The sequence below is a fragment of the Hyperolius riggenbachi genome, chromosome 6, assembly GCF_040937935.1.
Source record: "Hyperolius riggenbachi isolate aHypRig1 chromosome 6, aHypRig1.pri, whole genome shotgun sequence".
NCBI classification, from domain to species: domain Eukaryota; kingdom Metazoa; phylum Chordata; class Amphibia; order Anura; family Hyperoliidae; genus Hyperolius; species Hyperolius riggenbachi.
In genome coordinates, this window is record NC_090651.1 from 130727197 (window position 1) to 130847628 (window position 120432).

A 120432-nucleotide genomic window follows, 5' to 3' on the forward strand; every position below is an offset into this window, starting at 1 on the left:
CCTCATCATGGCACCCTCCTTAATATACAGGGGGGGGGGGGGTGGCCAGGGTTCCCTTCTGTGATTGGGTGCTAGGACTTAGGCTGGGAGCCATCTGAGTGGCTCAATGAGGTCAGGAGGGGCTGGCCAGGGTTCCCTTCTGTGATTGGTTGCTAGGGCTTAGGCTGGGAGCCCTCTGATTGGCTCAATGACGTCGTGGACCTCATCGCCATAGCTACAGTATGCGGATTCGGATATCCGAACTCAGTATCCGACCAGATTCCGGATTTCAGATAGATATCCACATTAACTCGGATAGCACTATTCGGATTTACGCAGATATCCAGAATCCGAACCCGGGTTCGGATAGTGGAAAAAGTTTTGATTATCTGGGCAGTTCGGGTACCCGAAATCCGGATGAGCATCCCTGTTTAGCTGTTCAGGACAATGTGGTAGCAGCAAAAAAACGGCGCCTGCCGTATGAATCAAAAGTAAAACTTTTATTGTATCCAAGCAACACGTTTCAGAGGGCTTAACCCTCTTTCATCAGGCTAAAGCCGCTGTTTTTTTCCTACTTGTACACACTCGCACTGGCAAACTGGTTCGAGAGCTGTAATCACAGTGCAGGAGATTTGTGCGCACACTGAGTAACTTTGGCATCGTCAGAAGACGGAGCAGAAGTTACATTTTAAAACACTATAATTCGGCCTCCAGCAATAGCTGGAAGCCGAATTATATCATTCCCCACCATTCATTCACATGGACCTAGAGAGGGAATAGTAATTAATGTCGCCAGGACTTGGGCAGCAGCAGGATACCAGCTGTAACTATCCTGCTGCGCCCAAGTCTCCTGGCGGCGATTACATATGTACACCACTGTGTCCTGCTTGTGCAGGTTCCACAGACTAGCGCAGACCTTCCTCTGACGGTTACATCATCAAGGAGCATCTCAGCTCCTGCTCCAGGCGCCTGCGATCTAATTATCTCACCTCGGTAGAACGGCGTGGAGCCAATAGACACTCTTCCCACCCACGATTGCCTGACAGTGCAGCCACCTACACTGGTATCACAGCACTCAGGCTAGGTGGAAAATATACCAGAGAATCTGCCTGCCAGTGCAGCTCTGAAGGAGGCTATCATCTGCACGCCTTGTGGAGGAGGACTTCTGCCAAGACTTGGTCCCTGATCCAAGTGGGACAAAGCCTTTCTGCTGGCCACCCCGTATGGGACTGTCAGCCACAGATCCAGGTGAGAATATTCTTCGGCTATTTTTATTTGATGACAACCTGAGTGCGCTCTCCCCCACCCCTTGTTTTTTCACCCATCCCCCACATTCCACTGTCTACTGCAGATTATACACCACCTAGAGTGGCACCCAAGAGAGCAGCACCATCTGACGACAACTACACAGACTTACACAGTATTGTCAACATCGCTCACTCTGACCAGCACAGGGGTTTAAGCTCCTTTCCTCTTCACTGCACAGCCCACTGACACTCAGAGCCGTGTGTACACTACTGCTGTTGCTACATTAAGTTGCATGCACAGTACCACTCCAGTGCATTATTATTTCGCTGTATTCTGATAGTACTATTGCATTCCTCTGTGTGTGACACTCCACAGCCCACTGACACTCAGAGCTGTGCATAATGTGATTTCTTCCCTTTGCGTCAACTCCATAATTTTTGGTGGGACATTTGGCATGGATCCCCCTCTCGCATCCAACAGTCCAGGTGTTAAACCCCTTGAAACAACTTTTCCATCACTTTTGTGGCCAGAAACTGTCTTTGTAGGTTTTAAAATATGCCTGCCCATTGAAGTCTATGGCATTTTGCCGAGTTCGCATGTTTGCAAACATTTGCAGAAGTTCGCGTTCGCCATTTGCAAATGGAAAATTTGATGTTCGCGATATCTCTAGCCATAATAGATAATTTACAATATATGTGTCATAATAGAGAATACACACTTTGTAATAGACAATACACAATATATGACAATACACGATACACAACAGACAACAATTACAGAATAGACAATACAAAATACATGTGCCATAATGGACATTACAAAATACATGTGTCAATTAATGAATACATTGAAAAATGAATGAATGAATGAATGACAGCAAGGATTAAAGAATGAATGGTTGACTGGTTGACTTCATGATTGGATAAATGAATGGATGATTAAATAAATAGATGGATTAATGGATGAGTAAATTAGTAGATGAATGGATGAAAAGATGAATAAATTAATGTATGTATGAATGATTGGATGGATGAATGATTGAATGGATGGACAATACACAATATACAATACACAATTAGAGATGGCCCGAACGGTTCACCAGCGGACAGGTCCCGGCGGATATCAGCTGTTTGACCCGCTCCCTGTATATCATCATTGAGCTAAATTTTGACCCCTTACCTCACAGTCAGCAGACATATGGCAGCCTATCAGCAAGCACTCCCTTATGGACACCCCCCCCCCCCCCCCCACATAAAAATGTAGCTGTGCCGGCCATGTTTCATTCTGTCTCCGGCTGATGTCAGAGGAGTTATTCACACATTCATGTGATGAATTTAGTGTTCTTACTGACGCCTTACTGAGAGATAGCAGGTGGTGTAACATCCATATCACCTTCATCTTCTGCCATTATTGGCAGAAGATGAAGGCGATAAGGATGTTACACCACCTGATGATATGTCTCAGTAAGGCGTCAGTACACACATGGACGTAAGGTGTGAGGGGGATGATGATGATGTAGTACCTGTTGTTGGTGCCTTTTAGGAGGTGCCTGATACAAGTGAAGTTGATGATGATGAAGATGTGTCCATGGATGTCATGTTGGTGCCCGCAAGAAGAGAGGAAGAACAGGGGGACAGTTCAGATGGGGAGACAGAGAGGAAGAGGAGACATGTTGTAACTAGCAGGGGGAGCTTGTCAAAAGGAGCTAGTGGCACTGTCAGACATCATGTATAGGCACCTGGGGTCAGCCAGCCAACATGCCCTTCAACACCTGCTGTTGCCACCACCAGAATGCCATCATTCCAAAGCTTACCAGTGTGGAATTTTATTTTGTGTGTCAGCTGTAGATAACAGCATTGCCATGTACAACGTCTGCAAAAGGAAAGTCGTGGGAGGTCCAACACCGACCTAGGGACAACTGCTTTGTGAAAGGCACATGATCTCACATCACAAACACCTATGGAATGAATACATCAGAAAAAGCAGCACGCAAACTGAAAGCCACCCTCCTCCTCCAGGTGCAGCATCTTCAGCCATATCAACCTCTGCTGTCCTTGCCCCCTCTCAACCACCCTCTTTTCCTCCGCCTCTCACCTTGATCAGTTCCTGCTCATCTGCCCAGAGTTAGCTTTCTTACAGTGAAGTTTTGGAGCAGAAGAAGCCAATGTCTCAGAGTTACTCCCTTGCCCGGTGTCTGACAGCTGGCTTGTCGGAACTGTTAGCCCGCCAGCTTTTACCATATAACCTGGTGGCACATGTGTTGAATCATATTATACAATGCTTTGTGTCTAAGTATCCAGGCTTACAGGAGGTCCTCAAGCAGTCCAGGAAGGTGTGTGGCCATTTAAGGCATCCAGCTTACTGCAAGCCATAATGTATGAAAGTCACGTAAAGGTTGCACATTGGAGGATTTTGTCACACCTGCCTCTGCTTTTCATACAAATTCTTTCAAGACCTTGAAATGAGAAATGGGCTACATCACCATCATAGCATGCATTATAGTGTTTGGCTACATTAGATAGCATTGTACATCATGGATTAATGGATTCACGGTAGCACGTCCAACATACTGTTTACGGCAGAAAGTGCAGTTCAAGAGAGGTAGTGTACCTATTGAACTGCAGTTTATGTATTGGTAATTGGGAAATGTGTCCATTGCTATAAGACTCATCTGTTCTGCCTCTAGAATGCAACTTACAATATCAACAGGTCTTGGTACTGTGTCAATATGAACCATGGTATCTCAGCCATGCTGAATCCCCATGTAAATTCAGATAGTCAAAAAGACTCAGAGATAACACATCACCCAAGGTTGGTGCTTTCTTACTGACAAATCTACTCATACCCTCCAAAATCTGAATCAACTCGGGATCTCGATAAATTACTAAGAGGTGACCCCTCACAAAGTCCACAATATGAAAAAATCCCAAGCTGCATGCTGTGGAAAAAGTGAGGAAGCCACCTCCTTCTGTGTCCTGCCTCTTGATGCTCCGCATAATATCACTCCTATTTTTCATTAATACCCTACTTTCAGCTCTCTATCATCCAGTCTGGATATTTATGCTTCTGTAATCTAATTTCTTCGTTGGCAATCTCCTCACGTAAGAGTATACTGTCAGAGCGGTTCCTCACTACTTTGGTTATCTCCCCATTGGGTATCCCACTTATTGTGAGCTGCTGTTGGCATGCAATATAGTTACTGCTGGTAAAAGAGGTGAAATGAAGATTAATCTCCTTTAAATTCAAGTAGATGACAAACTCATTAAAAGCCCGTGCCATCACAGGTGGTTCAGACATCATCCAATAAGATGCCTGCTACCTATAAGATGGAGAAAACAAAACTGTTTTCTACTATTTTTTGGTAGCTGATTTCCAAATCTTGAACAATTTTTTGTGTGTGTTTTAATAAGGCAGGGCATTCCACAATTACAAATGATTATCACACCTTGATTAGAATATGCTTGGCTACAAGCATGCACACACTTGTGTTAAATGTGAATATGTAAGATCAGGTAATTTTTTTCCCAATAATTACACGAGAAAGCATGTTGTTTTAGACTCATTTGTTTAAATGGGTTCTCTGTATGTACTACTGGAACTTGTATGAAGAATGGAAAATGTTTTTATGTCATATTTATGGAGTCGTTTTTAAATTCAAAAGGGCCTACACATTCTCAAGCACCACTGTATGCAACAGACACAGGTAAGAGTCAATGATTAACAGTATTTGACTTTTTATATGTTTCATAACTACATCAAGGGTCACATAACCTGCTGAATGATATCAGTCTCATATTGTAGTCTGAAAAGACTGTTGCAAAAGTCAATTCAGGAACTGAAGATTTCTCTACATTAACAAAAGTTTTCTTCTCACAGATGACGCCTCTTCACATCTCATCTAGGAGAAAGTAAGGTAGGTATTGTACTTAATATGAGAACCACGGTATGGGCATATTTTTTTTTTTTTTTAATTGTTATGCTACCTCCAGTGGGAATGTCAGAAGGGATGATAAAAACTTTGGTAGGGTAAGGGAAAAAAACACCTCTTAGCTTGGTTATATATGTTGACATGGTGGTGGATGAACGATTACTAAATCAGCAGTTGTGTGATTAACCTCCCTGGCAGTGTATTTCTGTCTGGAATTATGAGTCAAAAGCGGTACGTTTTTTCAATATTTTTTGGCATTTAATTCTTAAGTCTTAACTCACCAAAATATATCAGCCTGGTAGACGTTCTGCATACAAATAAAAGACTAAAACACAAATTTGTTTAATTAATAAAATTCATGAATAAACTTAAAAAAATGTGAAACTGTACAAATAAGCTAGACAGGGAGTAGTCAAAATCCAGGTAGAGGTCGGTGTAGGTGGCAGGCAGAGAGTAGTCAAAATCCAAGCAGAGGTTGAGGCAGATGGCAGGCAAAAAGTAGTCAAAATCCAGGCAAAATTCGGTAACAGTAAGGCAGAAGCACTTAGCCCAGGAGCAGTTGGGAACCAAATGGCTATATTGTTAACATCCTGTGCTTTCTAATGATATATAAATATATATATATATATATATATATATATATATATATATATATATATATATATATATATATATATATATACACACAAATCGGGGTCCAGTGTCCAGTGTCCAGGTCCACTTTAAATTTTTCCCGCCCCCCGATGACATCATGCCACCCGACGTCACACCACACTGCCGCAAACCGCCGCTCAGCCGTCCTGATTGGCCCCTGGGGATCCCCGAACAAGAATGAAGCTAAGGGGATCCCAGCAGCCGTGAGGGAGAAGCCTGGATCCTGCTGGCCCGAGCTGATCATGTGCGGGACCCAGGAAAAGGCAGCATGGGCAGATTTTAGCCAGCCCGAACTGAGCTCAGGCTTACCGCTTCCAGCTCAGTTCGGTATTACCGCAAGGGAGGTAAAAGGGAACCTAAAGCGATGCTTCCATGTTTATTTTCTTTTAAGCAATACCAGTTGCCTGGCTATCCTGCTGATCACTTTGGCTGTAACAGTGTCTGAGTCACACACCTGAAACAGGCATGCAGCTAATCCAGTCAGACTTCAGTCAGAGCACCTGATTTGCATGCTTGTTCAGGGTCTATGGCTAAAAGTATTAAAGACAGAGGACCAGCAGCAAGCTACATGTATTTATGTTTCCGTATATTAAAACTATGTTGCTGGTAGTCTTATTTAGAGCTGTAAAGGATATATTATCATAACTTTATTGTAGTGAGATAACATTTTGCACTACCTTAGCCCTATTTAGAAATGAGAAAATATTAAACTGTAGGAAAATATAGTGAGCCATTTTATTCAACTAAAGCAGATATAATACAGTGCAGGCATTTAGGTCCCTGAACTTATGTTAAAGCTATCTAGAAGTGGTCTAAAAAATACTTATCTTAGATACTTGGCTATAAATCATGAAATTTAGCACTGACTCACAGTATAAAAGTGTAGGGGGCGCCTTATACTTGAGTCAGTCCTAAATTTAACAACTTGTAGCCGAGAGGAGAGGGCCTCCTCTCTCTCCCCCTCTCCCTGCAGTGCACTAATGGCCAAGGATTTTAATACTCCCTCCTATCCACCACCACCCAAATGGCATCCTCCTCTCTCTAACTTCCCCTGTGTGCAATGAAGTGCAGACTGCAGAGTAATCGCCTCAGCAGGAGCAAACTTACTGTGTGAGTCCAGCATCAGGTGCCATGTGCTTTCATCTTCCTCGCTCACATTATGTCATGTGACATCAGGAGCTGGTGGTATGCTAATGCACACAGATTGGCATGAGTGAGGAAGATGAGCGGACAGGGCAACCGGTGCTGGACTCGTAAGTGACTTCTATTGCAGCAATTACTCTGCATTTCATTACACACTGAGAGGATAGAGAGAGGTGGCTGCCCTTTGGGTGGTGGTGGGTGGGTGATATGGAGGATCAAAGTCCCCAGTCACTAGCGCACTGTAGGGAAGGGGAGAGGCAATGAGTTGGGCTATCCCTTACAGCAGACTGACAGACTCTTTTCCAACATCTGTGGCAGCTGCACTTCAGTCCTAAAGTTAATGTCAAAGCTGACAGGTTGTTGCAAGAAGATGCCACTCAGTGTCATACTCACCACTCCTTGTTCCTGCTCCAGCTTTCCCTGCTTCAGTATGCACACTTGCAGCTGGCCATGGTCTTATGACTCTGTCTGGTGCCATAGGCTTACTTGTATATTACTGGACTCTACATGTGCATGCATGGCTGCACTTGGAGGTCAGGAAGGGTTAATGGCCACAATACTTTATGCAGTGCAGCCATTAACCCAGTCGTTAAGTTTGCTGGGATAGGTTTATACTTGAGCCACTAAAAAAAACTCCTGCTTAAAGAGACGCTACCTTCTTCTTGTTTGCCCCTGTGGGGCTTTTTATATAGGGAAGACGAAACGTATGTTGCGAAAAACGAATCTCAGAACATATAGGTAACATTGAGTCAGGCGAAACCTGTTCCCTTGTTGCCAGGCATTTCAGAGACAAGCACGGGGGTAGACTGTCTGGCCTACGTTTTGTGGGTTTAGACAGAATACACCCCACAATCCGGGGGGCAATTTTGATCGTCTCCTTCTACGCTGAGAATATAGATGGATTTATAATTTGAAAGCCTGTGAATTTCCAGGCTTGAACGATCAATTAAACTTTGCGTATTTCTTGTCAGATTAGTATGTGCGTGTCATTGAGCATTGACTGTCCTGTTTGTCGTCGGCCGACCACCGTGGTTACTTAGGATAGATTATTGGGTCTGCATTATTGCATATAATTAAGGGTATTATGGGGCCCATATGGGACCAATAAAGTCATATTTAAGTGTGCCATAATAGGCTGGTAATAGCCATTGTTATACTCTATTTATATATGTATATGTTTACAGTCTTCACACAGTTCGGTTATTTTTTGGTTGACTTATACATTAGAATGGGATTGTGCACGGATGGGCCCGAGCAATAAGTCACTGGTACTTTAGAAGTGTTCTTGTGGTTCGAGGGACACGGATTGGTTGTGGGCAGCAGTGGCTGTTCAGCTCCGTGACCTGTGTCTTCCATTGAACCAGTGACGTACATGTTTGTTTGCACGGCCGCATCCCGCCCACTAATTCTCCCATTGGTGAATGGTTGTATGTAAGTCTTTGCAGCGAGAGTGAGGCCACGCCCCCTGAAGAAGACGGAAGCCTGCAAAACTATCGGGAACGGCACGCTCTTGCTTCATGGGACGCCACGCCACCCCGCAACTGTCCGCGGGTATCCCAGACAACATCACCTGCCTGGCTTGACTGCCCGCTGCGTATCGGGCGGTCAATGTTGATCCCGTGGACGTCGCCTTGCCCACACACTGCCACCGCTGCACACCTTTGACCGCTGATTCGTCCCTGTGGAACTATACACTGCCCACCATGGAGATCGTTGTGTCCCAGCACATGATGTTCAGGATCGTGCACCTATGAACTGGTGAGATCTATTCAACATACTACTGCTGCTTATGGGCTTATGCTGCTCTGCTTGAACTCTGCTGAGAGGCTGCTTATGTTGCTTATGCTGCTGCGAGTCCGCAAAGGATCTGTGGGTTTTTTACAAGGTGGCAGTGAATCTGCTCGTCAGCTGCTATATCTGATGACTGTATCAAGCATGTATTCCTGATTCATCAATCATCTACAGTGAATTTAGTCAGTGGCCTGGGTAAGTGGTGCACCTGGTGTGTGTGGGTTTAGGTGAAGGGTGGTGGGATGGCCATCCCATGTGTTTTTAATTTGTTTTAGTGGTTAATTATATCAATAAAAGTTTTCTATTTTGAAATAAATATTTGAATATTTAGCAACATTATTACACTAGTCAGTACTCACATACCATTTCCTAATATTTTGGGTTAATGATGAATTGGTTGTGTAGTACGGATAATTACTAGAACATTAGTAGCAAAAAAAATATTCTCATATTTTTATTATCAATTATACAGCTTTTTTATAACATTGCACCATTCTCTAATATTTTAAATTTACACACTACTCAGCATTCTAAATGTTTTTTTACAGAACAGGCAGTGAACTTTTGACCTGTCCTGAACTGTTCTCTGCAAAAGAAAAACACAATACAGATTAAGATAACCTAATCAGAAGTCAGAGCTCTCTGCAACTTTGAAAGTCATAGAGCTCAATGGCAATTTGCATAGATAACAACTGGAGTTTCTTAACTCTTCCTGTACTGGAACCAAATATTAGACTCATGTCTCTGCTCCTAATGTTTTATGTCTAAGCTATCCTACACATACAAATCATTATATCATAATTTTTTTTTCGCTTCAGTGTCTCTTTAACCACTTTGCATCCAGACCTTGTTTTCCCCTTATTGACCAGAGCAGTTTTGACGTTTTAGCTACGTCCCTATTCAATCAGCAATAACTTTATCCCTACTCACTACATCTAAATGATCTATATATCGTTTTTTTCAAGACAAACCAGGCTTTCAATGGGGGGTATTTAGTCCCAACAACAATTTTGTTTTCTATGCATTTTCATTGGAAAAGGGGAACAAAAATTAAAAAAATGCATTATTTCTCAGTTTTTAACAATTCAAGTTTAAAAATAAAAAGTGCCACAGTGATAAAACCATTCCACCAGTTTTATGTCCCCCCTAATATAGTCAGATGTGCCCCGAGTATCAGCCCAACCTTCCCCGTTTAGCCAGATGTGACCCCAATATCAGCACCCCCCCGTATAGTCAGATGTGTCCCTTGTATCTACCACCCCCCAGTATAGAGAGACAGTAACGCCGCCAGGATTGGCACCCCTCATTATAGGCGGATGTGTCCCCAGGATAAAATTTTCCCCATTATAGCCATATGTGCCCCCAGAATTCCCTCCCCACCAATTATAGCCAGATGTGCCCCCAGTATTAGGTTACCCTACCCCCAGGTAACCAAATGATCCCCCATTGTTAAATTTCATCCCCCAGTTACCCAGATGCCTGGCAGTTGTTTTGCACCCCCAACTCCCCCCCCCCCAGTGTGGATAGCCAGATGTGCGTCAACTCCCCCCCCCCCCGCCATCAGGCAGCCCCTCCGTGCACAGATGCCAAAAACATGTAAATAAAGCTGCCTCTCTCACCTTACCTCGTTCCAGCGATGAGCCTGCAGTCCGAGCATCCGATCCCAGCTCTGAACTCAGCGACGTATTGCCGGTAACCCGGGTCCCGGCTTGTTGACGTCATCAAGCCGGGACCCGGGTTACCGGCAATACGCGGCTGAGTTCAGAGCTGGGATCGGATGCTCGGGCTGCAGGCTCATCGCTGGAACAAGGTAAGGTGAGAGAGGCAGCTTTATTTACATTTTTTTTAGCTATCTGTGCACGGAGGAGGGAGAGATAAAGGATCACGCTGTTTGCTACAGCGTTGATCATTCATCCGCTTGGGGTCACTAATTGGCTACAAGGGAACATGTTGCCAATTAGTAAGGCAACTTTTGCCAATTAGTAAGGCAGCCGACAGTGCCGGGGGGTGCGCTCTGAAGCGAACCTGTTCATGCACAAAAGGGCTGAAAGCAGGTCAGTATATCTACGTGGCTGTGGCTTGGAGGGTGCAACAGCTGACGTAGATATACTGTAGTGGTGGGGAAAGTGGTTAAGAGGCTCAAATATTGGGGTCAACTTATACACAAGGTCGACTTGTATCCAAGTATATATGGTAGCTTATTAGGGGGAAGCCTCTGAATAGTCCAGAGGTGTCCAGTATCTTCTTACACTCCACCGTTCCAGCACATATTAAAACCAGTGGGTCAATTTGGTCAAAAAACTTGATGAAAACAATGATTATTTATATGAAAATATACAAGATATTCTTTCTGTGTAAGTTAAATTGCATCTGGCTGGTTATTCTCTCCTCTGCTGGCATTACTTGCTAGTTGCCACATGACAATAGAATGCCTGTAACTGTTTATTCAGCAGTATTACCATGAACCCCCTCCCATCAGTTCCCCCTTCCCAGAAAGTAACAGCCATTTGCTTTCATCTGCCACACAAGGTATTCTTTCTGTGTACCTTATCATGCATCTGTCAGGTTAACCTTTTCTCTCTCTGCACTGCTTGTCACATGCCTGCAAAATGCTGGTAACTCTTTGTTCAGTAGCATTAAAGAGCCACTATAGCAAAAAGTATGAGTATAAGAAGTGCATTTGTCCCAGAATTAAATACACTGTAGATTACTTTTCTCCTAAGTTGCTGTCGCTTATAATAAGTAGCAAAAATCAGACAGATCTAACAGGTTTTGAACTAGTCCATCTCCTCATGAGGGATTTTCAGTATTTCCATTATTCTTTACAAAAGCATTCCTGGGGCTCTAAAGGTGCCAGCCAACCTCCAAATAAAATAAGCCATGAGAATCCCCAATGAGGAGTTGGTTTTATCCCAAGTCTGTCAAACTGCTACAACCTACTGATAGTGACAAAAAAGGAATTTCTGTCGCATTTTACGCCGGGAGGAAATATTCTCGGGTGACGGCTACTTCCTGAAATGAATGATTCCTGGCAGCTCAGTACTCTGTTGTGGCTTTGGCTCCTCCCCTTGCCAGTCTCCTATTGACAGCTCCGCTCTCGGCTGAAGAGCTGCAGCCCAGCTCAACCACCCTTAGCCGCCAGCCGGGGACACACAGAGTCAGAGTGGTTTGTTGTGGCAGGGAAGCAGAGCTGGAACGCTGTGCCAGCACAGCAACTGCTATATAGTGGGATGCAAAAGTGTGGGCAACCTTTGATAATTGTCATGATTTTCCTGTATAAATCGTTGATTGTTACAATAAAAAATGTGAGTTAAATATATCATGTAGGTGTAGGAGACACACACACTGATATTTGAGAAGTGAGATGATGTTTATTGGATTTACAGAAAGTGTGCAATAATTGTTGAAATAAAATTAGGCAGGTGCGTACATTTCGGGCATTGTTGTCATTTTATTGATTCCAAAACCTTTACAACTAATTATTGGAACTCAAATTGGCTTGGTAAGCTCAGTGACCCCTGACCTGCATACACAGGTGAATCCAATTATGAGAAAGAGTATTTAAGGGGGTCAATTGTAAGTTTCCTTCCTCTTAATTTTCTCTGAAGAGTAGCAACATGGGGATCTCAAAACAACTCTCAAATGACCTGAAGGCAAAGATTGTTCACCCTCATGGTTTAGGGGAAGGATACAGAAAGCTGTCTCAAAGGTTTCAGCTGTCTGTTTCCACAGTTAGGAACATATTGAGGAAATGGAAGACCACAGGCTGAGTTCAAGTTAAGGCTCAAAGTGGCAGACGAAGAAAAATCTCAGATAAAAAGAAGCAACGAATGGTGAGAAAAGTCAGAGTCAACCCACAGACCAGCACCAAAGACCTACAACATCATCTTGCTGCATATGGAGTCACTGTGCATAGTTCAACCATTCAGCACACTTTACACAAGGAGATGCTGTATGCAAGAGTGATGCAGAGGAAGCCTTTTCTCCGCTCACAGCACAAACAGAGCCACTTGAAGTATGCTAAAGCACATTTGGACAAGCCAGCTTCATTTTGGAAAAAGGTGCTGTGGACTGATGAAACTAAAATTGAGTTATTTGGGCAAAACAAGGGGCGTTATGCATGGAGGAAAAACAACACAGCATTCCAAGAAAAACACTGGCAACCTACAGCAAAATATGGTGGTGGTTCCATCATGCTGTGGGGCTGTGTGGCCAGTGCAGGGACTGGGAATCTTGTCAAAGTTGAGGGATGCATGGATTCCACTCAGTATCAGCAGATTCTAGAGACCAATGTCCAGGAATCAGTGACAAAGCTGAAGATGCGCCGGGGATGGCTCTTTCAACAAGACAACGACCGTAAACACTGATCAAAATCCACTAAGGCATTCATGCAGAGGAACAAGTACAACGTTCTGGAATGGCCACTCAGTCCCCAGACCTGGATATAATCGAAAATCTGCGGTGTGAGTTAAAGAGAGCTGTCCATGCTCCGAAGCCATCAGACCTGAATGAACTAGAGATGTTTTGTAAAGCGGAATGGTCCAAAATACCTTCAACCAGAATCCAGACTCTCATTGGAACCTACAGGAAGTGTTTTAGAGGCTGTACTTTCTTCAAAAGGAGCCTCTACTGAATAATGATTTATTTACTTTTTTGTGGTGCCCAAATTTATGCACCTGTCTAATTTTGTTTAAACAATTATTGCACACTTTCTGTAAATCAAATAAGCTTAATTTCACTTCTCAAATATCACTGTGTGTGTCTCTTATATGATATATTTAACCGACATTTTTTATTGTAACAACCAACGATTTATACAGGAAAATCATGATGATTAACAAAGTTGCCCAAACTTTCACATCTCACTGTATATGTACAGTGCTGCCCATAATATTTCATACCCCTGGCAAATTTTGACTTAAAGTTACTTTTATTTAACCAGCAAGTAATTTTTGATGGGAAATGACATAGGTGTCTCCCAAAAGACAATGTACAAGAGGCATAATTGTGGGGGAAAAAAACATTTTCAGCTTTTATTTACATTTGAGCAAAAAGTGTCCAGTCCAACATTATTCATACCCTGCTCAATAATTAATAGAAAAGCCTTTATTGGCTATTACAACAATCAAACACTTCTTATAATTGCAGACCAGCTTTTCGCATGTCTCTACAGGTATATTTGCCCATTCATCTTTACCAATGAGCTCCAAATCTTTGGGGTTGGAGGGTCTTCTTGACATCACCCTGATCTTTAGCTCCCTCCACAGATTCTCAATTGGATTCAAGTTGGGACTCTGGCTGGGCCACTCCAAAATGTTAATGTTGTTGTCTGCTAACCATTTCTTTATCACTTTTTCAGTGTGTTTTGGGTAATTGTCAGGCTGAAATGTCCACTGGTGCCCAAGGCCAAGTTTCTCTGCAGACTGCCTGATGTTGTCAGTGAGAATCTTCATGTATTGATCTTTTTTCATGGTGCTATTTACTGTGATTAGGTTCCCTGGTCCACTGGCTGAAAAACACCCACAAAGCATTAGGTTCCCACCACTATGTTTGACAGTGGGGATGGTATTTTTTGGGTTGAAGGCTTCTACTTTTTTACACCAAATGAAGGAAAAATCATTGTGACCATACAATTCAATTTTTGTTTCATCTGACCATAATACAGAAGACCAGTAGTCTTCTTCTTTGTCCAGATAAGCATTTGCAAAGGCCAAGTGAGCTTTTGTGTACCTTATCTGTAGAAGTGGTGTCCTCCTTTGTCTGCATGTGTGGAACCCAGCAGTGTGCAGTGTCCGCTGGGTTGTCTGCCTTGAGACATTGCCACCAGCAGTGACCAAATTCACTAGGATGGCCATGGTGGTGATCCTTGGATTCTTTTTCACATCTCTCACTATCTTCCTGGCCAGCACAGGTGTAACTTTTGACTTCCGACCACGTCCTCTGAGATTTTTCATAGTTTGCACTGTAGCCACTGGAACTTGAAAACATTTAGAAATGGCCTTGTAGCTCTTTCCTGACTTGTGAGCAGCCACAATGCGTAGCTGCAGGACCTCACTGACCTTCTTTGTCTTATCTCTGGGAAACTATATTTTTTTTTAATGATTTTATTTACCTGTTGTCAATTAACCTAATTGGTTATAAGATATTCCACCAGTTTTTTTCTGTTTTTGTTTTCCTTTTAAATGTGTTGCTTACATAAAATAAATTTTTCATCTTCGAAATATAAAAATGTCTATATGCTAATTTTTATGGAATATATATTTTAATTAATTTGCAAATCATCACATTCTGTCATGTGGTATATCAGTTTCTGTTTTGTATTTTTTTTTTAAATATGATTGTACAAATGTAGGAGTGTTCCGAACACCAGCTACACAAACAGCCTCTCTAGACTGACATAAGCTGTAACTTTTGATTTTTCAGAAACAATGGGTAAAAGAGTAGCTGTAATTGGTGCTGGTTGCAGTGGACTTGCAGCCATCAAATGTTGCCTGGAAGAAGGTCTGGATCCTACATGTTTTGAAAAAAGTGATGGCATTGGAGGGCTATGGAAATACACGGTAAATTATTGTTGCAGTTGTTAGTTTTTTTTACACTGTACAGTACCATGAAACATGATAGGGATAACAAAATGACTATACAATTCAGAGGTGACATACAACATAAATATGACTGTGCCTAGTAAAACATTCAGCAGTTACATAAACATTGGTATAGGGATTATTTACCTTGTGACTTGCAATATTAGGAGCTAGGGAGTAACAAACAGTAAAGCTACATACACATGCTGGTCTGAACTCGCCCATGGCAGATTATAAAGACTGTCATGACCGAGAGTCGGGCCAGTGTGTGTACAGTAGCTGCATGACAACTGCTTAAGATCCGGAATGTTGCATCTTTGGCAATCCACGGCATATGAGAAAAGCATGACCTGCATTGATCTACTCACACCCCCACTCATGGCAATTCACCCTGTCTTCTTGCCGATCACTCCAGCCCCCAGCATTGCAGCAGATGCATTACTAGCCAGGAGGTTCATAATGCATCTGTACAGTGTCTGCAGTGCTCTGTTGCCCAAGGGATCATACAATTTTTTAAATATCTGTTCAATTTAAGAATTGCAATCAATTTTTCTGACTGATTGTAACATTTCAAAAATATGACCAATGTACCACACATTTGTTCAATATTTCCTCAATTATGATAAAAATGATTGGAAACTCTGACAAAATTGCTAGGGTGTGTATATTAATAAACTGACAATCTAACACACACCATACAATCTTTAGAAGGTTTGAAGAAAAATATCTGGCATTCCGGATCGATAAAAATCGAAGAAAACGGGAAATCCGATCGGATTTTCAGTCGAATGAAAAAAAAGCTTTCAATTTTTTCGGGAGATCCGATTGTTTTTAATCGAATTGTTGTAAAATCGGATCATTTTATTATATCGTGTGTGGCCACCTTTATGCTTAAAGGGAGACTGAAGTGAATGAACTAGCATGGGATTACTATAAAGCACCTTACATAGTGCTAAACCACCGATATCCCGCGGCAAATTGAGAGGTTTTTACCCCCCAAATCCCCTCCGTGGTGCCCAGGGAGCGCTTCCTGAAGAGGCAGAGCTTTCAGCTGCAGCTCTGCCTCTCAGCGCGTCAATCCCAGCTGATCGCCACCTCTCTTCCGCCCCACTCAATCTGCCTTCACAGAGAGGGGCGGGGGAGAGGCGGAGATCCGTGCGGCGATTGACGCGCATGGAGGCAGAGCTGCAGCTCATAGCTCTGCCCCCATGAGCAGCAAAATCCACGACCAAGAAAGTCATGGATTTTGCAGGGGGAATTTGGGGGGTAAAAACCACTCTTTTTGCCACAGGATAGCGGCGGTTTAGCACTATGTAAGGTGCTTTATAGTAATCACATGTTAGTTTATTCACTTCAGAGTCTCTTTAAAGTGGTCTGAAACACACAACATTCAATAAAAATGTGTTTTCCTACTTTTTATTACCTATACAGTTATTATATTTGCTTTTGTGCACAAGAAATATTGTTCCCAAAGTTCAGTTTATCTGTTCTGAAAGATGCCATTGCAGTTTATTTAAGATGCTTTTTATTATATATTAAAATCATCTAGTGAGCTCAACTCATCTAATGAGCTCAACTGTGTGCATGCTTGAAGCACAGAGAGCTCCTTTTCAGTTGTTACATACAATGTAACTATGTAACAACTGAGGAATGTAAACAAAATATACTGTAATTTCCACTTTGGATCAGATCCTAATCTGAAGGGGCTTTCCATGTTTAACTGTTTGAATGCTGCTCTGCTACAATTTTCATTTGTACTAATAGGTTTAAAGAAAAGCCAAGGTGGGCAGGTGGGAGGCAGATGGGACACAGAGTCATGATCTCTGCCTCCTGACATGCCTCTGTGTCCCCCAGGAACCTCTCTCTGCCCCCCACCACCAGCACTGCTATAGCCCCCTTAGATTAGCAATAATATTTGTAGCTATCTCAGAGGTAATCATTGAGGAGAAGAATTACCTGTTCAAAACATCCACCGGGGGCATTTCTATCTCTCCCTGGGAGTGAAAGTGAGAGTGGGCCAGTGCGGCCCCCAGGAGCGGTGAGGAGCAGCATTTTTTGTGGCTACCTGATCCGCTCAGCCCTGTGGATTAGGTAGCCTATTTTTTGAGTCCAACTCAGGCTGTAAGGAATATTTTAGAGCAAAGAAGAAAAGCTGAGTTTCAGACCATTTTGAGGCAATAAATAAGTCTTATAAAAAGAAGGTGAGTTCCCTTATCAGATTCTGCAAGTATAGGAGTATGCTCAGTGGCTGAAGGCAATGATCCAGGCTAGACAATGGCCTCAATTCATCAAGCTCACCTCCTGTCTTTAATAACGTTTCTAGAGTTATCATCATGGTGATAAGGCATGCATATTTTTCGCCATATAGGACGCACTTTTTCTCCCCAAAAAATGGGGAGAAATAGTCCCTGCAATTTATACGGCAGAGGCAAGGAATCCCCGACTTCCATACGCCCGCCAATACGAAGCGCCGACACGCCGCCATCGGGGATTCCCTGCCTGTGTCCCCCCAGCGTCCTCATGTGTACCCGCTGGCCTGGCCTGCCCCCTGCTTATGTCTCCGGCCCCCGCTTACGTCTCCGGGTCTCCTCCATCTTGCCCGCGGCGAATGAAGACATCCGGCTTCAGTGTGCGGCTTCCTCTAGTGCCGGCTTCTAATGACGAGTAATCAATGATGCGTCATTAGAAGCCGGCACTAGAGGAAGCCGCACGGGGAAGCCGGATGTCTTCAATCGCCGCGGGCAAGATGGAGGAGGTAAGCTGCTGCCCCTGACTGCATGAGGACCCGGAGACATAAACGGGGGTCCGGAGACATAAGTGGGGTGCAGGCCAGGCCAGCGGGGACACATGAGGAGGTGGGGGGGACAAGAGGACACAGGAGGGCGACCACATGGGGGACCAGTGGACACAGGGGGGACCACAGAGTACGGGGGGGGGGGAAAGAGGGCACAGGAGGGTGACCACAGGGGGGACCAGAGGACACAGGGGGGACCACAGGGTACAGGGGGGGGGCAAGAGGACACAGGAGGGTGACCACAGGGGGGACCAGAGGACACAGGAGGACCACAGGGTACCGGGGGGACAAGAGGACACAGGAGGGTGATGACAGGGGGGACCACAGGACACAGGGGGGTGACCACAGGGCACAGGGGAGACAAGAGGACACAGGGGGGCGACCACAGGAGGGACCAGAGGACACAGGGGGGTAACCACAGGGCACAGGGGGGACCAGAGGACACAGGAGGTTAACCACAGGGCAAAAGGGGAGACAACAGGGCACAGGGGGGCAACCACAGGGCACAGGGAGGGGGACCAGAGGGCACAGGGTGAGACCACAGGGCACTGGGGGGAGACCAGAGGACACACGGGGGAGACCAGAGGACACACGGGGGAGACCAGAGGACACAGGGAGGAGACTAGAGGACACAGGGGGAGACCACAGGACACTTAGGGTAGACAGGGCGAGATAAGAGGACACATGAGGTACACAGGAGGACACCATTTGAGGGAGGGCATGTACAAGACACTCCTGAAATATGGACGCACCAGGTTTAGTTTATATTTTTTTCCCTGTTTTTTGCCCTCTAAACCTGGGTGCGTCTTATATTCCGGAGCGTCTTATACGGCGCGAAATACGGTAGTATTCAGGAAACATTTTACCTCAGGCAAACCTAAAGTTAACTCTTCTGTCTTTAAGTTAAGGTGAGATTTTTAAAGTTAACTCTTCAATCCTTAAAATAAGTCCAGAATTATAAAGTTAAAGACAGGCCCTATATACTGCATGTGGAAATAACTACAGAAGAGGTAACTTAAGGACTGAAGTGATAAGATAACTCTCTCACTGGGGAAATGTATCTCTAGTCTATTCATTAACAAGGCAAGCTTCTTTATTGAACTAACACTGGAAATACCGATCGATGTGTGCTGGTACGTTTTCTCTTTCCTTATTATCTCCAGTATGATCTTAGTGAATTGCGGCCAATATGCTTAAAAGTATGTTTTGAATGCCGCACTCCTGAAATAAATATTTTCCAATCATGTCTGCATCTATATTTTCTCTTCTCCTTGTTTACATTCACCTCAGAGCTTCAATGGATTACCTCAAAGAAGTTAAACAAAAGATCACAGTACAAACCTAATTTAGTAAATTGAATTGGATAAAAAAAATTGAACTTGATGGAATCCAGTCTACTAAAATAGGTTGCACTATGAGCTCTTGTCTATCTTCTTTGAGATAATCGGTTTAAACTCTGAAGTGAACCAGGAGGAGAAGAAAAAATATTGATACAGAACAGTCATGAACATTTTTTATTGCAGGAGCATATCATTCAAAATGTAATTTTATTGTTGTCTCAAGCCGCTGCTACTTCTGACCCTCCACCTTTGAGACCATTGCTCCTCTGCGCACCAAATATCTTACTCCACACCATCATGCACAGTGGTTTTTTTAACGCTATAAAAGAGCTGAAAAGACAAGGCCGAAAACTTGAGAGGCTGTGGCGCAAATCTCAGTCCCCAGAAGACAAACATGCTTTAATCTTCCACTTGAAGAGCTACCAAAAGGTAATCACGGGAAAAAAATCATCCTTTCTATCACAAGAGATTGCAAATGCAGTTAACAAACCAGCCCAACTGTTCCGCACAGTGGAAAAACTCTGCAACCCAGCATGTCAAAAACTTAATATCGAGTCTTCAAAGGACCTCTGTGACCAATTTGCCCATTTCTTCACAGACAAAGTCTCCGCTATAAGGTCCGCCATCCAACTTACAGCATCTGAGCCTAATATAGCGCCGGAGACCATTAGCAGAGACAACGTAACACCTTGGTCAAACTTCAAAGAAATTGATGAAGAAGTCACATCAAGCATCCTCCTTCACGTCCGCCTAACTACCTGTGACCTGGATCCTGGCCCAACACAGTTCATGTTGAACTGCCCCGACCTGTTCGTACCGGTATTCCTCAAAATTGTTAACTGTTCCTTACAATCAGGGATATTTCCTGCTTTACTGAAGGAAGCAATCATCAGGCCTCTCCTCAAAAAACCCTCCCTGGACCCAGATGCAATGACCAGCTACAGACCTGTCTCTAACCTCCCCTTTCTGGGCAAGCTAATTGAAAAAGCTGTATACCTCCAGCTAGAAGCCAGAATCCTACAAAATAACAGTTATGACCCATTCCAGTCTGGCTTCAGGAAACACCACAGCACTGAAACTGCCCTCATCCAAATATGCAACCACCTGCTCATGGCAAGAGACAGAGGAGAGTGCTCGATCCTCATACTGCTAGACCTTTCTGCAGCCTTTGACACAGTTGACCAGAGCAGGGACAAGGTCCTCCAGCACCCAAGGCTGAGACACCAAAGTGCGCCCCTCCATCCCTTCCACCCCAACCATCACACACTGATTGCTATTAGACTAAGAGGGCCACAGGGCCCAAAACCTCCCCAACACCTTAATCTCTAGTTATCTGGCTTGCAGTCACTGCTATGTATCCCCTTTTCTTATTTCTTTCTGCTTCATACACAATTAGGAATGACAGCTGAATGAATTGTGTGCCCCCTCCTACACTGCGCCCTGAGGCTGGAGCCTCTCCAGCCTATGCCTCGGCCCGGCCCTGCAGTTGACCATGACATCTTGATAAACAGGCTACAGGAATACTGCGGCATTGATGGCATAGTACTTCAGTGGTTCCAATCCTTCTTGAGTGTCAGAACCCACATAGTGTCTATGGGGCCCTTCCTGTCCACCCCTGTAACACTTAAGTATGGGGTGCCCCAGGGCTCAATCCTCTCTCCCCTGCTTTTCACGATTTACATGCTACCATTGGGAAAACTAATCCAAAAACATGGCCTGACATACCACTGCTACGCAGACGACACCCAACTATATCTTTCCTTCAAGCATGGTGTGACAGACCCAACTCTAACCATAAACGCCTGCTTACGTGAACTACAGCAATGGATGAATGACAACTGGCTGAAACTAAATGCAGACAAAACTGAAGTCCTTCTGATTGGAGGGCAGAGCATGATAACAAAACAACTTAACTTGCAGTCTTCACCACTGGGAATAGGAGGCACGGATCTATGCAGCTCTGATCATGTGCGTAGCCTGGGAGTTCTAATTGATGGGGATTTAAACTTCAGAACTCAAATCTCTGCGGTGGTGAAATCATCCTATTTTCACCTGAAGAACATTGCAAAAATCAAGCACCTCATACCCCCAGAAGATCTGCCAACCTTAGTCCACGCCTTCATCACATCCCGACTGGACTACTGCAATGCTCTCTACACTGGCCTTCCAAAAAAGGTCTTGTACCGCCTACAGCTGATACAGAATACTGCTGCCAGACTGCTAACCAACCAACCCCGTCACTGCCACATAATGCCAGTCCTGCATTCCCTTCACTGGCTACCTATAGAATGGAGGGTCCTATTCAAGATCGGCCTACTGACATTTAAATCCCTGAATAATCTAGGCCCTGGATACTTGAAAGATATGTTACAGCTGCGTAGCAATCCCCGCATTCTCAGATCCACAGGTTCTAATAATCTAGTCATACCCAGAGTCCACTTGGAAACTTTTGGTCCCAGAGCCTTCTGTCATGCTGCCCGTATGTTTTGGAACTCCTTACCTCAACAGATCAGGACAGCCATATCCCTGGATGTGTTTAAATCCAGACTGAAAACCCACCTGTTCAGTCTGGCATTTGCAGAAATATAACTTTTATTGTGTGAATACTTCATCCTACTAACTACTGAATCTGAGAGAGCCTAAGCGCTTTGAGTCCTATGGGAGAAAAGCGCTATAGAAATGTGATTGTATTATTGTATTGTTGTATTGTATACATACTGGATAACACATTATATGTGAGGTTGTAGTTGGTGGATTTGGAGTAAGTGGGAAGTTCGCCTTGATCTTGTATTTTAGATAATGTTCTTGGCTGAAAAGGTGAGTATTCATGGGTTTTATGCAGTACAATGTTTCAAGGATTGAAGGGTGATAATTGTGTTTTCGAAGGGTATTCAAGAGACAATAAGCTCTCTTATACCCAAATATTAGGAGGTGATTCTCATGGAGGACAGAAGTTAGTTGTGCACCTCCAGCTATGACAAACAAGGTTCTAATATGCAGAGAAATTAATTGTGGCATTAGTATCTGGCTGCTAAAACAGAGCTGACTTTTTTCAGTAAAATTTTTCTGATGGAAATAATGTTGGCAGGAGTTTTTGCTTATTTTACACAACTGAAACTTCAGCCTTCAAAATTGAGATGGACAATTGTCAGATTTGGTGTATTCTCTGTAAACACAAAAAAAGATTTTGTTTAGACTTTTCGGTTAGTTAGAAGTGGGATAGTTAGTTTATTAGGTCATTATTAGCATGCTAAGCATCAGAACTCCTTTCTGATGTCTATTCCTAACCGTGGTGAGAGGGATATGGAGGCTGACGTGTTTATTTCCACTTAAATAATGCACATTGCTTGGCTGTCCTGCTGATCCTCTGCCTTTAATACTTTAAGCTAGCTCATAGCCCATAAACAAGCATGCAAATCAGATATCTATGACAAATCTTACAAGATTAGCTGCATGCTTGTTTCAGTTGTGTGATTTAGATCCTACTAAAGATCAGCAGGACTGTGCAGCAACTGGTATTGTTTAAAGTTAATAAATATGGCAGCTTCCATAGGTCTCATACCTCAGGTTACTTTTAACCCTTCATCACTTAACAATAAGAGGGAAGTTAAAGCGGACCCAAACCAACCATTTTATTTAATTAAAAATATTTAGTTGCACCACTCTGACACATACAAAGATAAATAAACACTCCTTCAAGCCTATGAGCATTTCAGTGCATGCTTTTTACCCTTCTCTTTTCATAACTAGGGTTATACTGGGGGCAGCCATGAGCAATTCCTCCATTGCCGGACACCATCTACTGCACCAGTTTGCCGGATTTTGTCCGGCAATTTGAAAGGAAGGGAGGGGTTCCTCCAATAAATACACAATATTTTATATTTGTCATCATGCAACTGAAAAAAGGCTGCTATTTATTATTATGATTTAGAAAATAGATTTTATTTCTGAAATCTTGTATTTTTAATTTGGGTCCACTTTAAGGATTACTAGTTGTTGTGCATTACAGGTAAGTTGTATAAAAGAGGGAGAAATGGCAAAATTACAGACAAAAATGACATTGCATTACTAAGACAAAAACTGTGTCAACAACTTACTGCTACCATAAATAACATGTTCCAAATATGTTTATGCACTGTACATGTTAATTTTACAATTGGAATATAATAGCATGTGATTTATAGGAAACCGTTAAAGAAGGAAGAGCCAGTATTTATAAGTCTGTGTTCACTAATACCTCCAAAGAAATGATGTGCTACAGTGACTTTCCAATGCCAGAGGACTTCCCTGTGTTTCTGCACCACTCCAAGATCTTAGAGTACCTTCACTTGTATGCAAAACATTTTGATCTAATGAAATATGTTCACTTTCAGGTAAAGTAAGCATGCCCATACATGGTCAACGTCATTTTTCTACACATTTATTATTGATAGGACCAACTCGTACAATTGTTTTGTTTTTTCATTCGCTTTCATCAGCCCTCATCTCAATGCATATTAACAAGAAACTTACATTTGAACAAAGTGCCAACGTTTTAAAGAGACCCTGAGCAGGACTATGAAATGGGCAAAAAAACTTACCTAGGGCTACTTCCAGCCCCTCATAGTTGGTAAAGTCCCTCTGCGTTCTCTGGGCTCTCTCCGTTCTGGCCCCAGCTGCTTCATTAGTGTGGCGACTTCAGGAGAAGTCATGGGCCTCTCCCCATGCTTGAGCCCTCAGCGTGCATGTCTTGCTCACTCGCTCGTTGCCGGAAATGTTCTGCGCATGCACGGTTCTTGAAGAAATGAACTGCGCATGCACAGAATGCTTATGGCCAAAGGCGCTTGAGTGAGACCAGCGCACAGAGGGGCCACGCATGCGCAGTGGCCCACGACATCGCCTGAAGAGCTTTCAGGGGCATAACAGAGGGAACATGGCGGACTTCATTGACTACAAGGGGCTGGTGGAAACCAGTGATGCTCGGATACCCCTTTTTATTATTCGAGTTAGGTCGAATTCGAATAGTAAATTATTCGAGTTCGGTCGAATATTCGAGTCGAATATTTTTTACTATTCGATTCGACCTCGGAATTCGAGCTCACTATTCGAGTCGGTATTCGAGCTCATTATTCGAGCTGACTATTCGAATTGGCCTTAAATAGCTTCCAACACTTGTTTTGGGGGCGAATGATGCAAGAAACATCTTTTTTTCCAAGTAACAACAGCAAGTGATTATGTGGGGATGTTCCTTTAAAAAAAAAAAAAAAGGTGGAAAGAGAAGTTGTGTCCAAAATTCTGTTCAGTACTGTATATACTTCTTCTTCTTCTTCTTCTTCTTCTTCTTCTTTATCTTCTATATCTTCTTCTTCGTCTTCTTTCTTATTCTATATCATTTTCTTCTTCTTCTATATCTTCTTCTTCTATAGCTTCTTCTTCTATAGCTTCTTCTTCTATATCTTCTTCTTCTTCTTCTTCATCATCATCTTCTATTTCATCTTCTTCTTCTATATCTTCTTTTTCTATATCTTCTTTTTCTATATCTTCTTCTTATTATTATTTTTCTATTTCTTCTTCTTCTTTTTCAATATCTTCTTCTTATTATTATTTTTCTATTTCTTCTTCTTCTTCTTCTTTTTCTATATCTTCTTCTTCTTCATCGTCTTCTTCTTCTTCACTTATTTCTCTTCTATATTTTTTTTTTAAAGAAATGCAGCTATTTTTGAGTGTAATAAATAGCTGGTGGCGCATGATGGAAGCGCCATTGTATGTGCTCCCTGGCAGTGGAAACACACAGACAGCAGGAGGTAAATTCAGCAGCAGCAGCAGGAAGAGGATGATTGTGTGGCAGCAGGCAGTCAATGAGGCAGGCAGCGAGACATAATAGGCTGTGGTACCTAGCGGTGGTACCAGGCCGTTAATACACAGCATGAGGTTCCAGACAGCGGTCGTGAAGCCCACATCATGTCCAATACACAACTGGGACAACACAGTTTTCAACCCAGACACCTCTAAAAATAATATCACAAAGTATTAAAAAGTATATATATTTTTTTCGTTTTTTTAACCACTTTGTCCTCCTTGACATATAAAAACGTCAAGGAGGACAGGCGCGCTCCCGCGGCCGATCGCGCGCGTGCACGCGCACTCCCGGCCGCGGATTCGGTAGCCACGGAATCAATGTATCGGGCTATGGAGCCCGATCACTGATTCCTCTCCCCCGCTGAAAAAGCGACAGCTTCTCTCGGAAGCTTCGCTCTTTCTGAAGCTATGTCCCTCTAAGCGTACATTGTACGCTTAGAGTGACATCATGTAAACCATCTCGAGATTGCCATCTTGTGGCCAAAAAGTAAAACTACAAGTAAATTTAAAAAAACATTACAATACACAAATATTTCCCCAAATAAAACACTTTTATATCCCACCCTCCCAAAAATGCCCACATAAAATGTTTAATAAAAAAAAACAAAAAACATTACTATAAAAAAAACAAAACACATAAATATTTGCCTAAGGGTCTAAACTTTTTAAATATCTAAGTAAAGATGAAATATTTTTCTCTATTTTTTTTTTTTATAAGCTTGTAAATAGTGATGTATGCAAAACGGAAAAAATGCTCTTTTATTTCCAAATAAAATATTGTCGCGATACATTGTGATAGGGACATAATTTAAATGGTAAAAATAACCGTGCCAAATGGGCAATTACAATACGTGGGTTTTAATTATGGAGGCATGTATTATTTTAAAACTATAATTGCCGAAAACTGACAAATAATGAATTTTTTCATTTTTTTTTCTTATTCTTCCTGTTAAAATGCATTTACAGTAAAGTGGCTCTTAGCAAAATGTACCCCCCAAAGAAAGCCTAATTGGTGGCGGAAAAAACAAGATATAGATCTGTTCATTGTGATAAGTAGTGATAAAGTTATAGGCTAATGAATGGGAGGTGAACATTGCTCGGATGCTTAAGCTGAAAACGACTGAGATGTTAAGTGGTTAAAGAAATGCAGCTATTTTTGAGCGTAATAAATATCTGGTGGCGCATGGTGGAAGCGCCATTGTATGTGCTCCCTGGCAGTGGAAACACACAGACAGCAGGAGGTAAATTCAGCAGCAGCAGCAGGAGGAGGATGATTGTGTGGCAGCAGGCAGTCAATGAGGCAGGCAGCGAGACATAATAGGCTGTGGTACCTAGCGGTGGTACCAGGCCATAAATACACAGCATGAGGTTCCAGACAGTGGTCGTGAAGCCCACATCGTGTCCAATACACAACTGGGACAACACAGTTTTCAACCCGGACACCTCTAAAAATAATATCACAAAGTATTAAAAAGTATATATATTTTTTTCGTTTTTTTTAAAGAAATGCAGCTATTATTGAGCGTAATAAATAGCTGGTGGCGCATGGTGGAAGTGCCATTGTATGTACTCCCTGGCAGTGGGAAAACACAGACAGCAGGAGGTAAATTCAGCAGCAGCAGCAGGAGGAGGATGATTGTATGGCAGCAGGCAGTCAATGAGGCAGGCAGCGAGACATAATAGGCTGTGGTACCTAGCGGTGGCACCAGCCCATAAATACACAACAGGAGGTCCCAGACAGCGGTCGTGCAGCCCACTTCGTGTCCAATACACAACTGGGACAACACAGTTTTCAACCCGGGCACCTCAGAAAAATTAAACCTTTTTTTTTAATGTTTTTTTTTTTTTTTACAGCAAATTACACAGATATAGCTATTGTTGGACGTAATAGCTGGTGGCAGAGTGGCAGCAGAAGGTAAATCTGTGTACCCTGGCAGTGGGAAACACAGACCGACAGCAGCAGCAGCAGGAGGAATGGAGGAGTAGTGTGAGTGTGGCAGCAGGCAGGCAGCGTGACATAATAGCCCTGGTACCTAGCGGTGATACCAGGGTTGTAAATAAACACAACAGGAGGTCCCAGACAGCGGTCGTGCAGCCCACATCGTGTCCAATACACAACTGGGACAACACAGTTTTCAACCCGGGCACCTCAGAAAAATTAAACCTTTTTTTTTTATGTTTATTTTTTTTTTTTTACAGCAAATTACACAGACATACTATTGTTGGATGTAATAGCTGGTGGCAGAGTGGCAGCAGAAGGTAAATCTGTGTACCCTTGGCAGTGGGAAACACAGACAGACAGAAGCAGCAGCAGGAGGAATGGAGGAGTAGTGTGAGTGTGGCAGCAGGTAGGTAGGCAGCGTGACATAATAGCCCTGGTACCTAGCGTTGATACCAGGGCTGTAAATAAACACAACAGGAGGTCCCAGACAGCGGTCGTGCAGCCCACATCGTGTCCAATACACAACTGGGACAACACAGTTTTCAACCCGGGCACCTCAGAAAAATTAAACTTTTTTTTTTAATGTTTTTTTTTTTTTAAGGCAAATTTAACAGATAGCTATTGTTGGACGTAATAGCTGGTGGCAGAGTGGCAGCAGAAGGTAAATCTGTGTACCCTGGCAGTGGGAAACACAGACAGCAGAAGGGCAGTACACAGCAGCCCACTGTAGGTGTAAAATGTGTGGCTACAGGCGACGTAATAGTCAAACTGAACCAGGCTGGCTTAGTAGTGAGCAGGAGCCAGGAGGTGGTAAAGGGTAGTAAGGCATATTAACGATGGTTCCGGCAGCCAGTTCATGTCCCCCTCTCGCCGACAACAGGGGCCAGGAACTCGCCTTCCACCCACGCCTGGTTCATCTTGAGAAACGTCAGTCTGTCCACAGACTTGTGAGACAGACGTGAGCATTTCTCGGTGACCACGCCACCAGCTGCACTGAAGCAGCTCTCGGACAGCACGCTGGAAGGGGGACAGGACAGTACTTCCAGGGCGTACTGCGCCAGCTCGCTCCAGATCTCCAGGCGTTTGACCCAATACTCCATGGGATCAACAGGGGCATCGCTGTCAAGCCCGCTGTAGGACCCCATGTAGTCAGCCACCATGCGGGTCAGGCGCTGGCTGTGACCGGAGGAGGATGCTGCTGCATGCACCTCCTCTCTAGTCACTGCTGGAGCCTCTACAGTCCTGTAGAGCTCGTTGCTGAGAGACAGCAGGTCTGTGGAGCGCTTGCTGCTGGATGCAGGCACCTGCTGCTGCCTCTGTGCTGGCTGGACAGTGGGGGTGGAAGGCTGGGGGAAGGCTTCCTCCAAGCGCACAACAAGGGCCTGCTGCAAGCTCCTTATTTGTTGCGCTGAGTCTCCTCCTGCAGGAGGCAGGAACTGACTCAACTTCCCCTTGAGGCGCGGGTCCAACATCATGCTGATCCAGATGTCCTCCCTCTGCTTCATCTGGATCACCCTGGGGTCCTTGCGCAGGCACGTCAGCATGTGCGCTGCCATTGGGAAGAGGCGGGCCACGTGTGCTGGCACATCGATGGCAGTGCTGTCCTCATCCTCCTCCTCTGCCGCCTCATCCTCTCTCCACCCCCGCACAACCTCAGCTGCACTGTGCTGATCCCCCTCATCAGCAGCAAGGTCAGGGACCTCCACCAAGTCCTCCTCCTCCTCCCCCTCAGAGGTGGACTGTGCAGCTGCATGCCGCTCCTGCTGGGCCAAGGCTCAGTTCCAGCAAAGCATCGAGGGCCCTGTTCAGCAGACAAACCAGGGGCACCCACTCGCACACCATAGCATGGTCCCTGCTCACCATGTTGGTGGCCTGCAGAAAGGGAGCCAGCACTAAGCACACCTGCTGCATGTGCCTCCCAGTCATCATCGGGGACGATGGACGGGATGTTGCTGGTCTTGTCCCTTTTCTGAGCGGCGGACACAGTGGCCAGGGCAGAGTAGTGGTTGACAGCGTGCTTCTGTTCAACCAGATGCTCCAACATCACCAGGGTGGAGTTCCAGCGAGTTGGAACGTCAAGGATCAGCTGATGGCGTGGCAGCTCCAGCTCCTTTTGCACGTCTTCCAGGCTCGCAGAGGCTGCAGGCGAGCGTCGGAAGTGAGGCACAACATTCCTTGCCGTTTCCAGCAGTTCGCCCATCCCCTGGTAGGTGCGCAAGAACTTCTGCACCACCAGGTTCAGCACGTGGGCAAGACAGGGGATGTGGGTCAGGTTTCCCCTGTCGATTGCGGCAACCATATTGGCCCCATTGTCGGCCACCACCTCTCCGACTCTGAGGCCTCTGGGGGTCAGCCAAATCCTCTCCTGCTCCTGGAGTTTGGCCAACACATGGGTTGCCGTCAGTTTGGTCTTCCCAAGGCTGACCAACTGCAGCAGCGCTTGGCAGTGGCGTGGCTTCACGCTGCTGCTGAGGCGGGGGGTTTGGCCAGGTGTGCCGGAGGATGGCAGAGGATCGGAGGAACCTGCTGCAGTTCCCCTGACCCTGCGGGGTGGCACCACCCACTGTGTTGCTGCTGCTGCTGCCTGTGCCCGCTGCTGCTCTCCCATCCTCACCCCCTTCCACCAAGCTGACCCAGTGGACAGTGAAAGACAGGTAGCGGCCTGTCCCGAAGCGGCTGCTCCAGGAGTCCATGGTGACGTGGACCCTTTCACCAACCACGTGCTCCAGCCCTCGCTCCACATTGGCCATCACAAAGCGGTGAGTGCAGGCATGACCTGGCGGGCGAAGAAGTGTCTGCTGGGGAGCTGCAAGTCTGGGGCTGCACAAGCAAGCAGCGCACGCATGTCGCTCCCCTCCTGCACGAGCATGTACGGCAGGAGTTGGGAGCACATGGCCCGTGCCAGCAAGCCATTCAGCTGCTGCACACGACGGCTGCTGGGAGGCAGAGCCCTAACCACCCCCTGGAAGGACTCGCTCAAAAGGCTTTGGCGTCGCCTTTTGCTAGCACGGGAATTAGCGGAGACAGCAGAGGAGGCCACTGAGGACTGGCTGCCAGAACATGCCTCAGTGTCGGCAGCAGGAGTTGCAGAGGGGGGAGGAGCAGTGCATTTCCGCACTCCTGCTGGTGGTGCTGGAGGAGCAGGAGGGCGGGTGGCTGCTGTTGCTGCTGCTGCTGCTAAAGGCTGTGCAGTGATGGGTGTGGTGCCACTGCCAGCACCAGATGCCTTCAGCCTCTGGAACTCCTCATGCTGGTGGTAATGTTTAGCAGCAAGATGGTTGATAAGAGAGCTGGTGCTGAACTTTAAGGGGTCTGCACCTCTGCTCAACTTCCGCTGATGCTGGTTGCAAGTGGTGTACTTGCTGTAAACTGTGGGCATGGTGAAAAATTGCCAGATTGGTGACATGAAAAACCCCTACGGCCTGGAGCCGCTGCTGCCTGTCTCCCTGTGGTGGTTGGGGGGGGGGGGGGGGGGATTGGGTGCGGCTGGTGGTGGTACTGGCAGATGCTGCTGCTGCTGAGCCTGAGACACCAGCAGGCCGTGGGACCTGCCTACTGCTGCCAATGCTTGCAATGATGCGCCTCCTTGCAAGGCCCACAAGCGCATCCTCCTCCTCCTCCTCAGAGCTGCTGATGATGACATCCCCAGGAGCTAGTGGCACCCAGTCTTTGTCTGTCACCCTGTCATCATCATCCTCCCCCTCCTGAAACATGTCCTGCTGGGATGATGACCCCCCAAACTCCTCTCCTGATGCATGGATGGGCTGCTTGACTGTCGCCACAGTCTTGCTGTCCAATCCCTCCTCCCCCAAAGTGCCCATCAGCATCTCCTCCTCAAAATCGCCAACAACAGCAGACAATTGACTCATGATGCCTGGGGTTAAAAGACTGCTGAATGACAGGTCGCCAACTGACGGTGAACTGGCCTCCTCCCCAGGCCCTGCTGGGCGGCTGCAGCGAACAGGGGTGGTGGTGGTGGTGAGGGTGGAGGCCTCGGATGCAGAGCTGATGGCGGGCTGCTCATCCTCCGTCAGCACCACAGTGGCTGCATCCTTTTCCTCAATGGGACGTTTCCGACCCGGCTGGAGGAAAATAGGAGCAGGTACTACACGCTGCTGCTGCTGTGTCTCTGCAGCGTGAGTTGCAGATGCTCCTGCTGGGCGCCCAAGGCGTCCACGGCCAGTGGCTATAGGCGGAATGTTAGCCACTGACGCAGCTGCTGCTGCTGCTGCGGAACTGTGCATGGTGGCGTGGCTTGCCACAATGCTGCTCCCTCTCCTCCTGATTCCCTTGCTGCCCTTCCCCTTGCCCAAACCGCGCTGGCTGCCACTTCCAGACATCTTAGATGTTTTGGGCGTAAACAAAAAAGTTTTTTAAAAGGGTGGGTGAAAAAGTGGGGTACTTTAACATCCTATCGTATTAAAACGTCATGCTTACCGCTATTAACGGCAACATGACGTTTTAATACGTCGCGCATTCCTGCCGCTGCTACCGCCGTGTGCGCGCCGCTACCGCCGCCATTACCGTCGGGATCCCGTGCTGGGTGATTGGGGAAGAAGACCGAACGGTCCTCTACCCAATCACAGTGCCTGGAGTGAATGGACGTGACCGCGAACAGCGGCTACGTCCATTCACATAAATAGGAAATGTAACTGTTTAATAAAGTGTAAAAAAAAAAAAAAAAAAAGTGAACACGTCCTATGAGTGTTCACTAGCGCCATCTTGTGGCCAAAAAGTATATTACACCTACAAAATACATACATTTTCAAGTATATACACATCATTAATAAAATTACACTTCCAACCCTCCCCCCCAAAAAAAACACTTGTAAAAAAATGTACTATCCACAGAAAGCCTAATTTGTGGCGAAAAAAACGAGGTATAGATCATTTTCTTGTGATAAGTAGTAATAAAGTTATTAGGGAATAAAAGGGAAGAGCGCTGACAACTGAAAATTGCTCTGGTCCGTTAGGATAAAAACCCTTGGGGGTGAGCTGGTTAATGGAGTGGGTTGGTGGGTGAGGTGACACTAATCACTAAGTGATTAGATCGCTAAGTGATTACTAGTACAGTACAAATACAAAATACAATAATCAGTAATCAGTAAGTGTGAACAGTGAGCAGTGAGTGTGTCCCCTAGTACACTAACTAGAAAATACAATAATCAGTAGTAATCAGATTCAGTAGAAGGAAATAGAGTGTGTGTACACTACAGACAGTGCACGCACACACACACGCAGGAGCTAGCCTATGAACAGTGACTGAGTGTCCCTAGTACAGTAAGTACAACTAGAAAATACAATAATCAGATTCAGTAGTAATCAGATGATTCAGTAGAAGGGAAATAGAGATGAGCGTAATGGCGTAATTACGATTTCGCGAAATTTCGCGTAATTAGTGTAATTACGTTTATGGCCGTAAGTACATAATCGTAATGAAGAAGGATTTCGCGAAATTTCGCGTAAGCGTAATTTTCGCATTGCAACGGGTATTACGAAATTAATGCGTATGGCCATGCTCCCGAAGCGGAAAAGTTGACGCATGGATCAATGTTAGGTAGCCGCCGACTTTAAGGGTTAATAGCAAAGCCCCCTTAAATGCTAAGAGCCTCAAATTTGGAGAATATATTAAGGAGATCAGGAGGAATAAGAGGAAAAAAAATTTTTTTCAAAAAGACCTTATAGTTTTTGAGAAAATCGATGTTAAAGTTTCAAAGGAAAAATGTAAACATTTAAAAACCCGCCGACTTTAACGGTTAATAGCAAAGCCTGCTTAAAGTTTAGGAACACCAAATTCCCAGGGTATATTAAGGGGATCAGTGGGAATAAGAGGAAAACATTTTTTTCAAAAAGACCTTATAGTTTTTGAGAAAATCGATTTTTAAGTTTCAAGGGCGAAAATGTCTTTTAAATGCAGAAAATGTCAGTTTTTTTTGCACAGGTAACAATAGTGTATTATTTTCATAGATTCCCCCAAGTGGGAAGAGTTTTACTTACTTCGTTCTGAGTGTGGGAAATATAAAAAAAACAACGATGTGGGGTCCCCCCTCCCAGACCTCTTTAACCCCTTGTCCCCCATGCAGGCTGGGATAGCCAGAATGCGGAGCACCGGCCGCGTGGGGCTCCGCACCCTGACTATACCAGCCCGCATGGTCCATGGATTGGGGGGTCTCGGAAGGGGAAGGGCAGCCAAGCTTTCCCCTCCCCCTCCGAGCCCTTGTCCAATCCAAGAACAAGGGGCTCTTCTCCACCTCCGATGGGCGGTGGAGGTGGAGGCCGCGATTTCCCTTTGGTGTTCCTAAACTTTAAGCAGGCTTTGCTATTAGCCGTTAAAGTCGGCGGGTTTTTAAATGTTTACATTTTTCCTTTGAAACTTTAACATCGATTTTCTCAAAAACTATAAGGTCTTTTTGAAAAAAAATGTTTTTCTCTTATTCCTCCTGATCTCCTTAATATATTCTCCAAATTTGAGGCTCTTAGAATTTAAGGGGGCTTTGCTATTAACCCTTAAAGTCGGCGGCTTTTTTATATTATACGGAGCGTTACGGTTTAACGCGAAATTACGGTAGCGTTTAATGCGAAATTACGGCATGAACGAAATGCGAAATTACGCGTTGAAAATTACGCTTACGGTATTTTCAATTACGATTTTAATGGCAATTACGCTACTGTAATTTCGCATCGTAATCGCAAATTTCGCATGCGTAATTTTAGTAATGCGAAATTACGAAAATTTCAGCTCAACTCTATGTGTACTGTGTACACTACAGACAGTGCACGCACACACACACGCAGGAGCTATGAACAGTAACAGTGAGTGTCCCTAGTACAGTAGTATAACTACAAAATACAATAATCACTCAGTAGTAAAGGACAAGACAGGGTAGAATACACAGCAGAAACACTGGTATAGATGAGAAATAAACTAACAGAGGACAGGAGGACAGCTGCCCACACAGGCAAGGCCCTGAGGCCTAAAGCTGTGTAAGCTTGCCTGCAGCAGCAGCTGTCTCTATGTAACACACAAGCTACTAACTAAAATACAATCTCTATCTAGCTAACAACAATATAGGTGTGTGTATAGCAGGTGTATGTGAGCAAAAACGCTAGGTGATTGACCACAATAGAGCACTTGCTAAGCCAAAGCACAAAGGAGCAGATCTCTCTCTGTACAAGTCAAGCAAGGACGGAAAAACCGAACATGGCGGCCGCTATTTATAGGGTAGGGGCTGGCCAGGGTCCCCCTCTGTGATTGGCTGCCATCAGAGGGCCTGGGAGCCCTCTGATTGGCTCTAAGGACATCAATCTGGGCTATGACGCTATTCGAGCTCGGTATTCGAGCTCGAATAGCGCTGTTTGCTCGAATAGCGCGAATAGTGAGTGGGCTATTCGAGTTCACTCGAATAGCCCATTCGAATAGCTGCAGCTATTCGAGCTCGAATACCGAGCTTGAATAGCTGAAAAAGAGCTCGAATATTCGAGCTACTCGAATATTCGAGCTCTGCTGAGCATCCCTGGTGGAAACCCCAGGTAAGTTCATTTGCCATTTTATGGTCCTGCCCAGGGTTTCTTGAAACATTAACAATGACCCAACATATGTATAAATCACATAACACAAAAATAGGACGCTAGTGAGACATAAACATCTTCTTCCAGCTGCTAATTGATAATAATCTCTGTGCTGATTAATTATAAAAAAAATATTTTCAATAGTAGCGCTTGAAAAAAGATTTTGGGCAGGCAAAAATCTCCTTTACATAGAGTTTCAGACAAGCTGAATTTAGCCTTTTGCATTAATGGTAAGTATTCTTGTCTGAAACTCCATGTAAAGGAGTTTTTTTTTGTTTGCCCGAAATAAACAGTAGGTATAGCATGTGGTAGATTTTCTGTTACATTTGGCTGTTGCGCTTCCCCCTTCAGAGACCAGAGCAAAAGCTAGCATTTTTTCTCCATTCACTTTACTGCTCATTTGCTCAAAGTACCACTAACATTATGCCCTTACACTAATCTAAATCAGATTCGAGCAACACATGTGGTGTTTACACATCATAGGGAAAAAAAACGATTTCCAGCTCAGGCAGATTGCTAGCCAAAACATGAAAAAACAGACAAAGATGGAGTCTGAAAGGCCAAGGTCAGCAACAATAGTCAAACATTTAACTATCAGGCAAGGCGATTAGGTCTGAGAAAGCCTGGTGTATTCAGAGTGAAACGTTTCACGTAAGGACCCTGGTGATGCAGCCCTGCCCTCAATCCACAAACCTCCAGCTCTTTCCAGGATGCCTCCATGCTAGGCTTACAGCTGATCGGTGATGTGTGTGATGCCAACTTGTTGTTGGTAAAAATTCAGAGGTGGAGGTGGTGAGTTCACAATGGCTGTGCATTGTATGCATGTAATGGAGCACATGTCCACTGGGGCCATTTGTATGACATAATAAGGTGAGCTGAGGTTAAGGTTATGAGGGGTGAAAAGGATCTTTGCATATATTTGCAGATTACAAAATTTATTCTGTGGGCTTCATTAACCACTTCACCCCAAGGAGTTATTACCCTAATGCAGTGCTGTCCAACTGGCGGCCCGCGGGCCGCATCCGGCCCGCCAGGCCTCCTATTGCGGCCTGCTCCTCTCCCCGGGATGCAGGCATGGCGTGCGCTATGGGCGCCATGCCCGCTCCCTCTTGTGTGGGCTCTCCTGTGTCCCCGCTGCCTCACAGCTCACTAGCTCAGACCTCACAGATCGCGGTGACTGAGGCTAACAGAGTGCGCATATTACCCGCACGGAGTACGTCACATGCGGAAGTGAAATCAGTCACTTCTGCATGTGACGTTCTGCCGCGCGGGTGTTATTCGCGTGCTCTGCTTGTTTCAGTCGCCGCGATCTGTGAGGTCTGAGCTAGTGAGCTGTGAGGCAGCGGCAGCGGGGCACAGGAGAGAGGTAACGAGCGAGGCAATGGGGGAACACCTGTCACTCTCACTGGGGGGCACCTGTCACTCTCACTGGGGGGCACCTGTCACTCTCTTACTGGGGGGCACCTGTCACTCTCTTACTGGGGGGCACCTGTCACTCTCTTACTGGGGGGCACCTGTCACTCGCTTACTGGGGGGCACCTGTCACTCTCTTACTGGGGGGCACCTGTCACTCTCTAACTTGGGGGGCACCTGTCACTATATAACTGGGGGGGCACCTGTCACTCTAACTTGGGGGGCACCTGTCACTCTCTTACTGGGGGGCACCTGTCACTCTCTTACTGGGGGGCACCTCTCACTCTCTTACTGGGGGGCACCTGTCACTCTCTAACTGGGGGGCACCTGTCACTATCTAACTTGGGGGGCACCTGTCACTATCTAACTGCGGGGGCACCTGTCACTCTAACTTGGGGGGCACCTGTCACTATCTAACTGGGGGGACACCTGTCACTATCTAACTGGGGGGACACCTGTCACTATCTAACTGGGGGGACACCTGTCACTTACTGGGGGGGCACCTGGCACTATCTTCTGCCTATTTATGTGAAATGCTCTCTATTTATGTGCCTCATGACTTAAGAATTTGTCGTGTTGGGGGCCTCAAGATTGCTGATTTTGTCTTGTTGGGGGCCTCAAGATTGCTGATTTTGTCTTGTTGGGGGCCTCATGATTGCTGAATTTGTCTTGTTGGGGGCCTCATGATTGCTGAATTTGTCACCTGTTACTCTCACTGGGGGGCACCTGTCACTCTCACTGGGGGGCACCTGTCACTCTCTTACTGGGGGGCACCTGTCACTCTCTTACTGGGGGGCACCTGTCACTCTCTTACTGGGGGGCATCTGTCACTCGCTTACTGGGGGGCACCTGTCACTATCTAACTGGGGGGGGGGCACCTGTCACTCTCTTACTGGGGGGCACCTGTCACTTTCTAACTTGGGGGGCACCTGTCACTATATAACTGGGGGGGCACCTGTCACTCTAACTTGGGGGGCACCTGTCACTCTCTTACTGGGGGGCACCTGTCACTCTCTTACTAGGGGGCACCTCTCACTCTCTTACTGGGGGGCACCTGTCACTCTCTAACTGGGGGGCACCTGTCACTATCTAACTTGGGGGGTACCTGTCACTATCTAATTGCGGGGGCACCTGTCACTCTAACTTGGGGGGCACCTGTCACTCTCTAACTGGGGGGGCACCTGTCACTCTCTAACTGGGGGGGCACCTGTCACTCTCTAACTGGGGGGGCACCTGTCACTATCTAACTGGGGGGCACCTGTCACTATCTAACTGGGGGGACCCCTGTCACTATCTAACTGGGGGGACACCTGTCACTATCTAACTGGGGGGACACCTGTCACTTACTGGGGGGGCACCTGTCACTATCTTCTGCCTATTTATGTGAAATGCTCTCTATTTATGTGCCTCATGACTTAAGAATTTGTCGTGTTGGGGTCCTCATGATTGCTGTATTTGTCTTGTTGGGGGCCTTATGATTTGTTGGGGGCATCACGATTGCTGAATTTGTCTTGTTGGGGGCCTCAAGATTGCTGATTTTGTCTTGTTGGGGGCCTCAAGATTGCTGATTTTGTCTTGTTGGGGGCCTCATGATTGCTGAATTTGTCTTGTTGGGGGCCTCATGATTGCTGAATTTGTCTTGTTGGGGGTCACATGATTGCGAACTGCGAGACTATGGAAAAGCTGAATCATCATGAGACAATAGCATTAAACCTTGGATTTTCCATAATGTTCATGTATGAGTTAAAACGTTTGTATGTAGTTTAAATTGCTGTTGCCACTTTGCGATAGATAAGTGACTTTTGGGTTGCAGTTTGGGCACTTGGCCTCCAAAAGGTTCGCCACCACTGTCCTAATCTAATGTCCCACATTGCTAAGTTCATGTAAATTTGTCTCCACCCGTGGCCACACCCACATTCTGGTCCATGGACACACCCATTTTTCGGCACGGCGCGCGTAGCCGCTCTACTCGCAACGGAACCCCCATGTTTTTTGGCGCGCCGTGTACGCCACACAACTTCACCAAAATATTAAATTGCATTTTGTGGGTTTGCGGCTTTAGCAAGAGCCTTCGGCCCTCCACCATGGGGTCTGAAAAAAAAATGGCCCTCCATGCCCGTGAAGTTGGACAGCACTGCCCTAATGGACCAGAGAGATTTTCACCTCACGTCAGCGCTCCTCCCTTTCATTCGCCAATAACTTTATCACTATTTGTCACAAGAAAATGATCTATATCTTATTTTTTTCATCACCAATTAGGCTTTCTTTGGGTGGTACATTATGCTAAGAATTATTTTATTCTACATGCATTTTAACGGGAATAATAAGAAAAAAATGGAAAATAATATTATTTCTCAGTTTTCGGCCATTATAGTTTTAAAATAAAACATGCTACTGAGAATAAAATCCATGTATTTTATTTGCCCATTTGTCCCGGTTATTACAACATTTAAATTATGTCCCTAGTATAATGTATGATGATAATATTTTATTTGGAAATAAAGGTGCATTTTTTCAGTTTTGTGTCCGTCACTAATTACAAGCCCGTATATACAAATATAATAGTAATATACCCTCATGCCATACATAGTAAAAAAAAAAGCAGAGTCCCTAATGTAACTATTTATGTATTTTTTTAAAATGCTGTAAAAAATGTTTTTGTTACAAGTGTTTTATTGTGGTATCTAATGGGGTGTTAGGGAAGGGGGGTGGAGGTATTAATTTTATTTTATTTAATGTATTAAATGTAAAATGTGTATTTCTTTTTACTTTTGTATGTATTTGTATTTTTTACCACTAGATGTTCTCATAATCACTGTCTCTATGCTTAGAACGAGCACAGAGACAGTGTTTGTTACAACAAAGATCATGGGCTTCTCCTTGAAGCCATGATCTTTGCCTTACGGGCACTTTGATTGGTTCAGGGAAGTCTTCTTCCCTTTCTCCAATCACAGCTCTCTGAGACCTGACGGGTACCTGTGGAGGGGGACGATCAAGCTTGTATGGTAGCGGGGAAGGACATTTTAAAACGGCAGGAGGGTGGTGGTTAAGATTAGTGTTGGGCGAACACCTAGATGTTGGGGTTCGTGAACGTTCGCCGAACATCGCCGCGATGTTCGGGTGTTCGCGCCGAACTCCGAACATAATGGAAGTCAATGGGGACCCGAACTTTTGTGCTTTGTAAAGCTTCCTTACATGCTACATACCCCACATTTGCAGGGTATGTGCACCTTGGGAGTGGGTACAAGAGGAAAAAAAATATTTGAAAAAGAGCTTATAGTTTTTGAGAAAATTGATTGTAAAGTTTCAAAGGAAAAACTGTCTTTTAAATGTGGAAAATGTCATGTTTCTTTGCACAGGTAACATGCTTTTTGTCGCCATGCAGTCATAAATGTAATACAGAGAAGAGGTTCCAGGAAAAGGGACCGGTAACGCTAACCCAGCACCAGCAGCAGCACACGTGATGGAACAGGAGGAGGAGGCGCAGGAGGAGAAGGCCACGCTTTTTGAGACACAACAACCCAGGCCTTGCATGAGGACAAGAAGCGTGCGGATAGCATGCTTTTTACCGCCATGCAGTCATAAATGTAATAAAGATAAGAGGTTCAATAAACAGGGACCGGGCGGCAACGCTAACCCAGCAGCAGCAGACGTGATGGAACAGGAGGAGGCGCAGGAGGAGAAGGCCACGCTTTCAGGCGCAACTCAGGCCTTGCATGAGGACAAAAAAATGCGTGCGCAAAGCAATGCAATGAGTAGTTTTCAGGACACAATGGGCTATTCGGGGGAGCTATTCCCACCCCCACAATCTTCTACCTGTGAAAGGTCAATGGAACAGCCACAAATGTTGTGCCCGGATTCACAACCTTTTTCTGTGGAAAATGCACCTCGCACTGAAATGCAAGGCGAGGCCGAGGATGAACATGACGTCAACAACTCAACATGACGCAAAATGGGGGCGGAACAGAAAGCTGCTTTCAATGTTTTGAAGGCCTTAATTGCCTCCGGTGGCCAGTTAGATGCATCATTCATCACACCCAAATCCCAGAGCAATGTGTGCAGGAATTTGAATCGCAGGAGGTGTACCGAGATCATCTGGACAAGTGACCAAGTGACCAAGTGACCAAGTGACAAGTGACCAAGTGACAAGTGACCAAGTGACCAAGTGACCAAGTGACAAGTGACCAAGTGACAAGTGACCAGTGACAAAGTGACAAAGTGACAAAGTGACTGACAAAGTGACAAAATGACAAAGTGACAAAATGACAAAGTGACAAGTGACAAAGTGACAAGTGACAAGTGACCAAGTGACAAGTGACAAAATTACAAAGTGACAAAGTGACAAAGTGACCAGTGACAAAGTGACAAGTGAGAGGTTGTTCTGGGGAGCTCTACTCCACTGCACACAGTCACATATGAGGAGAGGTCTCGTCGGGACTGCTGATCCTCCTCAGCTTGCTCAAAGCCTTGAGGGTTCCTGAAGATCCTCTGCTTGGAGTTCCCCGGGGTTCAGCTTGGTGTCGGGGTCGGCGGCGTCCTCCTCACTCCAACGTGGCAGATCTTCTGTTGAAGGAAAAAAAACAAAACATTTTTTTAAAGTCCAGTACCGCTTCTGAAGGACTCACCAAGAGATGCAGGAGCGCTTCAATCTAGCGCACCATCGCTCGCTGGGTGATGTCCCTCCCTACGCGCTGGAATTCTACGCTGCACATGCTAGCACGCTTTTGTGCAGTGCCGAGGCGCATTCCAGCAGCTAGCTACCAAGCTTCTGTGGATCTGATTGGGCCATCATGTTGGATCTCTGCCAAGTCCTTCAAAATTTTGAGCAATCCACGTTGCTTGTGACTGAGCAGTGACAACTCTACAGTCAGCATTACAATACCACTGCTGTGTTTACTGAAGAAATCAATGTTGAAGATGGAAACCGCTGGCATGATGCAAGTGGGGGAATCTGAAGATGAAAACGATCAGCGTGATGATACCAACATCAGGCAACCTGCCTCAGGAAACGCTGGTCCCAGCTATGACAAAGAACAGGACGAGGAACAGCTGGAGTTGGAGCAGGAATTGTATGCCCCCACTGCCGAGGGACAGAGCGGTGCACGTTGGACTTCCACAATTTAGCGGGAATAGACAGCAGAAAAGGAAGAAAATGATGCTGGTGACGAATATGGTGCATCACAACAATCACAACGCTCACAAGAACATGAAGACAGAGGAGTCTGGCAGGATTCTCTGGCACACATGGCTCAATTCATGCTAGACTGCATTGAACGCGGCCCGCGCATTATTCACTATTCATTATTATTCATTATTCTGGACAACACCAATTACTGGGTTTATACCCAGTTTATAAAAAACACAATGTTAAAAAACTGATTGAAGAAAGTGTCAGACAGGTCAAAAATGGAACAATTCCAGCAGGCCCTTGAGGATGGAGACTATAGAGAGGAGATTGACATCCTCCTCCTTCTCTAGCCAGTTGTACGCCGACAGACTGACTTCAGCAAACCCAGGAGGACCAGGAGGGCAGCAAAGAACACAAGCTGCTGCTAGTGCCCAAAAGGGAATGGTATTGGCAGTGTCCTTGGAGTGGGAACATTTTCTGACACCCATGCAGCAGCCCACAGAACAGCAATCGGGCAGTTCCACGTCCTCCAACACCAATCGCCTGGAGAAGATGGCCAAGGACTACATGTCAGATGGCGTAGCGGTGTTGAACAATCCATCTGCAGACAGATGGTGAGTGTGACAGCACAGAAGGACCATGGCAACTCACTCATAGTACCACAGTTTAATAGTGCTGCCCAAAAAATTATATGGATCCGTGGACCCGGGCAGTACTGGGAAGTGGGAACGCAGATTTTAGTACCTAAACACACGATACAACATGTTTTCCGGGGTCGGACTCTGAGGCACATACAGATGGTCCCGATCATCATCCTCATCATACAACTCTTCTCCTGAGTCTGACCCACCCACCACCTCTGCCACCCCAACATCCCCAGACACAGACCCCTCATCGTCCTCAACATTAACTTGGGATGCTGGCCTGAGCCCGACCTCCTCCTCCACATCAGGCCCCATCCTCTCCTCAATGGCAGCCCTCAATAATCGCTCTGGCGCCGGACCGATGGACACAACGTTCTCCTCCGGGGAGGGCTGCTGCTGACCACTGGCTGCTGGGGTGGATGTTATAGCTTGCGTGGGGCGTTGGCTGTTGCTGTTGTTGGGAGTGCTGCTCACAGCGGAGGTCTCTGAGGAACTCATGGTGAGCTCATATAGTGGTTGACGTTGAGTGGAGTATTACTGATCCCAGCAATATACACACTGACTGGCAGAGTACGCAATGCTATATAGTGGTTGACGGTGAGTGAAGTACTACAGATCCCAGCAATATACACAGTGACTGGCAGTACAATGGTATGGGTGGGTGAGCAGAGTACTACAGATCCCAGCAATGCTACATAGTAATGGGGTGACTGAGTGAGCGGCAGTGTACTACTGTTCCCAGCAGACACAGAGTGGCAGTAAACACAATGCTATATAGTGTGGCTGAGCGAGCGGTGTACTACTGTTCCTAGCAGACACAGAGTGGCAGTAAACACAATGCTATATAGTGTGGCTGAGGAAGGTACACAGAGTGGCAGTAAACACAATGCTATATAATGTGGCTGAGCGAGCGGTGTAGTACTGTTCCCAGCAGACACAGAGTGGCAGTAAACAGAATGCTATATAGTGTGGCTGAGCGAGGTACACAGAGTGGCAGTAAACACAATGCTATATAGTGTGGCTGAGCGAGCGGTGTACTACTATTCCCAGCAGACACAAAGTGGCAGTAAACACAATGCTATATAGTGTGGCTGAGTGAGGTACACAGAGTGGCAGTAAACAGAATGCTATATAGTGTGGCTGAGCGAGCGGTGTACTACTATTCCCAGCAGACACAGAGTGGCAGTAAACACAATGCTATATAGTGTGGCTGAGCGAGGTACACAGAGTGGCAGTAAACAGAATGCTATATAGTGTGGCTGAGCGAGCGGTGTACTACTGTTCCCAGCAGACACAGAGTGGCAGTAAACACAATGCTATATAGTGTGGCTGAGCGAGGTACACAGAGTGGCAGTAAACACAATGCTATATAGTGTGGCTGAGCGAGCGGTGTACTACTATTCCCAGCAGACACAGAGTGGCAGTAAACACAATGCTATATAGTGTGGCTGAGCGAGGTACACAGAGTGGCAGTAAACACAATGCTATATAGTGTGGCTGAGCGAGCGGTGTACTACTATTCCCAGCAGACACAGAGTGGCAGTAAACAGAATGCTATATAGTGTGGCTGAGCGAGGTACACAGAGTGGCAGTAAACACAATGCTATATAGTGTGGCTGAGCGAGCGGTGTACTACTATTCCCAGCAGCGACACAATGACTGGGGGGACCCTGGCTAGCATGGCTGGAGCGCGAACTACCCTGCCTGCCTACCCAAAGCTAAACCCACAGACAAATGGCGGAGATATGACGTGGTTCGGGTATTTATTTACCCGAACCACGTGACAGTTCGGCCAATCAGAGCGCGTTCGGGTCCGAACCACGTGACCCGCTCGGCCAATCACAGCGCTAGCCGAACGTTCGGGGAACGTTCGGCCATGTGCTCTTAGTTCGGCCATGTGGCCGAACGGTTTGGCCGAACACCATCAGGTGTTCGGCCGAACTCGAACATCACCCGAACAGGGTGATGTTCTGCAGAACCTGAACAGTGGCGAACACTGTTCGCCCAACACTAGTTAAGATATTAAAGTCAAAAATAACTAACAAAAAAGAGGCCTTTGTTTTTTTATGCTCTCCAGAGTTTCACCTTTACTCTGATATATTAATCCTTTTCAGTATTGCTTGTAACTAATTAATGCTAGTAATTAATTGGTTTCTAATCTTGCGAAAGTCCTTACAATTCAGCAAAACAGTTTTCATTTCTAACAGATTTTTCAAAGACATACTTATCCATTTTTGATCTTTCCAGTTGTTCTGCAGTTGTCATTGATTTGCTCAGTGTCATTATTTAGCATAATGCTATGCTATACATTTAACATGGGGCAAGCCAAGCACCGAATACAGTACAGTACATACAGTTGACTTAGATACATAAGGGAGGGGTGCCCATTAAGTAGATCACGATCTACTGGTAGATCGCGAAGGACTTCATGGTAGATCCTGAATGCACTGCATTCCCCATTCTGTATATACAATTGTGCTCCTGAAATTGTACATAGGTAGATCATTTTGAATTGCAATTTTTTTAAAGTAGCTCACAAGCCGAAAAAGTGTGGGCACCTCTGCATAAGGGTGATGCAGAGCTGGGACAAGGTCCTCCAGCACCCAAGGCTGAGACACCAAAGTGCGCCCCTCCATCCCTCCCACCCCAGCCGTCACACACTGATTCTTATTAGACTAAGAGGCACCCAAGGGCCCCCAACACCTTAATCTCTAGTTATCTGGCTTGTAGTCACTTCCATGTATCTCCTTTATTTATTTATTTCTGCTTCAAACACAATTAGGAATGACAGCTGAATGAATTCTCCTACACTGCGCCCTGAGGCTGGAGCCTCTCCAGACTATGCCTCGGCCCGGCCCTGGGGTGATGCAACTATCTTATCATCTGAGCTTAAAGCCTAATGGTGCCCACACATGGCACAATGTTTTCATTTTTTTATTAGATAATTTTGTTAAATTATTCCGATAGATCGAATATAAAGATTTTTCCAACATGTCCGACTGTATTTTTATCAAAAAAATGGGATAATCGTTAGTGTTTCTTGAAAAAAAAAAAAGATTTTTTATGATTTTCGATTGATTGTTTTTGGTCGAATAAATGGGAAAATCAAATGTTTTTATTGTACCGTGAATGGGCACCATAAGGAAGAAATATTGCGACAGATTCACGAGACTATGATGACATTTAAATTTCACTAAGCTTTATGCAAACTACATAAGGGGCGATTCACAAATAGCACAATTTGCACTATGTGCACAATGTACACATTGCTAAAATAATGCATATTACGCAAATAGCTTATCACTCATTATGCGTCTAAAAGGCACAATGAATACAATATGTGAGTTGCACTATTAGCACGTGTACATTTCACCATAGGTTTGTGAATCTGCCCCATTTTCCATATATTTTTGAGTTTATATCTCTCAGGTAAGAAGCTAAAATACCGTAAGGGCCCTTTTCCACTAGCAATCGCTAGCGTTCACGCTGAACGCTAGCGATTGCTGAATCGCAATTACCGGCGATTCCCCGACGTTCGCGGCCGCGATTTTGCTATGCTATGCACTGCATAGCAAAATCGCGGCAAATATCGCTCCGCCGCGCGTTTGCGTTCCCGGCAAAAACGAATTGCGGTAGTGGAAATGACCTACCGCGATTCCTATGTTAAAAAGCAAACCGTAGCGATTGTACAATCGCTAGCGGTTTGCGTTTTTGTGATTCAGCCAGCGCAAACGTGCTGGTGGAAAAGGGCCCTTAGTCTTTTATGTTAAGTCTACAACTACAACCTCTCAGTCGATAAACATAACTGTTCATGTTTCTGGATTCTGTGCAGACTGAAGTTTGCAGCGTGAAGCAACATGATGGTGACTTTGCTACTGCAGGACAATGATGCATTGAGACAGAAACTCACGGAAAAAGGAATGTATCTATTTTCGATGCTGTATTTGTCTGCAATGGACATTACAATGTTCCTTACATGCCGCTAAACTGTTTTCCAGGTGAGAAACAAAAATGTAAACAGCTGTGGACCAACCCATTATAAAGTAATATAAAACAAGTATTCTCATCTATACATTTCCATTACTGAATGTAGCTTTGGATACAGAATATACTGTAACTTACTAGTGACATGACAGGCTGTAAGTCAGCAGGTGTAAGGATCTGTGCTTGCAGATCATTATCAAGACAAAACAAGAATAAGATATCACTTGTAAGGAAATACTGAGGTCTGCACAGATTGGATTTAAAGGTGAATAAACGTGTTTATTTACAGAAACGCAGATTAACATATATACAAACAAACAATATGCATGCAATCGTACAATCTGAACACAGTGCAGCGATATCACCCTGGCTAACTAACTAATATTTACAAGAAGTTATAAATCAGGATGATACCATTTATTGGCTAACTAAAAATGAATAAAAATAAGCAAGCTTTTAGCCTTGCAGCCTTCGTCGGGCTTATATCTTGTTAGTTTGCAGGCTGGTGGTACAGACAGCTATATACATGCAACATCAAAAGGGAAAACAGATATTTTTTTCAAGCATAAATACATGTCATTAAGATGCCTTAATTCAAACAGACCATCTAAATGGGGTTAGAGGTTGTTAGCTGAGATAATTGATCAAATTCATTCTCACTCATAATTATTTCACTTTTGGACAGGACCTCTATTTACAGCAGATGGGCGTGGCAATGGGTTCGCGATTCGCACCACAGTATGCAAATCTCTTCATGGCCAAAATCGAAGAGAAATACCTAAATGCATGTGGCATAAAACCCATGGCCTACTTCCGCTTCATTGATGATATTTTAATCATCTGGTCCGCAAGTGAGGATGATCTTCTCCAGTTCCACAGGAACTTCAACGCCTTCCATCCTACAATCAAATTGAAACTTACCTACTCTCACACAGAGATTAACTTTTTGGACACCACCATATACATCAGGGGTTTGTATCGCAAACCTACAGACCGTCCCACATACCTAAGATATGACAGTTATTATCCCAAGCATAATAATAATTTACAGCCAAGCTATAAGGTACAACCAGATTTGTTCTGACAGGATGGACAGAGACAAGCACCTGGATCGCCTTAAGAACACTTTCATTAAACAAGGTTACAGTCCTCCTATGGCTGAGGCCCAAATCAGGAAAGCCAGCATCATCCCCAGGACTGAACTCCTGAAATATAAGCAAAACCAGAAATAGGAACGTGTCCCTTTGGTTGTTACCTACAACCCACACCTGGAAATCTTAAAGGGAACCTTAACTGAGAGGGATATGGATGTTTCCTTTTAAACAATACCATTTGCTTGTCAGTCCTGCTGATCTCTTTGCTTTAATAGTATCTGGATCTCCCACCTGAAACAAGCATGCAGCTAATCCAGTCTAAATTCGGTCAGAGCACCTGATCTGCATGCTTGTTGAGGGGATTTGGCTAAAAGCATTAAAGACACAGGATCAGCAGGATACTCAGGCAACTGGTATTATTTTAAAAGGAAAAATCCCTATCCTTCTCAGTTTAGGTTCCCTTTAAGGAGGATTGCTAAGGAACTTCATCCCATTTTACACAAAGATCACAGACTGAGAAAGATATTCCCTAAACCTCTACTCTTGTCATATCGGCAACCACACAATCTAAAACAGATGATTGTCAGGAGTTCTTCGAATAGGCCTCAAAAAAACAGAACATCACCCTGCCGACAAAAAATATGTGGGACCTGCAGACACATTTACTCCACTGACAGGGTAACGATACCAGGTTCACAACAGGAGTACAGCGTACAAGGCACATTTTCCTGTGGTTCCACCAATCTGGTATATCTGATCATGTGTGCTAAATGCCCCAATGTTATGTACGTGGGAGAAACTGGACAAACTCTGCACAAACGTATGAATGGACACAGGCACACTATTAATGATACCTAATCTGGACTCCCAGTTGCTACACACTTTCGGTCCAACGGACACAGCATGGATCGATTAATAGCAAAAACAAAATTTATATGTCGGTTCAAAGCTGTGGAGAAGGGTTTGAATAAAGTCAACAACTTTTTATATTGGTATGAGGCTGATGATATTTGAACTTTCTCAGCCATTCTATCAGAACTTGTGAACTAAGAATTTACGATACCTCTGGGTCAATCCTAATCCCAGGTTTGTGAGCATCGAGTAAACAAGGATCCTTATCTCAGCTAACAACCTCTAACCCCATTTAGATGGTCAGTTTGAATTAAGGCATCTTAATGACATGTATTTATGCTTGAAAAAAATATCTCTTTTCCCTTTTGATGTTGCATGTATATAGCTGTCTGTACCACCAGCCTGCAAACTAACAGGATATAAGCCCGACGAAGGCTGCAAGGCCGAAAGCTTGCTTATTTTTATTCATGGTTGGCTGATGGTGTAATGGTTAAGGGTTCTGCCTCTGACACAGGAGACCAGGGTTTGATTCTCGGCTCTGCCTGTTCAGTAAGCCTGCACTAATTCAGTAGGAGACCTTTGGCAAGTCTCCCTTACACTGCTACTGCCAATAGAGCGCGCCCTAGTGGCTGCTGCTCTGCTCTGGCGCTTTGAGTCCGCAAGGAGAAAAGCGCAATATAAATGTTATTTGTCTTGTCTTGTCATTTTTAGTTAGCCAATAAATGGTATCATTCTGATTTATAACTTCTTGCTTTTACTGATGGCTAACATGATACAATACCCTACTGCTACTAATATTTACAACAAATATACAAATACACAGATCGTACAATATATACAATAGCAGCACGCAGGAACACGAATCACACAATATATACGCACTGGCAATTATGCAGCAGCAATGATAATGCAATATATACTGTACATACAGAAACGTTACAACAAAATCAGTACACAGAAGAATCATCAAACAGGCCAGGAAATCAGAGTAATATAGACAGAGAGCAAAAGACCGACAAAGCAGGAAGTCAAAACCAGGTGATCAAATGCAGGAACAGGTAAGGTACAAGGAACATGGATGTGTGACCAGAACACAAGGCCTACTAGCACAAAATGGTCTAGGGATGTTCCTTTGCCAGAAGCAGCCTTAAATACTGCACAATGGTCAGGTGACTGTTCACAGTGTTCCACACAGGAGGTGAGACCTCTGCTGGTGGACAGCGAGAATTCCTGTAAACTCCACAAAGCTGCCACCAGCAGAAATTCAAATAACAAGCAGCATGACAGCAGGAATTATAAATTTAGTTGAGTTGTGCAATGAGTGGAAGAAAAAAAAATTCAAAAATAAACTGTAACAACTGATCTAACCAGGATATTTTCTTTATTTAGCGCATTGTGCAGTTCCCCTTTAAGTTAGTGAAAAGGATGTGCAAAATACAAACTTGTTAGGTTTCTTTTAATTTGCTGCATAGAATCTTGGTGGCTCTGGTTTTTGTAAACCTAGCCAGTTATATTTGTACAAGAGAAAAGGCACAAGCGCTTCCTGATTCTAAACTGCTGCAGCTGTGGTAGTCTATTCCATAGCGTAGATAAACCAATAGTCACAAAAACCTCAGTGCTGGTAAAGCAGATCTTGCATAGCTAAGTATCCTCCTGCAGACACTAAATGTTCAGAGGGACAATGTGACCATCACTAGAGTTGGGCCGAACCTCCGATTTTAGGTTCGCGAACTTCCGCGAAAGGTTCGGTTCACGAAAAAGTTCGCGAACCGCAATAGACTTCAATGGGGAGGCGAACTTTGAAAGTTATAAAAAATTCTACTGGCTGGAAAAATGATAGAAAACATGTTTCAAAAGCTCTAATACCTGGAGACACACCTAATTGAGTGAAATACACATCACTGCTGGAGGACCCTCCCACCCTCCCTCCCTCCTCCTCCAAGCAAGGTCCTTTATACCATTTGCCTGCCTACACTAATTAGTTATGGGACAGCTGCTACACACTCTGCTAGGGAGATTTTAATCACCCTCCCTCCACCCTCCTCCCTCCACCCTCCTCCCTCCACCCTCCTCCCTCCACCCTTCTACCTATTCCCTCCTACCGGAGAGAGGAGGGTCTCTTCTGCCAGGGAATTATACTATTTTAAAAACCAGTATACATCATACCATAGCTGGGAATCGAACCCAGATCTCACTGTGTGGTGGGCATGTCACCCTAAGCACTGTACCACTACAGTAGTAAGTGAAGCTAGCCTAAAATGTAACATTTATGCTCAATGCAATAGAACCATTAGGTTGCTTAAAGGAGAACTGTAGTGAGAGGTATATGGAGGCTGCCATATTGATTTCCTTTTAAGCTATACCAGTTGCCTGGCAGCCCTGCTGATCTATTTGGCTGCAGTAGTGTGAATCACACCAGAAACAAGCATGCAGCTAATCTTGTCAGATCTTACAAAAATGTCAAACACCAGATCTGCTGCATGCTTGTTCAGGGTCTAGGGCTAAAAGTATTGGAGGCAGAGGATCTGCAGGATAGCCAGGTAACTGGTATTGCTTAAAAGGAAATCAATATGGTAGCCTCCATATACCTTTCACTACAGTTCTCCTTTAAAGGGAACCTTAACTGAGAGTGATATGGATGTTTCCTGTAAACAATACCAGTTGCCTGGCAGTCCAGCTGATCTTTGTGACTGTACTGTAGTGGTACAGTGCTTAGGGTGACGTGCCCACCACACAGTGAGATCTGGGTTCGATTCCCAGCTATGGTATGATGTATACTGGTTTTTAAAATAGTATAATTCCCTGGCAGAAGAGACCCTCCTCCCTCCGGCAGGAGGGAGGAGGGAATAGGTAGAAGGGTAGAAGGGTAGGAGGGTAGGAGGGTGGAGGGTGGAGGGTGGAGGGTGGAGGGAGGAGGGAGGAGGGTGGAGGGAGGAGGGAGGAGGGTGGAGGGTGGAGGGAGGAGGGTGGAGGGTGGAGGGAGGAGGGTGGAGGGTGGAGGGAGGAGGGTGGAGGGTGGAGGGAGGAGGGTGGAGGGAGGAGGGAGGAGGGTGGAGGGTGGAGGGAGGAGGGAGGAGGGTGGAGGGAGGAGGGTGGAGGGTGGAGGGAGGAGGGTGGAGGGTGGAGGGAGGAGGGTGGAGAGAGGAGGGTGGAGAGAGGAGGGTGGAGGGTGGAGGGTGGAGGAGGCTCTCCCTAGCAGAGTGTGTAGCAGCTGTCCCATAATTAATTAGTGTAGGCAGACAACTGAGTAAAATGGTATAAAGGACCTAGCTTGAAGGGAGGGTGGGCGGGTTCTCTAGCACTGAGAGCAGTGTGTTTGACAATAACATGTCTGCTGACAGTGATATGGAGGGTCAAAATTTTGCTCTAATAGAGCATTATGGGGCGAATCGAACTTCCGCAAAAGTTCGCCTGATGCAGGCGAACGCGAACCCCCAAAGTTCGCCTGGAACCGTTCGCAGGCGAACCGTTCGGCCCAATTCTAACCATCACCAAGATATGAGTTAAAAGCACTGACCCTCTGATTGCAGAAACCGGTCAGGAACAATCTAAACTGCAGTGTTCCCCAGCCCTGTTCTCAAGGCCCACCAACATTGCATGTTTTGTGGAAATCCACAGAGGTAGTTGATCAGCTCTGCTGAGACACTAATTACCTCACTTGTGCATGTTTGTGGTTTTCTGCAAAACATGTACATGGGTCTTGAGGACAGGGTTGGGGAGCTCTGATCTAGAGAGAGTGGACAACTCTAGGTTTACTGCAGTTATCTGGCACTTGATGTGCATTAAAGGGAGACTTAAGCCAGGAATAAAAAAATCAGTTTTACTTTCCTTGGGGTCCTACCAGCCCCCTGCAGCAGTCCTGTGCCCTCACAGTCACTCACAGAGCCTCCAGTCCCCGCCGCCAGCTAGTTTTGTTTTCACTGACAGGCCCGACAGGCCTGGCCACACATATTTTTCTTCACGTTGTGCAGGATGCTATTGAGGATGGGAACATCAAGCAGGATAAGTGTGGCCAGGCCTGCGCAAGTGCAGGATGCCCGCTGACTCCCTGTCCGGGCCTGTCAGCGAAAATGAAACTAGCTGGTGGCGGGGGACCGGAGGCTCTGTGAGTGGCTGCAAGGGCACAGGACAGTTGCAGAGGGCTGGTAGAAGCCCCAGGCAAGTGAAACTGATTTTTGTATTCCTGACTTAAGTGTCCCTTTAAGGCTTGCTTATGTTGAGTGGGTCCCTGCTGTACAGGACCCACAATGTGAGTACAGTGAAGCCTGTGCAAGCATAATTCATTCCGAAAACATGCTTGTAATCCAAACCACTTTTATATGAAAGCAAATTTCCCCATAAGAATTAATAGAAACTCAGTTGATTTTTTCCACAATCCAAAACCAGTTATAATAGTATTAAATACAAATGTAAACAAGACTTTAACTATAACTAACAGAATCATTTCCATCTGTTGGCTCGCCCCAAACTTTTTATTGTGTGGAACTTACCCAATGACCGTTACTTTTGAGGATTCCATAGAAATGTGACTTTGCACAGTCTCTACACCAGGCATGGCCAAACTTGGCCCTCCAGCTGTTACAGAACTACAAATCCCACAATGCATTTGCCTTTATGAGTCATGATTGTGACTGTCAGACTCCTGCAATGCATTGTGGGACTTGTAGTTCCTCAACAGCTGGAGGGCCAAGTTTGCCCATGCCTGCTCTACACTCAGATTAAGTACAATCCTGCAGCGCCAAAGGGAGAACTATCAGCTCAGTTGTGATGACGTGAAACATGTATACTTTTTTTTTGCTTAAATATCAAGGCATTTTTGTATATCAAGTAAAAATTTCACAAAAATGTTTGCTTGTATTGCAAAGCGCTCTTAAACCACATTACTCTCAATCCAAGGTTTTATTGTATACAGTATATTCCGGCGTATAAGACGACTGGGCGTATAAGACGACCCCCCAACTTTTCCAGTTAAAATATAGAGATTGGGATATACTCCCCATATAAGACTACCCCTCTTCCAATGCTCACCAAATAAAAAAAAAATCATATACTGCTGCTGTGTATGAACAGATACTGGTGCTGTACTGTATGTGTTACCCAGTATATAACAGTATATAGTCAATTGACTTGTTGCATTGGTTAACTCTTCTTAAGCGGATTGGTCAGCTCTCCTTGTCTACCTGTTTATCAGAGCGGTAGGGAAGAATAGATTGTGCTCCCTCAGCAGTGAGATCTGAGAGTCGATAACAGGATAGAGCGTGACACCCGGCGTATAAGACGACCCCCAACTTTTCAGAAGATTTTCAGGGGTTAAAAAGTAGTCTTATACGCAGGAATATACAGTATGTTTTTTTCTGTTTTATGCAACATTTTGGATACATTTTTTTTGCTTGGTGCTCCTGGACACTGATCAGTGCTTTTAACTAATATAATAATCTTGGCAATGGTGCTGAAGTTTTTGTGACTAGCCAGGTACATTGTAAGAAAAATATGAACATTATTTTTTGTTGTGTGACTGACACATAAGGGCGAAAAGGTCATTTTAAGCAGGAATAAGGACTTTTCCAACTTTACTGATTTCACTAATAGGAACAAATAACTTGCGCAAATGAAGTACAAAATGGTAATATAAATAATACAAATAATAGTAATAATATCTTTGAGCCAGGCAAATCCTAAATAATAGAAAAGTAATTAAAATCAATGTAAAATCAGATGTAAAAGCTACTGTATAACATTTATGATCAATATTCTTGCTTAAATATCAAAATCAAATAAAAAAATTCCAAATTCCCATTTAAGCCCTGTTTTCCAAACCCTGTTAGAAAACAATGCACTTGACTGTTAGGGCAATGTTGTTTGTTATCTGTTCTGTATTTTTCCTGTATAGAACCAATTAAAACATATTTATTGCAGAAAACATGCAATGAAAACATAACTAACATCAAAAAACATAACTAGACTAGAACATAACTAGAAGTTACAGCATTCCAGCTGTATAAACATTCTATTCTTAAATACTGACCACATGATGGACCTGAGGAATGGAAAATATAAATAAAATCACTAAATTCAGTTCTGGACCACAGTGAAAAGTTATGCTGGGAACACACAATGCAATGTCCTGTCCAACTGATGAGAATTGGGAGATTATTTCAGACATGTCCGATCCATTTCCGATCGAGAGGGATTGATTTTCTGATAGCAAAATCGATCCCTCTCGATCGGAAATGGATCGGACATGTCTGAAATAATCTCTCAATTCTCGTCAGTTGGACAGGAAATTGCATTGTGTGTTCCCAGAACAACTTTTCACTGTGGTCCAGAACTGAAATTAGTGATATCTTTGTATTCCTAGTCAGGTCATCTGTTATTTATATTTTCCATTCCTCAGGCCCATCATCTGGTCAGTCTTGGATTTTTTTTTTTTATAGGCCAATCTCCCTCTTAAACTCTGACTTGAAGATAATAACCAAAGCCCTCGCTGACCGTTTAAACCCTATTCTCACATCCTTAATAAATAACGACCAAGTGGGCTTCATCCTGGGGTGTCAGGCTGGAGACAATACCAGGAAAGCGATAGACCTCATCTCAGTCATGAATAGAGATGGAAAACCTTCTCTTCTTTTGAGCTTAGACGCGGAAAAGGCCTTTGATCGGCTTTCCTAGCCTTTTCTCTTTAACCACTTGAGGACCGCGGGCTTTACCCCCCTTAAGGACCAGACCCTTTTTTTCCATTCAGACCACTGCAGCTTTCACGGTTTATTGCTCGCTCATACAACCTACCACCTAAATGAAATTTGGCTCCTTTTCTTGTCACTAATAAAGCTTTCTTTTGGTGCTATTTGATTGCTGCTGCGATTTTTACTTTTTATTATATTCATCAATCAAGACATGAATTTTGTCAAAAAAAATGATTTTTTTTAACTTTCTGTGCTGACATTTTTCAAATAAAGTAAACTTTCTGTATACATGCAGCACAAAAAATGTGGACAAACATGTTTTTGATAAAAAAAAACCCCATTCAGCCTATATTTATTGGTTTGGGTAAAAGTTATAGCGTTTACAAACTATGGTGCAAAAAGTGAATTTTCCCATTTTGTAGCATCGTGAATTTTCCCATTTTGTAGCATCTATGACTTTTCTGACCACCTGTCATGTTTCATGAGGGGCTAGAATTCCAGGATAGTATAAATACCCCCCAAATTACCCCATTTTGGAAAGAAGACATCCCAAAGTATTCACTGAGAGGCATAGTGAGTTCGTAGAAGATATTATTTTTTGTCACAAGTTAGCGGAAAATGACAGTTTGTGACAAGAAAAAAAAAAGTTTCCATTTCTGCTAACTTGTGACAAAAAAAAAAAAAAATGAAATCTGCCACGGACTCACCATGCCCCTCTCTGAATACCTTGAAGTGTCTACTTTCCAAAATGTAAAAACATGCAAAAGAGAGAGCGCTCTGAGTGACAAATAAATAAGAGCATCCACCCTGCCAAGGACAGGTCTCACCTGTTCAGAAATGGCTGCTCATAGGACACAGCCTCTGATAGCGTTTGTCCCTTTAGGGGCCAGGGACCAGGCTCACGATCCAGCTCCAGGCGGGGAATCCGGAGGGCCACCAGGGAGTCACGGTCTCAGTTTGGACACTTCCAGGGAGGCTGTAGGCAGGCCAAACGTTAGATCCTGGTGCACGCTCACCTTGCGAGACCAAACGGGAGTGAGCGGCGTCTATGCGATGTCAGTAGCGTACTGAGTAGTATTGTGCGGCTAGCAGATATAACCGCTGACTTGCCGCAAATAAAATAGAGAGTGGTGAGGTAGTAAGGTATAAAGGGAGGGGCTTATTTATTAGTAAAAACAACGCGTTTCTCAGAGAAAACGTTCTCTGTTTCATCAGGCTAATATAAAACAAGATGGCGGCATTTCTTTTTATAGGAAATGCTAAACATTGGTTCTTTGGGATTGGCCAATCCACATTACATGGGCAGTACTATGCAAAATAGTGTGAGGTCATAAAGGTGGTGCTAATGATGTAACTTCCACTAGGTGGAGTATGTAAATGAGAAGGAGGAGTTAGAAAACTGCTACTTTATCACAATACTATAAAGATCACTGAATAAAACAATTGAAAGTTGTATATATAGCAGTAAGGTTTTTTAGAAAGGATCTTCTTAATTTAAATTACTCGATCTTAAGAGGAAAGTAATATTGAAATTTCCCAATAATCAGTCACCATAATGGGGTACCATTAATAGTTCCCTAGGGTATATATAGATAAAGAAAGAGAAGTGGTATAATGTGAATTCGCTCACAATTTCACATGGTTACAAACAAAACATGCATCATGCACACAGATCCACATATATATGTTTTATATTAGCCTGATGAAACAGAGAACGTTTTCTCTGAGAAACGCGTTGTTTTTACTAATAAATAAGCCCCCCCCCTTTATACCTTACTACCTCACCACTCTCTATTTTATTTGCGGCAAGTCAGCGGTTATATCTGCTAGCTGCACAATACTACTCAGTAATGACCCCATTTTAGAAAGAAGACACCCCAAGGTATTCTGTTAGGAGTATGGTGAGTTCATAGAAGATTTTATTTTTTGTCACAAGTTAGCGGAAATTGATTTTAATTGTTTTTTTTTTCACAAAGTGTCATTTTCCGCTAACTTGTGACAAAAAATAAAATCTTCTATGAACTCACCATACTCCTAACAGAATACCTTGGGGTGTCTTCTTTCTAAAATGGGGTCATTATCAGAATCTGAGGGGTGGGGGTTGATCAGGAGGGAGCAGGGGGCAGTTTAGGGAATAAAAAAAAAAATAGCGTTTACAGATAGTAACAGGGAGTGATTGATGGGTGATTGGGTGCAAACAGTGGTCTGGGGGGTGGGCAGGGGGGGGTCTGAGGGGTGCTGTGGGCGATCAGGGGGAAGGAGGGGGGAATCAGTGTGCTTGGGTGCAGACTAGGGTGGCTGCAGCCTGCCCTGGTTGTCCCTCGGACACTGGGACCACCAGGGCAGGAGGCAGCCTGTATAATACACTTTGTATACATTACAAAGTGTATTATACACTTTGTATGCGGCGATCCGGGTGCTAGTAACCCGCCGGCGCTTCCGAACGGCCGGCGGGTTACAGCGTGAGGGGGCGGAGCCAGGCGCCGGTGGCTGATCACGTCACGAATGACGCGATCGCTCCACCCATGCCCGTACAAGGACCGCCGCCTTTGTGCATGCGGCGGTCCTTGCGGGATCCACTTGCCGGCCGCCTATGTGCAGTGGGCAGTCGGCAAGTGGTTAAGGTGCTCCAGCATCAAGGCTTTACTGGTCCCATTGTTACCCTTCTTAAATTTTTGTACTCCTCCCCTACCTCCACAGTTAAACTATCCTTTGCCCCCCCCCCCCCCTGCCCATTTAGCATTAATAATGGCACTAGACAGGGCGCCCCCCCCCCCCACACACACACACACTTTTTGCCATCAGTATAATCAGTATAGAGCCTCTGGCTAGTGCCAACAGACTTAATAAGGACATCTTGGGAGTAAAACATGGCGGTCACGAATACAAAATTTCACTATTTGCTAAAGACATTCAACTTTCCCTTGCCAGCCCCCTGACTTTCCTCCCTGCCCTCCACTCCACTATTTCTTCTTATGAGAATATCTCTTGGTTCAAACTAAATAAAGACAAGACGGAAGCCCTACTGATTAAAATCCCACCAGGGAAGCTATTTGCTTTGAAATCCCATTACCCCTACAATTGGAGAACTCAAACCTTAAAATATCTAGGGATTAATTTAACCACCTCATATTTCTTTATCTACAAACATAATTTCCCTTCTCTTATTCAGAAAATACTCCAGGATCTCCATAAATGGACAGCCTACAAAATCTTGTGGATTGGGAGAATATATTCGCTAAAAATGAATATATTACCACGCATATTATACCTATTTGAGACTCTTCCAGTCCAATTCCCTTCAATTCAGTTGCCCAGATTACAATCTGCCTTTTTAAAATTCGTCTGGAACCACAAACGCCCAAGAGTTTCTAAAACGGTTCTACTCTCTTCTAGAGAACAGGGAGGGCTGGGCCTACCTTATTTAAAACACTACTACCACCACTACCACCAGGCAGCACATTTACGACAGCTGACGGAATGGTCTGACCTAAGAGTCTTCTCCAAATGGGCTATAATTGAGGCAATGGAGGTTTACCCTTTATCTCTAGCCTCCTTTTTATGGGTCAGAAACCCTCCTAAATTACCTCATGGGGATTTACTCCATACTATACCTTTCACCCTCAAAATATGGAAATCTACAGCATGAACTGCAGGCCTAATATCCCACCCATCTCCACTTTTCTCCATACTGGGGAACCCTACATTCCCCCCAGGCATTGTCTCTACCTTCATCGCTACATGGTATCAATTAGGTTACTTTAATCTAAAAAATTGGATAGATTTTTCCTCTGATAAACTTCTTGCTCCATCTTTGCTACAAGAAAAAATAGCCCTTTCCCCTTTAATTTTCATGAAAATGAATCAAATCTACCATTTCCTACAACGTTACACTAGGGGGGCATCCTCACTATCCTCCTTCACTGCCTTTGAAAGGATTTGTATGCATAGGGGACATCAAAAAGGCTTAATTTCCCAGATATATTCTCTACTACAATCAAACTCAGGTTCTCTAGAGGTCTCCCATCCTTACATGAAAAAATGGGAAAACGTCCTCTCAACCACTATAAATAAGACTGATTGGGAAGATATCTGGGAGAATGCTATGCATTCCTCCATCTGTACACAAATCAAAGAGAACATTTATAACATTTTGTTCAGATGGTACATGACCCCTGAAGTCCTTTCAAAAATCTAGCCCCACACTCCTGATACCTGTTGGAGGGGATGTTCTCATAAAGGCTCCCTAACACATTTTCTGGCCCTATGCAATAATCACTCCACTTTGGGAAGAGGTTCGACTGTTTATTCTATCAATTTCAAATGTCTCAATCCCACTAGAGCCAACTATTATGCTATTAGGCAAACCCATCCCTGGTGTGAACAAATTTTCCAAGCGCCAAATTACCCACATATTAACCGCAACTAGGCTCTCGATTGCATCTGCTTGGAAGAATATAGCCCCTCCTAGTATCTCAGATACAGTAATGGGAAATGAAACAGCGCTCACAATCTATCTAGCAGCCGTGTTAAGTGCTATCAAAGTCCCACAACACACTCTATTAACACACGATTCTGCTCTGATACTCTATATACTGATAGTCCACAGTCTATAGTAAATTTAGTGTACAGTTCTTTAAAATATCGTTGTTGTGGAAGTGCAGCGAGACACACTAGGTTACACTAGTTAGATCAATGACAGCAAAACAGTCCGTGCTCTTCCTTCAATGTAGTAGTCAATTATATTTGTAAATAAGCCCCCTCAAGGTACAGACTCACCAGATCCTAAGATCTAACGACCAATTCTCACATCCGGGGTGTAGGCCCCCTGTCGCCTTTCGGACACCGTGTCAATAGTCCAGATGACTCCTCGTCTGGCTTGTACTCACTCCTGGAGGGATGACCAGCTTCCTGGTGTGGTTTAGGCTTGTGAAAAAAATATATAAAAACCACAGAGGACCGGCCTCTAATAGTGCATTACTTCTTTAATAAAAAAGATCCATAAAATGTCCATAAAAACAATATGACGGTACTAAAGCGGGTAGATTACACAACTGGGGTAGGAGGAGTTAGCTCCCGGGTGGCCCACTCACTCCCCACTCTCATGTTACCACGCTTTGCCGCCGTTAATCGCGCTCTGTGCAGCGACGCCACTGGTAGTTCAAACCGACCGGGCTCACGCTGTCGCGCACATCCAAGATGACATCACATGGAGGCTCCACCCTACGCATTTCGCTGCGTACAGCTCATCAGGGGCTACTCCCAGTGATGTCTTCCGTGCCCTATAAGGTCTAAAGGCCCTCCCCTCGGTCCTCCCGGAGGTAACTCCTCCCTTACAGACTAGCTCACGCGACCACACTGTCGCCATGACAACCCTCCACAGCGTTCCCCCTTCTCATAAAGGTCACAGTCGCACTCTGTGACGTCCTCTCAATCCATTAAATGGAAATTAATAGTATACATTCGCTTTGGTGGAACATTAAACAGGAAGTCTTAAGGTCAATTACTAATGCCAATAGATGACTACAGTATAACATTAAAGCGACATGTGCAACATTATCATATATGCATTTAATTTAGAGATATAGAATCAAATCATCATTATTTCCAATCAATAATATGACATGGGGAAGTAGGGGGAGTATGGGAGGGGAGGAGGAGGTTTTGGCGGGCCCTGTCTCCGTCGCAATAACCAAGTGGGCCAGGTACATAGATGATCTGGTGATCGTTTGGAATGATACGGAAGATGCGCTCAAGGAATTCATTGAAAAATTGAATGAGAACAATCGGAATATTGAATTCAGAATCAGAATCAGAATCAGAATCACTTTATTTCGCCAAGTACAGCAGAGCTATACTCGGAATTGATTGTGGTACACATGGCATAGACAGGGCCGGCCCTAGACTTTTTGCCGCCTGAGGCAAATTTTAAAAAAATTGCCACCGCCGCCCCTTCCCCCCCCCCCCCCGAGAGGGGGGGGGGGGCGCGCTCTGGGGGGCCGCCGAACTGGAGGGGTAGCTGGCAGGACGGGGGTATTGGGCCAGCGGCGGGGAGGGGGGTCGGACCCCCCCCTCCCTCGCCTGGGTCCCCGTCCTCCGCTCCCTTCCAGCCTAAATAGACGCAGCCGAAGTGTAAGAGGCACGGGCGGGGAAGACACTCACCTCTTCCTAGCGTGCGCTCCACTGACGTCACTACCTGCAGCGTCCTGCAGGAAGTGATGTCAGTGGAGCGCACGCTGGAGCGAGGAGGAGGTGAGTGTCCTCCCCGCCCGTGCCTCTTACACTTCGGCTGCGTCTATTTAGGCTGGAAGGGAGCGGAGGACGGGGACCCAGGCGAGGGAGGGGGGGTCCGACCCCCCTCCCCGCCGCTGGCCCAATACCCCCGTCCTGCCAGCTACCCCTCCAGCTCGGCGGGCCGGCTCCCCGCACCCACGGACGGGCGGGTGCCGCACTGCCGCCCCTGGAAATTTGCCGCCTGAGGCAAAAGTTTCACCCCGCCTCATGAGCGGGCCGGCCCTGGGCATAGACATAGTATAACATGGTATAAGAGGACAGATGCGCAACACATACAACAAACAATGATACAAGTAAAGAAATGCAGTAGAGATATGGATATGGCCTACACGTGAAACAGTCCCGAGGCAACAGTTAGATATGGATATGGCCTTCACGTGAAACAGTCCCGAGGAAACAGTTAGATATGGATATGGCCTTCACGTGAAGCAGTCCCGAGGCAACAGTTAGTACAATAGAGCTACTACCGATAGTGGATGGGTAGTGATGATGCAGTGGTGATGATAAAGCCACGAATGTGGGCAGTGGGGACCAGGCAGGCAGACGGGCGAGAGCTGGCTGACCGACCCCACCAGGGCAAGCTAGTGGGCGGGCCTTGACAGGGGAAGATTGGAGTTAAGCAGCCGAACCGCTTGGGGGAAGAAGGAGTTTTCCCGCCTGGCGGTCTTGGAAGATAGTGACCTGTAGCGGCGGCCCAGCGGGAGGAGCTCGAAGTAGCGACTGCCAGGGTGGGAGGGGTCTCGGGAGATCCTGGTGGCTCTCTTCATCATCCTAGTGGAGTGGAGGAGATCAAGAGGTGGAAGAGGAGATCCGATGATCCTCTCTGCGTCCGTTATGACTCTCTGCAGTTTGTGCTTGTCCCTGGCCGTTGTGCCCGAGTACCAGACAATGACTGAGGAGCAGAGGATGGATTCTATGGTGGCAGTATAGAAGCTTGTTAGCAGTTTCCGGGGCAGGCCAAAGCGCTTCAGTTGGCGCAGGAAGAATAACCTCTGCTGCGACTTCTTCTGAACATTGATGGTGTTTTGCCCCCATTTCAGGTCATTCGTGAGAGTCGTGCCGAGGAACCGTACCGATGACACCCTCGAGACTTCAGTTCCCCCAATGAGGACAGGTGGGAGGGGGGTAGGGTTCTTCCTGAAGTCTACGACTAGTTCAACCGTCTTTGCTGTGTTGAGTACAAGGTTGTTGTCTCCGCACCAGTTGCAGATGCTCTCGACTTCACTGCGGTATTTGTGCTCCCCGTTGCTGCCGATTAGGCCAATGATAGTGGTGTCATCTGCAAATTTGATGACCTTCACCGAGTCGGCAGATGAGATGCAATTGTTGGTATAGAGGGAGAACAGTAGTGGAGACAGAACACAGCCTTGTGGAGCCCCTGTATTTGTGGTTCTTACGCTGGAGTAGCAGTTTCCCAGCCTCACCTGTTGCGTTCTGTGCGTCAGGAAGTGCTTGATCCATGGCCGGAGGGTGGGATCCACCCCGAGCTGCGTCAGGTTTGTGAGCAGGATATCTGGGCAGATCGTGTTGAACGCTGAGCTAAAGTCCAGGAACAGTAGCCTAGCGTAGGAGGCAGGGTTGTCTAGGTGCTCCATGACGTATGCCAAGCTGGCATTGATGGCGTCCTCTACGGATTTGTTTGCCCTATATGCAAATTGGAGTGGGTCAAGGTGGGCGTCCGTGAACTTTTTCAGGTGGGCAAGGACCAATCACTCCAGTAGCTTCATGATGTTAGAGGTTAGGGCCACCGGTCAGAAGTTGTTGTGCTCAGTGCTGCCTGTTTTTTTGGGAACTGGTACAATTGTAGACCGTTTAAAACAGGAGGGGACAGTGCCATCCGATAGTGACCGCTTGAATACGGAGGAGAGCACAGGGGCTAACTGATCGGCACAGGTTCTCAGGCAGATCAACGACACTCCGTCGGGGCCAGAAGACTTCTTGGGATTCAGCTTGCGGAGGAGCCGGAGTACCTCAGTTTCATGGACGGCGGCAGGAGCCAGGGTGCAGGATTCACCCGCGGAGGGGGTCCCCATGGCCGTGGCTGAACGGTCTGCGCACTGGATGGGTTGTCGCTCAAACCTGCAGTAGAACTCATTGAGCTCCCTGTCAAAGACTCGGGGTCACCGGTTGAGGAATGGGTTTGAAGTTTGTGGCCGCCCTCAGGCCCTTCCAGACCTCCCGTGTGTTGTTAGTCTGGAGGCAGAGCCCCAGCTTCTCGGAATTAATGATGGAATGTAATCCTAATAGAGTGCATTTTCTGGATCTTGAAGTGAACAAGGGGGAGTCCAACATATGGACACGTACATACTTTAAAGACACAGATAGGAATGGCTTTATAGGGGCCGACAGTTGCCATCACCCTAATTGGGTTAAGTCGGTCCCTAAGAGCCAATTTCTTAGAATTAAACGTAATTGTTCACATCAGCAGGACTATATGGAGCAATCTCAAATATTGGAAAAAAGGTTTCTGGACAGAGGTTATAATATGGAAAGTACTGAGCAGGAAAGAATGAGAGTAGCTTCCCTGCCAAGGCAGCAGTTATTGCAGAAAAGAACTAGAAAGACAAGGGGGCATTGATTTTCAGTTCCTCACTGGTTTTAGTCAGCAATACAGAGATATAGAGAAAATAATTAACCGACATTGGAATATATTAACAGCAGATGTGAAGCTGGGGCCCGTTATGCCTAACAGGCCCAAATTCATATACAGACGAGCCAACAATCTGAAATCTATATTAGCCCCCAGTTGTGTAGATACCCCACAAAGATTAAAACATCCATGGCAGAAAGATGGTTTTTACCCCTGCAGGACATGTAGCTTATGTCAGGCCGGGATAACAGCCAGGACCACCACCATTACTTCCTTTTGTACTGGACGAAGTTTTAAGATCAAAGGATTTATCACCTGTAGCACCAAATATGTTGTTTACTGTTAGAGCTGCGAGTGTGGAAAGCAATATGTGGGGTGGACGGGGAGGGAACTGAAAGCCCGGCTGGGGGAACATAAATATAAAATTGAGAAAGGACATGTCAATCACAGTGTCCCACGGCATTTTGTCGGGAGACATGATTGTAGGTTAAGTAGATTGAAAATGTGTGGGATAGAAAAATTGAATCAATCATGGCGGGGATGCAACAGAATACGTGAACTATCCAGGAGGGAGACCAAATGGATATACGAATTAGACACCCTTGAGCCAAAAGGAATTCATATTGATATAGACATGAATTGTTTTTTGAATAATGCTTAATTGGGTATCATGTACTTTTAAATCAATGATGTGGTAATTCATAACAACAGAAGTAGTATTAGCCTCATGTGTCATATTATTGATTGGAAATAATGATGATTTGATTCTATATCTCTAAATTAAATGCATATATGATAATGTTGCACATGTCACTTTAATGTTATACTGTAGTCATCTATTGGCATTAGTAATTGACCTTAAGACTTCCTGTTTAATGTTCCACCAAGGCGAATGTATACTATTCATTTCCATTTAATGGATTGAGAGGATGTCACAGAGTGCGACTGTGACCTTTATGAGCAGGGGGAATGCTGTGGAGGGTTGTCATGGCGGCAGTGTGGTCGCGTGAGCTAGTCTGTAAGGGAGGAGTTACCTCCGGGAGGACCGAGGGGAGGGCCTTTAGACCTTATAGGGCACGGAAGACGTCACTAGGAGTAGCCCCTGATGAGCTGTACGCAGCGAAACGCGTAGGGCGGAGCCTCCGTGTGACGTCATCTTGGATGTGCGCGACAGCGTGAGCCCGGTTGGTTTGAACTACCAGTGGCGTCGCTGCAGAGAGCGCGATTAATGGCGACAGAGCATGGTAACATGAGAGTGGGGAGTGAGTGGGCCACCTGGGAGCTAACTTCTCCTACCCCAGTTGTCTAATCTACCCGCTTTAGTACCGTCATATTGTTTTTATGGACATTTTATGGATCTTTTTTATCAAAGAAGTTATGCACTATTAGAGGCCGGTCCTCTGCGGTTTTTATATATTTTTTTCACAAGCCTAAACCACACCAGGAAGCTGGTCATCCCTCCAGGAGTGAGTACAAGCCAGATGAGGAGTCATCTGGACTATTGACACGGTGTCCGAGAGGCGACGGGGGGCCTACACCCCGGATGTGAGAATTTGTCGTTAGACCTTAGGATCTGGTTATTCTGTACGCTGAGTGGGCTTATTTACAAATATAATTGACTACTACATTGAAGGAAGAGCACGGACTGTTTTGCTGTCTAGTATTTCAGATGTCAAAATTAAAATTAATTGGATCAAAACCATGGAACAAATGACTGCTGCATTGAGAGATACTGAGGACCTATACCATAAAATCTGGGGCCCATGGTTGTTATACACACCGGACTATATGCCTCCTTAATTTCTCAGGGTAGCACCATTTCTTCTACACCCCACAGATATTAGACCCATTTTTACCTCCACTGATCTCTCCTTCTGCCTTCACCGCTTCAGGATGAGGTTACTGAACACTGTACCCTACTAATATTCCCTCACTCCTTTTTCCTACCTTCCCCTTCCTTAACCCCTCCCCCCCTTCTCCTTATTCTCTCTGTCCTACTCCCTCTGGTACCAGTTTCTTTGGTCTTATCTTATTGATAAAGATTCCTCTATTTTGAACATGAGACTTCCTTCGTCCTTAACAAGTACCAGGATGCTACGTATATGCTCTCCCAACTATTCTATAATACTGTTCTTCATTAGGATACTGAAACTCCTATCCTGCTTTGTCTCTCTTCATTGGACAAAGTAAATGACTCTTTTCAGTCAAACCTCTGGAATCATACCTTCCTCGGACTTTCATAGCATGAAACATGTCTGTCAAGCTTAGACTGAAGAAGTTTTTAACATTCACATCTTCGTATGACTTATTTGATTACTTTGATGGACTTATTTGTACAACTAGTCTTGTTCACCTGTTTATTTTTCAATAAAACATTTTCAAAAGAAAATCAATCCCTTTATCGATCGGGATCAGTTTGTACATGTACACAAGGGAAAACTTCCTGTCTGATCACCTGTCGATCGGATGAGAAATTGCACCGTGTGTTCCCAGCATTTGTCCATAATGAGAGAATCAGAGATCAGGTTTATTCGGTAATCCTTGCACAGTACTGTATGGGAGGTGTGTGGGGCTAGGAAATCAACATGATGCCTAAGTATTGGTAATAATATTCTTTGAGTCTCCCAACTACCTGCAGAGAGGTTAGTAATATTTTTCCCACTCACCTTCATCTTTACTATTGTATGGTTCTTTTTTAGACTTTATTACTACCATGACTTTGATGTATGCTGAGCTGATTTCTTTAATAAGATGGGTGTATTTTATGCATATACTTCATGTTTGTCTTTGTGCAGGTATAGAGAATTTCAAAGGTTGCTACATCTACAGTCGTTTCTACAAAACGAGTGACCAGTATCAAGGGAAGACAGTGTTAGTGGTTGGCACTGGGAATTCAGCTGGAGATATTTCAGTGGAACTTAGCCATACTGCTAAACAGGTAAAATGTTTGTTTGTTTTTTTAAAAAAACCATTGTATAAGATAAATAATTAATCAATTTATCATTGTATTGTCACTTATAGTCAATTTGATAATGCTCAGGGCCGGATTTGTACTTTCCAGTGCCCTAGGCGTGCATTAAAACTCAGCGGAACGTAGTATTAGCTGCTTTGTAATGTAAATTCCTGGTATTTCTCACATCCACTTGTACTGTATGCCCATCATACAGAGGAATAGTGACAACAGATGCTGATTGTCATAACACCTCAGGAAGTGAGAAAGAGAGAAGCAGGGATTGGGGAACTGTGGAATTCAGCTATTAGTGCAGAGCAGGGCGCTGGATGGCTACTCTGCGGGACCAGACTAGATGATTTACTTTGACATATGACCTCTTCTCTCTCCAAGTCCTGCCGCCCTGCTTATCTTATCTGATTTTATCTCCCTAGGCCATGGCCTTTCTAGCCTTCCCAGAAATACGGCCTGATGATGCTTCTCTACCTTCTCCTTGCTGTGGCCAGCAGCAAGGAAGTACTGGTTGAATGGACTGTGGCTTACATGCCAGCTGCATCATTATGTGTTTTGGAGACACTGCCCCTTTTCTGATCTGATGAAGGCCTAGGGACACCGAAACATGTAATTACACTGCTGGCACATTGACTGCAGGATCTGCCATCACCTCTGCCACTAGTTCCAGTCCATTCTATCAGGACTTCTGTGCTGCTGGCCACGGCAAGGAGAAGTGAGATAGGTGTTACTGGATTAAGGGGAATCCTGTAGATTCCCTTAATCCATGTATGCTAGAATGCATACATGATTTGTGATACACTTGTACACACTACAGTCTTGCAAGTGTATTTATTTTTTATTGTTATTATTCAAGAGACATGGTGTATTGCTAGCTATACTTTCAGCTCTGCACTGCTAGTGCTCCTTTTGTAACCCAAGTGGGTTAAAAATGTAAGTAGGGTCTGCCTGCAGTCCTACGCCCACCTCTCTCAGCTGCAGTTTGGACATTACCTTAATGCAGAGTGTAACGATCTTACCTTCCAGCGGCGGGTCCCGCGGCGTCTCTGGCGGCGAGACTTCCGCTCCATCATCTTCTTGCATCCCCGACATCCCTCCGGCATTGGCACGCATGCGCAGACCCTCCAGTCAGACAGGCTTTGGGCAGAGCAGCCTTTCTAGGCTGAGGAGGCGTGTCTGATGGAGGGGCTGTCATCCTGGGGGGCGGGATCTGGCTCCAACTTGTGGGTATATTAGGCCAAGTGAGTCAGTTGCTCACTGGCCTTGATACTAATCAGTTCGCTGGTTCTTGGCCTTAGCTAGTGTCAGTTTGAGAGCTACATTAATATATTGCACTTCTGTGTGAAATATATGTACTCTAGTCAGTCAGTATTATATTGTAATATCGTAATATTATATATTGTAATATCGTAATATATATATATTATCGTAATATTGTATATCTGTGTACCGACCATTGCCTTCCTCTTGACTACGAATCTGCCTAGCCCCTCTGTACTGCTGCCATCTGATTTCTGTGTACGACTCGACCCGCTCCTGACTCTGCTATTGTTTGTTACAAAACGACTGACATCTGACCAATGTTTATGACTCTGCCTGTTATTTGACTACGATATTGCCTAGCCCTTTTGTACTTTAGCCATCTGATCTCTGTGTTCGATTTTGGCCTGTTTCTGACTACGCTATTTGCTAATACTGTGACCTGTATATTACGCTAGTCCTCTGCACGCACCAGCATGATATTATCAAGGCCCCTAAATTACTATGGATGAGCTGCGAAATCAGATTTTGGCACTCGCAGGAGCTGTCAATCAGCTCACTGAGCAGGTCTCCACTCAGCAGACTCAGCTGACACAACTATCTAACACTCTTGCTTAATATATTGCGCTTCTGCGTGATATATATGCATTCTAGTCAGTCAGTATTATATTGTAATATCGTAATATTATATATTGTAATATCTATATTATCGTAATATTGTATATCGGTTTACCGACCTTTGCCTGCCTCTTGACTACGAATCTGCCTAGCCCCTCTGTACTGCTGCCATCTGATTTCTGTGTACGACTGACATCTGACCAATGATTGTAGTAGATAAGATCGCTCAACCTCTACTACCCAGAGCAAGGTGCTGGAAGTCAGGGCGGGAAATCAGGATACAAGAGGAATAGAATCCGCACACCCGCAGGTAGAGTCCAAGGGTTTTTATTTAATCCAATTCACAAAGGCAGTAAAATGGCTGACATGTTTCGGATCATATCCTTACTCATAGCCTAAACAAACTGACATCTAGGTGGTCCATATATACTCCCCCGGCTCCGCCCCTAGGTGTGTACACACCTAGGGGCGGAGCCGGGGGAGTATATATGGACCACCTAGATGACAGTTTGTTTAGGCTATTGTGAGAATCCGCTCAGCTGCCTGCGCAGGCAGGCAGCCTTTTGACCATTGTTTAGGTTTGCTTGCTGCAGGACTCTGGAAAGGAGACCTTCTGTCAGTTGTGCAGCTTGTGTTGCTGAGGGATTTGCATACATTAGTCATGCAAATCCCTTACCTGCCTTCTTTTGATGACTGGCACTATAAAAGCATTCTGCTCCCAGAATGCTTTGCTGGACATTTCCCTTCCATGGTCTGTTCCTGATGGACACTGCTGGAGTGTCAGCCATTCTCGTTTGTTGAAGTTATCTTAGTGTAATTCGTGGGGATGCACTAGGCAGTTCCCTAGTGCAGTTAGGATTGCATTATCTGTTTTGCCTGTTCCGTCTGTCTTGTGTTTGGATCGCACAAGCCCTAGCGTTAGCAGCTGTGGATCCTTCTGATTGAGTCTGGAGTGTAGGTTGGAACAGCGGTTGTTTCTGCCTACCTCATCTGTTTTGTCTGCCGTGTGTTTGGATCCTTCTGTTCTGTCTCCTGGGATCGCGCTAGCCACTTTTCGCTAGCGCTGGGGATCCTTCTGTTCGGTCTCCTGGGATCGCGCTAGCTACTTTTCGCTAGCGCTGGGGATCCTTCTGTTCTGTCTCCTGGGATCGCGCTAGCTACTTTTCGCTAGCGCTGGGGATCCTTCTGTTCTGTCTTCTGGGATCGCGCTAGCTACTTTTCGCTAGCGCTGGGGATCCTTCTGTTCTGTCTTCTGGGATCGCGCTAGCCACTTTTCGCTAGCGCTGGGGATCCTTCTGTTCTGCTACTCTGTACCTGGATCACGCTAGCCACTTTTCGCTAGTGCTGTGGATCCTATCTCTCGCTTGTCCCTGTTTTCGTGTGTCTGTCTTGTCTGATTCGAAACGCTTGCTGTAGGCTCGGTGAGGTAACCGTTAAGCAAGCGCTCGCGTTCTCTGTTTCGTGTTTGTCTGTCTTTGGTTAGTTAGGCGTGCTTGTCTCTGTTGTGCGTAACATGCGGAGACCGCGCACGAATGCGTGCACTGTTGCGAATGAGTGCGGTGTTCGCGGTCAGCTAGCGTTTGTTATTTTCTTTATCCTTCTCTTTGTATGATTTGCTGTGCCTTTGCTACCCTTGTGCTCTGTCCTGCTCAGTCTTGTGTCGCTATTGGCAATCGCCATTCTTGCGATTGCCTTTCCTACTTCGTTTCCGCCGTTGTGTGTTTGCCGTCGCTGGGTGGCGACTAATTTGGTGGGCACACATTGGTTCTGTCCTTTTGCTCTGTTCCCTGTGGGCTATCCAGCCCTGCCTAATTGTACCTTGTCCCGGTTCTGTACAATTCCCATTTGGCATCTGTGGCTGTGCAGTGGCTGTGTTCGCCTGCACTCCACAGCGCCATCTGCCGGTGGGAATTGCCCTCTGCGGGTGCATAGCACCTAGCCTGGGTGTCCGCAATAATACGCTTGTGGAGGAAATCCGCCGCGTCAGCGCACGTCTGGTGCGCTGACCACGGAGATGATTCCACAATCGTTACAGCTATGAGTAAGGATATGATCCGAAACATGTCAGCCATTTTACTGCCTTTGTGAATTGGATTAAATAAAAACCCTTGGACTCTACCTGCGGGTGTGCGGATAGTATTCCTCTTGTATCCTGACATCTGACCAATGTGTATGACTCTGCCTGTTATTTGACTACGATATTGCCTAGCCCTTTTGTACTTTAGACATCTGATCTCTGTGTTCGATTTCGGCCTGTTTCTGACTACACTATTTGCTAATACTGTGACCTGTATATTACGTTAGTCCTCTGCACACACCAGCGTGCAGGGCCGGGCCGAGGCAGAGGCGAGAGAGGCTCCAGCCTCAGGGCGCAGTGTAGGAGGGGGGCACAACTCACTCAGCTATCATTCCCCTATTGTGTTTGAAGCAGAGACAAATAAGAAAAGGCGATACATGGCAGTGACTTCAAGCCAGATAACTAGAGATGAAGGTGTTGGGGGCCCTGGGGTGCCTCTTAGTCTAATAGCAATCAGTGTGTGACGGCTGGGGTGGGAGGGATGGAGGGGTGCACTTCGGTGTCTTAGCCTTGGGTGCTGGAGGACCTTGTCCTGACTCTGGCTCCTCTTTAAGAAGGCAAATTATACTCGGCATTGCTTTTTAGTAAGAGGGCTTTTCAACCACTTTTAGCCCCTTATGCTTAATGTGGATCCGAGGTGAACTTTTACACATTGCATAATTGTGTTCCTTTCCTATTGTTTATAGGACATTCCTCAAGCCAAATACTTTTTTGTTTTTGTTTTAATACTCTTATTCCCTATAAACTAGAAAAGCCACACCCACAGCTTTTCAGAGAGCCTTGGCAATAGCAAGGGCTCATGAGAGCTCAGTCTGGGCAGGAGGAGGGGGAGGCGTTACTAGTCATTGATTTCAGAGGCAGAGGGGAGGAGGGAAAAGGAGAGGGGATTAGGCTGATGGCTCAAGATACAGATAACACGGCGTGACCAAGCGTCCAGGAGGACGCGAAACGGCCGTCGCTAGGCCCACATCAGTCCCTCACTCCCACCTCCTACACTGACAGGCCCACACGAGGAGCCGCAAGGTACTATATATGTGCAATATTATGCAGATCTTGTATGCAGTTATGAATACGCCATGCACAGAATACAATGTTGATGTACAACACTGGCAATAAATCTACATGCTTAAGACGGAAGATGCACGCTATCTGTTTCTACATGCATAATGTTCAAGATACAGATAAGCCTCCCTCTATGTAATGTTTAGAAACAACATGGCTGCCCTCATTGTATCACAGGAATAAATAATCATATTCTATTGTTTACATCTAGATTTGCTGTGTAAACCATCTAAACTTTAGATAAGATGTATAGACAAGTTACTTGTTATAGTTAGTTTTTCATCTCGGATCCGCTTTAACTAGTGTTTCTTGGTCAACATGACGTTTCTGGTCACACTGTTTCTCCAAAACATTGAATGACATTAATGACTTCCGCTGGACCCCTGGGCCCTCTCACAGTTATACTCTCTGCCCTCCCAAGTTTTCATCATCTGCCTACGTAGAGAGCCAGGCTTGTATAAAGAGCCATTGCCGCAGCTGAGATTAGCAGCCATCTGTCACTTCCCTGTGGCTGCTTTGCTGATCACTCAATGTCAGTCACCATACAATCCACAGACGCATGGCTAAATGGCCACTCTGCCCTCCCATCGATCCTCAGAGAGCTCTATATCAATGTACATCTCTCCGGGAAGCCTTGCTGCTGCTGGCGGACGTATTAAGGGATCAGGAGGGGGAAGGGTCCTTACTGAGCGCCATCAGTGCGCCTTATAGATGACAAGCGGTCATTTCATGGGAAGCTATTATACAGCCACAGATCTGTATTAACCACTTGATAGCTCAGTGAAAAGGCTGTCCAAAAATGTAGTCGTGTGGCCTCAAAGGTGCTTACACACATCCAATTTTGATTAGACAATTTTTACTATTTTCATGTAGTATGAGGACTTACCTATACAATCTGTTCATAGTAGTTAAAATCTGTTGACCCTCAGGCTGGTTTCACACCAGAAACCAGCGTCAGCGATGCGGTATGTCGCGCCCGACGCACCACATCGCACTGTTGAAAAACAGGCCTTCAGGCAAGCAATAGCGGCCAAGCAGGAAGTGACATGCGTATGATGCGCGCTTGTTGTCACTTCCTGCTTCCGGTATGTGTAGGTGTATTGTTTAAAAACACTTCCACGTCGTATTGATCATTTTTTAAACATCCGCGCTTCGCCATAGACTAACATGACTTCTGGGCTGACACAGATCTCCCCAACTTGATGCAGCACTGCGTCGAAGTGTAATTTGATCTCTCAGTTGTGTCAACTGCCTTACTCGGCAGAGCAGCTAATTTGTAAACACAGGACGTAAACCCTATGCCTGCTTCCATTAAAGCAGGAAGGAGACCAGTGGCGTAGCTAAGGAGCTATGGGCCCCAGTGCAAGATTTACATGGGGCCCCCCCAAGTACTCTATACATAACAATTGATACGGCACACCAAAACCTGCCAATGGCAACTACAGTGTCAGAGGTGCAAGAAGGGGATGGGAACAGCTTGTTAATGATTACCACTATTCAAAGTATCTATAGAAGTGATTATTATGAGCACAGGGCCAATAGAGAGCTAATACTGTGATAGAGGGTGGACCCTTCGGGGCCCCTCTGGCCCAAGGGACCCGATGCGGTGCTTACCTCTGCACCCCCTATTGCTATGCCACTGAAGGAGACACACTGCAGATTTATTGCAGGATTTGTATCAGAAGTAACAAATGAATGTTTTTCTTTAAAGGTTATTGTGCTGTTGCTTATTTTTTAGAGCAGAGAAGAAGTTCTGAGTTCAGGTCCACTTTAAATGGACTGTAGAAGTGTGCTACAAATAGCACAGAATAGTGATAAACAGATCGTTTTTTTCCCTAAAAAACGGATCAGTTTAACGCTCCCTGCACACTGCAAATCCGTTTTGCGATTCCGATTTTCAATTCCGATTCTCCCTGAATACATTTAACAGAAAAATGGATAAAAAATGCAGCATGCAGTAAAGATTAAAAATCGGAATTGGATGTAAAAACCAATTAAAAAGCGGAATCAGAATCACATGCAGTGTGCAGGGAGCCTGACCTGTTCTGTACCAGCAGCCTCTGCCCCCTTAAGGACCAGAGACTGCTGGGTACAGCAAAGTGGCACAAAACGGCGCTTACCGACGAATCTCCGCACAGCCCTGCTGCTCTCAACGCTTGCCCATCACCACAGGTTTCTCTCTCAGCCGTCTCTATGACAGCAGAGTGCTATGCGCCGGTCAGAAGCTACTTTGATTGGCTCCTGACCCTGTCAATCAATGTAAGCCGATGGGATTGGCTTACAGTGATGACAGGTCCAGGAGCCAATGAAAATGGCTCTTGACAGGCTCACACATCTCTGCCGTCATATAGTACAGCAGGAGGGGCGTGACTGTGCGCAGCCGAGGCATAGGCTGGAGAGGCTCCAGCCTCAGGGCGCAGTGTAGGAGGGGGCGCACAATTCATTCAGCTGTCATTCCTAATTGTGTATGAAGCAGAAAGAAATAAGAAAAGGGGATACATAGCAGTGACTGCAAGCCAAATAACTAGAAATTAAGGTGTTGGGCAGGTTGTGGGCCCTGTGGACCTCTTAGTCTAATAGCAATCAGTGTGTGACAGCTGGGGTGGGAGGGGCGCACTTTGGTGTCTCAGCCTTGGGTGCTCGATGACCTTGTCCCTGCTCTGCCAGCGTGATACAGAGATTGGTAATATCATAGCTGGATGAACAGAAGGGATTGTTGCTGAGGCAAGACAAAACATAGCTGGATTTTCCTGTGCAGATGTGCAGTCTATAACAGAAACCTGAGGGTAAGCAGAGCTCTGTTTTTAAAGAGCTGAAAGTGTTCACAAGGTGGCAAGGCTCCTTTATATGCAGCTTTACAAGTAGCGTCTCTTAAGGTGCGTACACATGTTCAACTTTTGGATTGTTATTTAAACTGGTCATTTGAACAACTTGAAGTGCAAACAGCAAGTCGTTCAAAAGTCATGTACACACTGACCAACAAAGCAGATGACATGCTAATATACCTAATTTACATGTCGTTTAACCAACTTGATAATGGATAATGGACTGGATAGAACAATGGACTAGATTAACTGACTGATCAAACAACTATATGTTTGATGTCGTTTGTACACACGTACAGACCTGACAGTTGGTCCAACGGATCTGCTAAGCATATTGGGCAAACCGGCTGTTAACAGTTGCTCGACTGCGCGCACACACGTCCAACTACACATGTAGTTTGCACGTACACACATCCACAAGTCGGACAACACGTCCACAAGTCGGACGACAAGTTGGTCTAAAAAGTTGGACATGTGTACATACCTTTAGTTAGCTCTCCAGATTCACTTTAAGGCATTGAACGCAGCAATAAATTGATAGTATGTGAAATTACATATTTACATAGTTATTTGGGTTGAAAAAAAAATACATCCATCCATTGAATTCACAGGAAATCAGTGAGAAGCAAAACTAGAATTATGACAACAAAAGTTATAACTATATACACTATGCTTTTTTGTTCCTGTGGCTAGATCCACACTTGTCCGTAGCTGGTCGGATCTGTTTCAAACGGATCCGATTTGGTATTTTTTTTCCTCCATTTTTCATCTTTTGTATCTATTTGCAGCAGATGTTTCCAGTCTGGGGAAGCTTACCTTCCTTCTTTGCGTTCCACCGCTCGCCGCTTGACTTCCTACAACCGTGCGTTCAGGTTTTCAACATGGATCCCCCTGAACACAGACAGATCCATTTTTAATTTGAGTGAAGAGAGCTGCTATTTTTAACATTGGTATCCGTGGCTTTGTTTTTGATCCGGGCCAAAAAACGGAGCCACAGATACGTTTTTAAAATAAGTGTGAACCTACTCTAAGTCTTGTATTGATATTATGTAGGTTTTCCTCAGTACCCGACATGGATCCTGGGTGGTTAGCCGTTTTTCTTATGGCGGCTTACCTACTGATATGACAGTATCAAGGCGCTTTACTATGTGGATTAAGAACCTGCTGCCAAATGTTCTTGCTGCTAAGATAAGTGAGAAGATTATGAGTAGGTGGTTTGATCATTCTAACTTTGGCTTGGAACCTAAATTCAGGTACCCATTTTAAATTTGATGTGCAATATATGTATAGCTAATTATGATTACTGTGTGATAAGAAAAAGAGAGGAGAATTGGCACTGCTGTATTCTGCCTTTAATCCAGAGTGAAACATACACTGCAATCCAAAGTGTCGCATACCATCATGTAAAAAGTACAATTGAGTGACATACATACCATTCTATGCAGGAAGTGGTGCTCACGGTGGGTGCTGGGCACAGATAGCCTTACAGCCGTTTTGCGCTATAATGCGTTTCTACGGAGGCTGCGTAGAAGCGCATTATAAAATTGTACTTTTTACATGATGGTATGCTACAATTTGGATTGCAGTGCATGTTTCACTCTGGATTAAAGGCAGAACACAGCAGTGCCAATTCTCCTCTCTTTTCTTATCACACAGTTATGATCTGTTTGCATCAGAGCACGCTTGTTGCACCAGAGTGTTGGAAGAGAGGTGTGTGCATTCTGCCTATCTCTCTGACTAGCAGCCACCCAACTGGAGTGCCGACTCTTTGCCTTTTCTACCATTGAAACTAATTATGATTACACCCAAGAGTACACCTGCCATGAAGATAAATAATGGGCAATGGCAATATTGGAGACATACTCCTATTAGTCTGTGTGGTGGTGATACTTTAGTTGAGGACTGAGCCACACATGCCTTCATATTGACTCTATATATGTCAGTGGTTCCCAATCTTTTCCAGGTCGTGACACATCTTGGCAATATAATGCTGAACGCACAATGGTGGCTGCAGCGACAAACTTCTTATGCTGCTGGAACAATAGAGGGGCTCAGAAACAATATAATGCTGAACGCGCAATGGTGGCTGCAGCGACAAACTTCTTATGCTGCTGGGATAATAGAGGGGCTCAAAAACAATATAAGGCTGAACGCACAATGGCGGCTGCAGCGACAAACTTCTTATGCTGCTGGGATAATAGAGGGGCTCAAAAACAATATAAGGCTGAACGCACAATGGCGGCTGCAGCGACAAACTTCTTATGCTGCTGGAATAATAGAGGGGCTCAGATACCATATAATGCTGAACGCGCAATGGTGGCTGCAGCGACAAACGTCTTATGCTGCTGGAACAATAGAGGGGCTCAGAAACCATATAATGCTGAACGCACAATGGTGGCTGCAGCGACAAACTTCTTATGCTGCTGGAATAATAGAGGGGCTCAGAAACAATACAATGCTGAACGCACAATGGCGGCTGCAGCGACAAACTTCTTATGCTGCTGGAACAATAGAGGGGCTCAGAAGCAATATAATGCTGAACGCACAATGGCGGCTGCAGCGACAAACTTCTTATGCTGCTGGAACAATAGAAGGTCTCAGAAGCAATATAATGCTGAACGCACAATGGCGGCTGCAGCGACAAACTTCTTATGCTGCTGGTACAATATAATGCTGAACGCACAATGAATAAACAATGGAGAGCCTCAGAAACAATATACTTCTGTAGCTAACACAATGAAGGGAGAGGGTGTTAGAGATACAAAATCCTGCAGCTGCAATGTGTGAAGGGCAGCACTAATATGCTGCTGCAATGTGTGAAGGCCTTGCACTAATATGCTGTGCTGCTGCAATGTACACTGCTGCTGCTGGCACAATGAGCTAGGAGAGACAGTATGCTGGTGCAACACAGGTCCAATATGCTGCTGCCACTGTCTTCTCATTTACAAACAAGATGCCGGCCACAGGAAGAAGTCACACCCTTATGTGTAAGGGTGTAAACTTCCTTATCATCTGCTGCCAATAAGATTGCATTTGTGGGGAAATCGACTGCTGCCAATAAGATTGCATTTGTGGGTAAATCTGCTGCCATTAAGATTGCATTTGTGGGTAAATCTGCTGCCATTAAAATTGCATTTGTGGGTAAATCTGCTGCCATTAAGACTTAATGGCAGCCAGATTTCCCCACAAATGCAATCTTTACGGCAGCCAGATTTCCCCACAAATGCAATCTTTACGGCAGCCAGATTTCCCCACAAATGCAATCTTAACGGCAGCCAGATTTCCCCACAAATGCAATCTTAACGGCAGCCAGATTTCCCCACAAATGCAATCTTTACGGCAGCCAGATTTCCCCCACAAATGCAATCTTAACGGCAGACAGATTTCCCCACAAATGCAATCTTAACGGCAGCCAGAATTCCCCACAAATGCAATCTTAACGGCAGCCAGATTTCCCCACAAATGCAATCTTAACGGCAGCCAGATTTCCCCCACAAATGCAATCTTTACGGCAGCCAGATTTCCCCACAAATGCAATCTTAACGGCAGCCAGATTTACCCACAAATGCAATCTTTACGGCAGCCAGATTTCCCCACAAATGCAATCTTAACGGCAGCCAGATTTCCCCACAAATGCAATCTTAACGGCAGCCAGATTTCCCCACAAATGCTATCTTAACGGCAGCCAGATTTCCCCACAAATGCAATCTTAACAGCAGCCAGATTTCCCTACAAATGCAATCTTAACGGCAGCCAGATTTCCCCACAAATGCAATCTTAACGGCAGCCAGATTTCCCCACAATGCAATCTTAACGGCAGCCAGATTTCCCCACAAATGCAATCTTAACTGCAGCCAGATTTCCCCACAAATGCAATCTTAACGGCAGCCAGATTTCCCCACAAATACAATCTTAACGGCAGCCAGATTTCCCCACAAATGCAATCTTAATGGCACTAGATTTCCCCACAAATGCAATCTTAATGGCACTAGATTTCCCCACAAATGCAATCTTAATGGCAGCCAGATTTCCCCACACAAATGCAATCTTAATGGCAACAGATTTCCCCCACCACAAATGCAATCTTATTGGCAGCCAGATTTACCCACACAAATGCAATCTTAATGGCAACAGATTTCCCCCACCACAAATGCAATCTTATTGGCAGCACAGCAATTCACTCACCTCTGGCTGGGTCTGGGTGGAGGAGGGAGGAGCATATAGGCAGGCAGACAGGCAGTGGCTCTGCGGCTGCAGCTGACTGTGACCACGGACGGTGGCAGGCGGCACTAGGAGGCGCAGGCCGGGCTGCGGGCAGTCACTGCGTCCGTGCTGGCGGCCTGGCACCGCTGCTAGTCGCTCTCTGTCCACGCAGGCTGCACGTACCATGGGTCGGGTCGGGCGTCGGGCGGGCAGCCGCGGTAAGCTCACATGCTGAGGCTCCTCCCCCCGTCAAGCGTGACATGAGGTCAGGTGGGTGGGCTGCCTGTTTCCCCATTGGGCTGCGCCGACGTCTACATGTGACGTCAGGCACAGCCGCCCGCACAGTGTGTCCAGCGAGCTGGGAGTGGAGTGGAGTGGGGAGATCCTCATCCTGGGGAGATAAGATAGGAGGATGGACGGTAGACCCGCCAGCGCCTCCGCCCTCTGCTCATAGTACTGTAAGACTACAACAACATGGCCGCCGATGTCCGCAAATGCGGATGGCGGCGGCCATTTTCTTAGAGCCCTGCAGTATTTGACGAGTAGGAAGGAGGCGATCTGCCGGGGAGACAAGCGGGGGAGGAGAGAGCGGCGACACATAGCCGGGGATGCCGCGACACATATATGTGTCGCGGTACACAGGTTGGGAACCTCTGATATATGTGGTCCAACAATTGTTATTGTTATTATTTAGTATTTATATAGCTCTGACATCTTCCGAGTATATTGCCTTGTCACTTAACTGTCCCTCAGAGGGGCTCACAATCTAATCCTACCATAGTCTTATGCTTATTTATGTAATCTCTAGTGTATGTATCATAGTCTAGTGCCAATTTAGGAGGAAGCCAATTCATTTATCTGTATGTTTTTGGGATGTGGGAAGAAACCCACGCAGACACAGTGCATGCATGGCGTATGGTTAGAATGAACTCTTGCTGAAAGTTAAACTGCTTAAAGGACCGCAAACTCGAAAATAAAGATGCTTTCTACCTTTTTTCTTTGCCACATCTTTTCTACTTGATACCTAGGGTAATAGTTCTTGACACATGCTCCTACTGATGCATCCATCGGCTATAGCAAAGCTGCTGGAGAAAGCAACTGCTATTTAATATGTGCCTTTAAAAATAATTAAAAATCCCCCAATAAGAAAGATAGACTAGTCTAAAAACTGTCAGTCCTGTCAGATTTTTAAGACCTATTGTAAGTGACAGTGACGTAGGAAAAATACATTTAAAGTACAGCTTATACATATGCATACACAGGCATTTTGAAATTTTACTTTATTTTTTATTGCATTTAAAAACTATATACAATGTTCTAGCATTATTGCCATATAGTTGTTTATTTTTCCAAAGGTTAAAACATCCAATGGTGAATGATTACCTACCTGGTCAGATTTTACAAGGATCAATCAAGGTGAAACCTGGCATTGCATCATTCTCCGGTACATCTGTCACCTTTGAAGATGGCACTGTGGCTGAAGTGGATGACATCATTTTTGCCACAGGATATACATCAACATTTCCTTTTCTTCAAGATGCTCTCATTAGGCTAAAGGACAATGATGTATCTTTGTACAAATATGTTTTTCCAATTCATCTGGACAAACCAACTATAGCGTTTCTTGGTTTAGTACAACCACTTGGACCTATTATGCCAACAGTTGAACTACAAGCTAGATGGGCGACCAGAGTGTTTAAAGGTGTGTATTATTCATATTGTCTGGGTTAATTTTATTAAAAAATACTTTTATTTATATTTTACGTATCAGCAAATGTGAAAATGAAAGACAATGGGCCACCTGGGCAATTTATGACCTGTGCAAAAGTTATTATTATTAACACCAATAAGTATACATAATGTGAAAAAAGAGGTTTTTTTGTGGAAAGCAAAGAGGGTTTTGCTTTAGTATGAAGGTTAGAAGGTTAGGGTTATGTATTAGCAACGAAAGGAGGTATTATTTTGCTGTAGGTAACCAATCTGGTAAAGTCAGGCTCCACTCCCCCATGACCCCCCCCCCCCCCAAAAAAAAAAACACAGCAGCACCGGCCATGTTCTCAGTCTTCAGCTGCTGCTGTAGTGAGAGGAAGGGAAAGATTGCTGCAGAGACAGGGACAGTTAGCTAGGTGGTTCTTTATTGCTGAAAGCCCCCAAAACAAAAGTCCTCGTGAGGGCTCGTATTGTTCTATTGTGTTTGTTTTTTTTTTTGTGTGTGTGAGACACTGAATACAGGCCAGGCCACAGAAATTGCTGGGCCTTGCAGTTCTACTATCCTCTTCTATCTATTACAAGCCAGCACATTGTCTATCATAAGCTGTGCTTAGCTTGCAACTGTACTTGTGATTGAACATACTATAGGATATCTGTCTGTGTGGGTAACACACTGCATACAGGCCAGGATACAGCCATTGCTGGGTCTTGCAATTCTACTGTCCCCTTCTATCTATTACAAGCCAGCACACTGTCTATCATAAGTTGTGCTTAGCTTGCAACTGTATTTGTGATTGAACATACTATAGGATATCTGTCTGTGTGGGTTAAAGTACACAGCCCAGTGATACACACATAGCTGCTGTGGATTTGACATTGATTGTGTGCCTCTTTGTGATTACACACACTGCCTACCACTATTGAATACTGCTAGTAGTACTGCATACTCTACTCCTACAGATCCTTTCATCTATAGGAATAAAGGACCTCTCTCTCTCCTGGATATCTTCCTACCTCTCTGGAAGGTCTTTCACTGTTTCTTATTCAGATCAGGCCTCCTCTTCACATCCTCTGTCTGTAGGGGTACCTCAAGGCTCTGTCCTCGGTCCCCTCCTCTTCTCCATCTACATGCATGGTCTTGGTAACTTAATCAGCTCATTTGGTTTCCAATACCACCTATATGCAGACGATACACAACTGTACCTCTCGGCCCCAGACCTTAACTCCCTCCTCACACGGGTTCCCGACTGCCTGTCCGCTATTTCCTCTTTCATGTCCTCTCGCTTCTTAAAACTTAATATGAATAAAACTGAACTAATAGTCTTTCCACCATCCCTGTCCACCCCTTTGCCTGATATTACAATAAATGTTAACAACACATCTATAACATCAGTTCCCAAAGCACGGTGCTTGGGGGTAATATTTTATTCTTCTCTCTCATTTACTCCTCACATTAACTCCCTAACCAGCTCCTGCCATTTCCAACTGAAAAACATAGCACGTATCCGACCTTTTCTCTCCCATGACACAACCAAAATGTTAGTACATGCTTTTATTATATCTCGATTGGACTACTGCAATATATTGCTTGGTGGACTTCCAACTAACCGACTAACACCGCTCAATTCTGTACTGAACTCTGCTGCTCGACTCATTCATCTCTCCTCTCACTCTTCCTCTGCTGACCCTCTCTGTCAAGCTCTTCACTGACTACCAATTAATGAAAGGATTCAGTTCAAACTCTTAACCCTAACCTACAAAGCTCTCCACAATCTCTCTCCTCACTAGTCTCCAGATACCAACCCAACCGCAATCTTAGATCTGCACATGAGCTTCTTCTATCCTCTTCTAAAATTACCTCCTCACATTCACGTGTACAAGACTTCTCACGTGCTTCACCCCTCCTCTGGAATGCCCTTCCACAACACATCCGCCACTCTCCCACCTTTGAAATCTTTAAACGATCCCTCAAAACCCACCTTTTCCGACAAGCATATTCTCTAGCTTAGTGTAACGATCCGCTCAGCTGCCTGCGCAGGCAGGCAGCCTTTTGATCATTATTCAGGTCTGCATGCTGCAGGACTCTGGAAAGAAGACCTTCTGTCAGTTTTGCAGCTTGTGCTTGCTGAGGAATTTGCATACGTTGTCATGCAAATTGCCTGGCCACATTCATTGGAGGCGTGTACTATAAGTACTATGTGTGTCCCACAATGCTTCGCTGCTCATAGAGGTTTGTTCCTGCTGGACTCACCTGGAGTGTCAGCCACTGCTATCTTAGTAAAGTTAATTCTTGGGGAGTGCTCCTTGCATTCCTAGTTAGTGCAGTCAGTTTGTGTATAATTTGTACTGCCTATTCTGTCCTGTCTTGTCTGTCGCGATTGCGCTGTCACCAGCGGCGGTTGATAGCGAATCGCTCTGTCTTGTTTGGATCGCACTAGCCTCTAGCGGTAGCGGCTGTGGATCCTTCTGATCTAGTTCCTGGAGTGTAAGCTGGAGCAGCGGTTGCTACCAGCTACCTCATCTGATCTGTCTTGTTTAGATCGCACTAGCCGCTAGCGTTAGCGGCTGTGGATCTTTCTGATCTGTGTTCCTGCTTGGATCACACTTGCTCTGGAGGAAGAGCGGTGGATCCTTTCTGCCTAGTTCCTGTTTCTCGTTTGTCTGTCTTGTCTGATACGGGTGCTTGCTGTAGGCTCGATTAGGTAACCGTTAAGCAAGCGTTCACGTTCTTTGTTTCGTGTTTGTCTGTTGATGGTTAGTTAGGCGTGCTTGTCTCTATTGTGCTTATCACGTGGAGACCGCGCATAACCGCGTGCACTGTTGCGAATGAGTGCGGTGTTCGCGGTTAGCTAGCGTTTATTATTTTCCGTATCTTCTCATTGTATGATTTGCTGTGCCTTTGCTATCCTCGTATTCTGTTCTGATCTGCCTTGTGTCACTTCTGGCAATCGCCGTTCTTGGCGGTTGCGTTTCTGTTTCGCACCTGCTGTTGTGTGTGCGCGGTCGCGGGGTGGCGACTAGATTGGCGCACACACATACAACCTGTCCCTTTGCTCGTTCTCATTCGCAATCGCTTCTCTTGCGATTGCGTTCTGCGCTTCATACAATTCCTGTCTGGCATTTGTGGAGGTACAGAGGATTGGTTCCTCTGCACTCTCCAGCGCCATCTGCCGACAGGAATTTCCCTCTACTGGTGCTTACACCAAAAGCTGGGTTCTAGTATCTTGACACGCTTGTGGAGGACCTCCGCAGTGTCAGCGCACATCTTTGTGCGCTGAACACGGAGATATCCCACAATCGTTACACTTAGGCCATGCACCCACTAAATAACCTAATTACGCACTGCCTGTACATATACTGTATACTTCCCCACCTCTTGTTTCCACCCCATTCCTTTAGATTGTAAGCTCGCAAGGGCAGGCCTCTCACCCTTTTGTGTCATGGACTGTTATTAATTGAATTGCTTGCACACTGTTAGACATTTATACATTTTAGTCATCATGTTAAATCAAATTGTAATCAGCAGTGCTGTATCTTGTATCAGTGTTTATATTTGATGTATATCATTGTCTGTATCATTATGTATCCCTTGTTTGTTTTCTTACATTGTACAGCGCCACGGAATATGTTGGCGCTTTATAAATAAATAATAATAATACCCCCAATATGGAAAAAATGACAGGCAGAGGCAGAGGAAGAGGAAGAGGCAGGCCATCCCGCAGGTCTTTTTAAGGTTGTGCTGGTGTGATTTTGTGCAGCCCTCCACCAATGCACATTGTTCAGAGGGCACATACCCTCAACCCCCAAAATTCTAAAAACGTAGTTGACTGGTTAACACAGAACACCTAATCTTCCTCAGCTTCCGCACGGAACCGTGACATATCTTCCTCCTCCTGCTCTTATTCAGGCAACCCACAACTACTTATCACTCAGCCAGCAGCCACCACCACTACTACTAGCACCACAGCCGCTCCACTTGAGCTGTCGGTGGAGTTATTCACACACTCCTGTGATGAATTTACCAATCCACAACCATTATTGTTACAAGATGAAGGCGCTAAGGATGTTACACCAACACCACCTCATATGTCTCACTTAGGCGTCACTACACACATGGATGTAAGGTGTGAGGATGATGATGAACTACCTGTTGTTGGTGTAGATTTGGAAGTGTCTGATACAAGCAAAGCTATGGATGATGATGATGATGGGGGCATGGATGCCACGTGGGACCCCAGAAGATGAGATGAACAGGGGGACAGTTCAGAGGGGGAGACAGAGAGGAGGAGGAGATGAGTTGCTGTAAGCAGCAGGGGGAGCTTGTTGCAAACAGCTCATGGCAGTGTCCGACAGCATGTATCGCCACCTAGGGTCAGCCAGCCAACACGCCCTTCAATGCCTGCTGCTGCCACCACCAGCATGCCGCTATCCCAGAGCTCACCAGTGTGGCATTTTTTTGTGTGTCTCTGCCTCAGATTACAGCAATGCCATCTGTAATCTCAGCCAACGAATACTGAGCAGTGGAAAGTGCAACACCCACCTAGGGACAACTGCCTTAAGAAGGCACATGTTCTCCAAGCACAAACACCAATGGGATGAGCACATGAGGAAAAGCAGCACACAAACGCAAAGCCACTCTTCTCCTCCTGGTCCAGCATTTTCAGCCGCTTTATCCTCTGCTGCCCTTGCACCTTCACAGCCACCCTCCTCCACTCTGCTGCTCACCTTGAGCAGTCCTCTGCCCACAGCCAGGTGTCCATTAAGGAAATATTTTAGCGGAAGAAGCCAATGGCCGCCAGCCACCCCCTTGCCTGGCGTCTGACAGCTGGCTTGTCAGAACTGTTAGCCTGCCACATGTTATCATACAAGCTTGAGGACTCTGAGGATTTCCAAAAATTTGTGGCGATTGGGACACTGCACTGGAAGATACCAGGCCACAATTATTTTTCCAAAAGGGCGATACCCAAACTTTACACTACTAACACTACCTGATTGATGTATACACACGCAAGATGTTTTAAAGCTATTTATGCCTCCAATTTAGGAATGTAATGTGATTTCTGCCCTTTAGGGATTATAACCCTACTCTGCGTCAAATACGTAGTTTTCCGAGGGACTTTTGGCATGTATTTCACTCTGGCATACCCCCCTCCAGGTGTTAGACCCCTTAAAACAACTTTTCCATCACTTTTATTGCCAGAAATAGTCCCTGTATGTTCTAAAATTCAACAACAACAGAAGGTAAGCGCTACACAACTAAGTCCATGTGAGTAAAATTTGCATAAGAAGGCATCAACCGCATAGTCCACATCTGCAAAGGTATCAATAGCCAGTAACTTCTTATCTTCCTCTATCCTCCACCAGCACCCGGTGTACAGACACTCACCAGAAAGTAAGACCTTAACTAGGTCTATCAGCGCTTTGGGACACTTCAGGCTGTCCCCCACCACACCGAACTGCTGTATGTCACCACCAGAGCTGAGCCCCTTTTTGTTGCCCCTTCACATTAGATGCCGGTCTCCATGCACTTGTAACCTCAAAGCAAATGCCTCACATAGTTTAAAACCAGCGATAGTTATTTGTATATAAAAAAGGTTGCACTTACAAATTTTCTTCTTTAAAAAACAGCACAGAGTTTTTCTGATACGGGCTCTCCCCCGTTTTGTTGGGCCCCGGCTGGCACTTGTAGTCCCTCTGCTGTGTCCGATCCGGCGCGCACTACCGCTATCCCCACTGCTCAGGACGCCGCTCTGCCCTCGTGGATTAGCTGTTACTTCCGCATCAGTAACCCCGCCTTACATGTTTTGTCATAATGACTCATCAGAAGCTCTTATTTTTTATATACAAATAAATATCGCTGGTTTTACACTATGTGAGGCATTTGCTTTGAGGTTACAAGTGCATGGAGACCGGCATCTAATGTGAAGGGGCAACAAAAAGGGGCTCAGCTCCGGTGGTGACATACAGCAGTTCGGTGTGGTGGGGGACGGCCCGAAGTGTCCCAAAGCGCTGATAGACCTAGTTAAGGTCTTACTTTCTGGTGAGTGTCTGTACACCGGGTGCTGGTGGAGGATAGAGGAAGATAAGAAGTTACTGGCTATTGATACCTTTGCAGATGTGGACTATGCGGTTGATGCCTTCTTATGCAAATTTTACTGACATGGACTTAGTTGTGTAGCGCTTACCTTCTGTTGTTGGTGTATAGAAAAGTGTGATCAGAAGGGGCAGCTCCAACTTATTATTGGACTCTTTTTTTAGAATCCTATATGTGTGCGGTGTAGCGCTGGGCTCCTTATACATATCATGTTCTAAAATTCACCTGCCCAATGGAATTTATGGCGGTTCGCCCGGTTCGTGCGAACTCAAACGTTTGCGGAAGTTCGTAATCGCAGTTTGCGAACCCCAAATCTGATGTTCGGGCCATCTCTAAACATGGATGGAAGTCCTAGCGCATCCCGTGAAGATGCAAAGAAATGTGTTCTCTTTGTATTGTCTTTGCTGGGAATAACATTGTATAAGAAATGTCTTATTTATGGAGCAGTTTTTCCTAAAACTAAGGGTATTGTTATAAATAATAATAACTATTGTTTTATGTATGCAGAAGTTTACTAAGGTATTTGGGAACATGAATATTATTATAATCCAGTCAATTATTATTATTATTATTACCTAGTCTTTTTGAGCTTAGCTGTCAATCTTTTTCTATTACTACACTGTATTTTCTGCTTCTGGTTTAGTGTGGGGAGAATAGGGAAGATAATACACTGTGGGAGTCCCTTTAGGCCATAGTCTGCTTGTTGGACATATTCTTCTCTGTCCGTAAACGACTCCGTCTGTCAAGGATGAAGCCTGCCAGCAACCATGATTGTGCTTACATTGCCTCCTTTGCATTTATTCCAGCCTACATCTAAAACTAAATCATTAAGCCGGGAATTAACACCTTAGGAAGCGAACTTTATGTTGTTTCATGTTCACAAAATGCCTTAAGATTTAGGTTCATCCTAGGATAGTAAATCAATGCCAAAAACTGAACCAACCTTGATATCCGCTTGTACTTTGTATGCGGTAGTTAATTAGATAAAAATGTTATTCATCAGAACTCTATATTGGCTTGTGATTACTTTGTACAGATTAGGGACTAGGAATGATCAATGAGAATGATCAATGAGGTGCAAATAATTTCCCCTTGCACTCAAATTTCATATAAATTTATATACAGCTTGAAATTGGACCAATCAGAATAACTTCCTGACATTTTTTATGGGTCCATGTTCAAGATGCATAACGTTTACATGACATTTGAATGCAAGGAGAGATTATTTGTACCTCAATGATCATCAGTAATTGGAACCTCTCATCTCTTATTATTTTATTAACTATTTATTTGCACTTTCTCTAAATGGTCTCTGCCTCTTTGGTCTGGTGGCTTTGTCCACCATGTTCAACATGCGTCCTTACAAGTGATCTATATGGAGCAATTATATGCTTTCATTGTGTCTTTAAAAGGATACTTAAGCTAGTGAAAAAAAAAAATCAGTTTTACTCACCCGAGGCTTCTTCCAGCCCCCTACAGCTGTCCCGTGCCCTTGCAGTCACTCACGGATCTTCCCGCCAGCTAGTTCTGTTTTCGCCGACAGGCTTACTGCACCTGCGTCTCTTTCTTTGCATTCTTGTCCACAATAGCGTCCTGCACAGGACGCTGTTGAGGATAGGAACGCAAAGAGGGCTACACGTGGCCAGGACTGTTGGGCCTGTCGGCGAAGCAAAACTAGCTGGCAGCGGGGGACCGGAGAATCCGTGAGTGACTGCGAGGGCTCGGGATGGCTGCAGGGGGCTGGTAGAAGCCCCAGGTGAGTAAAACTGATTTTTTTTTCTCCTACTCTTAAGTTCCTCATTAAATCCCTTTTAATACTTCCTAAAATGTGTATTTTGCAGCTGGTGTTTTGCAAGTACTCTTCCAAATTTCTGTTTTCACTAACAAAATAACACTGTATAGTTAGATCAAGCATGTGCTTCCTTCCAGATTCACGTGTCATATTTTTCACACTGAAGGGTCATGCCGAGGCAGAGGCAAGAGAGGCTCCAGCCTCAGGGCGCAGTATAGGAGGGGGCACACAACTCACTCAGCTATCATTCCCCTATTGTGTTTGAAGCAGAGAGAAATAAGAAAAGGGGATACATGGCAGTGACTGCAAGTCAGATTACCAGAGATTAACTACTTTGGCCTCCTGGACGTACTAGCTACGCTCAGGAGGCCATGTGCGCTCCCGCACGCCCCCGCGGCCGATTGCACGCGCACTCCCGGCCCGCGGTTCGCTAGCCAGGCAATCAGTGAATCGGGCTATGGTGCCCGATCACTGATTGCTCTCCCCCCAAGAAAAACCGTCAGCTTCGCACGGAAGCTGAGGTTTTTCTGTTCCTATTTCCCCCGACGTCACTCTAAGCGTCCGTGTTATGCTTAGAGTGACGTCATTGTAAACAAACTCATGGCTGCCATCTTGTGGCCAAAAAGCTAACTGCATGAAAATGCAAAAAAAATTTAAAAATAGACCTATATGTACAAAAAAAAATTGATTTGCATCCCACCCTCCCAAAAATACCCACATACAATGTTTGATAATAATAAAAAAAAAAAAACATTACAATAAAAAAAAAGCACATAAATATTTACCTAATGGTCTAAACTTTTTAAATATCTATGTAAACATGAAATATTTCTATTTTTTTTTTAATTATAAGCTTGTAAATAGTGATGGATGCAAAACGGAAGAAATGCACTTTTATTTCCAAGTAAAATATTGTCGCCATACATTGTGATAGGGACATCATTTAAACCGTGTAATAACCGGGAGAAATGGGCACATACAATACGTGAGTTTTAATTGTGGAGGCATGTATTATTTTAACCACTTGAGGACCGTGGGCTTTACCCCCCTTAAGGACCGGCCACTTTTTTTCCATTCAGACCACTGCAGCTTTCCCGGTTTATTGCTCGCTCATACAACCTACCACCTAAATGAATTTTGGCTCCTTTTCTTGTCACTAATAAAGCTTTCTTTTGGTGCTATTTGATTGCTCCTGCGATTTTTACTTTTTATTATATTCATCAAAAAAGACACGAATTTTGGCAAAAAAAATGATTTTTTTAACTTTCAGTGCTGACATTTTTCAAATAAAGTAAAATTTCTGTATACATGCAGCACGAAAAATGTGGACAAACATGTTTTTGATTTAAAAAAACCCCATTCAGTGTATATTTATTGGTTTGGGTAAAAGTTATAGCGTTTACAAACTATGGTGAAAAAAGTGAATTTTCCCATTTTCAAGCATCTATGACTTTTCTGACCACCTGACATGTTTCATGAGGGGCTAGCAGGCCCGGCCCTAGACCATTTGCCGCCTAAGGCAAACTTTAAAGAAATCGCAGCTGCGCCAAACCCCCCCCCCCCCCCGTGGGTGTGGGGGGGGCCACCCGAGCTGGAGGGGATAGCGGGCAGGAAGGGGGTATTGGGGCTAGCGGCGGGGAGGGGGGTCGGACCCCCCCCTCCCTCGCCTGGGTCCCCCGTCCTCCGCTCCCCTCCAGCTTGTTATGCGCGCTGGCTGGCTGGCTGCAGCTGTAAGAGGCAACGGGCGGGGATCACTCACCTCTTCCTCGTTCAGCCTGCGCTCCACTGACGTCACTTCCTGCTACGCCGCAGGAAGTGACGTCAGTGGAGCGCACGTTGGAACGAGGAAGAGGTGAGTGATCCCCGCCCGTTGCCTCTTACAGCCGCAGCCAGCCAGCCAGCCAGCGCGCATAACAAGCTGGAGGGGAGCGGAGGACGGGGGACCCAGGCGAGGGAGGGGGGGGTCCGACCCCCCTCCCCGCCGCTAGCCCCAATACCCCCTTCCTGCCCGCTATTACCTCCAGCTCGGGCGGCACTCCACACCCACGGACGGGCGGGTGCCGCCCCCTCAGAAGTGCCGCCTGAGGCAAACGTTTCACCCCGCCTCATGGGCGGGCCGGCCCTGGGGGCTAGAATTCCAGGATAGTATAAATACCCCCCAAATGACCCCATTTTGGAAAGAAGACATCCCAAAGTATTCACTGAGAGGCATAGTGAGTTCATATAAGATATTAATTTTTGTCACAAGTAAGCGGAAAATGACACTTTGTGCCAAAAAAAAAAAAAAGTTTCCATTTCTTCTAACTTGCGACAGAAAAAAATGAAATCTGCCACGGACTCACCATGCCCCTCTCTGAATACCTTGAAGTGTGTACTTTCCAAAATGGGGTCATTTGTGGGGTGTGTTTACTGTCCTTGCATTTTGGGGGGTGCTAATTTGTAAGCACCCCTGTAAAGCCTAAAGGTGCTCATTGGACTTTGGGCCCCTTAGCGCAGTTAGGCTGCAAAAAAGTGCCACACATGTGGTATTGCCGTACTCGGGAGAAGTAGTATAATGTGTTTTGGGGTGTATTTTTACACATACCGATGCTGGGTGGGAGAAATATCTCTGTAAATGACAATTTTTGATTTTTTTTTACACACAATTGTCCATTTACAGAGATCTTTCTCCCACTCAGCATGGGTATGTGTAAAAATACACCCCAAAACACATTATACTACTTCTCCTGAGTACGGCGATACCACATGTGTGGCACTTTTTTGCACCCTAACTGTGCTAAGGGGCCCAAAGTCCAATGAGTACCTTTAGGATTTCACAGGTCATTTTGAGAAATTTCGTTTCAAGACTACTCCTCACGGTTTAGGGCCCCTAAAATGCCAGGACAGTATAGGAACCCCACAAATGACCCCATTTTAGAAAGAAGACACCCCAAGGTATTTCGTTAGTAGTACGGTGAGTTCATAGAAGATTTTTTTGTCACAAGTTAGCGGAAAAAGACACTTTGTGAAAAAAACCAATAAAAATCAATTTCCGCTAACTTGTGACAAAAAATAAAATCTTCTATGAACTCACCGTACTTCTAACAGATTAACTTGGGGTGTCTTCTTTCTAAATTGAGTCATTTGTAGGGTTCCTATACTGTCCTGGCATTTTAGAGGCCCTAAACCGTGAGGAGTAGTCTTGAAACAAAATTTCTCAAAATGACCTGTGAAATCTTAAAGGTACTCATTGGACTTTGGGCCCCTTAGCGCAGTTAGGGTGCAAAAAAGTGCCACACGTGGTATCGCAGTACTCGGGAGAAGTAGTACAATGTTTTTTGGGGTGTATTTTTACACATACCCATGCTGGGTGGGAGAAATAACTCTGTAAATGGACAATTGTGTGTAAAAAAAATCAAAAGATTGTCATTTACAGAGGTATTTCTCCCACCCAGCATGGGTATGTGTAAAAATACACCCCAAAACACATTATACTACTTCTCCCGAGTACGGCGATACCACATGATTGGCACTTTTTTGCAGCCTAACTGCGCTAAGGGGCCCAAAGTCCAATGAGTACCTTTAGGATTTCACAGGTCATTTTTGTTTCAAGACTACTCCTCACGGTTTAGGGCCCCTAAAATGCCAGGGCAGTATAGGAACCCCACTAATGACCCCATTTTAGAAAGAAGACACCCCAAGGTATTCCGTTAGGAGTATGGTGAGTTCATAGAAGTTTTTTATTTTTTTGTCACAAGTTAGCGGAAATTGATTTTAATTGTTTTTTTTTCACAAAGTGTCATTTTCCGCTAACTTGTGACAAAAAATAAAATCTTCTATGAACTCACCATACTCCTAACGGAATATGTTTGGGTGTCTTCTTTCTAGAATGGGGTCATTTGTGAGGTTCCTATACTGCCCTGGCATTTTAGGGGCCCTAAACCGTGAGGAGTAGTCTTGAAACAAAATGTCGCAAAATGACCTGTGAAATCCTAAAGGTACTCATTGGACTTTGGGCCCCTTAGCGTACTTAGGGTGTAAAAAAGTGCCACATATGTGGTACCGCCGTACTCAGGAGAAGTAGTATAATGTGTTTTGGGGTGTATTTTTACAAATACCCATGCTGGGTGGGAGAAATATTTCTGTAAATGACAATTGTTTGATTTTTTTTACACACAATTGTCCATTTACAGAGAGATTTCTCCCACCCAGCATGGGTATGTGTAAAAATACACCCCAAAACACATTATACTACTTCTCCTGAGTACGACGATACCACATGTGTGACACTTTTTTGCAGCCTAGGTGCGCTAAGGGGCCCAACGTCCTAATCCCAGGTCATTTTGAGGCATTTGTTTTCTAGACTACTCCTCACGGTTTAGGGCCCCTAAAATGCCAGGGCACTATAGGAACCCCACAAGTGACCCCATTTTAGAAAGAAGACACCCCAAAGTATTCCGTTAGGTGTATGGCGAGTTCATAGAAGATTTTATTTTTTGTCACAAGTTAGTGAAAAATGACACTTTGTGAAAAAAAAACAAAAATCAATTTCCGCTAACTTTTGACAAAAAATAAAATCTTCTATGAACTCGTCATACACCTAACAGAATACATTGGGGTGTCTTTTTTCTAAAATGGGGTCAGTTTGTGGGGTTCCTATACCGCCCTGGCATTTTACGGGCCCAAAACCGTGAGTAGTCTGGAAACCAAATGTCTCAAAATGACTGTTCAGAGGTATAAGCATCTGAAAATTTTGATGACAGGTGGTCTATGAGGGGGCGAATTTTGTGGAACCGATCATAAGCAGGGTGGCCTTTTAGATGACAGGTTGTATTGGGCCTGATCTGATGGATAGGAGTGCTAGGGGGTGACAGGAGGTGATTGATAGGTGTCTCAGGGGGTGGTTAGAGGGGAAAATAGATGCAATCAATGCACTGGGGAGGTGATCGGAAAGGGGTCTGAGGGGGATCTGAGGGTTTGGCCGAGTGATCAGAAGCCCACACGGGGCAAATTAGGGCCTGATCTGATGGGTAGGTGTGCTAGGGGGTGACAGGAGGTGATTGATGGGTGTCTCAAGGTGTGATTAGAGGGGGGAATAGATGCAAGCAATGCATTGGCGAGGTGATCAGGGCTGGGGTCTGAGGGCGTTCTGAGAGTATAGGCGGGTGATTGAGTGCCCTAGGGGCAGATAGGGGTCTAATCTGATGGGTAGCAGTGACAGGGGGTGATTGATGGGTAATTAGTGGGTATTTGGAGGAGACAATAGATGTAAACACTGCGCTTGGGTGGTGATCTGATGTCGGATCTGCGGGCGATCTATTGGTGTGGGTGGGTGATCAGATTGCCCGCAAGGGGCAGGTTAGGGGCTGATTGATGGGTGGCAGTGACAGGGGGTGATTGATGGGTGGCAGTGACAGGGGGTGATTGATGGGTGATCAGTGGGTTATTACAGGGAAGGACAGATGTGAATAATGCCCTGGCGAATTGATAAGGGGGGGTCTGAGGGCAATCTGAGCGTGTAGGCGGGTGATTGGGTGCCCGCAAGGGGCAGATTAGGGTCTGATCTGATGGGTAACAGTGACAGGTGGTGATAGGGGGTGATTGATGGGTAATTAGTGGGTGTTTAGAGGAGACAATAGATGTAAACACTGCGCTTGGGTGGTGATCTGATGTCGGATCTGCGGGCGATCTATTGGTGTGGGTGGGTGATCAGATTGCCCGCAAGGGGCAGGTTAGGGGCAGATTGATGGGTGGCAGTGACAGGGGGTGATTGATAGGTGGCAGTGACAGGGGGTGATTGATGGGTGATTGACAGGTGATTGACAGGTGATCAGTGGGTTATTACAGGGAAGCACAGATGTAAATATTGCACTGGCGAATTGATAAGGGGGGGTCTGAGGGCAATCTGAGCGTGTAGGCGGGTGATTGGGTGCCCGCAAGGGGCAGATTAGGGTCTGATCTGATGGGTAACAGTGACAGGTGGTGATACGGGGTGATTGATGGGTGATTGATGGGTAATTAGTGGGTGTGTAGAGGAGAGAATAGATGTAAACACTGCGCTTGGGTGGTGATCTGATGTCGGATCTGCGGGTGATCTATTGGTGTGGGTGGGTGATCAGATTGCCCGCAAGGGGCAGGTTAGGGGGTGATTGATGGGTGGCAGTGACAGGGGGTGATTGATGGGTGATTGACAGGTGATCAGGGGGGATAGATGCATACAGTACACAGGGGGGGTGATCTGAGGGGTGGGTGATCAGGAGGGGCAGGGAGGGGGGGTAAAAAAAAATAGCATTGACAGATAGTGACAGGGAGTGATTGATGGGTGATTAGGGGGGTGATTGGGTGCAAACAGGGGTCTGGGGGGTGGGCGGGGGGGGGGGTCTGAGGGGTGCTGTGGGCGATCTGGGGCAGCGAGAGGGGAGAAATCAGTGTGCTTGGGTGCGACATAGGGTGGCTGCAGCCTGCCCTGGTGGTCCCTCGGACACTGGGACCACCAGGGCAGGAGGCAGCCTGTATAATACACTTTGTAAACATTACAAAGTGTATTATACACTTTGTATGCGGCGATCGTCGGGTTAACATCCCGCCGGCGCTTCCGTATGGCCGGCGGGATGTTGCGGCGGGTGAGCGGAGACAGGCGCCGGCGGAGGACCGCGTCACGGATGACACGATCGCTCCGCCCATGCCCCTACAAGGACCGCCGCCATTTGTCAATACGGCGGTCCTTGCGGGGTCCACTTCCCGGCCGCCAATTGTCAATATGGCGGTCGGGAAGTGGTTAAAACTATAATGGCCGAAAACTGAGAAATAATGACTTTTTTCAGTTTTTTCCTTATTCTTCTTGTTAAAATGCATTTACAGTAAAGTGGCTCTTAGCAAAATGTACCCCCCAAAGAAAGCCTAATTGGTGGCGGAAAAAACGAGACATAGATCAGTTCATTGTGATAAGTAGTGATAAAGTTATAGGCTAATGAATGGGAGGTGAACATTGCTCGGATGCATAAAGTGAAAACGACTGAAGGCTGAAGTGGTTAAGGTGTTGGGGGCCCTGGGGTGCCTCTTAGTCTAATAGCAATCAGTGTGTGACGACTGAGGTGGAAGGTATGGAGGGGTGCACTTTGGTGTCTCAGCCTTGGGTGCTGGAGGACCTTGTACCGGCTCTGGCTTCTGATTAGTGTTGGGCGAACAGTGTTCGCCACTGTTCGGGTTCTGCAGAACGTCACCCTGTTCGGGTGATGTTCGGGTTCGGCCGAACACCTGATGGTGTTCGGCCAAACTGTTCGGCCATATGGCCGAACTAAGAGCGCATGGCCGAACGTTACCCGAACGTTCGGCTAGCACTGTGATTGACCAAACGGGTCACGTGTAGTGTTGGGCGAACATCTAGATGTTCGGGTTCGGGCCGAACATCGAGCCGAACTCCGAACATAATGGAAGTCAATGGGGACCCGAACATTTGTGCTTTGTAAAGCCTCCTTATATGCTACATACCCCAAATTTACAGGGTATATGCACCTTGGGAGTGGGTACAAGAGGAAAAAAAAATTAGCAAAAAGAGCTTATAGTTTTTGAGAAAATCGATTTTAAAGTTTCAAAGGGAAAACTGTCTTTTAAATGCGGGAAATGTCTGTTTTCTTTGCACAGGTAACATGCTTTTTGTCGGCATGCAGTCATAAATGTAATACATATAGGAGGTTCCAGGAAAAGGGACCGGTAACGCTAACACAGCAGCAGCACACGTGATGGAACAGGAGGAGGGTGGCGCAGGAGGAGAAGGCCACGCTTTGAGACACAACAACCCAGGCCTTGCATGAGGACAAGAAGCGTGCGGATAGCAATTTGCGTTTTGTCGCCATGCAGTCATAAATTTAATACAGATGAGAGGTTCAATAAACAGGGACCGGAAACGCTAACCCATCACAGATGTTCATTGTTCATGTTACTTGGTTGGGGTCCGGGAGTGTTGCGTAGTCGTTTCCAATCCAGGATTGATTCATTTTAATTTGAGTCAGACGGTCTGCATTTTCTGTGGAGAGGCGGATACGCCGATCTGTGACAATGCCTCCGGCAGCACTGAAACAGCGTTCCGACATAACGCTGGCTGCCGGGCAAGCCAGCACCTCTATTGCGTACATTGCCAGTTTGTGCCAGGTGTCTAGCTTCGATACCCAATAGTTGAAGGGTGCAGATGGATTGTTCAACACAGCTATGCCATCTGACATGTAGTCCTTGACCATCTTCTCCAGGCGATCGGTGTTGGAAGTGGATCTGCACGCTTGCTGTTCTGTGTGCTGCTGCATGGGTGTCAGAAAATTTTCCCACTCCAAGGACACTGCCGATACCATTCCCTTTTGGGCACTAGCTGCGGCTTGTGTTGTTTGCTGCCCTCCTGGTCGTCCTGGGTTTGTGAAAGTCAGTCTGTCGGCGAACAACTGGCTAGAGGAGGGGGAGGATGTCAATCTCCTCTTTAAAGTCTCCACAAGGGCCTGCTGGTATTCTTCCATTTTGACCTGTCGGACTCTTTCTTCAAGCAGTTTTGGAACATTGTGTTTGTACCGTGGATCCAGAAGGGTATAAACCCAGTAATTGGTGTTGTCCAGAATGCGCACAATGCGTGGGTCGTGTTCAATGCAGTCCTAGGCCGAAGAGGTCATAGCCTAGGGTCACAAAAACCTGTTTATTTGGGCTATTTCAATGGTAGTGATGGTGACGTACATAAATCTCAGCCATGGCCGTTAGCAACGTCTGAATTTCACGAAATGTCTCATGCAGGTAGAAGACATATTGTTAGACTTGGATTCCAAAGATGGGGTCCCTACATCTCTGCAAACCAGAGTTACAGGGGTCCAACATTTGTAAAATCCCCCATAGGCTTTCATTGGGCCTCCTATTTACAGTTCCAAAATCTCACATCTTTTCAAAGGGCAATTGATCAGCAGTGGCAAATTTTTTAGCATTGTAGGGACCCTTAAGAGGGAACATGACTGGTGAGTTTCGGGCCCCTAGGCCAAATAGGTCATAGCCTAGGGTCACAACAACCTGTTTATTTGGGTTATTTCAATGGTAGTGATGGTGACGTACATAAATCTCAGCCATGGCCGTTAGCAACGTCTGAATTTCACGAAATGTCTCATGCAGGTAGAAGACATATTGTTAGACTTGGATTCCAAAGATGGGGTCCCTACATCTCTGCAAACCAGAGTTACAGGGGTCCAAAATTGGTAAAATCCCCCATAGACTTTCATTGCCTCCCTATTTCACTTTCCAAAATCTCACATCTTTTCAAAGGGCAATTGATCAGCAGTACCAAATTTTCTAGCATTGTAGGGACCCTTAGGGGGAACATGACTGGTGAGTTTCGGGCCCCTAGGCCAAAGAGGTCATAGCCTAGGGTCACAAAAACCTGTTTATTTGGGCTATTTCAATGGTAGTGATGGTGACGTACATAAATCTCAGCTATGGCCGTTAGCAACGTCTGAATTTCACGAAATGTCTCATGCAGGTAGAAGACATATTGTTAGACTTGGATTCCAAAGATGGGGTCCCTACATCTCTGCAAACCAGAGTTACAGGGGTCCAAAATTGGTAAAATCCCCCATAGACTTTCATTGCCTCCCTATTTCACTTTCCAAAATCTCACATCTTTTCAAAGGGCAATGGCTCAGCAGTACCAAATTTTCTAGCATTGTAGGGACCCTTAGTGGGATCATGACTGGTGAGTTTTGCCACTGCTGAGCCATTGCCCTTTGAAATGGTGTGAGATTTTGGAACGGTAAATAGTAGGCTCAATGAAAGCCTATGGGGGATTTTACCAATTTTGGACCCCTGTAACTCTGGTTTGCAGAGATGTAGGGACCCCATCTTTGGAATCCAAGTCTAACAATATGTCTTCTACCTGCATGAGACATTTCGTGAAATTCAGACGTTGCTAACGGCCATAGCTGAGATTTATGTACGTCACTATCACTACCATTGAAATAGCCCAAATAAACAGGTTTTTGTGACCCTAGGCTATGACCTCTTTGGCCTAGGGGCCCGAAACTCACCAGTCATGTTCCCCCTAAGGGTCCCTACAATGCTAGAAAATTTGGTACTGCTGAGCCATTGCCCTTTGAAAAGATGTGAGATTTTGGAAAGTGAAATAGGGAGGCAATGAAAGTCTATGGGGGATTTTACCAATTTTGGACCCCTGTAACTCTGGTTTGCAGAGATGTAGGGACCCCATCTTTGGAATCCAAGTCTAACAATATGTCTTCTACCTGCATGAGACATTTCGTGAAATTCAGACGTTGCTAACGGCCATGGCTGAGATTTATGTACGTCACCATCACTACCATTGAAATAGCCCAAATAAACAGGTTTTTGTGACCCTAGGCTATGACCTCTTCGGCCTAGGACTGCATTGAACGCGACCCACGCATTGTGCGCATTCTGGACAACACCAATTACTGGGTTTATACCCTTCTGGATCCACGGTACAAACACAATGTTCCAAAACTGCTTGAAGAAAGAGTCCGACAGGTCAAAATGGAAGAATACCAGCAGGCCCTTGTGGAGACTTTAAAGAGGAGATTGACATCCTCCCCCTCCTCTAGCCAGTTGTACGCCGACAGACTGACTTCCGCAAACCCAGGACGACCAGGAGGGCAGCAAACAACACAAGCCGCAGCTAGTGCCCAAAAGGGAATGGTATCGGCAGTGTCCTTGGAGTGGGAACATTTTCTGACACCCATGCAGCAGCACACAGAACAGCAAGCGTGCAGATCCACCTCCAACACCGATCGCCTGGAGAAGATGGTCAAGGACTACATGTCAGATGGCATAGCTGTGTTGAACAATCCATCTGCACCCTTCAACTATTGGGTATCGAAGCTAGACACCTGGCACAAACTAGCAATGTACGCAATAGAGGTGCTGGCTTGCCCGGCAGCCAGCGTTATGTCGGAACGCTGTTTTAGTGCTGCCAGAGGCATCGTCACAGATCGGCGTATCCGCCTCTCCACAGGAAATGCAGACCGTCTGACTCAAATTAAAATGAATCAATCCTGGATTGGAAACGACTACGCAACACTCCCGGACCCCAACCAAGTAACATGAACAATGAACATCTGTGATGGGTTAGCGTTTCCGGTCCCTGTTTATTGAACCTCTCATCTGTATTAAATTTATGACTGCATGGCGACAAAACGCAAATTGCTATCCGCACGCTTCTTGTCCTCATGCAAGGCCTGGGTTGTTGTGTCTCAAAGCGTGGCCTTCTCCTCCTGCGCCACCCTCCTCCTGTTCCATCACGTGTGCTGCTGCTGGGTTAGCGTTACCGGTCCCTTTTCCTGGAACCTCTTATATGTATTACATTTATGACTGCATGCCGACAAAAAGCAAATTGCTATCCGCACGCTTCTTGTCCTCATGCAAGGCCTGGGTTGTTGTGTCTCAAAGTGTGGCCTTCTCCTCCTGCACCACCCTCCTCCTGTTCCATCACGTGTGCTGCTGCTGGGTTAGCGTTACTGGTCCCTTTTCCTGGAACCTCTCATCTGTATTACATTTATGACTGCATGCCGACAAAAAGCATGTTACCTGTGCAAAGAAAACAGACATTTCCCGCATTTAAAAGACAGTTTTCCCTTTGAAACTTTAAAATCGATTTTCTCAAAAACTATAAGCTCTTTTTGCTAAATTTTTTTCCCTCTTGTACCCACTCCCAAGGTGCACATACCCTGTAAATTTGGGGTATGTAGCATGTAAGGAGGCTTTACAAAGCACAAAAGTTCAGGTCCACATTGACTTCCATTATGTTCGGAGTTCGGCTCGAACACCCGAACATCGCGGCCATGTTCGGCCTGTTCGGCCCGAACCCGAACATCTAGGTGTTCGCCCAACACTACTTCTGATCATTTCATACTAGTCATTCACATAGCAATTAAACCCTTTACTTTGACTAAGCAGTCCTAAATTTCAGTTTTGTTTGTTCTCAGGCATTCAGGTGGGGACTTGCTTTTGTGCTTTGAATCATTGCATGACTGCTGGTATAATCTTTTATTGTGAAATACTTTATCACATTCAGTATTCAACCTTTTTTCAAGTCAGAAGTGGAACTTTGGACTGGACATAATGACGCAAGATACATTTTTTATTTGCACTAATAAAATTTTGTTTTGATAGTATCACATTTGGAACTCATTTTTTTGGATGCTACAAGTGCACTAACTTGGCTACAGTCATCTTACCCACCAAGCAGTATGGTGGCATAGTGGACGGCACTCTCTCTTTGTGTGGATCTCTAGTTCAAATCTGGGCCAGTACACTCTCTGCAGTCTGTATGTCCTCCTTGTATTTGGGTGCATTTCCCCCGAGCTTTCTGTTTTCACCTACATCTCAAAAACATTAGTAACCTAACTGGCTCACCTTGTTTTATTAAAAAAAATGTTTGACCATGACCATGTGAATACCGGTAAGCCTTAGGTCAATATTATATTTCAAACTTATTACAATATACATGTATATAATATACAATCATTGTATACATGTATGTATTGTACTGTGAATCAGCTTCATGTTCATTATGTTTTTTTTGTAAATGGAGACACAGAGAAAGGTCTGCACTGCTGTCTTGGATCATTTATTGTGCATAGTGTGGCACAATCACGTCATGGATATCATCAGGTAAAACCAAACGGCATATTACTTTTACACATACCAATCGAATCGGATGAATCATTGCGGTGGGTGCAGGACGCTGAAGCATTATGGACATTTTGCATAATCTGTGCGCAGAGCCTCCGTAGAAGCGCAGATTGCGCAAAACGGCCTTAAGGCTTCAATGCCTTGCGCCTACCCGACTGGATTGGTATGTGCACACCTATTATGAAGTTTGGTTTTACCTGATGATATCCGCGTCATGTGATTATCTTGCCACACTATGGACAATAAATGATCTAAGACAGCAGTGCCGACCTTTCTTTGTGTCTCCGTTTACAAATTAGCATTCTATACGGTCAGGGCATGCTGGGGACACCGTCCAGTTTAGCAAGTGCAGGAGACCGCCATCTTATCACCTTGTCTGTAGCTGCAGTGCCAACAACCTTGACAGTTTCCCTTTGAGTTTATATTTATTATACTGAACTTATCCAATTATTTACTTCATTTATTTCTTGATTTGTGCTAGTTTTACTTTGGAGTTGAGAGCTAGTTCACAGTGCTCAATTGCGTTACAGAATAATTCTGCATGTCAATTCAGCTCCCATACACTTCTATGGGCCTGTTCACAGTACTGGGTTGTAACTGATTGCAATATTCTGACTCCCTGCATACAGGCATTGTATTTAAGTCTCCATGTGGAATCTCCATGCAGTTCACACTCCACACATGTTCTGCAAGTGACCACTGTGACCCTTAACCTCAAGAGAAAAAAATATTGCAGTTTTTTGTCTGCTGTATTCAGTGCTGCTCATCCAGATTCCGGATATCCGGGTAACCCGGATATCCAACCTTTTTTCAGCTATCCGATTCGGATTCAGATTCCGGATTTCTGTGTAAATCCGGATAGCTATCTGCGGATAGTTGGCTGGCAATGCGGATATCCATGAATATCCGACTATTGAGATACAGTAACTAAGTAGATGACATCCAGGACATCATTGAGCCAATCAGAGGGCTCCCAGCAGAAGCCCTAGCAACCAATCACAGAGGGGAACCCTGGCCAGCCCCACCTGACCTCATTGAGCCAATCAGAGGGCTCCCAGCCTAAGCCGTAGCACCCAATCACAGAAAGGAACCCTGGCCAGCCTCCCTGTATAATAAGGGGGGCTGTCATGATGAGAAATCTCGTCCTTGCTTGTGAATGCTCACTGAGAGACATGCTCCAGTGCTTCTGGCCTAGCAAGTGCTGTATACAGTGATAAACCTAAAGTTGATCAGTGATTAACACCTTCACTATTAATACACTATTGTTGTATTTTTAATTAGCTTGATTTCATTTTGTGACAGTCAGAGTGTGTGCTGCAGGGCTGCTGCAGCTGCTGTGTGTCTGTGTGTGTGCTGTGCACAGACCACCAGGTCAGCTGCTGCCTGCTGGCCAGCTATTAGCCTTAGCTAGCTACAGTATAGGTTGGGGATTAGGGAATAGTATTACTGTGTTATTGTGTAGTTAGTACTGTAGTAATGCAGTCAGTGCTAGTAGTTGTTAGAGTAATAGTACTACTGTGTTAGCTTACTACAGAACTGCTGTGCTGCTGAGCAGTGCCAGTGTGACAGTTAGTGTCTTCTCCTCTGCTGTCTGACTATCACTCGGCATGTGGCACTTGGCACATGGCCCTTGGCACTCGGCACGTGTAACGTGGCACTTGGCACATGCCACGTGCCAAGTGAAAGTGCCAAGTGCCACGTGCCAAGTGCCACATGCCACATGCCATGTGCCACTGCCAAGTGCCACATCCGGCATTCTCCTGGCTGTTACACCTGCTGCTGCTGCATTGCCCTGCTCCTGCTGCCTTTGCTGCTCCCACCACTAGGGTGCCACAGGCCACTGCTGCTGTGCTGATACCACCTATATTTAACCCAAAACACAATTGCTGCGTAATTTTTTGGAGGTGTCTGGGCTGAAAACTGCCATGTCCCAGTTGTGCAGTTGGACTTTGGACACAATTGGCTTGATTCACTAACCGGCGCTAAGCCCCTATCACTTAGTGGGCGCAAACTACGGCACTAAGTAGTTTGCGCCCACACATCAGTCTAAGTCCCGCTCACTGCACGTGCAGCGCGGGTGCGCCTATGTTAGTGCGCGGTGCAACGATAATGTTGCACCCGCTGCCTCTTAAACGTTGCATCTGACGCGACGATAACGCCATTTCAGGGGCACCCTATGTGCCGTTATTGTCGCATCAGATGCAACGTTTAAGAGGCGACGTTATTGTCTTACCACACACTAATATAGGCGCACCCGCGCTGCGCGCGCAGTGAGCAGGGCTGCGCGCAAAGTAGCTTATGTGCGCACTATCAGCAAAAAAGGGCTTTTGACACCGGCGCTAACACTTAGCGCCGGTTAGTGAATCAGACCTAATTTGGGCTGCACGACCGTTGTCTGCAACCTAGTTTCAGACAGCTAATTGACAGCCATTTTTTTTTTTTGGGGGGGGGGGAGATTTTAAGTCCCCACATCATCATCAATTAGTGTTTCTGTAACGATCGGTGTAACACAGAGAGGGTCTGATTACCGGTGATCTGCAGTATCACCGAGAAAACAGATATATACTCGATTATTGATGATCTGCAGTATCACCGATAATCAGATATATCTCTAACCTCTGGAAACCTGGGTAATAAGAGTGTTTGGTGCAACAGAAATACTTTGAGGACTGCACCTGAGGAGCAGGTGCACAGCAGTAAGGAGTACTGCACAGTAACACGTTCCTTCCGCAAGCCTGAGACTCTCCCGAGAGAGGGGTCAGGCTAGGAGTAGGAAGGACAGAGTGTGAGTGACACCAAGGAAGGGTGTCACCCCCAGGTCTGTGAGCTAGCTCTTGACTGAGGAGATAGCTCTCGAGGTCGGGCAAGCCGGGTCGGCAACAGACAGACAGATCAGGGACAGAGACAGGAGACAGATGCGGAATCCTAAGACAAGCAGAGTTCGGCAACAGAGAATCAGATATAGCGAAGTACCTAATCAGAGATCAGAAGAGTAGTCAGGAAAGCAGAAGGTCATAACAAATAAGCAACAATGCCTAGTCTTGGGTGTGAGCTCCTTGATCATCAACACCCTGGAACTGGTCTGAGTATAACTAGATGGTAAAGCTAATTCCTAGTCTGAGGTGTGAGGTCCCTGGTCATCAACACCTAGGAACTGGTCTAAATAATAACACAGATAATATACAGTTTTCTCTAGACTGAGGTGTGAGGTCCTTGGTCATCAACACCCAGGAACTGGTCTAGATAATAACACAGATAATATCACAGATACTGACAAGGTCTGAGTGCTACCACGCAGTGATCGCAACGCCAGATACCAGAGAAATGACCAGCACCCAGAATATATAAACCAGCGCTCTCCAGCTCCTCCCCTAAGTGCCGGACCAATGAAACCTGATAGAATTGTCAGCTGATCGGCTAGATCAGCTGACACCCTTCTGACTGCCATAAAGGCTCTGCCTCTCAGTGCGCGCGCACGTCCTTCTGAACCTGTGTGGACTATCAGTCCCAGCCACACCAGACATGTGTTGTAATGCATCTGTTGGTTTGAACGCGGGGCCAGCCGCACCGCTGTCAGAGCATGCGGCGGTTTCCCCGCGTTCAGTCATACTGCTAGTGGTAAGCCCATGCGTGTAAACCGCCGTGTCGGACGCGGAATCCGCTGCCTTGTTCACTGGGCATGCGGCGGTTTCTCCGCGATCCGTCAGGCTAGTGGATGCAGGCCCATGCGTGCAAGCTGCCATGTTGAACGCGGAATCAGCCGCCTTACTCTGAGTACTCGCGGCGGCTTTTCCACATTTTCTCACAGTTTACCTTTAAAAAATAATGATGCTACATGCCTCATTTACCCTAAAAAAACGTTTTTAAAGCAATTTAAAAGCCACTTCCGGTTTTTCTATCCAGATATCCGAATCCGCCCGGATACCCCAGATACTGAGGTTGGATATCAGATTCGGTTTAGAATTTTTTTAACTCGGATTTCCAACCCGGATCGGATATCTGGGTATCCGGATCCGATTCAGATCCAGATTTTGAAAAGGGGTATCCGAGCAGCACTGGCTGTATTTGATGTAATTTTTTTTCTGTATAGATGCTTTTAGTTTGTAAAAGATGTCAGCCCTTACCTGTGTTATGTCAAAGCTTGAAACGTTGTAAAGTTGCTGAAAGAAGAGTGAATAAGTGATTGTATGATTCCAGCATCATGCAGGCACCTACAGTGTACTTTTAAAAACTAAACCCAGAGTAAAAAAAAATAATCTATTGGCATGGAAACTGCATGCAAGTAAAATCACACAACCACTAATTTAGCAAACCTGTCTGCAACTGTAAAGCCTTGTGCACATGCTAGATGAAACTCTGCTGAGGCAGCCAGTAACAACCACCTCTGCCAAGAATCTAGTGTTAGTTCAGTGGCTACTGATGCCACCTGACCCACTCAGCGATCAGCCCGGTGGATCAAATTGACCAGGAGCATTTTTCTCCCCACTCACCCCAGCTACCAGGTGAATTCACTCGGGCACCACTGCATCACATGTGTGTACAAAGCTTTGCTGTCATCACTTTCCAAATCTCTTTAAGTGAGAACACAAGTTAAGTAAAGTTTACTGTTAATTTTATATACTGAAAATTTGCCACATGGATAAATCAAGGCATAAGTTATTTTATGTTGCAGGGGAACATGGGATTTTTGAAAAGTGTAAACGGTTGTAGATGTTTTTTCTTTGTTTATTTATTTTGTATTTTGCTAATCTAACACTCTTTATTGAAAAAAAAATATATTTTTATCTTTTTACACTAGGTGAAGCACATCTGCCATCAGCAAAAAAGATGGAAAAATACGTTATCAAAAGCAAGGCCAGAAGAAACAAATGGTAAACAGACTTACTTTTTTTTTTGGACTATAAGACTTACTTTTTCTTCCTCAAAAATGGATAAAAAACAAGTCACTGTATCTTTTAGTCCAAATGCAGGGAGTTCCTGACTTGTGAACACCTGCTAATACGAACCTCCAACCCACCACAATGCACCCTGTACTGTGACCATGCAGAGGAGGACACAGGGGATACAAAAGGGCATAGATGAGGACACAGGGGGACACAAAGGGGCACAGAGCAGGACACAAGGAGGACAGAGGAGGACACAGGAAGACACAAGAGGTAAAAGGGGGCATGATCTACAAAGGGGGCATAGTACACAAGATGCTCCTTCACCATGGTTGCACAAGGTTTAGTATATATTTTTTTTCCCATTTTTTTGTCCTCTAAACCTAGGTGTGTCTTATTGTCAGTAGCATCTTATAGTCTGAAACATACGGTATGCAAAGCTTATTTCCGGGTAGCTGTGTTCAATAAACTTTGTGTAGGAGACGTTAGGGCTTTTCATAATTTACATCTCCTTTTACTTAAAGGGGAACTGAAGAGAGAGGTATATGGAGGCTGTCATGTTTATTTCCTTTTAGTCAATACCAGTTGCCTGGCAGCCCTGCTGATCCTCTGCCTCTAATACTATTAGCCATAGCCCCTGAACAAGCATGCAGCAGATCAGGTGTTTAAGTGGTTCAGACTTATAAGTCTGATCTGACAAGACTAGCTGCATGCTTGTTTCTGGTTTTAATCAGATACTACTGCAGAGAAATAGACCAGCAGGGCTGCCAGGCAACTGGTATTGATTAAAAGGAAATAAACATGACAGCCTCCATATACCTCTCTCTTCAGTTCCCCTTTAATATAGTTCTGCCTTTGTAAAAACGGTCAGTCTCCCCATACATTGAAGCCAGGTTCACAGTGGTCAGTTGCATAACACATGCTGTATAATGAGTGTGAACTGCAATGGAGATTAAACATAGACTTTAATACAAAGTTTTCATGCTGTGAGTTAGAATAACGTGATGTTATGCTGTGAACAGGCCAATAGAGTTGGATGGGCAGTGAGTTGACATGCAGAGTTATTCTGCAATGCAACTGAGCAATGTGAAGTGTAAACTAGAATAAAAAATATTGATTTGTTTGTCTTTAAATTAAACCACTAATGTAATATGTTAATGTATTGCTCTAAAGTGTTAGCCAGGCAAAACACTATGGATTCAGACAGGGTTACAGACAAGGCTTTGTGCTGCGGTTGCTTGGTGATCTGTACATCTGTGATGGTTAGTGATGGGTGAGTTTCTTGTGGTGTAGTTTGCCAAATAAATATCAGACAAACATGATGGGTGAAGTTCTAGCATTGTAGTTTGGCAGCTGATCGGTAAACCTGTGAGTTAATGTTTGCAGCTGCATGAATCCCAATACAAATAAGGTTTTTTTAGGTTTACCCACCATACAGCACTTCAAGCATGCAGGGGTGTAGCAATAGGGGTTGCAGAGGTTGCGACCGCATCGGGGCCCTTGGGCCAGAGGGGCCCTGAAGGTCCCTCCCAGAGGTGCTCATCCAATATTCGGGTATCCGAACTACCCAGATAATTCAAACTTTTTCAGCTATCCAAACTCGGATTCGGATTCTGGATATCTGTGCTAATCCGAATAGCTCTGTCCGTGTTAACTCGGATATCTATCTGAAATCCGGATACTGTAACCATGGAGATGATGTCCAAGCCCTTAGTGTGCACTGTCTTCAACTCTGCTGTCTGTCACTCCATGCTGATTTGCTTTAAAGTCCAACCCCGATTTTAATAAAGTATAAGTACCCCATATAATCTGGCTGAAGCAAGCTGGCGCTGGCAGTGGTCAGACTCGGAGCACCAGAACCCCCTCTGCCACTCCTGCCGACACTAAGGCCTGTTTAGGCAGCCAGTTCTCAGTGGCCTCCTCTGCTCCCTCCACTGCTTCCTGTGCAAGAAAAAAACACCGCCAGACCATGTTGGGCGAGTCTTTCCCTGTTGTTGGCAAGAGGGGGACATGAAGTGGCTGGGAATCACTATGCCTGCCTTACCACCCTTTACCACCACCACCACAACCTCCTGGCTCCTCCTGATTACTAATACTAACTAAGCCACCTGGTTCAGAATTTTTTACAGCCGTGGTACCAACGATATGTGCCACGTACGCGTGCCACGTACACGTGCCACGTCCGCCATGCTCCTGGCACACGTTACACCTTAATACAGGCAATGAAAAGTATGCTTCCAAGTCAGTACTGAGCATGTGCAAACAGTCTAATGCAGCTAATAAAATGTATAACGCACTGCATGCAGTACTTTCACTTGACGTGCAACGTTAGACACCAACGCAACGTGTGCACTGTGAACGGGGCATTGATTTTTCATTGCAGTGCGTTATTCTGCATTAAATGCTGTTTAAACGTGTGACTTAAATGTCACACTGTAAAAGAAACCTTAAAAGGAAAATAAGGAAAAAACACACAATTTATCCACTTTCATACATTATAGCTTTAATTATTATTATTATTTATTATTATTTAGTATTTATATAGCACCAACATCTTCTGCAGCGCTGTACAGAGTATATGGTCTTGTCACTAAGGCTGCGTCCACACTAGGTCCGGAAACGTATCCGCGGCTGCGTTTTTTAAACCTGATGAAAAACGGAGTCCCGGATACTAATGTTTAAAATAGCAGCCAGCCTCACCCAAGTAAAAAACGGATCCGTCTGCGTTTGCGGGGATCCGTTTTCAAAACCTGAACGGAAGGTCCGGACCTGCTGCATTTTCACGCAACGGATCAGGACCACGGATACACGCAGGGGTAGTGAAAGCAATGAGAAAATGCATCTCCAGCTCCACAGGCAAAAAACGGATGTGAAAACGGATAGCCTGAGCTTTATGATTGGCCCAAAAAATCCTCCCACTCCTTCCTAATGATAGAGACGTTTTCTGTCAGGGAAAAACCTGAACGGAAACTGATGCAAAACTGATGCAAAACTGATGCACTTTCATCAGTTTGCAGTACGGTGGGTACTTCCCCTGATCCAGACTGCAGTGTCCGTCCTGCAACCGGGTCTAGTGTGGACCCAGCCTAACTGTCCCTCAGAGGAGCTCACAATCTAATTCCCTACCATAGTCCTATGTCTATGTATGTATTGTGTAGTGTATGTGTTGCAGTCTAGGGCCAATTTTAGGGGGGAGCCAATTAACCTATCCATATGTTTTTTGGGGGATGTGGGAGGAAACCGGAGTGTCCGGAGGAAACCCACACAGAAACGGAGAGAACATACAAACTCCTTGCAGATGTTGACCTGGCTGGGATTTGAACCAGGGACCCAGCGCTGCAAGTCGAGAGCGCTAACCACTATGCTACCGTGCTTAATCTAAACAGTTCTATTGTACATTAAACCCACACAATTTATTTGTCTATCCCTCCTGTTTATTTAAACAGTTCATTTGTTTTGATAATGTATCAGATGTAACAATTAAGTAATGTATACAATCTGCTACTGTCTAATCTGATAATCTGCTACTGTCTGCTCCTGGTCTGGAATGTGTATTTTACACTTGTTTACGAATTAACTCTGCCATTGGATTCCTTGGGGGAGGAGAGGGGTTTGCTGTTATTTTACAACTCTGTAGTGATGTTATCAGGTCAGAGATAAATAAACAGTGTTATCCAAGATTTTGTAGGAAGGAGAGTGCAGAGACATATACAGCAAGTGGTTAAAAATACCAGTCTCCTTGCAGTCCAGTTGATCTTCCACCACCAGTTCTGCCTTAGCCACAACCCTGAAACAAGCATATAGCCAATCCAGTCAGACTTGAGTCAGAGCATCTGATCTGCATGCCTGTTCAGGGTCTATGGCTAGATGTATTAAAAACACATGATCAGGGGAAAGCCAAACAATTTGCATTTTCTTAAGGAAATAAATATTGTAGCCTCCATATCACTATATCACTCAGACATCGAGTTCCCTTTAAGTGAGTCTCAGACCACCATGGAGAACCGCATATCTTAAAGTCTAGGTCTGGCAGAAAGAAGAATCCTGTGGTTATATGACTGCTATTTTACTTAATAAATTAGCGAGAACCTGAATTTAGAGGCATATGATGGCTGCCATATTTATTTCCTTTTAAACAATACCAATTGCATGGCATGATCTGTTTGGCTGAAGTAATGTCTGAATTACACTCAAGCGATTGTGCCTAGTCAAAATTTAGTTAGAGCGCTTGATCTGCATGCAGAGACCTAACTAGTGTGCATGGAGCCCCCCCCCCCCCCCCCCCAAAAAAAAACTTTGTGAAGCCCCATGCTTTAAAAAACCTTCCTTGCCCTATGTGTGGGCTGCCTCTGTGAACCCTGGGCCCCCCTCAATAAGAGCAGCAAAGCATGCACATAATTATTTTGTTGCAGCTCCACTCCCTCCTCTTCAATCTGCTGCGTGGCAGCTTTACAGAGGAATGCTGGAGCATGCTGATGTACTGAAGAGGGAGAGGCGCAGCGGTGATGTAAATATTTGAACAACACTCTGCACTTCTCTGCATAAAGAAGGCGATAGAGAGTTACAGGTCTGCTAAGCCCCCATGCCAACGTAATCACATTGAGAAACAGGCTGTAATTATATTGTAATGGTACTGCTCAAATTGGCATCTAAACAGTGCAGTGCTATGGATTAGTTACCACGAAATATGCACATTAAAGCTAACCTAAACTCAGAACTTCCTCTCAGCTCTAAACGATGAGCAAAAGCACAGTAACCCTTAAAGGAAAACATTTCTTAGTTACAACTTACACAACTCCTACAGAGATCATGCAGTGTTTACTTCCTGGTATCCTGGAAGCACAGACAGGGTTAAATTCCCTGATTTACACTTCCAGATTACTTGCAGATGGGGGAAGGTGAGGGGGGAGGGGGGTTAGACAGGCTGTTCTCTATAAACAGACACAGGGTGAATTTATCAGCAATAATTTACTGTATGTTTTCTTTGTATGCTGTGCTAGAGTGTATATACCTACTTTAACAGTTGCAATGAAGCATACCTTCTATGTACTGTATGCTTCACTGTATGCATCGCGCACCACAGGTATTATGTACAGTGGGTTGCAAAAGTATTCGGCCCCCTTGAAGTTTTCCACATTTTGTCATATTACTGCCACAAACATGAATCAATTTTATTGGAATTCCATATGAAAGACCAATACAAAGTGGTGTACACATGAGAAGTGGAACGAAAATCATACATGATTCCAAACATTTTTTACAAATAAATAACTGCAAAGTGGTGTGTGCATAATTATTCGGCCCCCTTTGATCTGAGTGCAGTCAGTTGCCTATAGACATTGCCTGATGAGTGATAATGACTAAATAGAGTGCACCTGTGTGTAATCTAATGTCAGTACAAATACAGCTGCTCTGTGAGGGCCTCAGAGGTTGTCTAAGAGAATATTGGGAGCAACAACACCGTGAAGTCCAAAGAACACACAAGACAGGTCAGGGATCAAGTTATTGAGAAATTTAAAGCAGGCTTAGGCTACAAAAAGATTTCCAAAGCCTTGAACATCCCACGGAGCACTGTTCAAGCGATCATTCAGAAATGGAAGGAGTATCACACAACTGTAAACCTACCAAGACAAGGCCATCCACCTAAACTCACAGGCCGAACAAGGAGAGCGCCGATCAGAAATGCAGTCAAGAGGCCCATGGTGACTCTGGACGAGCTGCTGAGATCTACAGCTCAGGTGGGGGAATCTGTCCATAGGACAACTATTAGTCATGCACTGTACAAAGTTGGCCTTTATGGAAGAGTGGCAAGAAGAAAGGCATTGTTAACAGAAAGCATAAGAAGTCCCATTTGCAGTTTGCCACAAGCCATGTGGGGGACACAGCAACCATGTGGAAGAAGGTGCTCTGGTCAGATGAGACCAAAATGGAACTTTTTGGCCAAAATGCAAAACACTATGTGTGGCAGAAACTAACACTGCACATCACACTGAACACACCATCCCCACTGTCAAATATGGTGGTGGCAGCATCATGCTCAGGGGGTGCATCTCTTCAGCAGGGACAGGGAAGCTGGTCAGAGTTGATGGGAAGATGGATGGAGCCAAATACAGGGCAAACTTGGAAGAAAACCTCTTGGAGACTGCAAAAGACTTAAGACTGGGGCGGAGGTTCCCCTTCCAGCAGGACAATGACCCTAAACATAAAGCCAGGGCAACAATGGAATGGTTTAAAACAAAACATATCTATGTGTTAGAATGACCCAGTCAAAGTCCAGATCTAAATCGAATTGAGAATCTGTGGCAAGATCTGAAAACTGCTGTTCACAAACACTGTCCATCTAATCTGACTGAGCTGGAGCTGTTTTGCAAAGAAGAATGGGCAAGGATTTTAGTCTCTAGATGTGCAAAGCTGGTAGAGACATACCCTAAAAGACTGGCAGCTGAAATTGCAACAAAAGGTGGTTCTACAAAGTATTGACTCAGGGGGCCGAATAATTACGCACACCCCACTTTGCAGTTATTTATTTGTAAAAATGTTTGGAATGATGTATGATTTTCGATCCACTTCTCACATGTGCACCACTTTGTATTGGTATTTTACATGGAATTCCAATAAAATTGATGCATGTTTGTGGCAGTAATGTGACAAAATGTGGAAAACTTCAAGGGGGCCAAATACTTTTGCAACCCACTGTATGTTGTGATTTTTCCCCTCCATTGCGATCCTGTTTTTCCACTCAATTTAAGTGTTCTTTAAAGAAAACCTGTACTGAAAATAAAAGTCAAAATAAGCATACACAAGTCATACTTACCTTCCATGTAGTCTACTCCTCTGTGTCTTTCTCCTGTCCCGCGTCCTATTTGTTCACTATGATCAAGGGAATTTTCCGTCCTCCATTTTGAAAATGGCCATTACCCATAACAGCTCTCTGGTCAGCACACAGTTAAACTGCAACATCGCCCACTTGAGCCATAGGGAAACATGAACATTACCTGGTACATCCGTTTTCAGAACTGGATGGGATTATTGTCAGAAGAAAATGGTGAGCTTCTGAGAGGAACGAATGGCAAGGTAACTATGTAACGTTCATTTGAAGTTACCTCATGTGTTTATTTTAAATATTTTTACTCAGTACAGGTTCTCTTTAAGTTTTTCTTGTGATTAACATCAAGCATGGGGATGGATACATATTTATGCTTAGGCTAATGCCTGGTGCATACATTAAGTAGATCATTGGTGTGAAAAAGTTCACAGTTTTAGTTTTTTTTTTCAAAAGACTAGTTGTTACATTACCTTATAGTATTATTATTATTAATTCATTTTTTTTTATTTTGTAGGTTTGGTACTGGAAGAACTCAAGCTTTGCAGATACTCTACGTTGACTACATTAATGACATCTCTAAAGAGATTGGCGTCCATCCCAACATCCTGTATCTTTTTTTTACTGACCCAAAGTTGGCATGGCAGGTGTTCTGTGGGCCATGCACACCGTACCAGCTAAGGCTTACTGGACCTGGGAAGTGGTCAGGAGCAAGAAATGCCATCTTTACACAGTGGAAAAGAACAATACAACCAACCAGAACACGAGTTGTATATGCACATCACCAGTCCTGGACCACATTTAACAGAATGCTAACTCTTTGTGCTATATTGACATTACTGTGGTTTGGTACAAAGACTACTCCAAAGTCAGCATGGAGTGACAATCTTACATGGGTCTCTAAGTTCTGGGAAACCTTATGTACCACATTAAATCTATGATGAAATTACTTGTGCAAAAGTGTTTTCTCATGCTCATATATTTTTTTGCAAACATTCTCCACTTGGTGAAAAAAAAAAGAAATTTTTGCAAAAATTATGGTGAAAATAAAATGGCTGTATTTGTTCATCACTACTCCCAATGTTAAAAAGGCATAGGAACCTGTGAAAGCAGTGGCTTGGGGCACAAACTCACTGACTTACATCCTGCTTGGCAGACACACCTATGCCTGGAATCAAGGATAGTTACATATGTAAAGGAACTCCAAGTTGTTCTTTTTAATTAAACATTTTAATTAAACAATGAAAATTATGAGTCAAGCATTGCTTCTGAATCAAGAGACAGTAGAGTGCTGCCAAACTGTGCCATAACGATTAACATCAGCTTCCTGCAGGTCTAAAATTACACCTTATGAAAAACTCTGCCCAGATTTCTGAATTTGGTAATACTGGATGAATTAGGTTTTTGTATGATTTTTCATATATGTGATAATGACACATTTTGTGCATAGATAACTCAACTTTGCACATATGCACTTATGTTAGTAAATCATGAAACCATTGGTGTAATTAAAGATAACACATTAAATCTGCATTAAATGTAATGTAACTAATGACTTTTAATTGATTTACTTAAAATATAACTACTACATTTTTCTTTTAAGATTGGAATTCCTTTGTGATATGTTGGTCCCATTTACATTTTAAAAACAGAATGTAAATCCATTTCCAGGTACAGATTTAAATATGGCATTTTATAATTTGAAAATCCAAGTGTTCAAATATTTAACTTTGCCTCAAAAAATCCTGTTTTAAACATCTACTCATATGACTTGAAGAAGGGGGTTTTAGGGAGGGTTATATACTCTGTGGATGGAACTGCTGCTGCGTTGATTACAACATTTTTCTGTCCAGACTATCAGCTAAACAAGCTCCAGGTCTGATGATGTTAAAGCATTTGTTTTTCATAAATAGGGATATATTCATGTAACTGCAGTAAAATTAGTGTACACTACTAACATAACCCGCGATACACTCACAAGGCGCAGTACCACTACCTACGTAGCATGAGTTTCACGTTTTCATGCAATGCACACAATTTAACTGGTGCAATTACTACTAAATGCACGCAGCAATTTTTTTTTTATGTTAGTTGAACATACTCCATATTCACTAATTATATTCAGTATGCATATTTGTCTTATTTCTATGCATAAATTTGTTCCACCCACATGAAATCCCCCTTCTTCACTGCACCCTTCTCACCCTCTCCCCTCCTGCATTCATACTCCATTTTCCTCACCTCATCTCCTTCACTCCCCCCACCACTGACAAAGTCAACGTCCTTGGCAACTTGACCAGCAACTACCTGCCCTCTCAACCCAATGTTCCATCTAACACCCCCCCCCCCCACCTACCTTCCCGCCCTGGCCTCCAGTGGCAATGCTGAAGAGCTTGGGGCTCCAGTGAAAGTTTGACATTGGGCTCCAAGCAATCTGAAACTGTTAGCTGACTATTACCACAATTCAATGCACATATACCATCATAGCACCAATTAAAAGATAATAAGATGGATGAAGGGGGCCCCTCTGGTACAGGGGCCCTGTTGCAGTTGTAACCTTTGCATCCCCTATTGCTACACCACTACTTCCCCCAGTCCTCACCTCCCTGTTCAACCTCTCACTTTCAACAGGAACTTTCCTCACATACTTCAAGCAAGCCATAGTACTTCCTTTGGTGAAGCAACCCTCACTCGACCCCTTACTACCCTAAAATCACTGACCAATCACCATAATCCCCTTTGCCTTAAAACTTCTTGACTGCCACTGTCATTTAACCCAGTATCTTAGGACCAACTCCCTAGTAGAATCCGGATTCCCTTCCTGTCCAGTTAACTGAAACAGCTCTCAACAAAGCCAAAGGAAAATACTTTATCCTACTCCCCCTCAATCTGTTTTCTGCATTTGACACAGTTGACCATCCCCTCCTTCTCTGATCCTTTCACTCCATTGGCACCCATGACCTTGCCTTGGCCTGGCCTACCTCTCCAATCGCTGCTTCAAGACTACCTTCAACAGCTCCTCCTCAGCCCACACCCCCTCTGGGCTGGAGTCTCCCAGGGCCTCTTACTGTTCTTCTCACTATGTGCCCCCACCTTCCACAAAGTCATCTGCTCCCTGGGCTTCAAATAGCACCTGTATGCTGACGACAACCAGATCTACAACTGCAGCCTGGAGCTCTCCTTCACCACCATGGACAAGAGCTCCTAATGCCTTTAAAATATTACCTTTTGGATATCAGCTAGGTTACTAAAGCTAAGCATGGACAAAGTGGAGCTCCTGATTTTCCTGGCCCATGCAGCACCACCCCTCCCGGACATTTACATCATGATCAACAATACAACCATTCATCCTACCTCCCAGGCCTGCTACCTGGGTGTCACCCTGGAGTCTGCCATTTCCTTCACTCCCACATTCAAAATGTCACTATATCCTGCTACTTTCACCTCTGCAACATCTCCAAGATCTGCCCCTTTCTTAACCCAGACGCTGCCAAACTCCTTGTTCAAGCACTAATCATCTCCCACCTTGACTACTACAATGCCCTTCTGTCAGGCCACCTCATGAGCTGCATTGCTTTCTTACAATCCATCATGAATTCAGGAGCCAGACTCATCCACTCTTCCCATTGTTCCACCTCCATGGCTCCCTAACCCTTTCAAAATCAGTTTCAAGATTCTGTGCTTGGCCTACAAATCTGTACACAAGACCTGCTCGACCTACATATCTGAACTTGTATACAGATATACTGTATACCTAGCTGTCCTCTCTGATCATCCAATAACCTTCACGTGGCCACCTCACACATTTCTCACTCCCATGCATGACTGCAGGACTTATCTGCACAGCATTTCCCACACTCTAGAACTGCCTTCCACCACCCATTAGGCTTACTCCTTCCATCAACAGATTCAAACAAGCCTCAAAACTCACCTCTTCAAGATGGTCTACTACCCCACACTATGCCTCTCTCTGGTTAGTACCTATTTGCAGCCCCTACCTTGTGTGTCCATGCCCCCTCCTTTTAGACTGTAAGCCTTTAGCAGAGTATTTTCCCCCAATAGTGTATCTTGCTGTATCATCAGGGGGCGTAGCAATAGGGGTTGCAGAGGTTGCGACCGCATCAGGGCCCTTGGGCCAGAGGGGTCCCGAAGGGCCCTCCCTGAACTGCATTATTAGCTCTCTTTTGGTCCTGTGCTCATAATAATGACTTCTATAGATACTTTGAATAGTGGCAATCACTAACAAACTGTTCCCCATCCCTTCTTGCACCCCTGACACTGTAGTTGCCATTGGCAGGTTTTGGTGCACCATATCAATTGTTATGTATAGAGTGCTTGGGGGGCCCCATTGTAAAACTTGCATCGGGGCCCACAGCTCCTGAGCTACGCCACTGTGTATCATGCATCCTCATCATCACCATGCACCCTTTTATTATAAATATTATTGATTTATATAGCGCCAGCAGCTCCCACAAAGTGACTTGGACTTGAGTAATTTGACCTACAACCATCACTCCATTGCATGATCTGGTATTTTGTACCTTGTATTTTGTTTCCTCGATTTCTTGTATTGCCTAGTGCTGTCTGTCACTCCTATTTATCATTGTTTATAAGCCTATTTATTGTCCAGCGCTGCATAATATCTTGGTGCTTTATAAATACAATAAATAATATTTATCATCTATGAAGGCTGTTTTCACCTTTAGTACTATGATATAGCGTATTTATTTTGTTTTCCTATGAAAGCTTTCTCTTAATCTTTTTAAGTTAACTGACATCATCTTAGTGGCTTATCCTACAGATGGTTATATCTTAGAAGTCATTCAGAATTTAACAGAAAATAACAGATTTATCCATCACTCCAAAACAACAAGTAGATCGATGTAAAATATTCCTTAAAGTACCACAGTCACAAAAAATAAATAAATTGTAAAATGTTAAATACATGTAAACACATACAAATAAGTATGTTTCTTTCAGAGTAAAATGCGCTATAACTTACTTTTCTCATATGTTGCTTTTACTTGCAGTGGGTAGTAGGAATCTGACAGAATTGACAGGTTTTGGACTAGCCCATCCCCTCATGGAGGATTCTCAGGGATTTCTTTATTATCAAAAGCACTTAGTAAATGGCAGTTGCTCATTCTAACTGCCAGAATAGTGTATAAACAGGTGGTGAGGGTGCATTTTTGCATAGATCCTTTACAGGGAGTGCTTTTGTAAAGAATAAATGAAATCCTTAGAATCCCCCATGAAGAGATGGACTAGTCAAAACCCTTTCTGTTCCATCAGATTTCTAGTAACTACTCTAAGTGGCAGCAACATAGGAGGAAAATCATTTTAGCTCATTTTACTTTAACCACTTGACCACCAGAGCAATTTTCACCTTTCAGCGCTCCTTCCATTCATTTGTCTATAACTTTATCACTACTTATCACAATGAACTGATCTATATCTTGTTTTTTCCACCACCAATTAGACTTTCTTTGGGTGGTACATTTTGCTAAGAGCTACTTTACTGTAAATACATTTTAACAGGAAGAATAAGAAAAAAACAGAAAAATTCATTATTTCTCAGTTTTCAGCCATTATAGTTTTAAAATAATACATGCCTCCATAATTAAAACCCACGTATTGTATTTGCCCATTTGTCCCGGTTATTACACCGTTTAAATTATGTCCCTATCACAATGTATGGCGCCAATATTTTATTTGGAAATAAAGGTGCATTTTTTTCAGTTTTGCGTCCATCCCTAATTACAAGCCCATAGTTCATAAAGTAACAGTGTTATACCCTCTTGACATAAATATTTAAAGAGTTCAGTCCCTAAGGTAACTATTTATGTTTTTTTTTATTGTAATTTTTTTTCTTTTTTCTTTTTATTACAAAAAAAATAAAAAATTGAGGAGTGTGGGAGGTAATTGTAATGGATTGCGGAGACACCGCCGCGCGGACTGACAGCAGGGCGGCTGAATCCGCGTTCAGACCGGCGGTTTCTCCGCAGCGGCATGCGTCTGGTTTGTCTGAGCCTAGTAGTGCACACAGATGGAGAGCTACGCGCGCGCGCGCTGGCAGGTAGGCCCTTTATGCCAATAGGAGAGGGATCAGCTGATCAGGTCGATCAGCTGATCCCAGCGCAGCAGGCGATTGGTTGAATGGGACTGGGTGGCGCTGAGAAGCGCTCTGCTATATATACTTCTCAGCTCTCAGTGGCTGGTTGTCTGCCGTTGCGAATGCTTATGTGTTAGCACTCAGACCATAGTCAGATCCGTCAGTGTGTTAGAACCAGGTGGACCTGGGAATTCACACTTAGCCAGATACTGTGTTATTACTGTGTTATACTTTAGACCAGTCCCAGGGTGTCGAGACCACGGACCTCACACCCAAGACTAGGGAAACTGTGTTATTACTGTGTTATACTTTAGACCAGTCCCAGGGTATCGAGACCATGGACCTCACACCCAAGACTAGGGAAACTGTGTTATTACTGTGTTATACTTTAGACCAGTCCCAGGGTATCGAGACCATGGACCTCACACCCAAGACTAGGGAAACTGTGTCATTGCTGTGTTGTGCTTTAGATCAGTCCCTGAGTGTTGAGACCACGGACCTCACACTCTAGACTAGGCCTCTGCTTGATATCTGTTATGACCAATTGCTCCCTTGACTCTGCTCCTGCTTTCTGATTTGGTACCTTTGCACATCTGATTACCTGTTGCCAACCCTGCCTGTCCCTGGTTACCGAATCAGCCTTCTGTCTCTGTACTTTATCTGCTCGTGTGTTGCCGACCCAGCCTGACCGACCCTTCTACCCAGTGGGGTGTCCAGTAGCTGCAGGGACTCCCTGTCTCTCAGAGGGACCTCCCTGCAATCCAGTCAGGGACTCAATCTCAGGAGTCCTTTGACTGCAGTAGAGTCTGATCCCCAGCTGTTCAGGGAAACATTGACTCTCTGTGTACTCCAAGCCTATCAGGAGATACTCATTATACTATCTGGAGTCGCCTGCTCCTCAGGTGATCCAGAGGCATTACTGTTGCACCAAACACTTACACTTATCAGGTGTCCAGAGGTTAGTTATACTTGGATTATTGGTGATTCTGCAGATCATCAATAATCAGGTATAAATCTGTATTCTTGGTGATACTGCAGATCACCAATAATCAGATTCTCTCTGTGTGCTGACACCGATCGTTACAGTAATGAGTTAATTTATAATGTAAAACTAGGTATTTATATATGAAAAATGTTTTTGGGTGTAGTTTTACTATTTGGCCACAAGATGGCCACAGTACTTTTTTGTTCATGCGACTTACGCTTACAGGACATTGGGAAACTTTTTTTTTTTTCACAATGATCGCGCTACTTCTCATAGAAGCAGCCGATCATTGCTGGGGGCTGAGATCAACGAACGGGAATGTTTTTTCCCGTTCATTGATCTCCAGGCGAGAGGGCGGCAGCGTGCACGAGCGCGGACAACGGCGGTACCACCAGGGTTTCTACGCCCCTGGTGGTAAAATTAAAATAAACATGCTTCCAACTTATAGGTGTTTACATGTTTAACAACTACGTGCTTACATTTTAAATTGTACATTTTTTTTGTGATAGTGGTCCTTAAGGCTACGTTTCCACTGTAGCATGACATTTCCGCCTGCAAAAAATCGTGTAAGATTTTTCTGCTTGGTGAAAATTTGCATGTAAAATTCTACGCGTTTTTATGCAATTTTTTGTACGTGAAAATTCACATTAGTTAGATATAACATAATCTGCCTAGTAACAGCTTAATCATGACTGCTGACAACTTTATGTAACCATGGATCTAATGCGTGCGTTGCTATGCATTGCCTATGCAAAGCATTGTACACGAATCGTACACGTTGTCCAAAAAAAATGACGCAGAACCTCAGATTTTTCACGTGTACGAACGCGTACGAAAATTCGCATTGGATGGTAACAGCCCTATTCACTTACAT

At 45.0% G+C, this 120432-nt stretch overlaps 1 pseudogene; it reads left to right on the forward strand.

Annotated features, from left to right (window-relative positions):
- Positions 1 to 5014: 5014 nt before the first annotated feature.
- LOC137521111 (dimethylaniline monooxygenase [N-oxide-forming] 2-like) lies at positions 5015 to 113709 on the forward strand (annotated as a pseudogene).
- Positions 113710 to 120432: the final 6723 nt, after the last annotated feature.